Source organism: Lutjanus erythropterus, chromosome 17, assembly GCF_056507025.1.
Source record: "Lutjanus erythropterus isolate fLutEry1 chromosome 17, fLutEry1.hap2, whole genome shotgun sequence".
NCBI classification, from domain to species: Eukaryota; Metazoa; Chordata; class Actinopteri; order Lutjaniformes; family Lutjanidae; genus Lutjanus; species Lutjanus erythropterus.
In genome coordinates this window covers 15,193,450-15,337,239 of record NC_139333.1, presented here as the reverse complement: position 1 = coordinate 15,337,239, position 143,790 = coordinate 15,193,450, and the positions used below count along the sequence as shown (strand labels likewise).

Below are 143,790 nucleotides of genomic sequence, written 5' to 3'. Positions count from 1 at the left end.
TATCCTTCTGTCATCCAAGTAACAGTTCCTCATTTCTCAGGTGCTTTTGCATACGTATGGGGCCAAGGAGGACTGCACATTCTTATGTCAAGTTTGTTTTTTGTAAATCCCAATGGTTGGGTAGAAAGTAGCACCTTAATTAAGCCTTAGTTCTTCTGTACATACACACTGTATATAATAGAGGCCCCAGGTGTTTTTTAACAGGTAGCTTGTAGGTAAGCAAATGTGTGTAGCCTATATGATAAACACAGACACAGAATTATATCATTTTGAAAACTCTGCCCATTTTGCTCTGTCCTTTGTGACTTTTTGCTCTTTCCTGCTCAAATTGCATTGTGTCTGAAAGAATCTGCATGCACATGATAAATAAAAATAATGAGAATTTAATAAAAACTATGAAGTAGATTCAACATTAATAATAAATAACAGACAAGAGAACAGGAATGCAGTGCAAAAAAGATTATGTAAAATTAAAAAGAACCATGAAAATAATGAAAAGCTAACTAAAGAGGGGCGGTTGGATTATAAATTCATACAAACCTGTAATTTGAAGGCACAGAGATAGACACTGTACTCCATCCATCATACGTAACACTCAGGCCAAAGTCAGCACTGACAAATGTGCGAGATCCACTTGCATAGATAGACACATGGCCTCCATTCAAGAGAACTGGTAAATTTTTTGTTATTCCATTTACCTGTACAATTAGAAAAATAATATTAGAGGAAAAAGACATTTTTACTAGTATTGTAACCCAACAGACACTGGCTGATACCAGTATTCATATGCAAGGGCTTAACAAATCTAATGGCAATATATTGGTTGATAACAAAGGTTTCCTTAAATAATAACCCAGATATATACATATATAGTTTATTATACACTAATAGGATGTAAGTCTGTGTTTTTTAATCAAATTAGACAAAAACTATAAATAATATGTTCTTTATTAGACAGTAAACGAACACAACTATTAGACAAATTAGACCCCATACACCCAACAGATCTGTACACTAAAGTGAAATGACATATCTGCTACCTCCCCATTTAATAAATGTGAAAATTAATAATAAGTGGACCAGATCTACCAAGTAAAGGCCAAAATTAAAGTGGTAGATTAATATTTTATCTTTGCATGACTGCACAGACTTCTGGTTATAATGTAGGCAGATAATATGATTTGATTAATAAAGTAGGCATCAGTCTAGAAGTAGCAGATATGTGATTTCACTTTAGTTTAAGATACAGTTCTGTTATAATGTGTCCCAAATTACCTTCTGATAAAAGCTAATAGGGGTACTGTTAAGTGTGACCAAATAAAGCAAACAGTACTCTGACTGTCTGATGAAAGATATTATTTACGCTTTTTGTTTCTAAACACTATCTCGGGATTTTGAAAAATATACTTTTCTTTAGATAATGAATACCACTAAAGGTTTAGAAATCGTTAGGCTCACCTCTACCATGCCGCGGCGGTCCCTTGACAAATGCACTCGATAGCCCCAGACATTCACAAAAACTTCAGCTGTGACCGAAAGAGGCAGTCCTCTCCATGGCTCATTTTTAGCTTCAACTGAAAATTGGTGGAGTTGATCAGTGGTATTACAAACGGTCGCTAAAATATAGCGGCAAGTTCCCTGGAAGTCATAGGCCTTGCCATCAAAGGTGAGGTAGTGTGGGTCTCCAGAGGCAGAACAGGTGCCATGAGGGCTAGGATGGCAACCAAACTCACCATCCACCACACGGCAAGACTCTTGGGGACCACAGGACTTTGGAATACAATGAACTATCCCAGTAGTGCCATCGCAGCTGCACAAGCTCTGACATTCATCACCATCCCAGAACTGTTCGCCACCTTTACGATAGCGTCTTTGGTGATAGCATCCACAAGCTGTTGGTGGCACACACTGGTTGCCATTGAGGACAAAACCATCATCACACTGGCAACCTTCCTGGCACACAGTGGCACAGGTGAAAGGGAAAGAGAGGCTGGGGCAGGCGGAGGGGCAGGAGCTTCCACAGAGTTCATAATGGCTGTTCAAAGGGCAGTTTTGTTCTAGACAAAGAGATAGATTGAAAAAAATATCATTATATATATGCATACATTTATACCATATGCAGACTTAATCTGAAACAGGAAAAGTGTTTACCACAGCTTGTTGCATTCCTCCAGTGTCCCAGGTTAACACCCTTCTGTTGACACATTAGTGCATAATCTCGTAGGACCTCACATAAAGCTGATGCTGGATCTTTAGAGGCGCTAATGATTTCCACACATGCATTCACATGCTGCTGCGGTTTCACCTTTGCCCAACATGGGACAAATGGCCCTTGCGGTGAGCCAAGAATACTGCAGTACCCACTAGCATTGTTATTTGTGGTAGAATTCCAATTTACACTGTCAACACAGTGAGCAGCGAGGGAGCCATCTCGCCAACTGTCCCCAAATGCCTGAGAGCTGTTGACCTGGATGCCATTGGGTGTGCGGAAGTCGTCATGTGGGTGACCATTGTTATTACCACAGAGTCCACCTAGTGAGCCACCGTAGATACCAGGGGCAGTGACACGCACATAGTGAGGCCAGACTGTCTGGACAGTTACACCAAAGGAAGTGCGAATGATGATACTGTGAACACTGCCATGGTAGATTTGGATTCGATTGGATGCTGAGCTGAATGGCAGTCTGATCCGCTGACCGTCAACCTAAAGTGACATTCAATTTCATGTTTTGTAGTTAACAAGATTTAAACAAAGGTATGTGCTGTTAAAGAGTCCATCTCTTAGACATGGTTTGGATGCTTCACTTTTAAAACTGTGAAACTATGAAATTCACAGAATGTTTCAATCACTCACCTGTACTCTGCTGCTATTTGACATCTCAATGGACACATGTGTTCCCTCTGCCTCAAACTTCAGCAAACGGGCAAAACCCTGTTGGCCTCTGGGCACTTTTTCTGCTGTCACCATAAAGTGGGGATGTTTAGACAATCCCATCACTCTGGCAAGGGTCAGTCGACATGCACCAGGATACTGGTATGTCAGTCCATCAAACGTATGATATGACCCAGGGCCCCTTGTCCAGCATGTTGCATAGCTTTTAGGTCTGCATCCTCTTTCTCCATCTTCCACCCTGCAAGACTCTTGTGGGCCACAACCATGGGAGCGACAGGTCATGGAGCCATAACTGCAGCTACAACGTCTCCCACAGTCCTCGTCTAGTATTACAGTTTCTCCAGAGCGGTAGTAGCGACCCTCAAAGCTGCAGCCACACTCAGCATGAGGGACGCAGACACCGGCACTGAGGATGTAGCCTGAATTGCAGATGCAGCTCTCTTGTGCAGGGAGAGGGCAGTTGCGGGTAGAATTGGGGTTGACACAGGTAGCTGGACATCCTGTGCCTTGGGACTCAAAGTGGCTGTTGGCTGGGCAGGGGATTTCTACAAAAAAAAGTAAATCAATATTGACCTAGACATTTTACACAAAGGATTACTCACAATTATATTAATTGACTGACAGACATACCACAGAAGCCTCGTCTCCTCCAGCTTGGCAGCTGTATACCCTTCTGTTGACACTGACTTGCATACACGTTTAGGGCTTGGCACAGAATGGGCTGATACCCTCCTGCTACACACAGATCATACACACAGCTTTCCACAAAGGGCTGTGGGGGAAGTCGTTGATGGCAAACAGCAAAAGGTCCAGAACTGTTCTGGAGGATTCCACAACGGTCAGTATTTCTGTATAAAGTGTTTTGAGCTGCTGTACATCCAGCACAGGCCAGACCTCCGCAACGAGCCCCACAACCAGGATCGCTGTCCCCTGATGCTTGCCAACTGTTGGCAAAAACCACATCAGAGCTCACAACCACACCTTGACGGGTTCGAAAGTCATCCTGAGGATTATCATTGAAGTTTCCACACAGGCCACATGTTGCACTCTTGTAATTGTAGGTCACACCGATCCTGACATAATGATTTGTGTCATAAGATACCACCAGGCCAAAGTCAGTATTGACAATCACAGAAAAACCTGACTCATAAACCTGGATGGTGCCGTTGTTGAGAGAGAGTGGAGTGGCTGCAAAGCTTCCATTAATCTGTAAATACATGAGCAAGTACGTCATGAGTAGCAAAGACAAATGTAGTCTCATACATAACGATGTATTGAGTTTAACTCCAGTTATAATAACCAACCTTTGCTTTAGCATGATGTCCCTTGACAAGCTCAATGGTTTCATTGTAGACATAAATTTTGACCAGTCGTGTCCACGAGACTCGAGTGCTGCCCCGGTGCTCATTCTTGCCCTCTACTCTATAGTAGGGCAGCCCTCGATCACATTGCTCAGAGAGAACGTAAGTGCATGTGCCCTGGAAGTGAAACAGCCTGTTGTCAAAGGTGTAGTAGTGTGGATCACCACTTATGGTGCAGGTGCGTCTCTGCACATTCTGGCAGGAGAACTGAAAGGAACCACGTCGGCAGATTTGGGAAAAAGAACAGGGTTGGTTGTGACACTGCAGGCCTGCTGAAGTGCAGGAGCACTTTACTGTACAGGTACTGTCGGTCCAGAATGAGTCACCCAGCTTCACAGAGGTTTCACCTTTAAAAGAATCAAAGGCAAAGGCACAGACATTAACATGCTGACACCATTACACTTAAACCATTTAATTTATGGATGAAAACTGCTTATGGCATGCTAGTAAAAACTGCCCTGCATTGTGCACACGACTGTTGGCCAATATGATGGCATATACCATGTGACAGTAGAAACATGTCTATTGATTGAGATTTCATATTGGTACTTGACAGATGTAGCAAATATGTATGCAAATACGTAAATATGTATGCATGTCAGTGCAGATATTTTATCCAATTAATATGGCAAAAGTTGTTAAAACTGCTCTGCTCCTGCTGGATGTGCTTTGTCCATTTATTAAGTCCATTAAAAAGTGACAGTGATTTTAAGCTAATTAAGCCTCCTGTGCTGCATAAACGTCTGTCACTTCACTGAGGGTCTGTCAATAACTTACTGTTTGAATGACACAAAACCATTGATACTGACATGGTGAAAAGTTTGATTAAAAAAATTGCGATTGTGATTGCTAATGTATAATTAGTTTATTGTGCTTAACTATTTGAATGGAAAAAAAGCAGAATTTTTTTCAATACTTTCCATGTCATGTTACCAAGTGACACCATATCAATACCTAGTTGTCTTACTACACTGGACAGAAAGGACAGATCTATTTTACTGGATTTTAGTTCTGATTCTTTTTGTATTAATATATTTTTTGGAATATTAATCATGTTATTTCATTATCAGGCCCAGTGCCCTTCTCTCATTTTTTTTCCTCTGCCTTTAAGTTGCTCACTCTCTACGCTGGACATGCCATGCATGTTCTCCTGCCTTTTTTCCAGTCCACTTTTGTCTCAAAAAAATCCAGGGAAAACCCTGTCTGGATACTTGTGTGATACCACAAATCCAGCTGCTTCGTATTGGTTTACAATTGCTGCAGAAGAACAAAGTGACAGGAAAATATGGAGGAGGAAAGTGAAATTGTGGATACAAAGAACCTGTAACATTTAAAATTATTGTTTTTATTTGGAACCTTTGAGAGAATTTCACTTGTAATGTTTTCAAGTATTGCTTCATGTGAGACAGTTGTTTTTGTATGGATTTCCAAATAAAAGAATAAAACAATTAAATTATGATTAAAAATTGTACAGTATACTCATTTAAACCATTTTGTAATTAAATACATAATTTGCAATTTCACTTTGCAGACACTTGTATCCAGAGTATGGTACATCTTAGAACTGATACCCATGACAGTGATTTACAGAACAATAAGTGATGGTAATATATACCACTCTCATGATATAAAATTACATATACCATGATAGAACATTTTGGCCGTATAGCCCACCCCCAGTTATTTTTGTCTATACAGTGGATTTTCAACAACTCTGATTTACAAGTTCATGCTTGGAACTTTTTCTTTTTCATATTGTCCATTTCACTAATGTCAGATGACTGGATGGACAGCTTGAAATGAGACTCTCTAATAAACAACAAAAACTATTAATTGTTTATTTTTTGGAACTGAAATATTTACAGTAATTCCAACTGAAGATACAAAAAGTATTTTGAGCTGTTACCATAGGTTTATATCTGTACCTTGGATTATCCTCTGCAAATTCTGTCTTATTTTGTCAAGCGCATTAAAGTTGGTGACTTGAAACACATGGTCCACTGCGGGAGAAGATGCGATGGTGTCTAGTTCCTGTTTTGCTCCAGCATTAGAAAATGCGCTCCCCACCTAAGGATGTTGAGAAAAAGTGTTGGAGATGTTCTATGCAACCGCATTGATTTGTATATTTGATTATAAAATAGTGCAAGTCTAGAAAGCTACTGTGAACATTTTACAGTTTTTAAAATACATACTTACCACTTCTACTATTACCACTAATACTTACGTATACAGTACTGTTCAAAAGTTTGTAAACACCTGTTATAATGATTTTTTTCTTTAAACTAAACTAACCTTCTATTTCTGTTCTGAAGTTTCAACAATAATTCTAATTCTATTTTTTCATACAAAATAACATCTATTTGTAAAGAGGACTTTTTACAACATAAAGGCATGGAAGACCTTTCAAAAAACAAACCAAATCAAGCTTTTGTGGAAGGCAATTCCAAACCTTTGAGCAGGATTGTCTAATGTTAATTAATAAAAAAAAAAAAAGAAAGAAAAAAAAAAAAAAAAAATATATATATATATATATATATATATATATGTACATATATATATACAACTTACCCCAATAGCCAGTCGAAAAATGTTTTCATCTTCAGCTAACTTTGCTACTGCTGGCAAGTCACTCCGGTCAGAGGATTGTCCATCTGTAATGACTATCAACCCCTTCACATTCGACGTGGAACCTCTACTTGGTGAGAATACTTCTTGGCTGTCAAAAGAAAGATTTGGCTTCAATACATGTTCTTGCAGTACCGTTTGCTGTGTTAAAAAAATGTCTTTTATGGTTAAGAAAGTAAACTGAAGGGTTGGTTCACCCTTGAATGGTATTCAGCCAATGCAGTACATAAACAAATAAAACCAACATTGCCTGCATGACTGCTGCTGCAGTGCTTCTCCAGAGTATACAGGCAAAACAGGCCCCAATGTGTCCAAACTTCAATTTTAAGTTTCCCAGATGAACCAGTAAATAGGCCTACAATAGTGAGTGCTGAGTAGTGTGAGGTGTGCTTCAAATACTGTAGTACAAGTACTGCACATAAGATAATAATTATTATTATGAAAAAGTATGAATTACAACACATAGTACAGCCTTGAATCATTAGAGGTCCTGCTCCACCTGCTGCAAGCAATGATAGGGTCTTGGACTGAATTTGAAATAGAATATATACAACATGTCACATCACATCTGAAGCCTCTTCGATGAACCTCCACAGTTAAACCAAATAAAATCAGATTTGTTAATTTCCTGTCTGTACCTAGAATCAGCATGAAGTAATATCATACATTAGCATCATGACCACACTTACATAACACGCCGGATGCCAGAAGCTGTGTATGTCCCTCCACCTATTTGTCGTATTCCATTAATCTGGGCTTGCCAATTTTTTGCATTAAATGTATTGAAGTAATAATGGACAGTGAATCCTGAGGAATACTGGGCGATGGCAAACTGCAAAAAAAAAAGGGAAAAAAATGTAAATGTGTATGGTTATTAGTGTGCTATTTTACATGTTGCCAGTATGTTTTCTCAACTTTTCCAGTACTTTTGGATATGTTGTGACATTTTAGCAATGTTGCAGCAATGTCAGTATATAAAGTACAGGAAACACTGAAAAGACATTGCAAAAATACCATAGAATACCTGTTATGTTGTAAGGTTTCACCAGCATAGCTGCATCATAAATAATGTGAAGGTTGTAATGTTGCAGTAACAACAATGCAGCGGCAATGCGACAATGCAGGGACATGTTTTGTTCTTGGGACTGGTCAAATTGTGCAATAAAAATAAAGCACGTTGGTCTCTGAGGACAATTAAGGGAGTGTACAATAATTATATGTAAGACAGCGGGTGTTTGGTAGTTTCATTTTGACCCCTCCTAAATCCCATCCTAGTTGAGCCAGCTTGGTACCTGGTGGAACCTCAGTCAACTTTCTCCTTCCTGTTTCCTGTACTTATGTCTTTGGCTTGTTTATGTTAGAAAAATAAAAAATACAAAGTTGAAGATGGTTCAAAGGTCTTGCCTGTAAAAGAGCAACTTAATTTAACTAAATTTAAATAACTATCAAAATGCTAACTAACTGGCTAGCTAATACTTGATGTAGGATTAACTAACTGATTAGCTAGTATTCTGCTAACATCAGCTATCAGATGAAACTAGCTAGCTAATGATATGAATTAGCTAGCTAGTTAAGTAGTGTTTTGCTAAAATTATGCAATTTAAGGTGTGACAATATGTCACCTACATCTTTTAACCATCTTCAAAATTTATTTTTCAATTATTTTAATTTGGCAATTGTAGATATCACTTCTTGTAATGTGCCCATCCATGGTGATTGTAAAACATACTTTCTCCATTACAGAGAAACTTTGATGATTTTCAGCCAGCTCTGTATTGTTACAGTGTGGGTAGAATATAAATCATGATAAAGTTTTCACTTGGTTATATTTCGAGATTTTAACAAAGTGTGGGTGCGGAAGGGAAGTGTTTTTTTTTTTAAGGTAAAAAGGAAATATTAATTATGCTTTGGAGAGGGGAGTTTCTATAAAACACAAACACAAAAGGACAAACAAAATGTATACAGTGCCTAAAACCGCTGGATTTTACTGTTCTAAGTCATTCTAGTGTTCTTTTATAAAGAACAAAAAACAGTCCAACCTTAATGTTTGTTCCCACCAATGATCCGACCACATGTTTCACAAACTCCTTCATTCTGCTGAATTCTGATGACGATACGCTGCCTGAGCCATCCAACAGAAATACAATGCCTGCTTCAGTTCCACACCCTGTTAAAAACAAGAGACAAATCGATGTCTGACTAGTTGCTGAAGTATCTGATTTTCATATCGACTGTGTGCTTGTTCCGGTGCTCAGGTGCACTGTTGTGCTCATCACTCCAGACAAGCCACACAGAGTTAAATAGAGTTCATTTTTTCACAGGACATGAATGAATGAATGATTGACTGAATGACTGGCATATTTAGTATGAATCAATGAAAATCAAATGTAAACCTACTCAAGCCCGGAGGAATCGCCACAGCTGTAATTGAAACGGAAAAGACAGATAAATAAAATAGAATAGCAGAAACTGTTATCATATTTATAAATTACTATTATTATTTTACAGGAATGCTAACACCCAAAGTTAAAAAAGAAATGTGATAGATAAATACATAACCATACATGATCAAAGTTTCTGCTTCACGCTTAAATAAACAGGAATATTTAATGTACTATTAATACTAATACTATTTTTGTAGGCCTAAAGTGCTTCTTATATTCTCCAATGAGATATATTTATATTTATGTATTTATTCACTTATTCATAGCACAGATGTTATCAGACACGACTGCATTCTATTTAGCTGAGTAACATCCAGAGTTCTGATATTGTGCATATAGACTCAGTGTACCAGAACACTTGGTGGAGCTGAGCCAGCATTTATGGAATTTGTCTCTCCTGTACTTTTCCTTCAGTGACAAGTCAAGAGAATTTTAACACCACTTCAAGATCTTGTTTTGACTGAGCGTCGGTACATCATGACATTACTATTAGGTGTAGTTACACATGCAGCAGTATTGGTAGTGGGTTTCTCTGTGTGCAAATTGTTTTTAAAAAAAAAGCTATTTTAGCAATGTTTTGTTGGCTGAAAAAGTGATAATCGCCGTACCCAACTGATCTCTATTCACCTTCAATCAGCCATTTTAGACGTTGTGCTGCTGCACATACATGAACCGAAAATAGAAGGTGCACATGGAGACGCAATGTCTGTGTGCCTTACCTTGCACTTGGCGTTTATTGTTTAAATTTCAACTAAAGGTGCAAAATATCAAATCTAAGGTACAATGCTTTCTTGTTTCGCCACTGCCTAACACTGAAATGTGACTAGATCTGAATTGATATGTAGAAACATACATATTGTTGAGGTTCTATTGTAGTTAATATATATGAAATAGAATTTACTCATTTACTTGTATAAATAACATACAGTAATTGTACATTCTGTGATAAATTCCAATTCATTTTTATTGGTTTTTAGGCTACTTACTAATTCTCAAGGGTATACATACTATCTGTTCATTCATATTTATTACCAGCTGTATGTTAAATGCCATAAATAAAAACTATTATTATAAAACAGTGAACTATTGTGTGAACGTCTTGCAAAACTTTGACCTGATATAGGTGTGCGCTATCCCACACAAGGCGATATGAGGTTTATGAGGCTTGGCTAACATGATTTTTGTAATGACAACAGGACCAGTAATAATGTCAAAATTCAAGGTCAGTTAACTCATTAGAGTTTGCAACATGCAGAGAGGTCAACTGTAGTTTGAATGCCCCAGACACACAAGCACAGCCTCAATTTATTTGTCCTGTCACACACAAACAAAAATTTGATCCATTAACTGTGTAAACAAAATAATCAATAGTCATCATCAATAACTGGATACTTGAAACTGTATGAACTGAATAGTTAGTTGGTATCCAATGAAATATGGAACAGCGCCATGCATTAACTGCATAAACAATTATTGGTAAATTGCTTAACTAATGCACAGATCATCATGAGTTAAAGTGTGATTCATGAAGAATTAACACATGTATTAATTTTTAATATCAGCAGCTAATAAAGAGAATATCTGATTCACAGACTGAGTCATGTATCAATTACTATTAATAAGCCTGCCATCACTGATTAATTCACCAACATTTAGCATTAATTAATACAGTTAATTCATGTGTTCATTTCTACTGTGGGTTGAGCCATATTTTTGTTGCTACCGTGGCTACTTTTAAAATCATGATCAGCATCTGTTTTAATGGCTAATGATCTGCAAAGATATCATTACTTTATGACTTTGCTTGGTGAGGCACATTTCTAACTAATTATTATGTATATATGTGTCTGTGGTTATTGGTTTTAATACAAATGACAAAAAGAAATGAAATGGCACATTTGTTTATTACCTAATGCCTTGTTGTTCTTAATGTGGTATTTTCCATGCACCTGCCCCACAGACCTCAAACATTACTGTGGATGTGATTAGTGTTTTTGTTGACTCTTTTAATCAAAGACACCAACCAACCACAAAAGACCTTAACACAGCAGACATTCTATCATTACATAAAAGGAAAAGCACAGATGTCTGGATTCCATTTAGTTGATCTAGCTGACATACTGAGACACTTGATGAAACTAAGCCATCATTTGTGGAATTACTTTGTCCTGTACATTTCCTTCAGTAACGAGCCAAAGAGAAATTTAACACTGAAGATTTGTTTTCAGTGCCTTTACAACATGACTACAGCTGGACTGTCAATCAGGCATACCAGGCATTTTCACCTTAGGGGCTGGTTGGCAGCAATAGATTTTTTTTTTTTCATAACTCACAACCTGCTCATACAGCAGGGGAAGAAGCCCATTTGTTCAGTGTCTATAATGACACTAGGCTGGAAAAATCACATCTCTCACTGGGCCTGCCCCGCCCAGTATGTGGAAACTGCTATGATGTATATTGTGGATGGTCTTAGCCAAAAAGGCAAGGGTCGAGGTTTTGTCTTAGTCCAGGCCCAAGACTGACATTACTGTTACGTGTTTGAGCCCAGCTCAGACTCTTAAGTTTTGAAGTAAACCAAATAAATAAATACATAAATAAAAAAAAAAATAATAATAAAAAAAAAAATAATAATAATAATAATAATAAATGTTTAAAAAAATGTTTTTTTTCCAATCTATAATATTTGGTTTAAATAATTTACTTTTCTTCTTTAGATAAACTTGATTCTTTGAGTCTTAAATAATAAAATAATCAAATAATAAATAAATAAATGGGACCCTTATTTCCAATTATTTGGGTGCCTGACATTTTAATGTTTTTAATTTAAATAATTAAAATATGAAGCATTAACTTCAATGACTTTAGTCAATAATATTTGAAATACTATACTATATATACTATATACTACATTATATAAATATATATTTTCACTAGGCTTGGTTATTTTCCACTTTTCCTCGGTGCATGTCAGATTCATATGTATTCTACACAGTATTTATTTATTTTTTTTACTTTGAAAGGGACAAATAAACTGCTAACAAACAAACAATCATGCAGCAGAGGTTTTAGCTGTAACCCAATGTTAAAAGTTTTGAAATGGTTGCATGACTGAGCTTTTAAGACAAGTAACAAACAAAAACAAAAGAGGTTATCTAGATATGAACTTACTCGTCTGAGAAGTCACCGTGCCTATGAAAACAAACATACACATATGATTGGACAAGAATCTGAGACTGATAACATCAATAAACAAATTTCATTCATTGATTACACTTAAATTCATCAATAGAACTAAAAGTGAATTCAAAAGATCATTTAATAGTTAATTTTTTTTATGGAAATACTTACTTATCATCCCCAAAAGGAGAACAGGCAACATGATTTGACCTGCCATTCTTCAAATCTCAAAATTCAAACCTGTGGGCCAAACACAACAAATTAAATTTCATAAAAAGAAAAGAAAATAAATAAATAAATGAATAAATGAAGATTTAGATTGGACATTGAAATGCATGCTGATACAGATATGAATTGAAATAAAAGTGACATAGTTGAGAAAATGGCACAAATGCTAAAAAGCCATATCTTGCTTTTTCTCACAATTACTTTGCTGATCCTTAATTATGTTATTTCCTAAAGCGGTCTATAACATACAACTTATATCCTGCGAACCTGAAAGCATACGTGACTGTGAACATCACAGGTGTATGTCTTGAATAATAGTAATACAAAATACAATTTTGACATTGAAGTTTATTTATTTCTTTATTTAAGTTTAAGCTTAATTAGCTTAATTTATTTAAACTGTGCATCCTTACACTTAGCTTAATTTATTTTGCTATGCACTGTGCAGATCATTTGTCTGACTATTGCCTCTAATACCATTAAAATTCTTGAGCAATCTGAAAATAATGTCCCCCAAACAAGTAATAATAATTACCTGTTCATGTGCTTCTTTGGTTCTTGCATCTCTCATCCACGTGAAACTGCAGGGCTGCAGTGAAGGTTTATATAGGAAAAACTGGGGCAGTCCCATAAATATGTTGTGTGACCAGTTACTGGCAGTCAGAACCAAATATTTCCTCACAAAAAGTGAACCAAACATTTCAATAATTCAGATTATCAGACTATATTCAGCAGAAACAAAAAGGAGACGTGACATTTTATTATATACTTAAGTATTTTAGTTGTTGTTAGTTGTTAGAACACTTAGTTTCACGACACTTGTTCCAGATGGGTAATTTCAATATGAAATGATAAATTAAAACAAAATTTGTTTTGGTTTTTGGGGGGAATTTGCCCCCAGTTTCAGAGTGCAACTCACTTATTTAGTTACTGTAATATACACAGCTTTCATAAATACAGACAGCTGTACACATTCATTTGTCATAATTACATTATTTATGATTAGGGTTGAGTATCGGGCCAGCCTAGTTACACTGCTACTTCTGAGGACCAATTTGTGTTAAATCTCGGTCACAACAGACTGAAGGGACATGGATGTCCACACAGAGCTAATGTGTACAAACTCTGATGATGAAATGTACACGGTCATGAACCCTGGCACCACCGTGGATGCCAAAAGTACAATACTGGTTTAACAACGTATCTTTAAGTGTGAATACTTTCCGTCAAGCCAAGGGTCAGGGGTCTCTTCCAGAAAGCAGGTTTATCAAACTCTGAGCCTGACCTAGAAATCTGAGTCAATGAACCCTGAAATGGCAACACGGTGACTTCAAGTATGTATGTAAAGTATGCTCACTCTGAGTTAAACTCGTGGTGAATGAAAAAAAAAGAGGGGGTGAAAGCATCAATAAGTTAATAGAAAATAATTTACTCAGTTTCCATTAATTCATTATCATGTACTAGTATATTTGTTCATCTGTATTTTGACTGGGGACAAAACATGGTTGCCAGCAACTGAAGATGAAAATTATATAGAACAAAGACAGAGACATGATTGTAAGTTTGCAATTTGTCGTAAAACCTGTTATGTCGTAAGTCACAGTGTGTTTGGTGATTTGTAGTTGAAGAAGTGTGGCGCTTAAAACACAATAGACATTTTATAGATCAATTTGGATCTGGGCCCAACAGCATATAAAGACAGATTAATGCAAGTACTGTCAGTTAAAACAGCATGAATAGAAAAATAAAGAACAAATATAGTCAAATTAAACACTGTCATTGAAATGTGCATTTAGACTATACACTGCCTATGTGAAATTTTAAAGTACCCTCTGTAGCATGATCATGCTCACTCAGCAACACAAACATATAACGTCTAATATTATAAGACTTATGTTCTATCAGTATGACCAATCATATCATGGCTAATATAATTATTAATCTAATGTGTCTTGAGTTTCATAGCATTTTTTTTATTTTTTTATTTATACATTTGTTTTATTAGACTTTTAGCAGAACCACTCTAACAAAAACTGACAACTGTCTGTGTGCAAAGAGTCACAGAGGTTTTTTTTTTTTTTTTTTTTTTTTAAAAAGGCTCACAACAAAAAGGGAGGGAGGATTGTAGTGGGAGCACTGGGGCGTCAGGTGTGACTGTGTGGCAACAGCAAAGGGTTTGCATGACTCACAGGTCAGGAAGGAGGGCCCCTTTGCAGAAATATATGTATATATATGCAATAAATATTCTTAAATGTGAGTTGTCTGACTGAATTACATTCATAATACAATTAGGACACAGTTATTCAGTCAAACAGGTAATAAAAAATTGTCTGTGGGACAATGTTTATCTTAAGTAAAAACAAAATTGTAGAGAAACTGTAGAGAGCCACAGAATTGCGTTGAAAAAGGTCTGAAAAGTCACTGAATCTAGTGAGAAATTCACCAAGTTGGCAGCACGGTCTAAATCTCTGCACCCGCAGTTGTTGCCAGCACCCACAGCATTGCTGGACCGCCCACTCCTGTAAGGCCTCAACACTTAAGACGAATCGTAAAAAAACAGAATTAAAAAGTTCTTCATAAAATAAATCAAATTAAAATTATGTGCTGTCAGACAACATTTCTCATGGAGTAAAAAAAAAAGCAAAATAGATACTTTCACCCTGTACTTCACTCAGATACTTCACTCTGTAAGTTCATCATTCAGTTCCTTGTTTCCCTGACAAGAAAGAAGTGTGAAATTTTAGGCAGGCTTATTAAATTTCTTAGTGGAAAACATCTTTTACTTTTTTCATTATTAGAAACTTAAGTTACACATGCACCTTAAGAAAAACAATTTACTTCCTGCTGGTATATCTGAGCAATTCATCTAAGTAGGCGGTAAATGTTTACGGGAAAAACAGTGTCCTACATAGAAACCATTTGGAGAATGCCGATAATGTGACAGCTGTCTGAAATGCTAAGACAGATGGAGTGGTGCAGTAGCATGAAAATATGCAAGACTTGCTTGTCTTACTGGAAGTTCAGCACTGTCATAGATTTGATCTTTTGCCCATACATCAAAAGGAGGAAGTACATGGCAGTGCAATATGTCTTACACTGAAACTGGTTTAATGAAATTTGATCAAGGAAAATGAAAGAATAATCAATACCTGTTTTGTCCTGATGTTCCCTTCTGATGTTCAAGTTTCAGTCTTCTAGGGATAGTCTTTAACCCTTGTGCCCTCCTCAAATTTACTACCCTTTGGACACCTTCATGGCAAAAATGTACACGCACAGAAAAACTGCATATATCATGCATACATCAATATTTTTTTCTGTTCTTTTTTTCATAAATCACTTAAACAACTTCAGACTTGCTCAAAACTACCAAACATTCAGTCATTTCAGTCAATTTTAACCTTTAAATGCCAGTTTAATTATTTGAATTACTAATTATTTATTACAAAAAAATCACAAAATTAAAAATTAATTATTAGAGTCTTGGATGTGTCAAAGATTAGCAGCAAAACTGATGTGATTGCATCAGTATTTTTTATGTAGTGCCAGATACTCCCTCTGGACACCTTCGTGGCCAAAAATGCCTCATTGACTTTCATTAAAACCACATTTTTTAAACTCATTGCAATTACAGTATAAAACCATGCATTCTGTAATGTCAGCATTTCATTCTGAAGAAAAGTAGTGATATTTCACATTTTTACTGTATTCCACCAGATTCAACTGTTTTCCCATCGTGGGCCGATGCATGAAATTCTTGTATTTTTGCCAGTTATATTATGGAGCCATGTGTCTACCAGGGGGTTCCCAAGAGTGATTGTGTGTGTGTGTTTGTGAAATAATTTTTAAATCATCATCTGATTCATCAGTGTTAACATTTATCGTGCAAACTGCAACATCTTTGTAAACTTCAACAACAAAAGAGAACACAACAGAACAAATGAAATATGAACAAAATTTTTGACAGAAACAGATAAATGGATTGAGCGTGTGTGTGTGTGTGTGTGTGTGTGTGTGTGTGTGTGTGTGTGTGTGTGTGTGTGTGTGTGTGTGTCAAAACCACCACAAAAGGGGGTGATCGCATCAAGAAACTTCTGCAGAGACCGACTTTGTGGATCTTTAAATTTGATGCCACAAATTTCCCCCGACACCCGGAGGCACCCACTTCTATTTTATTATAGCACACTTGTGTATAACCCTGCACAAGACCACTGGGTTGTCTACTATTTCCTCTCTGTACAAGAGTGCCTTGGACCAGCCAGATAGACCACTCCACCACTCGCTGGCTCATATTTTCCATTTTTGTACCCACCAAAGAGCACCTTATCCTCCCAAAAATAAAACGACACACTGAGGATCCCATTTTTTTCTTCTGTGTAATTCATGCCCTGTCCCTAGTGCAAAGAGCTGTTGATTAAAGTAATAATAATAATACTAATAATAACTAAATTTATATGTCACTTTTATCAACAGGGTAGTGTTTTACAAAAGGAAACAAAACCAGACAACCAGACAGATAAATCTCAAATATTAAGATATTTGGAAAAAAACACAATAGTGGAGCAGTGGTGACTTGGGTCATCACACAGTTTCACAGTCTCACATTGTGACATAAACACAATCAGTCACACTTTTTAAAAGCATGTGTCAGACCTGGCAAAGAGGTCGACCACACCTCCTCACTAAGATAAACATTCTGTCCCAGAATGTGAATACAGCCCCAGGCTTTTTGACTTCTCGCACCACAAACCATTATTCACTAAGCAAACCTATAAAATCAGTTACATCTTACTAACATACGCCCCATTGAAGATTTGACTGTGATTAAGATTTTTCTTGTCATAGCTTAGACTTGCGATCAGGACACTGAATTTATTCTTTTTCTCACCTTTATTTTCCACATTGAAAATGAATGTCAGGGTCGTCGAGGAGGTGAGGTGAGAAGGTGAGGAGGAGGAGAACAGGAAAGGAGAATAAGCAGTGAGTGTGAAAGTGATTGAGGAGAGAACAGCTGCAACTGTGCATTATTATAATATATAAAATATGTCATATTAGAATGTTCAATTAATTGTGTTCCTGACAATTCTAAAGGCCAATCAGAACTTTGATTTCATCTGATTTGATGTCTGTTGTAGAGACTCTCTACCTTCAATTATGGTGAATTGGTCTGTCAAGGCTTGAGGCAGACTTTTCTTTTCTCTTTCTTTTTCTTTTTTTGAAAAAAAGGGAGTTGTTTATTTCATTTTCAGTCAACACAAATCACACCTTCATTTAGAAATTTGCGGCACAAAGTAAACATGTTCAGATATAGTCAGTAAATATTTGCTTCAGTATACACCTCTTCATTATTGAAGAGGAGTAAACTGAAGCAAGAGAGAAAGAATTAAGGTAAAGTAAAACTATTAAAATTCATGTCTTTCTGATCATAGTTCATGCAACAGCAAACATAATGTATGTTGACTATTTCACACAAAACTGTGCATCCTTACACTCTTAGAAATAAAAGTAATGTTTTATTTTTGTACCAAACAATAATGGGCATTTTTTACTCTTGTCATAAACTTGTCATGTTTGGAATCTACAGTGCAACACTTTATTTGCTGAAAGTAAAGTACCTTAGTCATTGCTCCAGAGTTTGCAGGTTACAAGCATATCTTCTTCCCAAGAAGACCGAAGAAGTTCAAGGGTAGATCTCATGTTCAAACTGTGAACATCTGCACTGATTAGTCTTTTGTATCAGTAATTAAACTGCAATACCACTGCTTGCTGCGACCACAGAACTTCCTCTTGTGTAAAATAGAAATAGATCCATCCCTATGTGCTTTAATTCATGAGCAGGAAAGAGATTCTGTTCAAAAGTTCCTACATAACAAATGAGAACCACACTCAATGCCCAAAAAAACTTTATTACATCTTTTAACTTTCATTTTACAATTACTTATGTTACAAATATTAATGATAAAAAATCAACACAGAGAACCAAAGGATATAACATATAAAAAAATTAATCCTCATTGTTAATGATTATCTCTAATGAAGTATTGATTTAATGCTTAAATTACTGCAAAGGAATGGGAACACAAGAGAGAAAAAATAACTGACCATTCTTAAATCTATGCATTACTGCACTACATCGTGTGTTATGGTGTAATATCCATTGACTGTGTTTGCGCCTATTTTGACGTCTCTAGGTCAGACTTCTGACAGTCAGCAAACTGATTAGCAGGAGGGTCACCATGGAGGACAACTGGCTTGAAGCACTGCTTGTTTTTATTATTATGCCTGCAAGCAAAAAAACAGATTATAAGTGTAAACTTGTTTTATTCCAATCAAGCTCTGTGTCAGCTATGAGTAGAAGAATCATGAAAAAATAAGAGAGCTTTACCTGTGATATCTCTCTTAAGGATTAGTGGTCCTAACGAAATGCCCGTAGTATCATGGTAGGACACATCCCTTTCAACTCGCCAGTTGTGATCTGGGTTACAATGCTGCAGGAAAACAACATTACAGGCTTCTGCTGATGCATCTGTTAATACTCTATCGAATCTTATTACAAACATGCACACAAAAACACAGAAGTACTTACAGCGGAGCAGTTGTTGTGCCTCAAAAGACATAGTTTGACCTGGCAGTGCAAGTAGAGGGATGAGAAGTTGGTCAGGGTGAACATCCTGAATGAGAATCGTGCAATAGTGGAGATGCCATTCTGAACCAGCTCTACTGTACCATCTGCTGGATTTGGACACCTGGAAGACAGAAAAAGTTTTAGAAATTAAAATGTTATCAGGTGGACTATAAACTTAAGTAACAGAGTTTTATTGTAAAAGACGGGATGGGTGGAGCATGTATAGAGAGGATCCTCTTGGGCTAATTAATTGTTTTTCAGTCAGAAATCAGCATGCAAAGACAAGGTCAAGTTTCAGTGGCTCCTTTACTCTGCATTAATGAGATCCCAGCGGACAGGGTAGCCGGGGTTGTTGACTGGCGTGGCCCAGCAAGAGTCCAGAACAGTGGAGATCTGCCGTGCGTCAACTCCTTCTGTCCGCACCTCCACATACAGCCTGTGGTCAATTTCCAATTCTATGTTCCTGTTACTGGTCAGGGGGAAGCGGAAGCCAGAATCCTGGTAGGGGATCATTCTCATATTATACTGTCCACGTCCAGATGGAAGCTTCTTTCTCACGATGCTAAAACAAAAACAAAAATGTGATTTACCTTGAGAAGGAACATTTCACTGGTATGTCTTAGTAACTTCATTCTCAAGAGTTACTGATTACTTAAGATTTAACAGCTGTGCAGCGAATACAGTATTTGACACATTCAATATTCCTACAGCAAAGGGACAGACTACACTGAATTTCTTTCTTTTTTTTTTTTTGGTTGGTTGGTTTAAACTGTAGGTTTCATAGTAAAGGTGCAGAATGGAGGTAGTGGGCAATTATGCACAATTTCTGACCTGTTTTCAGTCATTGTCATTGTCATTACCATTTTTTTTTTCTTGGCGCCCAAATAGCAGTGAAAGGTATTCAGAAAAGATCTGAGGTGCAGAAGTCACACTATTCAATATACTGTTATTATATATACAGTGATTATATGGACAGAGGTTCACTTTTAAAGAGACTGGTCATTTTGATTCAGTTAGCAGCACTTAAGTCAAGAAATCAATAAACTAAAACATGCAGATGAAATGGTTTTGTCACCTCTCTATAGGGTTGATGCCCACAGCCATAGACAGGGCCTGGGTCAGAGGATATTCACAGCAGAACTGCAGATGTATGTTCCTCTGGCGGCTGATCAGACCTTCATGGAGGTCCACTTCACCCTGGATGGTGTTCTCATAGATGAAATGGGTTCCGTTACTCTTAAAATGGAAATTACAAAATGGTTTAAGTTGATTATAGCTGGAACATGTCTTATTGAGAACATTCACATATAAACTCTTGTATCTTGTGTTGATGGTCCATGGACTGTACCCTGAGAACTGTCCCACACAGCTGGTCATCATTGTCAAAGTGGAAGACCAGTCGTCCATCTTGGAGAGTCCCATTGCAAGAGTCCTCCTGGAGATGGAGGACACTAGAGTGGAAGCCAGCTTCAAACAGCTGGCAGCGCGACACCGACATGGTGCCTGAACTACTGACACAAGTGATGGACGAGTCTATGAAAGACAAATATATGTGTGACATATATTGCCTGTGAAGGCAAAAGAGACATTTGTAGTATGTGACGTAACATAAATTAACATAGTTTAAACCAGTGTCATCACAGTCTCATCTCCTATTCCCTTTAAGGAGCCAGGTGCACCTGCTTCTGCTTTCTTTCTTATGTGTACAAAGCTCCATTCTATTTTACCCACCTGCAATCACCTGCTATCAGTCAGAATATTAATTTTTATGACCTGCGGATTAAATTAAGTGCCCTAGAAACAGAGTGTACATGCCGTGCAGACTGTGTTGTGCCATACAGGCCGTTCAGAGTCAAAGAAGTCCTTCAACTTGTCATGTCTCATCTCAAGTCACATAACATTGTCTTTGAGAAAAATCAATGGGATTTTGAAGTCTGGAACCTGCCTGAAATATCACTTTGCAACTCAATTATCACCCAACGTGGAAGTTCCCCTCTGCTCTTTGAAGCAGTAATAAAAAAGTGAATAGAAATATATTTCATGTGTGCCCTTTTCTGGAATGCAGTGTCTCCACCTGGTTGCATTTGCCCTTTGAGGTTGCTGTAGCTGGTCACTACAGAGATATATGTAAGTACGAACACACATGTCCATTTATGTTTAGCCTGTGATGTAAAATGGATAATTTGTGAAGAGATTATCATGATCCCATGTTTCTGTTAGCATGTTTCCATTATGTGTGAACATCAAGTTCACACACAAGCTACTTATTTAGCATATATAAAAGAGTTTCAGTCATCAAAGAATCAATTAAAAATTGTAAAAAAAAAACAAAAAAAAACAAATCACAATACTTAAGTAAATCAAGGGAACGATGACGTTGAAAAGTCAGAGAATACTGAGGCTCCATAACGCCACAAAAGATGAATGTAACCAAAACCTGATTGGATCCCATTGTTCTGTACTCTTGTGCTGGTGCACTAACAATGCCATTGTTCTGAAGCAATGTCTACTACTCCTCTTACACACAACCACTGTCAATTCAGTAAAATAAAGCAGTGTTTTAAGAGGACCTGCCCTCACCATAGCTCTCATTGTTGTGCCGATGGTGGTGTTCATCACAGAAACAGCCGTAAACGCCGTCTTTCTCACCACACCACTCAAACTCTGTGCAGTCCAGTTGTTCACAGGGGTCTGACTCAGCTTTGGAAATAGTTTGAAAAGGATGAGACAAGGACTGATGAAAACAAGTGACAGAAAATACATTTTTCCACAAGGACAAATGGCAAGCTTTTAACTTCTGAATTTATTTTGTCTTGCGTTATCTTGGCTGCCTATTAGCCCAGTGCAAACATACCGCATCGCAAAGCCAAGCGCCACTCTGGGATGTTCAATCCCAAAACAGAGCAGGTCCTCTCATAGGCTGAGACAGCAGAGCACAGCATGCCATTGGCTGGAGTGTAGAGGCAGAGATCATAGACACAGGAACTGAAAAATGGCTGAGGGTCAGAGTGCTGGTGACAGGCACTGAATGGACCGCTAGTGTTGGTGATGACACTACAGAGCTGAGAGTATTCTCTCATAAAGCTACAGTTGTTCAGTCCACCAGTCCTTTCATCAGTGGATCCACATCTGGAAAAATATTTCAAGTTTAAACGCTTTAGCTGACTGTTTCTTTACATATTTTTCTCTATTATGCATATTGTTATCAAGGGGACTTCTCACATACGTGCAGACAAATGCAAATATATTGCTCTGATGCAACAATACTTTCTTTATTTAGTGAAATGTTTTCAACTAACAATGATATATTGATGCCATTTTCTGTGTGGAATACACAGCTCACCCTGGTTGGCTTGTTGGTGCTTTCCAGCTGTGACCAAAGTGATTATCATTTTGTGCCAGTGTACCATTAGGCAAGACTTTATCATCTGAAGCGTCATTGTTGAAGTTTCCACACATCCCTGTGACTCTGTTTTTACGGTTTTGGCCCATTCTGACCAGCAAAGTGCTCCGGCCATCAAACTGGACTATCAAGTCAGTGGCATCAACCACCATGTAGCTTCCCTGTCTTACCACTTGAGCTAAGGTTCCTACAGTGGTGGGAAGAGACACTTCACTTTCATTTATCTGGAGAGATGAGAGATTAGAGGGACAGAGACCAACAAGAGGTGAAGAAGCATTATCTTACACCAAATAGATGTGCAAGTTGTTCATCTTCAATGTAATTAAGAGCTTACCGTTAGTCTTTTGTTGGGTCCAATCCTGATGTCTGCACTCTCCTGTTGATTTGAGAGGTGTATATCCACTGCTGACACAAACGACACACGGTTGTTGCCACGGTGATTATTGGTGGCTGTTACCTGAAACTGTGTTTCATTGGTGTTGTGGCTCACACTCTCAGTAATGATGTAGGAGCATGTGCCCTGGAAATGAGCCAGTGCCCCATCAAAGGTGACGTAGTGTGGGTCCCCCCACACAATGCAGGTAGACATTACACTGAAACAGCCAAGTTGGCCATTTCTGATGGTGCACTCTTGTGCAGGAGTGCAAGGTGCAGCAGAACAGCGCAGGTCATTGGGAGCGTGGCACTCACATCGCTGGGAGCATCTGTCTGTCCAGAACGACTCACCAGCCTGTAGCAGCACAGAAAAAGACACTTGAAAAATTGCAAAATTGAGCATGTACTAAATTAAGGAGAACAAAAGGCCGCTGAGGGGCACGGGACACCTGACTTATTATTCTTTTCTGCCAATTTGCTGTGTTATTTGTAGCTTTGCTAAAAATATCTGGTGAAATTCAGTAGTCAGAAAATTTCCTTTTAGGTGTAGACTTGAGTCAAAGGGGGAAACCTGAAGCACATTTCCACTTTTCTTGTCAAACCTTTAAATGATAATGTCCATTTCATTTTCTTTGTAATCATATTCAAAATTTAAAGTAATACATATATGCCATATTGTAGAGTAACACACACATGAAGCTCAGCGTAAGTTCAATCAGGAAGACCTTCTATTACACTGCCTTCATTCATAACTTTCCTTTACTCCAGCTCTCCCCTTCTATTCCCTCTAATCAGCTGTTTGTGGGCGTTCACCTTCGTCTTTACTATCCAATCAGATTTTGCCACGGTCGCGATAGCCAGTCAATTTGCTGCTGCCAAACTTTAAATCGCCTCTGTTTTTGCTCCATCAGTTGTCATTCAGTCAGTAGCGCGACCCTCCTCCACCCCTCTCTCCTCCAGTCATTGGACCCAGGTAGCCACAAGATGTTCACCTCGATCCTCCCTGAAGCCCTCTCCTCCAGTCTTCAGGTCCAGGAAGCAGGAGTCTACAGCCACACGGTGTTCACCTCGATCCTCCCCGACGCCCTCTCCTCCAATCTTCAAGTCCAGGCAGCAGGAGTCCAGAGCCACTTCACCTCACCAGTCTCTGCTTCGCACCTCTTCACCACCACCACCAGTGTCTAGACCCCGGGGGTTCTCTTCTCTACAGCTTCATCACCCCCATTCATATATATTTATAGTATATACATATTGTTTCACCTCAATGGGGTCTAACCGCCAAAGACTGTTCATGTTTCATATATGTCATGCATGTGCCAATAAACCATTTCCCTTTTACTCTTAGTCTCTCCTGATTGAAATATATTTCTTGTGGGCTGTGTTAAACTAACCAGACTACCACAGGACAATTAAAAGTAGGGATGAGCTGATCTCAAAATTGGTACTGATACAAGTCAAAGTCACTGGGTCAAATATCTATGGGTGCTGACTGATAAATGCTGAAGAAAATAAAAGAGTTTATATCAAATGAAGCAGCAGTATTGCGCAACTGGGCCATTATGTGGGCTGTGAATTCCTTTGTGTAGGATATTCATTTCACAGTTTGAGCGCAATGTTTTTTAGATGGCTAGGTTAAGCAAAGTGTATCCATTCCATTACTACAAATCTGTGTGATTGAAAAATCAGCTGTATAACATCATATGCTCATAAGAGCTTATGAAATTATTTGTACAGCTCAAAGATAACTTACTATGGAGCTCCTCTTTAACCCTTTACTGTCACAAATGTTCTTCCACGCTTAAGTAATTTATTGATATAGGAGAACTAAATAATGACCATAAACTGTACAAATACTAGACTTCATGTCCGTGATGCCACCGAAGAACCATTGTGAAGCTCTAAGTGTGTTAGCTCTGGCTGTCACCATTTTGAACATGCCAGGGGCGTCAGCTGGTAGTGCAGATTCCCCACGAACTGAATGGCTCTTCTGTGGAGGTCGTGGAATCCAGCCTGCTGCCCTTTGTTGAATCGTGTCCCACCATTCCCTCTCCCCCTTTCATGGCCAAACTTACAAACATACGTGTTCTTGTCAATAAAGGCAAATACTTAAATTACAGGAATATAACTTACATTGTAGTAGGAGCCATCATACAGGCAGCCACAGCTTTCCACAGGGACACATCTTGTCCCACTCCTGACGAAGCCTTCATCACAGAAACATCCCTCAGCGCAAAGATGCTCACAGGTGGCATCAATGCTGCTGGCACAGGTCTTACCACAGTCTGTACCACACAGCTCATAATGACTGTTGGCTGGACACTGAAGTGCTTTATAATTGAGGAAACAAATGATGGATGTCAGAGAGAGATTCCTTTGTTTTATTTTTCAGAACACCTCCTTGGCCGACTGAGTGTAGATAAACAAAACATTAACTAGTCAACTTACTGCAGTTGGTGTTCTGTCTCCAAGGGTAGATGCGAACATTAGCAGACTGACAGGCACTGACATACGCCTGAATGGCTCTGCACAGGAGATCTTGGCCTCGATTTCCCGACACACAGACATCAAACACACAGTCACTGAAATATGGCGCTGGGTCCACATGCTCATGGCAGAAGCTTAAGGGGCCATTGGTTGCTTGAATCACTTGACACTGGGCTCTAGCAGGCAGCTCATTGGTGCACTGAGGGCAGGACGAACCACAGCCATCACTGCAGGTGTAGTTGCCTGCCACTTTCCAAGCCATGCCAAATTCATCTGGAGTGGTGACCATCATTCCAGATGGGGTGTGGAACTCATCAGTTCGATTTCCATTGAAGTTTCCACAAAGTCCACATGTTTGTCCACTATTGATGGTAATGATGAGAGAAAACACCAGTGTTATTAATCAGATCACAAGTTCAGTCAGTATTAAATAAAATAAATAAAGGCCATGAAACTAATCAAAAGACAGGTGTTTGGGTAGTTGGCTTTTAAGTTCATGTAAACCTGTAATTTGAAGGCACAGAGATAGACACTGTACTCCATCCATCGTATGTGACACTCAGGCCAAAGTCAGCGCTGACAAATGTGCGAGATCCACTTGCAAAGATAGACACACGGCCTCCATTCAAGAGAACTGGTAAATTTTTTGTTATTCCATTTACCTACAGAATTGGAAAAACAAAATTGGAAGAACAAAACACCTTTATCAATATTATAACTTGACTGATTCGGAATTTGTGCCGAATTTGACATGTCAGTGTAAGTTTATTAGTGCTCTGACTCTCAGTTTGACAAACTATATTTATTCAACTATTTGAGCACTTACAAAATTATACTTTCCCCTAAGATGAAGACAAGCATTAATGTTTCAGAGGGGTTTAAACTCACCTCTACCATACTGCTGCTGTCCCCCGACATGCGCACTTGATAGCCCCACACATTCACAAAAACTTCATCTGTGATTGAAACTGGCAACCTTCTCCAAGGCTCATTCTTAGCTTCCACTGAAAACTGGTGGAGGCCAGCAGTGGTGTTACAAAGAGTCGCCAGAACATAGCGGCAGGTTCCTTGGAAGTCATAGGCCTTACCATCAAAGGTGAGGTAGTGGGGATCTCCAGAGGCAGAGCAGGTGCCATGAGGGTTGGGATGGCAGCCATACTCACCCTCCACCACGCGACAGGACTCCTGGGGACCACAGGAGTTACGGATACAGTGGACTATTCCTGTCGTGCCATTACATGTACACAAGCTCTGACATTCATCACCATCCCAAAACTGTTCGCCATCACTCCGATAGTGTCCTTGGTGATAGCATCCACAAGCTGTTGGCGGCACACACTGGTTGCCATTGAGGACAAAACCATCATCACACTGGCAACCTTCCTGGCACACAGTGGCACAGGTGAAAGGGAAAGAGAGGCTGGGGCAGGTGGAGGGGCAGGAGCTTCCACAGAGTTCATAATGGCTGTTCAAAGGGCAGTTTTGCTCTAGAGAAACACAAACAGGTTGACTGAAAAAAGTCATTCCACACATTAATTTATACCATTTGAAAACTTAATTCAAAAAGGAAAAGTACTTACCACAGTTTGTTACATTCCTCCAGTGTCCCAGGTTAACGCCCTTCTGTTGACAGATCAGTGCATAATCTCGCAGGACCTCACATAAGGCCGATGCTGGATCATTAGAGGCGCTAATGATCTCCACACATGCATTCACATGCTGCTGTGGATCCACCTTGGCCCAACATGGGACAAATGGCCCTTGCGGTGAGCCAAGAATACTGCAGTACCCACTAGCATTGTTATTTGTGGTAGAATTCTGATTGACACTGTCCACACAGTGAGCAGCGAGGGAACCATCTCGCCAACTGTCTCCAAATGCCTGAGAGTTGTTGACTTGGATGCCATTGGGTGTGCGGAAGTCGTCATGTGGGTGACCATTGTTATTACCACAGAGTCCACCTAGTGAGCCACCGTAGATACCAGGGGCAGTGACACGGACATAGTGAGGCCAGACTGTCTGGACAGTTACACCAAAGGAAGTGCGAAGGATGATACTGTGAACGCTGCTGTGGTAGATTTGGATTCGATTGGATGCTGAGCTGAATGGCAGTCTGATCCGCTGACCGTCAACCTAAAGTGACATTCAATTTCATATTTTGTAGTTAACAAGATTTAAACAAAGGTATGTGCTGTTAAAGAGTCCATCTCTTAGACATGGTTTGGATGCTTCACTTTTAAAACTGTGAAACTATGAAATTCACAGAATGCTGCAATCACTCACCTGTACTCTGCTGCTATTTGACATCTCAATGGACACATGTGTTCCTTCTGCCTCAAACTTTAGCAAACGGGCAAAACCCTGTTGGCCTCTGGGCACTTTTTCTGCTGTCACCACAAAGTGTGGATGGTTAGACAATCCCATCACTCTGGCAAGGGTCAGTCGACATGCCCCAGGATACTGGTATGTCAGTCCATCAAACGTATGATATGACCCAGGGCCCCTTGTCCAGCATGTTGCATAGCTTTTAGGTCTGCACCGTCTTTCTCCATCTTCCACCCTGCAAGACTCTTGTTGGCCACAACCATGGGAGCGACAGGTCATGGAGCCATAACTGCAGCTACAACGTCTCCCACAGTCCTCGTCTAGTATTACAGTTTCTCCAGAGCGGTAGTAGCGACCCTCAAAGCTGCAGCCACACCCAGCGTGAGGGACGCAGACACCGGCACTGAGGATGTAGCCTGAATTGCAGATGCAGCTCTCTTGTGCAGGGAGAGGACAGTTGCGGGTAGAATTGGGGTTGACACAGGTAGCTGGACATCCTGTGCCCTGGGACTCAAAGTGGCTGTTGGCTGGGCAGGGGATTTCTACAAAAAAAAAGTAAATCAATATTGACCTAGACATTTTACACAAAGGATTACTCACAATTATATTAATTGACTGACAGACATACCACAGAAGCCTCGTCTCCTCCAGCTTGGCAGCTGTATACCCTTCTGTTGACACTGACTTGCATACACGTTTAGGGCTTGGCAAAGAATGGGCTGGTACCCTCCTGCTACACACAGATCATACACACAGCTTTCCACAAAGGACTGTGGGGGAAGTCGTTGATGGCAAACAGCAAAAGGTCCAGATCTGCTCTGGAGGATTCCACAACGGTCAGCATTTCTGTATAAAGTGTTTTGAGCTGCAGTACACCCAGCACAGGCCAGACCTCCGCATCGGGCACCACAACTAGGATCATTGTCCCCTGATGCTTGCCAGCTATTGGCAAAAACCACATCAGAGCTCACAATGTCACCTTGACGGGTTCGGAAGTCGTCTTCACGGCGATTGTTGAAGTTTCCACACAGGCCACATGTTGCGTTCTGGTAATTGTACGGTACACTGATCTTGACATGATGGTTTGTGTCATAAGATACCACCAAGCCAAAGTCAGTGCTGATGATCACAGAAAAACCTGACTCATAAATCTGGATGGTGCCGTTGTTGAGAGAGATTGGAGTGGCTGCAAAGCTTCCGTTAACCTATAAACACACCAACATGCAAAAAGATAGTTGTAAAATATTAACTAAATAAAAATATTATTGTATGTGGAGATTTAGTTCTCATTTTCTAACCTTAGCTTCACCACGACGTCCTTTGACAAGTTCAATAGTTTCATTGTAAATATATACTCTGACCATTCGTGTCCATGAAACTCGAGTGCTGCCCCGGTGCTCATTCTTGCCCTCGACTCTATAGTAGGACAGCCTTCGACCACATTGCTCAGACAGAACGTAAGTGCAGGTGCCCTGAAAGTGAAACACTGTGCCATCGAAGGTATAGTAATGTGGATCACCACTTATAGTGCAGGTGCGTCTCTGCACCGTCTGGCAGGAGAACTGAAAGGCACTTGCCCGGCAGATTTGGGAAAAGGAACAGGGTTGGCTCTGACACTGCAGACCTGCCGAGGTGCAGGTGCACTTCTGTGCACAGGTACTGTCACTCCAGAATGAGTCACCCAGCTGCACTGGTTCACCTGTGAAGAAAATTAAAACAAATGTTTCTCAAAAGACATTGATTTCAACATGCAAACAGTATTGTGTGGTGCATCTAGCCACCATGAAGCGGTCATAGTCAGCATCTTAACCTTGTAAGACACCAAGCTGTGCCAACCATTTGCCTTTTAAGAATTATCTAGTCATACTAACAGAAATAACAATAACATGACATTTTTGACATGAAAACAAAAACAGTTTTTCTGTATGTCACCATATTGTTACACAATAGTTGTTCAGTGCATAATATAGTATGTATATTACAGTTACAACCCTCTGGTTCTAGTCTTACCATTGAAAGTGCAGCCTGTTGATCCACGGTCTGTCCTGAAAGCCCAGCGACCAGGTACATTGACATTGCTGCTCTGGCGGAAAATTGAGTTGTATCCTGATGCACTGGCAGAGAATGATCCAGGGATGGTAAAATGGTGAGCAGAGTGGACTGTGTCATATCCAGCCTGGAAGTACATGTTTCACAGATCAAAATATGTTTTTGTACATTGTGATTGCTGCATTCAGATTTAAGTAAAGCATGGCAACTGAAAATTATTGGAACGTCTCTAACCTGTACATTACGATGTGTTGAGGCTATTATCCCATAGTTCATCAGCACAAATGAGTACTGGCCACCAGAGATCAAGACTGCTTGGACCGTTGTTCGCTGAAAAAAAAATGGCTTGTGGTTATAGTATTGTAAATATAGTAATGGGTAAAATAAACGTGCACATCATATGCATTTCCCCATTTCGAACAAGATGACTTACAGTTCCAGTCATTGGATAGTAAGCCACTTCATACCATGTTGCAAGAAAGACCCAGTTGGCATTGAAATTCAACCCTGGGAAGTATTGATTAATGTCTCGTGTAGCTTGGTGAAGAACACTGCCACTGGTGTATTGGTTGTAGTAGATCTGACCATTTCCTCTGTTGTCGAAATCTACCCAGAATGGTGCAATGACATCTCTGGAACCGTGCATTGGAAACCTTTGAGGTGCGTAACTATGCCACGGTTGGGTAAAGGTCAGGTGTCCATTGTGGTTCACCTAGAAATGGATAAAGAAGAAGGCATTGATCAGAGTCATTGACAATCACATGTTACCAAACATATTTATTGCTACAGTATTTTATAACAATATTACAGTATTTTAAAATAAATATATGAATATATTGACTTCATTTAACCCCAAATTATCTATAATATCTATGACAGAAATTTGGATTCCTCTACAAAACATAGCAGAATATGGCTTTTGCAGTTTGTTTTACATACATAAATCTGATTATACGACTGTCCAAAATAAGAAAAAGGTCGCAGCAGAAGAATTTGAGGAGAACTTCCATCGTCTGATCGAGAGCTTGTTGTTCCAGTAACTGGGTATAGGGTTCCTAGAAAGAACAATAGATGTCACATGAAAAAAATAGAATGAACACCCACATTCGTCTTAACGTTAGTCTTAACATTTCTAGAATATCACACCTAATGATTAATATCCAAGTTTGATTGTATAGTGTGAACTCTTTTAATACAACATATTGACCAATCAGAAAAGACATTTTGACATGTCATATCAGGAAAAGTATAGTTTTAACTGAAAATGTTAGAACAACTGCATTCCATTCAGCTGGGCAGAGTTCCAAACTCATGATTCTCATAATGTGCATGCTGGCTCACTGTCAGGGCTTACTGGGACGTTTGAGGAAACTGAGCCAATTCTAAAGGAATTTGTTTGACATGTATTTTTCCTTCAGTAACAAGTCAAAGAGAAATTCAATGCCTGCTGAAGATCTTGGTTTGGCTGAGTGTCAGTACATCACAACATCATGACATCACTATTTGCTGTAGTTGCAGGTGCAGCAGAGGATGCACCCCAGGTGCAACCAGGGCACCATTTTTAACTGGTACTTAAGTGGTAAAATCAACTCTTTGGATACAGAAAAACAACCCCTTGGGTAGAACCTCCTTAACCCCCATCTTTTTGCTAAACCTTTTTGCTATGCTATTTGAACATCACTCTAAAGCACCAAACACTGATACGGGATCTGAAATGTGTACTATTATAACAGTATTATTAACATAATGTACAGGAGTTAATATTGTGTGCTGTCAGTTTATGGTCACTATACTTGGTTATTTTCCACATATACTTAAGTGAATGTGAAATTCATATGTGCTACATACAGGATAGTATTTATTTCAAAACTTAAAGGGACAAAAAAAATTAAATTTAACGTGACATAAGATGCAGCTAACATGTTCTGCTCAAAGTGACTTATTCCTGGTAAGCAACAGTAATAATCAAGCAACAGTACTATTAGCTGTAACCCAGTGTTAAAACATATAATCCTGATGTAAAATCTGCTCTGAACTACTAATTTTGAAATGGTTTTATGGTCTGTTCCAAGTATGAACATGTGAAAACAAATGAGGTTATGAAAAAAAAATCCATAAACTTACCTGAAATCTGAGAAGTCACCATACCTATGAAACCAAATGTATTTTTAATTAATTGGATAAAAATCTGAGACTGCTAATATCAATAAACAAAAGTCATTTTACATAAATGCATCAGCAGCATTGAATTCTCAATTTAATTGACTCTGATTTACTTAAATACTTACTTATCATCCCCAAAAGGAGCACAGGCAACATGATTTGAACTGCCATCCTTCAAAGCTAATATTTAAACCTGCTGACCAAAAACAACAACCAAAATTCACACACACGCACACACGCACATGCACACACACACACACACACACAAAGATCACATACACCACTAAGAGGTATAGTCTGGTAAATTTGTTCAACATGTTTTATATTTTAAAAAAAGCCCCAAAACATTTCTTTCTTTCAGCCAAATTTTCTACATTTCATTAATATGTTATAATAGTCTGTACTATATAAACAAGATCAAGTGGCAAGTGAACATCACCTGTACTGTTCTAGGGTGATGAATCTTGAACTATACTATTGCCTAACAATTAAATTCTCATTTAAGTTATTACTACAATCCAGTTTCAAATGAGCACCACTTTTTTAAGGAAATGCAATCATTGTGTAGCACAGCAATCTGAAAATAATGTCTAAATAAATATTTAAAATTAAATTAATTACCTGTTCATGTTCTCTCTTTTTGTTCTTAGATATCTCATCTATGTGAAACTGTAGGGCTGCAACAAGGGTTTATGCAGCAAAACCTGGGGCAGTCCCATAAATCTTCTGTCAAACAACAGTTACCGGCATGCAGGTGGATAACATCAAATTGTTTCCTCATAGCATGTGAACCAAACAGTCTGTTGTGCATGAAAAACACTGGAGATTATCAGAGTGCCTTGAACAGAAACAAAAATGAGATGTAATGTTCTATTAAAGGCTTTAGTACTTACAATAAGTTGTTAGACCACTATTGTCAAGACACTTGTTTGAGGGGGGTATTTATTTACAAAAATGTGAGCTAATAAATGATAAACAAATGATAAACATTTATTATTAAGGCAACATCATGTAAGATTTTGCATCTATGTGAAACTCACAGTTTCAGAGTGCAATTCACTTATATACTGCTTTAATAGACTGCTAAATATAGACAGCTGTACACACACATATGTAATTGAATCAATTACAATACTTCTGATCAGGGTTTGGTACCAAACACTGTACTTTTAAGGGTGAAGGAGTAACTTGGAGTGTAGAGAGAGTGATGTTACACATTCAGTTTATTCAAGTCACACTGATTAAGGGCTATGGTGAGCTGGAAGCGGCTGTGGATGTGGTTACACTTTTCAAAACTCAATGCAGACAACAGTCGCTGCAATCTGTAATTCAAAATGCAAAGACATCCAGGGCAACACAACTAACCTGAGGAAATGCCTAGTTACACAAGAAAAAAAAATTTAAGTTATTTTTGAAGAGCGTACCATGTAGCAGCAGCAGGTAACAGTTCTAACAGCTACATTTAGCAGCAGTTTACTTGGATGTGACATCCCTGGCCAGCATGACTTTCCTTCCTCCACGCCCACATGTCTAAGAACAGTCCGTATGCACAATTTCAATCTGGTTTCTGCTCCTCTCACAGTACAGAGACAGCCTTCATAGAAATCATCAGTGACCTGTAGATGGCAGCCAACTCCAAGCTCCTGACAATCTCATTCTTCTTGACCTGAGTGCAGCCTTCGATGTGGTCTCACATAGCATCTTATCGGAGAGATTAGCTTCAAATAGCATTGCTGGCACTTCCTTAAGCTTAATCACAAAGTTTTGGTTTTTTCTAACCTTAACCATACCTTAACCATGGCAGGAAGCAGACCATTGGCAATGTTAACAGTGTTTTGGAACTTACTGACTAAACGCTGGATTATACTCCCAAACAGAGGTGTACATGGAAAACTCTGGACACCCTATGCCTATTATTTATTTATTAGTTATTACTTTCAGAAGTCCATTTGGACAACACATTCCACATATGCACAGTACAGGTGTCTGTAGTGGCTGCATGGACCAGTCCGCACAGTCGCAACAAATTGGAGGTACGTGTATGTCCGCACAGAGCCCATATATACACTGTCTGATGATGAAATCTAGGCCACATGGACCTTAGTGGATACTTGCACACTTGTGGGCACTAAAAGTGTAATAGTGGCTTGACAACTTCTTTATAGGTGTGACTACAGTACAGGCCCTTTTGTTTTGCTTCTGTTTTGTTTCTATTTAAAAGGTTAACAGTTGTTCACCTCCTTGGAAATACAAACATCAACAGTTACATTAGGTGTGTCAAAAATTTGCACACTGTCTGTAATGCTGTTCTATTGTAATTACCTTCATCAATAACATAATTGATAACAAAAATATTTTTGGACTAGCCTCTCCATCATAGCTGTCTTGTGCATCTTTTCCTGCTTTGCTGTGTCCTGGGTTGCCAGGTTTGTGCACATTCCACTGGAAATCAGCCAATCATGTTTCAAAAACAAAATGCAACTTCTCCATATCTAGACAAATGCAAATACAATACAAAAATACAATTCCTGTGAGTCTAAGATTGAAGTTGGAAACACTGGCTAAATCCTGCCGCATGCAGCCCCCTCCTGATTTGACTAAAAAGAGAATAGATACTTTTACCCTACTCTGTGCTGCACCTTCCTGTCTGTTTTTGTATTTATATACAGAATATGTTCAGTGTATGTTAAATCTAGCATTCAGGCCCTTGTTTCCTTGATGGGAAAGAAGCTGAAAACTTGAAAACATCCTCTACTTGTTCAAAATTTTAATCTGTCTGTTTTTGAATTTACCCAGCTTAAGTTTGCATTATTAGGTTACAGATGCACCTAAACCAAAACAATTTATCTCTTGCTGGTAAATCTGAAAGGTATTTTAAGTAGGCATGAAACTGTGGCTTACTGAAGGACAACGCCCTGAAAAGAAACAATCGGCAGAATGCTTATAATGAGACAACTGCATCAACAGAATGATAAAAGGAGTGGTGCATTAGCATGAAAATATGCAAAACTTCTCTTCCTGTTTTTGCTTACATTGTGTGGAAGCTTACTGACTACCAGACAAATTAATTAGCTTAATATCCACTGGCAGCAGGCTTATTAAACTATTGCACGAATAATTGCCCTTGGCAAACCAGTGATACCAGTTACATAATACACATGGCCCAATAAAGACTTGATGATGATTAAGACTTGATTCATGCACCTGCTCCATCAGGTCATTATGAAGCATTGTTGACTTTGTTTTGACAATGACAATTTGTGCCGTGACTCTCACATACTAACACAGTGTTAGTGTCTACTTTAGATTCACCACCTCATTTACACATATGAATTCACAAGGGTGGTTTTAAGTGAATGTGGTTGTAATAAAAAACATAACAGTGTATAAAAGGATTTTCTACATTATTATGACCACTTAAATTTGGAATGAATGCTTGTCACTTTGATTTATATTTTCTTTTTACCTTTTTTCCCCACAATATAAAGTATAAATTGCTGAGTTGTGCACAGAATAATTTCCGTCTAGTTAAGAATGAAAACAACAGTTTAGACTATACTGGATTCATCGGTAGACATTCCCAGTAATTTATCACATCTTGACCTCCTGTACACAGGTTATACACACTGTTGCTCATTGGCGTTTATCAAACATAAATACTTATATTTCCCTCTCACTCAGGCAAAGTCAGAACACAGAGACCAAGACGCAGACAGACCAGGAGATGCACTGCCCAGCAAGACACACAGACAGACTAGAGACAGAGAGAGCATCATGCACTATAAGGTGGCATCAATTTAATGTTACTACTATTTGCTCATATCAAACTAGCTCAGTTATCTGCAGCGGCCGCCAGTTGGACTAACACCTGTGGCCCATTTGCTGTGTGTCGTCCTCTCTCTCTCTGCCCCCTTTCCTGTCATATCTTCAGCTGTCACTATCAGAATAAAGACAAAAAAGCCCCCACCTTTCAAAATAAAAGGCTGCAAGACAGACACCAAGCTTGTATGACTGTAATGTGTTGCTGTACACCTGTACACCTTGTAATTTAGAGACATGAGAAGGACACAGTGTGGTCAACTTGTTTTTAGATCTTTGCTTAATTTTCTCACCTTTCTTGCACACTGTTTTTCATTGAAAGATCATTATTGTATGTGACAGTTAATGTAACTGTAATATGTGAATGAGACAATGTAAGAAGAATTCTACCAAAACCTTTTGGAGGAATCAGCAAAAAAACTTCAGAGATTGACCTCATGTTTAGATTATGGACATTTTGCATTGACTTAAGTATTAGTCCTTTGTAACAGTAATCACACTGCAACACCACTGGTTCCTGGCAGCTTGCAGCAACCAAAGAAGCCTCTCTTGTGTACAGTCGAAAAAAGTTTATCCGTTTCCACTTTAATGTGTGGGCAAGACTGGGATTCTGTACAAAAGTGCTACGTAACAAATGAGAGCCATACTCCCTGCCCAAAATACTTTATTATTGCTTTTAAACCTCATTTTACAATTACTTCTTATGTTACAGATATTAATGAATCACCACAAAGAAACAAAAAATACAAGGATATAAATATACAAATGCAAAAAAAGGCAAGTGACTTCATTTTAGTACATTTAGTACGTTGCTGCCCCCCCGGTTCCCGCTATAAAGAAAAAATACTTCTACTTTTCACCTGACCACAAACCAAACTTCCAGTACAACACATCTCAAAAAGAAATACAATTCAAACATTCAGTATGCTGAGTGCTTCATAGAGGATTCCCATTTCACACATAAACAACTTTATCATTTTCATCTTCATTATTAATGATTATCACTAATGAAATATTGATATTATGCTCATGAAAATTACTGCAAAAGCATGTTACAGCCCATTACAAAATACAAAAAGATAAGCAGGAAGCTTTATGAAAACGGAGTCAAATGTGTATTTAATCTTATTCTGCCCTCTGTTGTAAAAAAAAAAAAAAAAAAACTACCACCACTTCAGACAACAAAAATCAAAAGCAATTAACAAAATGTATTTCTAAAATATATATAACTTTTCACGCCTTCACCATCACAAAAAAACACTTTCCACTTTTTACTGGAGAGAGACAAATTAAGCTACTTCTCAGTGATTCATATTTCGGTATATGGTATACCTGTTGACTGTTTTTGTGTCTCTAGGTCAGAATTTTGGCAGTCAGCACACTGATGAGCAGGAGGGTCACCATGGAGGTCAACTGACTTGAAGCACTGCTCGTTTTCATCATGCCGACTGCAAGAGAACAACCAAATTGCAAGTGTAAACCAGTTTGCACAAAATGTTTCAATCGAGTCATCAGTAAGAGTACAGAAGTTATGAAAAAATAAGAGAGCTTTACCTGTGAGATCTCTCTTCAGGATTAGTGGTCCCAGTGAGATGCCTGTAGTGTCATGGTAGGATGCATCTCTTGCAACTCTCCTGTGGTGACCTGGGTAACATTGCTGCAGATCAAAAATAACATTTTGTTAATATTTTGTGAAACCCCAAGTCCTCCCAACAATATTGTTGCAATATCGAGGTATTTAGTCACAAATATTGAATTATATATCGCATACCGCGGCACATTGCCTAAAAATACCATGTTATTATTCATAAGTGATATTGCCCAGTCCTACTCTGCTGATGCACCTGTTGATAATCTATCTAGTCTTACTACAAATACACACACAGAGTTGTACTTACAGTGGAGCAGTTGTTGTGGCTCAGAAGACACAGGTGGACCTGGCAGTGCAGGTAGATGGATGAATAGTTGTTGAAGGTGAACATCCTGAAGGAGAATCGGGCAACAGTAGAGACACCGTTCTGAACCAGCTCTACTGTACCATCTGCTGGATTTGGACACCTGGAAACAGGTGAAAGTTGTAGAAGTTACAGTGTTATCAGGCGGACTAGTAGGTAACAGGGTTAGGCTGTAAAAGAGAGAATTGATTAAGCAATTGAAGAAAGGCACTTTTCAGGCAAGAACAAGAAATCAGCATGCAAAGACAAGGTCAAGTTTCAATAGCTCCATTACTCTGCATTAATGAGATCCCAGCGGACAGGGTAGCCGGGGGTGTTGACTGGTGTGGCCCAGCAAGAGTCCAGAACAGTGGAGATCTGCCGTGAATCGACTCCTTCTGTCCGCACCTCCACATACAGCCTCTCGTCAATTTCAATTTCGATGTTCGTGTTACTAGTCAGGGGGAAGCGGTAGGCAGCATCCTGGTAGGGGATCATTCTCATATTATACTGTCCACGTCCAGATGGAAGCTTCTTCCTCACAATGCTATGAAAAGACAACATATAATGTGACTGAACTTGAGAGGGAACAATTCAACAAAACACTGGCAGGTTACTGGTAACTTCAAACCTCTCAAGAGTTACTCATTAAAATTTAACATTTAGTCAGAGGTTGACTATGAAAAGGAGTGAGGTAATTTTTACTTAGTTAGCAACACCTAAGTCAAGAAATCAATAAACCAAAACATGCAGATGAAATGGTTTTGTCACCTCTCTACAGGGTTGATGCCCACAGCCATAGACAGGGCCTGGGTCAGAGGATATTCACAGCAGAACTGCAGATGTATGTTCCTCTGGCGGCTGATCAGACCTTGATGGGTGTCCACGTCACCCTGGATGGTGTTCTCATAGATGAAATGGGTTCCATTGCTCTTAAAATGGAAATGACAAAATGGTACAGGTTGATTATAGTTGTAACACATCTTACAGATAAGATTCATATCTAAAATCTTAGTCATTCTGTGTTGATAGTGTATGGTACCTTGAGAACTGTCCCACACAGCTGATCGTCATTGTTAAACTGGAAGACCAGCTGTCCGTCCTGCAGAGTCCCATTGCAAGACTCATCCCGGAGATGGAGTACGCTTGAGTGGAAGCCAGCTTCAAACAGCTGACAGCGGGACACTGACATGGTGCCTGTACTACTGACACAAGTGATGGACGAGTCTATAAAAGATAAATGCATGACAACATATTTTGAGCTTTGGACGGCAAAAGAGACATTTGTAGTAGGGCTGAACAATTTTTGAAAGAATATCTAATTGCAGTTATTTTGACTGACACTACAATTGTAATATTAAATTAGAAGTAATTATAATTTTTACATCTGATTTGTAGACTGGGACATTTCTGCCCCACGACATTCATTCATTCATTCAAGGTTTGTTGACACACTTTTTGTCTTATATATTGCATCTTCTGCAATTTGAAAATTGAAGAGCCATATTGCAATTTGGAAAAACATCTGATTAGATGTGCAGCCCTAATGTGTAGGATGTGTATTTTAAAGTGTGTGTCCCATTGTTACATACTCTTATGTTGGTGTACATTTTATTAACAATGCCATTGTAGTAAAGCAGTGTCTCACACTGTCCCTTCAGTATTCTAAAAAAAACAAAACAGTGTCTTAAGAGGACGTGTCCTCACCGTAGCTCTCATTGTTGCGCCGATGGTGGTGCTCATCACAGAAACAGCCGTAAACACCGTCTTTCTCACCACACCACTCAAAGTCTGTGCAGTTCAGCTGTTCACAGGGGTCTGACTCAGCTTTAAAAATAGTGTGGAAAGAATGAAACAAGGACTGATGACAAGAAGTAACAGAAAATACATTTTTCCACAAGTAGGACACACTTCGTAGTCCAAACTTACCACAGTGCAAAGCTGAGCGCCACTCAGGAATGTTTAGGCCCAAGACGGAGCAGGTCCTCTCATAGGCTGAGACAGCAGAGCACAGCATGCCATTGGCTGGAGTGTAGAGGCAGAGATCGTAGACACAGGAACTGAAAAATGGCTGAGGGTCAGAGTGCTGGTGACAGGCGCTGAATGGACCACTAGTGTTGGTGATGACACTGCAGAGCTCAGAGTATTCTGTGATAAAGCTACAGCCGTCCAGTCCACCAGTCCTTTCATCTGTGGATCCACATCTGGAAAGACATTTTAGGTTTAACACTCTGGCTGACTCTGTTTGCCACAACATATTTTTTTCTATTATGCATATTGTTGTCAAGGGGACTTATATCATAACTGTGGACAAATGCAAATATATTGCACTGGTGCAAGAATATTTTCTTTATTTAGTGAAATGTTTTCAACTGGCAATGATGTATTGATGCCATTTTCTGTGTGGAATACACAGCTCACCCTGGTTGGCTTGTTGGTGCTTTCCAGCTGTGACCAAACTGATTATCATTTTGTGCCGACGTGCCATTGGGCAAGACTTTATCATCTGAAGCGTCATCGTTGAAGTTTCCACACATCCCTGTGACTCTGTTTTTACGGTTGTGGCCCATTCTGACCAGTAAAGTGCTCCGGCCATCAAACTGGACTATCAAGTCATTGGCATCAACCACCATGTAGCTTCCCTGTCTTACCACTTGAGCTAAGCTTCCTACAGTGGTGGGAAAAGACACCTCACTTTCATTTACCTGGAGGGATGAGAGATTAGACAGACAGACAAGAGGTGAGGAGGCACTTCTCATTACCTGTGTTTACACCTATCAGATGTTTGAAGTTTTACATCTTTAAATTAAGCTTACCATTACTCTTGTGTTGGGTCCAATCCTGATGTCTGCACTCTCCTGTTGATTTGAGAGGTGTATATCCACTGCTGACACAAACGACACACGGTTGTTGCCACGGTGATTATTGGTGGCTGTTACCTGAAACTGTGTTTCATTGTTGTTGTGGCTCCCACTCTCAGTAATGATGTAGGAGCATGTGCCCTGGAAATGAGCCAGGGCCCCATCAAAGGTGACGTAGTGTGGGTCCCCCCACACAGTGCAGGTAGACATTACATTATAACAGCCCAGCTGGCCATTTCTGATGGTGCACTCTTGTGCAGAAGTGCAAGGTGCAGCAGAACAGCGCAGGTCATTGGGAGCATGGCACTCACATCGCTGGGAGCATCTGTCTGTCCAGAACGACTCACCAGCCTGTAGCATGAGAGCAAAAGAAAAGCATGAGGGAAAAAGGGAATAGTATAATGAAATGTTGTGTATCACGTTTGTTGTCATGTAACACACCACACTTTTACTGTAAAATGACTTGTCATTCTTTTCGGCCACATTGTCAACTTGTCATTTGACTTGCAGCTTTGCTAAAAATGAGGAAAAGCAAAACCTGAGGCGTGTTTTCTCTATCTTGTCTGACTTAAATACTATTGCCCATTTAATTTTCTCGGTGAATATATGGAATATGGAATAGTCATGAACGACAAACATGGCACTTTTTTTAACCTGTAAACATGTTTATTTCTGCTGTAAAATGCGGCATTTTAATATGGTCTTTATGCGGACTGACTCGCTTTTGGAGCCAGCCTCAAGTCATCATTTGAGGAACTGCAGTTTTTGGCATGCATTGGCTTCATTTAAGAGGAAAGGTAATATATTCAAAGATTTAAATCATAACAGGGACTATCAAATGATTTTGAGCAAAGTTACATAAATCTGGAGTTTTGATGATTTGTAGGCATATGACTTACATTATAGTAGGAGCCATCATACAGGCAGCCACAGCGTTCCACAGGGACACATCTTGTCCCACTCCTGACGAAGCCTTGATCACAGAAACATCCCTCAGCGCAAAGATGCTCACAGGTGGCATCAATGCTGCTGGCACAGGTCTTACCACAGTCTGTACCACACAGCTCATAATGACTGTTGGCTGGACACTGAAGTGCTTTATAATTGAGGAAACAAATGATGGATGTCAGAGAGAGATTCCTTTGTTTTTATTTTTCAGAAAACCTCCTTGATGCTTTCTTAGGCTGACTGACTGTAGATAAACAAAACATTAACTAGTCAACTTACTGCAGTTGGTGTTCTGTCTCCAAGGGTAGACACGAACATTAGCAGACTGACAGGCACTGACATACGCCTGAATGGCTCTGCACAGGAGATCTTGGCCTCGATTTCCCGACACACAGACATCAAACACACAGTCATTGAAATACGGCGCTGGGTCCACATGCTCATGGCAGAAGCTTAAGGGGCCATTGGTTGCTTGAATCACTTGACACTGGGCTCTAGCAGGCAGCTCATTGGTGCACCGAGGGCAGGACGAACCACAGCCATCACTGCAGGTGTAGTTGCCTGCCACTTTCCAAGCCATGCCAAATTCATCTGGAGTGGTGACCATCATTCCAGATGGGGTGTGGAACTCATCAGTTCGATTTCCATTGAAGTTTCCACAAAGACCACATGTTTGTCCACTATTGATGGTAATGATGAGAGAAAACACCAGTGTTATTAATCAGATCACAAGTTCAGTCAGTATTAAATAAAATAAATAAAGGCCATGAAACTGATCAAAAGACAGGTGTTTGGGTAGTTGGCTTTTAAGTTCATGTAAACCTGTAATTTGAAGGCACAGAGATAGACACTGTACTCCATCCATCGTATGTGACACTCAGGCCAAAGTCAGCGCTGACAAATGTGCGAGATCCACTTGCAAAGATAGACACACGGCCTCCATTCAAGAGAACTGGTAAATTTTTTGTTATTCCATTTACCTACAGAATTGGACAAACAAAAGTGGAAGAACAAGACACCTTTATCAGTATTATAACTTGACTGATTCGGAATTTGTGCCGAATTTGACATGTCAGTGTAAGTTTATTAGTGCTCTGACTCTCAGTTTGACAAACTATATTTATTCAACTATTTGAGGCCTTACAAAATTATACTTTCCCCTAAGATGAAGAAAAGCATTAATGTTTCAGAGGGGATTAAACTCACCTCTACCATACCGCTGCTGTCCCCCGACATGCGCACTTGATAGCCCCACACATTCACAAAAACTTCATCTGTGATTGAAACTGGCAACCTTCTCCAAGGCTCATTCTTAGCTTCCACTGAAAACTGATGGAGGCCAGCAGTGGTGTTACAAAGAGTCGCCAGAACATAGCGGCAGGTTCCTTGGAAGTCATAGGCCTTGCCATCAAAGGTGAGGTAGTGGGGATCTCCAGAGGCAGAGCAGGTGCCATGAGGGTTGGGATGGCAGCCATACTCACCCTCCACCACGCGACAGGACTCCTGGGGACCACAGGAGTTACGGATACAGTGGACTATTCCTGTCGTGCCATTACATGTACACAAGCTCTGACATTCATCACCATCCCAGAACTGTTCGCCACCACTCCGATAGTGTCCTTGGTGATAGCATCCACAAGCTGTTGGCGGCACACACTGGTTGCCATTGAGGACAAAACCATCATCACACTGGCAACCTTCCTGGCACACAGTGGCACAGGTGAAAGGGAAAGAGAGGCTGGGGCAGGCGGAGGGGCAGGAGCTTCCACAGAGTTCATAATGGCTGTTCAAAGGGCAGTTTTGCTCTAGAGAAACACAAACAGGTTGACTGAAAAAAGTCATTACACACATTAATTTATACCATTTGAAAACTTAATTCAAAAAGGAAAAGTACTTACCACAGTTAGTTGCATTCCTCCAGTGTCCCAGGTTAACGCCCTTCTGTTGACAGATCAGTGCATAATCTCGCAGGACCTCACATAAGGCCGATGCTGGCTCATTAGAGGCGCTAATGATCTCCACACATGCATTCACATGCTGCTGTGGATCCACCTTGGCCCAACATGGGACAAATGGCCCTTGCGGTGAGCCAAGAATACTGCAGTACCCACTAGCATTGTTATTTGTGGTAGAATTCTGATTGACACTGTCCACACAGTGAGCAGCGAGGGAACCATCTCGCCAACTGTCTCCAAATGCCTGAGAGTTGTTGACCTGGATGCCATTGGGTGTGCGGAAGTCGTCATGTGGGTGACCATTGTTATTACCACAGAGTCCACCTAGTGAGCCACCGTAGATACCAGGGGCAGTGACACGCACATAGTGAGGCCAGACTGTCTGGACAGTTACACCAAAGGAAGTGCGAAGGATGATACTGTGAACGCTGCTGTGGTAGATTTGGATTCGATTGGATGCTGAGCTGAATGGCAGTCTGATCCGCTGACCGTCAACCTAAAGTGACATTCAATTTCATGTTTTGTAGTTAATAGGATTTAAACAAAGGTATGTGCTGCTGAATATTACAACCATTGTGTCAAATTTGTGTTGTAGTTCAGATGCCTCACTTTTGCAGTTGTGAAAATATCACATTGACAGAATCTGACATTTCAAAAATGTTTCAATCTCTCACCTGTACTCTGCTGCTATTTGACATCTCAATGGACACATGTGTTCCCTCTGCCTCAAACTTCAGCAAACGGGCAAAACCCTGTTGGCCTCTGGGCACTTTTTCTGCTGTCACCACAAAGTGTGGATGGTTAGACAATCCCATCACTCTGGCAAGAGTCAGTCGACATGCACCAGGATACTGGTATGTCAGTCCATCAAACGTATGATATGACCCTGGGCCCCTTGTCCAGCATGTTGCATAGCTTTTAGGTCTGCACCCTCTTTCTCCATCTTCCACCCTGCAAGACTCTTGTTGGCCACAACGATGGGAGCGACAAGTCATGGAGCCATAACTGCAGCTACAACGTCTCCCACAGTCCTCGTCTAGTATTACAGTTTCTCCAGAGCGGTAGTAGCGACCCTCAAAGCTGCAGCCACACTCGGCATGAGGGACGCACACACCGGCACTGAGGATGTAGCCTGAATTGCAGATGCAGCTCTCTTGTGCAGGGAGAGGGCAGTTGCGGGTAGAATTGGGGTTGACACAGGTAGCTGGACATCCTGTGCCTTGGGACTCAAAGTGGCTGTTGGCTGGGCAGGGGATTTCTACAAAAAAAAAAGTAAATCAATATTGACCTAGACATTTTACACAAAGGATTACTCACAATTATATTAATTGACTGACAGACATACCACAGAAGCCTCGTCTCCTCCAGCTTGGCAGCTGTATACCCTTCTGTTGACACTGACTTGCATACACGTTTAGGGCTTGGCACAGAATGGGCTGATACCCTCCTGCTACACACAGATCATACACACAGCTTTCCACAAAGGGCTGTGGGGGAAGTCGTTGATGGCAAACAGCAAAAGGTCCAGATCTGCTCTGGAGGATTCCACAACGGTCAGCATTTCTGTATAAAGTGTTTTGAGCTGCAGTACACCCAGCACAGGCCAGACCTCCGCATCGGGCCCCACAACTAGGATCATTGTCCCCTGGTGCTTGCCAACTGTTGGCGAAGTCCACATCAGAGCTCACAACTGTGCCTTGACGGGTTCGAAAGTCATCCTGAGGATTACCATTGAAGGTTCCACACAGGCCACATGTTGCATTCTGGTAATTGTAGGTCACACCGATCCTGACATAATGGTTTGTGTCATAAGATACCACCAGGCCAAAGTCAGTATTGATGATCACAGAAAAACCTGACTCATAAATCTGGATGGTGCCGTTGTTGAGAGAGAGCGGAGTGGATGCAAAACTTCCGTTTACCTGTAAACACACAAGCAAGTACGTCATGAGTAGCAAAGACAAATGTAGTTTCGTACATAAAGATGTATTGAGTTTAACTCCAGTTATAATAACCAACCTTTGCTTTAGCATGATGCCCCTTGACAAGCTCAATGGTTTCATTGTAGACATACACTTTGACCAGTCGTGTCCAGGAGACTCGAGTGCTGCCCCTGTGCTCATTCTTGCCCTCTACTCTGTAGTAGGGCAGCCCTCGATCACATTGCTCAGAGAGAACGTAAGTGCATGTGCCCTGGAAGTGAAACAGCCTGTTGTCAAAGGTGTAGTAGTGTGGATCACCACTTATGGTGCAGGTGCGTCTCTGCACATTCTGGCAGGAGAACTGAAAGGAACCACGCTGGCAGATTTGGGAAAAGGAGCAGGGTTCATAGCGGCACTGCAGGCCCGCTAAAGTGCAAGTGCACTTTACTGTACATGTACTGTCGGTCCAGAATGAAGCACCCAGCTGCACGGAGGTTTGACCTTGAAAAGAATCAAAGGACAAGGTCACTTAAAGGCACAGACATTAGCATGCTGACACCATTACATTTAAATTATTTCATTTGTGAGGGAAAAATGTTCATGTCATGCCCATAAAAACTATTCTGCATAGTTCACACAATGGTCAGGTGATATAATGGTATATACAGTGCAAGGGTAGAAACTTGTCCACAGAAAGAGATACCAGAGTTTTCACTACAGGAGCAATCCCTTTCTTGTCCTTCTTATACTGTATATTTGGCACAATGTATGTAGCAAATCAGGCTTGGATTCTTGCATGATTTCACAAATCCAGCTGTCTGGTAAGGTAATTTGATTTGGGTAGCAGGACTGCTTTTCACATCACATGAGAGCGACAGTTAGCAGCGTTCATGAACCTCTAAGCTGGTTTGCCAAATGCCACAAAGGAATACAGTGACAGTAAAACACAGAAAATGAGAGTGAAACTTTAAATACAGAGATCCTGTGACATTTCAAATCATTGTTCCCATTTGGAACTTTAAATCTTCAATTTCTATAGTATGACAGTTTTATTGTTCTCCGTTTTTCTCTTTAACTATTGCCTCATGTGAGATAGTTTTTTGTATGAAAGAGAAGAAAAGAAGAAAATAGTCAAATGTGATGTACTGTATGGCCATTTTAAAACAATTTATAGAATTACTGTCATAATATATACTGTTACTGTGAAATTACATATATCATAGAAGGTTTTGGCCATATCATCCACCTCTCGTTATTACTGTTCTCTGTATCCAGTGGATTTACAGCAAACAACACTGAAATAAAAGTTAAGGTATAGCATGAAACAGATTAGAGATTTACAATTTTATAAAAGCTACAGTAAGTAATTATGACTGGTTATTTCTGTGTCTGAGTATTTTGTCATATTGTCCATTTCACTAACAACAAATGATTGGATGGTCAGCTTAATAAATAGCATAAAACTATTTAGTATTTGCTTTTCGGAACTAGAATGCTTACAATAATTTCAACTGAAAATGCAAAAAATATTTCCAGCTGTTATGTTAAGTGTACATCTCTACCTTCAATTTTGTTCTCCAAGCGCTGTCTTATTACTTCAAGTGCACTAAAGCTGCCCACTTGAAACACATGGTCTGCTGGGGGAGAAGATGCGATGGTGTCCAGTTCCTGTCTTGCTGAGGATATAGAAAATGCATTCCCCACCTAAAGACATTGAGAATAATTTTTAAAATTGATTGAAAATGATTACTTCTACAAAACTTTTTTTTCTCTTTTCAAACTCCTCATACAAAATGAGATCTATTAGTAAACAGGACTGTCTACAACCTCAGAAATATAGAGTGGTCCTCTCAGCCAGACAACTGAGACAGGCAATTCCAAACTTTTGAAAGGTATGACCCATTATACATATATGGAATATTTATGATTACTTACCCCAATGGCAAATCGAAAAATGTTTTTAGCTTCCGCTAACTGTGCTGCATTTGGCAAGTCATGCCGGTCACCAGATTGTCCATCTGTAATGACTATCAAACCCTTCACATTTGACCTGGAACCTCTAATTGGTGTGAAGACATCTTGGCTGTCAAAAGAAATATCTGCTTTCAATACATGTTCTTGTAGTACATTTTGTTCTGTTAAAAAATGTAATGACTGATATGGTTTAGAAAATAAACTGAAGGGTTGATTCACCCTCTAGTGGCAATGCAGTACATGAGAAAATAAAACCACAAACATCTGCACTGATAAATACCCACGTACCCATGACTTTGAATTGCTCTCCTATTGCTTCTCCAGAATATACAGGCAAAACAGGTCCCAATGTGTCCAAACTACAGTTTAAAGTCTCCCAGATGAAGCCGTAAATAGGCCTATAGCATTGAGTGGATTGAGGTTTACTTGAAAAACTGTAAGTACAGTACTTTATTATATAATGTGTCCATGTGTCCACCTGATTCTTGGAAAGGAGGTTCAGTTCACTTCCTGTCTGTACCAAGCATGAGGTAATGTTATACATTAGTATCGTGGCGGCACTTACATAACACGTCGGATGCCATTAGCTGTGCGAGTCCCTCCATATCTTTGTCTTATTCCATCAATCTGAGTTGGCCAATTAACAGCATCGAGTGTATTGAAGTAATAATGGTGGGTGACATATGAGGAATACTGGGAAATGGCAAACTGAAAAAAAGAAGAAAAACTGTTATATGTATGGTTATAAATGGAAATATGTATTAAATTGTCAAATTATGTCATAAAGATAAAGCACTTAGGTCTGTGAGGACAACTAAGGGAGTGTACAAAAATTATATGTAAGAGGGAGGGGTATTTGGTAGTTTAAATTGTTTTTGTTGGCATCCATACCAAACAAATATGTTTGGTATATATGGAGGCAAGATTTGTAGTCCAGCATATCTCAGCTGCACTACAGTGCTTCATTATAATGCTGTTTTGTCACGAGGCAAAAGTAACTGCCTTACTCACAGTACATCAAGAACCAGCCTGACCATTTAGAGGGCTGGTGTGGCTCAGTGCATTTGGCTGTGTAGGGTTTGTGCTGTTTTAGCGAAACTGAATACTACAGCTCCTTTTCTCTGTTTTCTCTGGTCTTGGAGTTCCAATTTCAAAAATGTTTGTGTCTTTGTACTGTATATAGAGCCCAGCTTATGAAAGGACTCTTTCCAGCATTGAAATACGTCTTCAAGATACTAAAGTTTTGAGGTTTGGTAAACATCATCTTGAATTCCTTATAGCCTTATGCTGATACAAGTTGAACTCATTGGTTATATTTTATATTTTTATATTTATATTTTTACATATTAGGGAAGGGTCTAGTTTTGTTTTTTTTTTTCAGGTCCAAAGGAAATATTAATTACTTCCCTTAAAAAAAACCACACACAATAAAATGTATACAAATAAATTTAATACAATACATAAAAATGGTGATTTTTTTTTTTCATTTCTAGTAATTCTACGATTAAAACAGAATAAAACAGTCCTACCTTTATATCCTTTCCCTGGAACGATCTGATCATATGTTTCACAAACTCCTTCATTCTTCGGAAATCTGTTGACGACACGCTGCCTGAGCCATCCAGAAGAATTGCGATGTCTGCTTGGGTTCCACACCCTGTCAAAAAGAAGAGATGAAGCAATGAGCGCTTTTCAATCTGCAAACATATCCCCTTGTTTCTCTCACTCTCTTCCTTTCCTTGTGTCTAAGCTTCTCCCAGCACCCAACACTTAAGGCTGTGGTCATGAGGCAGAATTTTTTTTTTTGTCATCTGAGCATTCAATCAATCAATGGAATAATCGTAAGAATGCTGAATTACTAAAATAATCAATAGGTGCAGCCCTGTGCACTACACAGAAGATTTTGGCTATATGGCTCACCCCTTGTAGTACACTTATATTGGACTACAACAGTGTAAAACCATAGGCAGTATTCTGTAAATCGAGTATCATAAATGAGGTGTACAAAATTTTAGAAATACCTCTCAGTTCATGCAACACATTTAACACCACAAACCAGAGCCTCTAAAATATGAAGTTGAATCAGTGCATCCTGTTTCAAAAGTTTCAGCAAAAACTGAACATGGAAAAACTGTACAATTTAATTATTAATTATTATAGTATCAAGTTGATTTTTACACAGAACATGTATGAATATGAATGTTTGTATGGCATAGCAGATACTGATATATTGAACTGACAGATTTAGTGTGAACTGATGAAAATCAAATGTTAACTTACTGAGATTGGGAGCGGTCACAGTATATGGTGTACCTGTATATGTGAAACAAAGAAGTTGGATGAGTAAATTACATGAGCAGAAAATGTTATTTATATTAAAACATATTGTTGTTTATATGGGGATGCAAACAAAAGTAGTTTGAAGTGAAAAAGAGAGCCATACAAAGTTTTTTTTTAAAAAAACTCAATAACCATGTGATGGAAGCCATGCTGAGAGGTGGTTTACATGTCCTCAGTGTCCAACAATGTCCTGCACTAGATTGATCTTATTTATTACACATTTTCATGAATTTGCCTACCTGATTGCAAACATTCAGTGGATTATTATAAAGGAGAATTTGGCTTCTTGCGCTGAGAACGTGTAACTTATCATTCATTTTGTGTGCAGGCATGAGAACATGTGTTCATGTGTGATGTGCTTATCTTTTCCAAGGTGCAGTTTAAACACTGTCGCCTGTTGGTGTTGTTCAAACATACTAAATAGTGAAAAGTGAGAGCGAAATACAACTATTTCGCTCTCACTTTTGTCAGGCACAAAGTCGCAGAAATTCAGAGAGCAAGATGCAGACAGAACGAGAGATAGATGACCTGCCCACCTAACGTCTGGCTAGTGAGACAGACAGACCAGAGAGCGACTGCAAGCTAACACGTACTGTCTATTCAAGGTTATCTGATTGTTGTTCCCACAATTCACCCCCATGTAGTATTATGTTACTGGAATTTCTCATTTCACTACAACACCTTAAAAAATATTGATATTTTATACCATTTCCACAGGGAAAAAAACTGATTCAACAGCCTGTAAAACTGGTATTAAGTTGAAGCTGTAACTATGAGAAAAAAAAAAATTAACAGCCAACTGTTGAATTGCCACTGCGACATCATTACATCTTTTGATTATTATAACAGAATTTATTCACAGGAGGAGTTGTGTGCTGTCAGTTTATAGCCACTACACATGGTCATTTATTACATCTGCTTAGTGATATGTGGAATTCCTTTGTACACTAGAAAGTATAGGCCTATATTTCATGATAAAAATGACAAATAAATTCAATTATGACTGAACTAACATCTTCAGTTAAAAGCTAAAGTTAAAAGGCTCTTTCTTGCTAACAAACAAGCAAGCAATTATGCAACAGTAGTATTAGCTGTAACAGTAGTAGTATTAGCTGTAACCCAGTGTTAAATGCTCAAAGCAGTTAATCCTGAAGTATTAACTGCTTTGAGCAACTTATTTTGAAATGGTTGTGTGACGAGCCTGTTGAGAGTATGAACAAATGAAAACAAAACAGGTTAGCTGACCATCAACTTACCTCTTGTATAAGGAAACACCGTACCTACGAAAACAAATGTACACATGTAACTGGGCAAAAATCAAATCTTACTATCTCAGTGTTGCCTTGCAGAATTTGCATACTAATGTAATTCCATTTGAGATTTGTGATTCCTCTTTGTCATTTTGTGGTTTATTACAGGAGATTTTTGTGTCGTTTTGTAAACTCTTTTAATCCAACATACTGACCAATCAGGACTGGTGCAGAGATTACACTTAAAAAAAAAAAAAAAAAAAGTATCAACTCCATTTAAAAAAAAAAAATCTCTAATCTCTAATAATTACAGACTCATAAATTGTAGCTTGAATAAATTTGCCCTATATAAGTAAGTATGTTAAGATATACAGATACAGATCATAGGACTGCCATAAAAAAACAATAAATCTGAAAAATAATAAGTGAATAAAAAATCTAAATAGAAATAGATAAAATAATTGACAAATTAAAATGTGGAAATATAAAGTAAAATAAATTAAAGATTGCATATTTCTCTTTATATTTTCACAATTAATAATAATCTATATGGGTAACATTGTGGAGATAAGAACAATTGTTTTACAGCATTTTTAAATTATACAGGTGCTAAGTTTAAAAAAAATGACCTGGCAGCGCATGCCACATCACTCAACCTCTGAAAATGAACCCAATTTGTAATTGAGATGTTCTACAGTTTGGAGGCCTGAGTTTACAGCTATTTTGAGTGATGTAGTCACAAAACTGATGATTGAAAGAATACAGATCATGAAAATATAAGAATTTTCACTTGATGGAACTTTAGAAGCATCCTATTTGAGAAAAGATTAAACATATGGGCAGTTTCTTAAGGCTCATTATAGGACCATGATCAGTCTTAAATTCAGATGGTAGTTCAGCTGATTTTTTGTTTCTGTTAATTATAAAGTTAATGGTTTGTCATATTGTTTTTATTTATTCCCTAATATTTTGATAACATGATTTAATTAGTGTCTGTAATTTTTAAATTAAAGAAAAAAATTAATGGAGTATGACTCTGTGGGCATTTTTGTCAAGTGGTATAGTTCTGGTTCAATAACTGTTTTGAGGTACTAATTTTGAAATGATTGTATGACTGATCTGTTAAGAGTGTGAACAAAGAGGTTATCTAACTGTCAACTTACTTGCACCCTGAGAAGTCACCGCACCTATAAAAACAAACATATAAATAAACATATAACTGGACAAAAAAAATTAAAAAATCTGAGACTGCTAACATCAGTAAACTAAAGTCAATTATTGATTTTACATACATTCATCAACAGAACTAAAAGTGAATTTAATTGAATTTCATTTTAATTAAATACTTACTTATCACCCCCAAAAGGAGCACAGGCAACATCATTTGACCTGCCATTCTTTCAAGCTCAGAATTCAAACCTGCTGACGAAATATAAAAAAAAGTCAATTCCAGAAAAGGAAGGAAATAAATAAATAAATAAATAAATAAATTTAAAAAATCACAAACTAGTGTTAATAATTATGTGTGGAGAGTTGAATACATGTTGATCCAGATATGCACTGAATATAAGTGTTAATAGTTGAGAAAATGGTACAAAAGAAATGTTAAAAAGTCATATCTTGCTTTTTTTCATCATTGCTTTGCTCATCCTTACTTTCTGTGTTATTTCGTTAATATATTACAACAATTTCTAACATATAACTTATATTTTGCTAACTTAGAAATCAAACAGGACTGTCTGTAAAAATGTATTCCTTTACTATAGTTCATTTATTGTATCTGTGCAGTGTGCAGATAGTTTGTCTGACTATTGCCTCCAATATCATTTAAATTCTCAACAAAATTATTACTACAATTTAGTTGAAAATAAGCACCACTTATACTCAGGAAATACAATCATTTTGCAGCCCAGCAGTCTGAAAACAATATCTCAAAAAACTAATTACCTGTTCATGTGCTTCTCTTCTTCTTGCATCTCTCATCCATGTGAATGTGTGGAGATACAACAAGACTTTATACGGTGAAAGCTGGCACAGCCCCATAAATCTGTCATTTGACTAGTTACCAGCATTCAGATGAATAACATCAAATTGCTTCCTCATAACAAGTGACCCAAACATTCCATTGTGCATCAAGAATAATAAAGATTATCAGACTATTCTAAGCAGAAACAAAAAGGGATATAATATCCTGCCAAAGGCTTTAGTACTTACAGTAAGTTGTTTGAACACTACTGTTAAGATACTTGTTCCAAAGGGGTGTTTAATTGACATTTTATACCTACAAACAGGATTCGTCATCATTCTGGAGAAGCATGAACTAGCTTTTGCTGCCACAGAAATGCTACTATTCTCTCTTGAAAAAAAAGTATCCTGAAGCCTTATTTTCTTATTTTCTTATCCAGTTGGATAAGTTATTGGTGGAGATAACTGGACTTTTCACACTGTCAGGCTGGACATTAGCATAGCCTTTTTATTTGCTTTAGCCAACACTCAGCCACCAGATATGTCCCAAATTCCTTATCAAAATGTATATATATATATATATATATATATATATATATATCATACATATATATGTGTGAGTGTGTGTGTGTGTGTGTGTTGTATTTGAGAAGTTTGGACTTACTTTTTACAACTGAAATTAGACTTTTGTTATTACAGAGAAAGGGAGTAAAATACTGTTGGGTACTGGTACTAAGGTCCAGCTAAATTGCTTTAAATGTGAAATATACCCAGGCCTAATTGTGAATAAAAACTAGCAAGTTGACAACTTTGCTAACACGCTAACACATCAAGCAAATGCCACAATACAAGGCAGAGAAAGGCAGCTAATACTACCTACCAGTCCAGCAGCAGGAAGCCCAGCTCTGCATCTGTCTGTAGCCTGTACTTTTCCAGTTCAGTGTAAGTTATTGCTAGGGAGGTTCTGTTTTCAGTCTCACATGCTTGTTAGTTATCAGGATATCTCAAAAATATCTTAAAGGACTGGTTTGTCTGGATTACATAAGAATGTATTTTCTTGCATACGTTTCCTGGTATCTATAGTTTTGGTTTTATTTGCCCACATGTTTTGAGATCTCTACCTCTGAGATTTTTACCTCCGCCCCAGTACAATGGATTCTCTTGTGGCAGACCCAACATTAAAAATAAAAATCTTCAAGTTGCTGTTTGGTGGGATGCACTACAAACTGGGCGAAGAACCCAGAACTAAGTCTTTATAAGATACTGAAAAGAAAAGCTAAGCCTTTAAGAGGAAAAACGTGGATACAGACATGAGACATCAGCAAGATGAATGGAAAAAATGTTAGATCCTGACACTCAATAATGCCTAAATTACAGCTATTACAGTTAAGGTGTCCTGACAAACTATAGAAATTAAAGTTAATTAAGCTATGAAAGGCCTGGTTGTGATATTTGTTGGGTTCAATGATGATCTTGCTTGGCGATTTTATCAAGTAATTGTAAATATCAAAGTATTTCAGTTCTGGACAGTCAGTGGGATTTCTTCAAGAAAAGCAGGACAAAGATGACTGAGACAGGCAATATGGAGTTTGTCAGTAAGACATTTCCTCTCTGATAGATATAGGGTGCTAAAATAATTCTTTGACATACTGAAATCTAACAGTTTGTCAGTGTGTGAGTCCTTTGTTGTATATTGTGGTGTTAATCAGTATGATACATTGCATTCTGTCTCTACGTCTCTATTAACTTGAATAACTCACAGAGCATAAACCGCTTCATTAGATGTTTCTTTTGTCTTTATTAGTTAACAGTTAGAGCATCATTTTTAAAACCAAGATGATCATTTGAAACATAATCTGCAGCTGCACCTAAAACCAGTGGCGGACAAAGTACTCAACACCAGTACTTGAGTCAAAGTATAGATACTCCTGGTCAAATATTACTCAACTACAAGTGAAAGTTGCTCAGTCAAAATTATACTTGAATTAAAGTACTAGAGTTCTTGCTTTTAAAATACTTAAGTGTTCAAAAGAACATGTTTTTAAAAATACTTAAGTATTCAAAAGTACAAATTACAAAGTACATTTTCTAATATCAATACATGGTGTATTGTTTTCATGATGCATTTACAGAAGCTTGTAACTCTCTGAAACCACCTGATGATGCACTGATTTCCTTGTAGAACCACTCTGCTACACAAAGCCTATAGAAACACCTATAAAAACTTGAGCATAGAAATACAATCAAAAACAGGACAGCATTTGTCATTTTCTGATGTAACTGTATTAAAATCACTGCATAAAAGCAGATTGAAGCAACTGTAAGGAGTTCTCCAAGTCTGTTAAATAACTGAGATTTCTTTCTGGCTTCAGAGGCAGTATATACATGAATTATGTGGTATTTTTCACCCCAATAAAAACAATCCAACTTTAAAAGCTACCTGGAATAATTAATAATTATAATAACATCTTGAGATTTCATTTTGTCTTTCTCCTGCTGTCACTATTATACAAAAAATGTACTCAAGCACAGTACTCAGATAAATCTACTTCATTACTGTCCACCACCCCCTAAAACACAATTATCTTCTTTCAATTATATCATTAAGATATTTTCAATAGGTGCCAGTAGATAATGAAAATTAAACTATGGCTTGTGCTTGTGTAAATGAAGGCTCTTAAAAGAACAATGGGACAGAAGTCTTAAATGGTATGACAGATGAAGGAGTGTCTGTGAAGTAGTGTCATGGTATGTGAGAGGAGTTGTTGTAGTTGTAGGCAACTTCTTCCCAAGATGGAAAGGTGCAGTTACGTGACAATAGACTTCTCTCTCTCTGTGTCTTTGCTTATTGAACTAATTGACAGTCGGACTGACATAACATGAGATGTATTGGCAGCACCAGAGTTTTTCACCTATTGCAGTTATTCCCTCAATTATTCCCTCTAGTCTACTAGGACACAATGAATTATTTACTTTACTTTTAAACTCCACATTGAAAGCCATGACAGCCACTATCCATGTTTCATCATTTATCTTATTTTCAACAATGACTATTGACACTGCGATTAAGATGAGATGTGCACAAAAACAAACAAATGCCACAGTGAATGATGGAATGACAGATAAGTAAGCAGTGAGTTTCAGGCACGCAAACCTCTCCACTTGTTTTATCAAAACATATTGTGTGCGTTCAAAATCTTAGACCAGACACACGATAAAATATAGGCTGTCATGTTTCTTTCATTTCCACTATATGTTTGTAAAATTTTCTGTGGCATACAGAAATCCATTAGACTTATACAAACCTTCATTTCTAAATATTTACATTCTATAATTCACGGCTGCCCCCTTATAGTCAGTGATTCAAGTCATTAGTCGCAGACTCTTCAGTTGACTAAGATTCTTCCAGTTGAGCGTTTGTTGTTTTTCCTTTGTCAGTCGGTGGGCGTTACAGTTACAGGATAAAACAGAAGCTCACAAAAATGCACAGGGATAACATTTCAGTGAGGAATTATAAATAAAAGGAATCATAAATATACTTTTATATTACTTGATGAGAGAAATGAGAGCAGTATCACAGCATGACTGACAGCAAACTTAATAAACTGAGTTTATAAATGACCACAAACCACAAAACGTATTGTCATAGAAGCAGAGATGAGTGATAGAAATGAAGCAGGTCTTGTCAGAAGTCTCATCCAGACACACCCAAGGAGATGCAGGACAGGTGACATTTGTTATTCACGCTTGTTTTTCTCACTGGTAGGCTCAGTTTTCAGTGTCTGAAAGTGTCACGACAGAGAGAGACGTTTTGTTTAACCAGAAACAGCTGTTTAATTTCTCTCGCCAAACTAACCAGACTCTCTGTGAAACATCTCATCTCGTCATCAGCTTCATTCAGAATCAAAAGAAACAAAATCAGACTCACCAAAAACACCTTGATTCATGTTTTCACTAACAATCACCAGCTCTGGTTTGGTCAAAATAAATCCTTAATTTGTGGCATGAAGCTGCATGGAGAGCACAGTGCTGTCAGCAGCTGAGGGAGAGAAGCTCCGCTGCTCTGCTGATTTTATATTTGAATTTTAGTTGGACACACACTTATATTTTCTCTGACTCAGTGAAAATCTGATGCCTTCACATCACAGATGATGACAAAAGGCATTAAAACAAGAGTCTTACTGTTAAAACATACTCATGTTAGCTTAGGTATGAAATTAGGTGTGTTACAGGGCACACTGCTTTGTAAAGAAAAACAAAAAATGTTGAATATTCACACTGATTCAATTTGGGGATAGCCCTAGTTTAATTTAAGATTAAATGAAGTGTAACAAGTAACGTAATTAAGTGACTGTCCTTAGATGAAAATATAATTCCTCTCTTTACTGTATGTGAAGTCATCTTTGATCTCCTCAGAATGACAAGCAGAGTCAAATAGATTTCATCATTTTGTCTGCAAGCAGTGTTTTTAAAATGTATTTCAGTACAGATTACTGAATACATGCTCTGAAGTGTAGTTTGTAATGTATTCCATTAAATTGCTTAAATTAAGAAATGTATTCTAAGCACTTTGGAATACCTCAAAAACGTCTTGCTGAGGCCATCTGTCTGGGTCACTCTGAAAGTAGTTATTAAGACTGCTCCTCATACTGTCAAATTCGATGTGGAATGTTTTGATGAAGGAAGTAGCTGGTTGGCGGTAAGCAGATCTAGCACACACTGTAATGTTGCAACCGTCTTAACTATCTGTGCAAATAAAATTTCTGTCCTTGCCAAAAATGCCTTCCTGACAGTGTCTTGGCTGTGTCTCTTCTCACGGGGTGATAGGTACACACTGTTCAAACAAATTGTAGCACTTACAAATACTTCCATGTACTTCCTTGTAGTTATCTATGTTTAAATGACAGTGACCATATTCAGAATACCAACAATTCAAACTGTAACTGTAATAGAATACAGCTAATCACATTTTGTATTTTAAATATACAATGCTGTTATTTATGTTCAGTTATTCCACAACTGCAACAAAGCAATCAAATTACAAACCATCATCTATATATCATCATAGACAATACATATGAAAAGATAAAAAGAAATGCATATCTACCCATCCAACTGAGATCATTACAGTGTCATGGTTGGATATGTATCTATGAACTCTGTGGTGACTGGGTTTGCATTGCTACAGAAGAACAACATTACAGGATTTACATGATGCACTGATTCTGACTGACATACTGATAGTGACCACTTAAGAGCTCTGCAGCACAAAACTGAGCAACTAAACGTGCTGCTTTTGGAGTGCTTTACTTTGCCAAACTTATTTTTGTACCACACGGCTGAGGCACATTTCCTTTCCGCACCTTGGACCCCCTCTCATTGGACCTCATGCAAGAACTCCTCATATGAACAGATTTGTTTTAAGTGGTGTGTGTAGTGATTTAGGAGAACGTATTTTGAACTTTCTTTCAGATATGAACACAGTGTACAAGTGGTTCAGTCCTGTTTTAGAAGTCAAGTGTAGTCAGTCTGCTGTTATCCAAACCAGTTTTTCAGTAATGACTGTATATTTCATTAATCTGGAGACATTTTGAGTTTGAAACATAAATTACACATATCCCGTTTGACTGAATTTTAAGTTATAATATGTATTAATGTAAACAAGTCATCTTACTTGATTAATCGTTCAGAGTTAAACATTTCAGTCTGTCTATTTTTGAAGCTACCTAGCTGAAGTTTTTATTATTAGAAACTTAATTGTCCTAACAGTTCTACCTTAACAAGAACAATTAAATCCCTGCTAATAAATCTTGAAAATATTTGAAGTGGGTGTGTCTCACATGACCCATTAAAAATGAAACTATGCATTACAGGAAAAGCTAACCGTAAACCATAAATGATGTCATTTAAAAGAACAGAGTGACAGGTGTCTGAATGCTTTGGCAGATGAAGGAATGCTGAAGTAGCTGTCTGGCTGGTTTACAGCTACAGGTAAACTCAGAAAGTTCTTTTTACTATGATGCAATTTTTCATGAGTACTTCCTGATGTAAAGGGCAGGAAGCGTAGCCTTATATCATTGGGGCATTAATTATGCAAATTTACAGGCCTCAAGTGTTGCTGGATCTGATGTAGCATGTTCGTACAAGCCCTATATACCAAAAAATGTAAGAGAAATTGAAGATAAAATACTCCTGTATGAGGCCCAATGTTCTTGCTCCAAAGTACACAACATTTATAAAACATGTGAAACCTTCATTGAGAAGAGTTAGTGTGGCCAGAGTGCGTAGACTCTGTACTACAGCACCGGTATGAACACAAGTGCCTGAATCACTCAGGTCATGTTGGACACTGATTTCTCAGCTCTAGACTACGTTATCAGTGTCATTAACCTTAAACAGATTGTAACGTGAGAAAATCAAAAGCCAAAGAATTTTTCTCACGTACGTTTTGCCTTATCAAGATTGTTCTGATTTTATTTGCTGTCATGATTGACGTATCCTTCTCTGAGATCTCTGCCTCCACTCCAGTACAATGCGGGTGAATGGAATCTGTTTTGGTTTGCGCAGCCCCAACATCAAAAAGCAAATTTAAAAACCTTCCATAGACAATATCTCCATTAATCTCGATAATACAATGAACATTAACAAACCAGTTTTCAGTTCTCTAAAATTAACACCTTTTATCATAGAAGGAAGTAGATCTTTGGAAATGCTAATACAGCACTCAGTGATGATTTTTGAAACTTACTAACAACTTTTCTTTATGGTTGTGTGCACTTTATTTTCCAAGTCTCTGTTGTTTTACTTCAGTTTTGCTCCTGTTATAAGGTTACGAATTGTTCGCCTGCTTGATTGATTTGAAAAAATATGAACAACAACAGGACAGTTACAAATTAAAAACAAATTGTTAAAGAAAAAATCGGAAACTGACAAGTTTTTCCAGCATTCACTTCTCTGTGTCCCTGATACAAAAGAAGTGTGACACACTAGGTTAAGTTATCTTATTTGATTAATCTTTCAGAGTTAAACATTTTCCATTTCCTTCTATGTTTGAAGCTACCTAGCCGAAGTTTTTATCATTAGAAATTTGCTACAGCTGCACCTTAACAAAAATAATTAAATATCTGCTGCTAAATCTTGAAAAGCAGCCTTGTGTCTTATGACAAAGAAACAATTAAACTGTGGCTTAGTGGAAATACAAATTATACATGTGATGGAAAATACTCACATAAATAAGGTCACTTAAAAAAACAGCGTGACAGCTGTCAGGCAGATCAGGGAGTGGTGCAGTACTGCAGAACTAATCTTGTTGATTTTGAGCAGCAAATTCCTGCCAGGCAGATTTACAGAATAAACACAAGATGTACTGGCGGTACCTTTTTTTTTTTTTTTTTTTTTTCATCTATTGCACAATTAACAATTATTCCCTTGGCAAACCTGTAAAACAGTAACATCTTAATAATATGTTTAGTTAATTCACACTTTTACAACACATGTTTAGTTAACTCTTTATCTGACATTTACGTGTTGTATACGTGTTGAAAATGAATGACAAACAGATTAATGTTGGACATTTCCGCAAGAGAACCAAATTATTTTATATTTTAAATATGTAAAGCTGTTACTTATATTCCCTTATTCCCTAACCCTGTCCACAAGAGAGCAACCAAATTATACATCTAGGCATCATCTACAAGAATAGAGATGTTAAGAAGAGATAAAAAAAGATGTGCACATTTACATCGAATGTATATCTAATCAGCGTGGTGACCAAAGGTCCAGGTGAGAGCATTACAGTGTCACGGTACGTCACTCTGAACTCTGGTGACCAGGTTTGCAGCGCTGGAGAAGAACATTACAGGATTTTACTGATCCATTGATTTGGACTGACTTAACAATACTGATCACTCAAGTGCTCAAAAAGGTACACACCACCTGAGCAATCAAACTTGCTCCCTTTGGAGCACAGGGTCATTTTTTCCAAACTTGGACCAAGTGCGAAAGTGCATTCAATTTATTGTCGATCACTCTGTTGTTGTTTACTGTGTAACAGTAACTTGCATTACACACTTGCAACACCACTGGTTGCAAACGCAGAACCCTTTACTATGTACGATAAAAAAGGTTAATCTTTATCCACTTTAATGTGTAGGCAGGACGGATTCTGTATAAAAGTTCCGGGGTAACAAATAAGAACCGCACTCAATCTATAGAAATTCTTTATTTAAGCTTTTAACCTTCATTTTACAGGCACAGATTGCAGAGATTCAGTGATTAGAATCACCACAGACTAAGGATGCAACCTACAAGCATCATACAAAATGAAAACAAAAAAGGCGAAGTGACTTCAGCTTCAGTATGCTGTACACTCCTGTCCCCTACTGTTGTAAAGCAAAATTACTTCTGCTTTTCACCTGACAACAAATACAAAACACAACTCACAGCACAAGCAAGTTACTGTAGGTACTGTAGAGTTTGTTCTGCTTGTTCAGCTAGTGTTTGATAATTTGATCGTACTGTCTTCTTTTTGATGCACTTATTGATAATGAATACTGTTCTTGTAAAATATATCCTCAAGTCTGTTTCATTTTGTCTGTTGTGAGCTCTGCTCTGAAGCTGTGCTACTGTGGAGGAGTTCAGCATCCCTACACTCCTGCAGACAGGCAGCAGCACACAATGTTTTGTTTTCCAGCCAAAAGCCACCCACCAAAATGGCATTTAAGAGTGTTACCCACCACTGCCAATATCTACCTGCATTTGGCCAGTAGATGGGTGCTCATGTATCTGAAGTGTTCATAGCAAAAAACACAACAATTTCTAAAGATATGCAACAGATTCTCTCTCCTGTCCTGCATACAGGCAATGCTTTAATCATATCTGTTAATTAAGCATCCGAGGTGCAAAATAAGAGTCCAAATGGCAGTCCTACTTCAGTAACAGCGTACCACCACTTCTAAATACATGTAGGGCAAACACTGCTATTACATCGTCAGATATTTTTCATGTAGTGACAAAAAAGATGAAGAATAAACATCTTGCCAATAACCTGGGCTGTACTTTTCAGTTCCTGTATATACACTGCCTGGCCAAAAAAAAGTCACATACACTAATATTTCATTGGCCCGCCTTTAGCTTTGATTATGGCACGCATTCAACATGGCATTGTTTTCATAAGCTTATGCAATGTCACAACATTTATTTCTTCTCAGAGTTGCATTAATTTTGCGCCAAGACCTTGTATTGATGATGGGAGAGTCGGACTGCTGTGTAAAGTCTTCTCCAGCACATCCCAAAGATTCTCAGTGGGGTTAAGGTCTGGACTCTGTGGTGGCCAATCCATGTGTGAAAATGATCTCATGCTCCCTGAATCACTTTCACAATTTGAAGGAATCCTGGCTTTTTTCTGGCCACATTTCTTTCTTGAAGATGATGGTTCACCACTATGGTTCCAGGGTTTAATAATACGCTGGACAGTTCTTAACTTAATTTTAGTAGTTTCATCAATCTCCTCAGCTGTTTTCTTTGCTTAATGCAGGCCAACAATTTGACCCTTCTGAAACACAATAACATATTTTCCACAACCACAGGAGATGTCTTCTGACATGGTTATTAAAGAAATGAGAAGCTGCTCACTGCATCAGTTAGGGTTAAATAACTTGCCAGCTGAAACATATTAATCACTGCAGTAATTATCCTCTTAATCCTCTTAAATTGAGGTGATGACGTTTTTTTGGCCAGGCAGTGTATCAGTGTATGATGTATGGTTACTGTAATTACCTTGAAAATACGAATTAATTATTAAGTGTGTATGACACAGAAACTACTTTGGAAAACAATGCCCTACAAACTGCTGTAATATACAACAAGTATTACATGCATACATGAATGAAGGATAATAATAGAACAATGTGACAGGTGATCAGCATGATCATGCTGCTCTCTACTGATAGAGATTATGATGGGGTACAAACTGATCTGTCTCCTGCATGTCAGGTCTCCTCAAAGTCATTTCAGTCAGCACAATGCCAAGGTTTGATCATTTTACCTGGAAGAGACAACCAAAATATAAACCACAATCTACATATATCTATCTTATATTAAAATGGATCATATTTTGGATTTATGGAGTTTTACACCCCTTACACAGGAGCTTTTGACTGCCGAGAAGAGGAGGTTTTCAGGCTTGGGAAGTGGACTAGAGGTTCAGTCACTGCTATGGACATTAGGCAGAGGCAAAAACACTGAACAGTTGAGGGAGGAAGCTACAAAGAGAAAAGCAGAGAGTTACCAGGCAGGAGACAAGAGTAAATCTCGTAATGGCGGGGATGCCCCTATTAGTCCCAGTTAGTCATCAGCAGCGGCCACCAGTTGGACTAACACCTGTGGTCCATTTGCTGTGTGTCGTCCTCTCTCTCTCTGCCCCCTTTCCTGTCATATCTTCAGCTGTCACTATCAGAATAAAGACAAAAAAGCCCCCACCTTTCAAAATAAAAGGCTTTGTAACAGTAATCACACTGCAACACCACTGGTTCCTGGCAGCTTGCAGCAACCAAAGAAGCCTCTCTTGTGTACAGTCGAAAAAAGTTTATCCGTTTCCACTTTAATGTGTGGGCAAGACTGGGATTCTGTACAAAAGTGCTACGTAACAAATGAGAGCCATACTCCCCGCCCAAAATACTTTATTATTGCTTTTAACCCTCATTTTACAATTACTTCTTATGTTACAGATATTAATGAATCACCACAAAGAAACAAAGGATACAAGGATATAAACATACAAATGCAAAAAAGGCAAGTGACTTCATTTTTAGTACATTTAGTACGTTGCTGCCCCCCCGGTTCCCGCTATAAAGAAAAAATACTTCTACTTTTCACCTGACCACAAACCAAACTTCCAGTACAACACATCTCAAAAAGAAATACAATTCAAACATTCAGTACACTGAGTGCTTCATAGAGGATTCCCATTTCACACATAAACAACTTTATCATTTTCATCTTCATTATTAATGATTATCACTAATGAAAAGAAAATTACTTCAAAAGCGACTAGCTAAGTTACTAAAGCCCATTACAAAATACAAAAAGATAAGCAGGAAGCTTTATGAAAACAGAGTCAAATGTGTATTTGATCTTATTCTGCCCTCTGTTGTAAAAAAAAAAAAAAAAAAACTACCACCACTTCAGACAACAAAAATCAAGAGCAATTAACAAAATGTATTTCTAAAATATATATAACTTTTCACGCCTTCACCATCACAAAAAAACACTTTCCACTTTTTACTGGAGAGAGACAAATTAAGCTACTTCTCAGTGATTCATATTTCGGTATATGGTATACCTGTTGACTGTTTTTGTGTCTCTAGGTCAGAATTTTGGCAGTCAGCACACTGATGAGCAGGAGGGTCACCATGGAGGTCAACTGACTTGAAGCACTGCTCGTTTTCATCATGCCGACTGCAAGAGAACAACCAAATTGCAAGTGTAAACCTGTTTGCACAAAATGTTTCAATCGAGTCATCAGTAAGAGTACAGAAGTTATGAAAAAATAAGAGAGCTTTACCTGTGAGATCTCTCCTCAGGATTAGTGGTCCCAGTGAGATGCCTGTAGTGTCATGGTAGGATGCATCTCTTGCAACTCGCCTGTGGTGACCTGGGTAACATTGCTGCAGATCAAAAATAACATTTTGTTAATATTTTGTGAAACCCCAAGTCCTCCCAACAATATTGTTGCAATATCGAGGTATTTAGTCACAAATATTGAATTAAATGAGGCACATTGCCTAAAAATACCATGTTATTATTCATAAGTGACATTGCCCAGTCCTACTCTGCTGATGCACCTGTTGATAATCTATCTAGTCTTACTACAAATACACACATAGAGTTGTACTTACAGTGGAGCAGTTGTTGTGGCTCAGAAGACACAGGTGGATCTGGCAGTGCAGGTAGATGGATGAATAGTTGTTGAAGGTGAACATCCTGAAGGAGAATCGGGCAACAGTAGAGACACCGTTCTGAACCAGCTCTACTGTACCATCTGCTGGATTTGGACACCTGGAAACAGGTGAAAGTTGTAGAAGTTACAGTGTTATCAGGCGGACTAGTAGGTAACAGGGTTAGGCTGTAAAAGAGAGAATTGATAAAGCAATTGAAGAAAGGCACTTTTCAGGCAAGAACAAGAAATCAGCATGCAAAGACAAGGTCAAGTTTCAATAGCTCCATTACTCTGCATTAATGAGATCCCAGCGGACAGGGTAGCCGGGGGTGTTGACTGGTGTGGCCCAGCAAGAGTCCAGAACAGTGGAGATCTGCCGTGAATCGACTCCTTCTGTCCGCACCTCCACATACAGCCTCTCGTCAATTTCAATTTCGATGTTCGTGTTACTAGTCAGGGGGAAGCGGTAGGCAGCATCCTGGTAGGGGATCATTCTCATATTATACTGTCCACGTCCAGATGGAAGCTTCTTCCTCACAATGCTATGAAAAGACAACATATAATGTGACTGAACTTGAGAGGGAACAATTCAACAAAACACTGGCAGGTTACTGGTAACTTCAAACCTCTCAAGAGTTACTCATTATAATTTAACATTTAGTCAGAGGTTGACTATGAAAAGGACTGAGGTAATTTTTACTTAGTTAGCAACACCTAAGTCAAGAAATCAATAAACCAAAACATGCAGATGAAATGGTTTTGTCACCTCTCTACAGGGTTGATGCCCACAGCCATAGACAGGGCCTGGGTCAGAGGATATTCACAGCAGAACTGCAGATGTATGTTCCTCTGGCGGCTGATCAGACCTTGATGGGTGTCCACATCACCCTGGATGGTGTTCTCATAGATGAAATGGGTTCCATTGCTCTTAAAATGGAAATGACAAAATGGTATAAGTTGATTATAGTTGTAACACGTCTTATAGATAAGATTCATATCTAAAATCTTAGTCATTCTGTGTTGATAGTGTATGGTACCTTGAGAACTGTCCCACACAGCTGATTGTCATTGTTAAAGTGGAAGACCAGCTGTCCGTCCTGCAGAGTCCCATTGCAAGACTCATCCCGGAGATGGAGTACGCTTGAGTGGAAGCCAGCTTCAAACAGCTGGCAGCGGGACACTGACATGGTGCCTGTACTACTGACACAAGTGATGGACGAGTCTATAAAAGATAAATGCATGACAACATATTTTGAGCTTTGGACGGCAAAAGAGACATTTGTAGTAGGGCTGAATTGTGATATTATATATTAGAAGTAATGATCATTTTTACATCTGATTTGTAGACTAGGACATTTCTGCCTCACCACATTCATTCATTTAAAGTTTTTTCACACTTTTTGCCTTTAAGAAATATTGCATCTCCTGTAATTTGAAAATTGCAGACAGCCATATTAAAATTTAAAAAAAAAAAAAAATCTGATTAGTTGTGCAGCCCTAATTTGTAGTATGTGTATTTTAAGTTAGTGTTACTGGTAGTCACAGTCATGAAACCTGGGATAAGGCAGATTATTACTAAAAAACTCATTGCTGATGTCTGGTATAGTTAAGTTATAGTTACTTTGTTTTACACTAATCTGATATAGCACGTCCAGTGTATTCATGTCTTTCAAAATCTCAGAAATTTGAGCTTTTTATTCACTGTGACAAAATGGTGTTGATGAAAACCATGAATGAAATTAACACTGAAAATTGGAGAATAATAAATCTCCATGAAGCCATATAGGATAAATGCAAACTAACCAAACTGTATGTCCCATTGTTACATACTCTTATGTTGGTGTACATTTTATTAACAATGCCATTGTAGTAAAGCAGTGTCTCACACTGTCCCTTCAGTATTCTAAAAAAAAAAAAAAACAGTGTCTTAAGAGGACGTGTCCTCACCGTAGCTCTCATTGTTGCGCCGATGGTGGTGTTCATCACAGAAACAGCCGTAAACACCGTCTTTCTCACCACACCACTCAAAGTCTGTGCAGTCCAGCTGTTCACAGGGGTCTGACTCAGCTTTGAAAATAGTGTGGAAAGAATGAAATAAGGACTAATGACAAGAAGTAACAGAAAATACATTTTTCCACAAGTAGGACACACTTCGTAGTCCAAACTTACCACAGTGCAAAGCTGAGCGCCACTCAGGAATGTTTAGGCCCAAGACGGAGCAGGTCCTCTCATAGGCTGAGACAGCAGAGCACAGCATGCCATTGGCTGGAGTGTAGAGGCAGAGATCGTAGACACAGGAACTGAAAAATGGCTGAGGGTCAGAATGCGGTTGACAGGCACTGAATGGACCGCTAGTGTTGGTGATGACACTACAGAGCTCAGAGTATTCTGTGATAAAGCTACAGCCGTCCAGTCCACCAGTCCTTTCATCTGTGGATCCACATCTGGAAAGACATTTTAGGTTTAACACTCTGGCTGACTCTGTTTGCCACAACATATTTTTTTCTATTATGCATATTGTTGTCAAGGGGACTTATATCATAACTGTGGACAAATGCAAATATATTGCACTGGTGCAAGAATATTTTCTTTATTTAGTGAAATGTTTTCAACTGGCAATGATGTATTGATGCCATTTTCTGTGTGGAATACACAGCTCACCCTGGTTGGCTTGTTGGTGCTTTCCAGCTGTGACCAAACTGATTATCATTTTGTGCCGACGTGCCATTGGGCAAGACTTTATCATCTGAAGCGTCATCGTTGAAGTTTCCACACATCCCTGTGACTCTGTTTTTACGGTTGTGGCCCATTCTGACCAGCAAAGTACTCCGGCCATCAAACTGGACTATCAAGTCATTGGCATCAACCACCATGTAGCTTCCCTGTCTTACCACCTGAGCTAAGGTTCCTACAGTGGTGGGAAAAGACACCTCACTTTCATTTACCTGGAGGGATGAGAGATTAGACAGACAGACAAGAGGTGAGGAGGCACTTTGTTATCTGTGTTTACACCTATCAGATGTTTAAAGTTTTACATCTTTAAATTAAGCTTACCATTACTCTTGTGTTGGGTCCAATCCTGATGTCTGCACTCTCCTGTTGATTTGAGAGGTGTATATCCACTGCTGACACAAACGACACACGGTTGTTGCCACGGTGATTATTAGTGGCTGTTACCTGAAACTGTGTTTCATTGTTGTTGTGGCTCACACTCTCAGTAATGATGTAGGAGCATGTGCCCTGGAAATGAGCCAGGGCCCCATCAAAGGTGATGTAGTGTGGGTCCCCCCACACAGTGCAGGTAGACATTACACTGAAACAGCCAAGCCGGCCATTTCTGATGGTGCACTCTTGTGCAGGAGTGCAAGGTGCAGCAGAACAGCGCAGGTCATTGGGAGCGTGGCACTCACATCGCTGGGAGCATCTGTCTGTCCAGAACGACTCACCAGCCTGTAGCATGAGAGCAAAAGAAAAGCACGAGGAAAAAAGGGAATAGTATAATGAAATGTTGTGTATCACGTTTGTTGTCATGTAACACACGTCATTCTTTTCTGCCACATTGTCACTCAGATGTTTGACTTGCAGCTTTGCTAAAAATGTTTGATGAAATTTCATAGTGGGAAAATTTCCTTTTGACTATGAACTGGAACCAATGGAAAAGCAAAACCATGCTCACTCTCTCTTGTCTGATTTACATGCTATTGTCCAATAAATTTTCTTGGTAAATATATGCAATATGGAATAGTAATAAATATTTGCCACTTTTTTTTTAACCAGACTGTGAACATGTTTATTTATGCTGTAAAGTGTGGCATTTTAATATTTAATTTGTTGGGATTGACTCACTTTTGGAGCCAGCCTCAAGTCATCATTTGAGGAACTGCAGATTTTTGGCATGCATTGGCTTCATTTTAGGGAAAAAGCTAATATTCAAGGACTTAAATCATAACAGAAATTATCAAATGATTTGGGGCATAATTATATGAATCTGGGATTCTATTTTATTGTAGGTATATGTCTTACATTATAGTATGAGCCATCATACAGGCAGCCACAGCTTTCCACAGGGACACATCTTGTCCCGCTCCTGACGAAGCCTTGATCACAGAAACATCCCTCAGAGCAAAGATGCTCACAGGTGGCATCAATACTGCTGGCACAGGTCTTACCACAGTCTGTACCACACAGCTCATAATGACTGTTGGCTGGACACTGAAGTGCTTTATAATTGAGGAAACAAATGATGGATGTCAGAGAGAGATTCCTTTGTTTTCATTTTTCAGAACACCTGGAGTGTTTCTTAGGCTGACTGACTGTAGATAAAGAAAACATTAACTGGTTAACTTACTGCAGGTGGTGTTCTGTCTCCAAGGGTAGATTCGAACATTAGCAGACTGACAGGCACTGACATACGCCTGAATGGCTCTGCACAGGAGATCTTGGCCTCGATTTCCTGACACACAGACATCAAACACACAGTCATTGAAATATGGCGCTGGGTCCACATGCTCATGGCAGAAGCTTAAGGGGCCATTGGTTGCTTGAATCACTTGACACTGGGCTCTAGCAGGCAGCTCATTGGTGCACCGAGGGCAGGAGGAACCACAGCCATCACTGCAGGTGTAGTTGCCTGCCACTTTCCAAGCCATGCCAAATTCATCTGGAGTGGTGACCATCATTCCAGATGGGGTGCGGAACTCATCAGTTCGATTTCCATTGAAGTTTCCACAAAGACCACATGTTTGTCCACTATTGATGGTAATGATGAGAGAAAACACCAGTGTTATTAATCAGATCACAAGTTCAGTCAGTATTAAATAAAATAAATAAAGGCAATGAAACTAATCAAAAGACAGGTGTTTGGGTAGTTGGCTTTTAAGTTCATGTAAACCTGTAATTTGAAGGCACAGAGATAGACACTGTACTCCATCCATCGTATGTGACACTCAGGCCAAAGTCAGCGCTGACAAATGTGCGAGATCCACTTGCAAAGATAGACACACGGCCTCCATTCAAGAGAACTGGTACATTTTTTGTTATTCCATTTATCTACAGAATTGGACAAACAAAAGTGGAAGAACAAGACACCTTTATCAGTATTATAAATTGACTGATTCAGAATTTGTGCCGAATTTGACATGTCAGTGTAAGTTTATTAGTGCTCTGACTCTCAGTTTGACAAACTATATTTATTCAACTATTTGAGCCCTTACAAAATTAAACTTTCCCCTAAGATGAAAACAAGCATTAATGTTTCAGAGGGGTTTAAACTCACCTCTACCATACCGCTGCTGTCCCCCGACATGCGCACTTGATAGCCCCACACATTCACAAAAACTTCATCTGTGATTGAAACTGGCAACCTTCTCCAAGGCTCATTCTTAGCTTCCACTGAAAACTGGTGGAGGCCAGCAGTGGTGTTACAAAGAGTCGCCAGAACATAGCGGCAGGTTCCTTGGAAGTCATAGGCCTTGCCATCAAAGGTGAGGTAGTGGGGATCTCCAGAGGCAGAGCAGGTGCCATGAGGGTTGGGATGGCAGCCATACTCACCCTCCACCACGCGACAGGACTCCTGGGGACCACAGGAGTTACGGATACAGTGGACTATTCCTGTTGTGCCATTACATGTACACAAGCTCTGACATTCATCACCATCCCAGAACTGTTCGCCACCACTCCGATAGTGTCCTTGGTGATAGCATCCACAAGCTGTTGGCGGCACACACTGGTTGCCATTGAGGATAAAACCATCATCACACTGGCAACCTTCCTGGCACACAGTGGCACAGGTGAAAGGGAAAGAGAGGCTGGGGCAGGTGGAGGGGCAGGAGCTTCCACAGAGTTCATAATGGCTGTTCAAAGGGCAGTTTTGCTCTAGAGAAACACAAACAGTTTGACTGAAAAAAGTCATTACACACATTAATTTATACCATTTGAAAACTTAATTCAAAAAGGAAAAGTACTTACCACAGTTAGTTGCATTCCTCCAGTGTCCCAGGTTAACGCCCTTCTGTTGACAGATCAGTGCATAATCTCGCAGGACCTCACATAAGGCCGATGCTGGATCATTAGAGGCGCTAATGATCTCCACACATGCATTCACATGCTGCTGTGGATCCACCTTGGCCCAACATGGGACAAATGGCCCTTGCGGTGAGCCAAGAATACTGCAGTACCCACTAGCATTGTTATTTGTGGTAGAATTCTGATTGACACTGTCAACACAGTGAGCAGCGAGGGAGCCATCTCGCCAACTGTCCCCAAATGCCTGAGAGTTGTTGACCTGGATGCCATTGGGTGTGCGGAAGTCGTCATGTGGGTGACCATTGTTATTACCACAGAGTCCACCTAGTGAGCCACCGTAGATACCAGGGGCAGTGACACGGACATAGTGAGGCCAGACTGTCTGGACAGTTACACCAAAGGAAGTGCGAAGGATGATACTGTGAACGCTGCTGTGGTAGATTTGGATTCGATTGGATGCTGAGCTGAATGGCAGTCTGATCCGCTGACCGTCAACCTAAAGTGACATTCAATTTCATGTTTTGTAGTTACTAGGATTTAAACAAATTTATGTGCTGCTGAATGTTACAACCATTATGTCACATTTGTGTTACAATTCAGGTGCCTCACTTTTAAAAGTGTGAAAATACAGGGTTATTCAAAAAGAATGAACCAATTTCATGACGCATTGCTTCAGTTCTCAAGCATCGTCATGGAATGAGTCAGTGACCATTTGAAAGAGGAGTTTTCTAAGTTTTGAATGGCTGCCACAGGGGCAAATAAACATCGAATAACAACAGAGATCAACTCAGTGGATCGTGATATGCTAATACGCGTCTGGGAGGAATTCTCTTATCGCATTGATGTTGCCCGTGCTGCAGGTGGTGGCCACATTGAACACTTGCAAGACGGGAAATAAAAGTTGATTGTGAGTAGAATCCTTGTGACTTTGCTGGAGTTTTCTATTGCTTTTCCTCAATAAAATATTGCTTATTCTTTTTGAATAACCCTGTATCACATTGACAGAATCTGACATTTCAAAAATGTTTCAATCACTTACCTGTACTCTGCTGCTATTTGACATCTCAATGGACACATGTGTTCCCTCTGCCTCAAACTTTAGCAAACGGGCAAAACCCTGTTGGCCTCTGGGCACTTTTTCTGCTGTCACCACAAAGTGTGGATGGTTAGACAATCCCATCACTCTGGAAAGGGTCAGTCGACATGCACCAGGATACTGGTATGTCAGTCCATCAAACGTATGATATGACCCAGGGCCCCTTGTCCAGCATGTTGCATAGCTATTGGGTCTGCATCCTCTTTCTCCATCTTCCACCCTGCAAGACTCTTGTTGGCCACAACCATGGGAGCGACAGGTCATGGAGCCATAACTGCAGCTACAACGTCTCCCACAGTCCTCATCTAGTATTACACTTTCTCCAGAGCGGTAGTAGCGGCCCTCAAAGCTGCAGCCACACTCGGCATGAGGGACGCACCCACCGGCACTGAGGATGTAGCCTGAATTGCAGATGCAACTCTCCTGTGCAGGGAGAGGGCAGCTATGAGTAGAATTGGGGTTGACACAAGTAGCTGGACATCCTGTGCCTTGGGACTCAAAGTGGCTGTTGGCAGGGCAGGGGATTTCTAGAAAAAGAGCATAACATTGATCTTGACATCATGGACATTTTACCTAAGGATACTTTGACATTATACTGATTAATTGTCTGACAGACATACCACAGAAGCCTCGTCTCCTCCAGCTTGGCAGCTGTATACCATTCTGTTGACACTGACTTGCATACGCATTTAGGGCTTGGCAAAGAATGGGCTGGTACCCTCCTCCTACACACAGATCATACACACAGCTTTGCACGAAGGATTGTGGGGGTAGTCGTTGATGGCAAACAGCAAAAGGTCCAGATCTGCTCTGGAGGATACCGCAATGGTCAGCACTGCTGTATAAAGTGTTTTGAGCTGCAGTACACCCAGCACAGGCCAGACCTCCACAACGAGCCCCACAGCCAGGCTCATCATCCCCTGATGCTTGCCAGCTGTTGGCAAAAACCACATCAGAGCTCACAATGTCACCTTGACGGGTTCGGAAGTCGTCTTCACGGCGATTGTTGAAGTTTCCACACAGTCCACATGTTGCGTTCTGGTAATTGTAGGGTACACTGATCCTGACATGATGGTTTGTGTCATAAGATACCACCAAGCCAAAGTCAGTGCTGATGATCACAGAAAAACCTGACTCATAAACCTGGGCACTGCCATTGCCAAGGGAGATTGGAGTGGCTGCAAAGCTTCCGTTAACCTATAAGCACACCAATATGCAAAAAGATAGTTGTAAAATATTAACTAAATAAAAATATTTTTGTATGTGGAGATTTAGTTCTCATTTTCTAACCTTAGCTTCACCACGACGTCCCTTGACAAGCTCAATAGTTTCATTGTAGATATGTACTCTGACCATTCGTGTCCATGAAACTCGAGTGCTGCCCCGGTGCTCATTCTTGCCCTCTACTCTATAGTAGGGCAGCCCTCGACCACATTGCTCAGACAGAACGTAAGTGCAGGTGCCCTGAAAGTGAAACACTGTGCCATCGAAGGTATAGTAATGTGGATCACCACTTATAGTGCAGGTGCGTCTCTGCACCGTCTGGCAGGAGAACTGAAAGGCACTTGCCCGGCAGATTTGGGAAAAGGAACAGGGTTGGCTCTGACACTGCAGACCTGTTGAGGTGCAGGTGCACTTCTGTGCACAGGTACTGTCACTCCAGAATGAGTCACCCAGCTGCACTGGTTCACCTGTGAAGAAAATTAAAACAAATGTTTCTCAAAAGACATTGATTTCAACATGCAAACAGTATTACTGTATTTGTGGGGCATTTTACAGCTAAAGATGAACGGATATAAAAGAGGATAACATGCAAGAAAGGTCCTGAGCCATATTGAACTGGTGACGCTGCATGGTTATGGACAGCATCTTAACCTTGAAAGACACCAAGATGATCCAACCATTTCCCTTTTTTAAGAACTACGTAGTCACACCAACAGAAATTACAATATTATAGAATGAAAAAATAAAAAAAATGTAAACACTTTCCTTCCAACAGTTTTTCTGTATGTCACCATATTGTTACATAATAGCTGTTCAGTGCATAATATAGTCAGTTGTTAGTAGCATATTAAACATTATCATTAGTTCAACAACAAGCATAGATTTACTGTCAGACTTGCCAGTATTGTGGTGGAGTGATGGTCATATATGCATTAGGGTTGGGCGATGGCCGATGGGCTGAATCCATCACTGATTGCTTTTTTTGCCCAATTTTTAGGGCAATATTTGTCATTTTATTTTGCTAATGTAATAGTCTGCAGAGTGACAGCCTCTGCTCTGCACTGCGCTCTCATCCAGCGGCGAAGTTCACACCTACTCAGCTGACCATGAGTGCTCTCAGCTGGGTGACGAGTCAGAAGAAAACAGCCTGCAGAGTCAGACTCTTTAAGCTCTTTCCACGTGGTAAAGTGAGGATTTATTTTGACCAAACCAGAGCTGGTGAGTGTTGGAAGAGTGGACAGACTAACAAAAATGGTTTTGGTGAGTTTTACATGTTTTTCTGTTGAGTCTAAATGAAGTGTGTTTTCCGAGGCGTTAACGAGCCAGTTAAGCTTGTATTAGTTCGGTAAAAGAGAGAAACTTGAATTCATAAGGTGAACGGTTGTTTCTCTGTTTAAAATGGAAAATAAGTGTGAAAACATAATTTGTAGACACTTTGTGAGTTTATTTTGTCCACTGGACGTAATGAACGTAACATAGTGAATTCACCACTTGCACACATCTCCCAGCTGAGACCTGAAAGGTCGGGACAAGGCGGGTGGGGGGACAATGGTATCGCCAATAGCTGATGGTTGGGCTGATGATGATCGCTTGGAAAATTTTAGCATATCGCTCAACTCTAATATGTATATTACAATAAAACAAATAAATCTATGGTGACAACCCTCTAGTTCTAGTCTTACCATTGAAAGTGCAGCCTCTTGATCCATGGTCTGTCCTGAAAGCCCAGCGACCAGGTACATTGACATTGCTGCTCTGGAGGAAAGTTGAGTTGTATCCTGATGCACTGGCAGAGAATGATCCAGGGATGGTAAAATGGTGAGCAGAGCGGACTGTGTCATATCCAGCCTGGAAGTACATGTTTCACAGATCAAAATAATTTTATTTTTTCTGTTTTTGGACATTGTGATTGCTGCATTCAGATTTAAGTAAAGCATGGCAACTGAAAATTATTGGAATGGCTCTAACCTGTACATTACGATGTGTTGAGGCTATTATCCCATAGTTCATCAGCACAAATGAGTACTGGCCACCAGAGATCAAGACTGCTTGGATCGTTGTTCGCTGACAAAAAAATGGCTTGTGATTTTTATAGTAAATATAGTAATGGGTAAAATAAAGGTTTTTAGAAAAAGATGACTTACAGTTCCAGTCATTGGATAGTAAGCCACTTCATACCATGTTGCAACAAAGACCCAGTTGGCATTGAAATTCAACCCTGGGAAGTATTGATTAATGTCTCGTGTAGCTTGGTGAAGAACACTGCCACTGGTGTATTGGTCGTAGTAGATCTGACCATTTCCTCTGTTGTCTAAATCTACCCAGAGTGGTGCAATGACATCCCTGGAACCGTGCATTGGAAACCTTTGAGGTATGTAACTATACCATGGTTGGGTAAAGGTCAGGTGTCCATTGTGGTTCACCTAGAAATGAATAAATCAGTTCTTACTGACAAAGAATTAGTGGGCATTGATCACAGTCATTGACAATTACATGTTACCAAATATATTTATTAAAAACCTTCCAAAATATGGATTTTGCAGTTTGCTTTACATACATAAATCTGATTATACGACTGTCCAAAATAAGGAAAAGGTCGTAGTAGAGAAATTTGAGGAGAACTTCCATCGTCTGATCGAGAGCTTGTTGTTCCAGTAACTGGGTATAGGGTTCCTAGAAAGAACAATAGATGTCACATGAAAAAAATAGAATGAACATCCACATTAGTCTTAAAATCACATATTGACAGCTGTTGCAGTGTTTTTAACATTTAACATTTAACATTTCTAGAAAACCACACCTAATGATTAATATCCAAGTTTGAACATATAGTGTGGACACTTTTAATCCAAAATATTGACCATTGATCAGAGAAGACCTGAACACGACAGACATTTTGACATGTCATATCAGGAAAAGTATAGTTTTAACTGAAAATGTTAGAACGACTGCATTCCATTCAGCTGGGCAGAGTTCCAAACTCATGATTCTCATAATGTGCATGCTGGCTCACTGTCAGGGCTTACTGGGACACTTGGGGGAATTGAGCCAATTCTAATGAAATTTGTTTGACCCACACTTTTCCTTCAATGACAAGTCAAACAGAAATGCCAGCTAAAGATCTTGGTTTAGCTGAGTGTCAGTACATCACAACACCATGACATCACTATTGGCTGTAGTTACAGGTGCAGCAGAGTACACACCCAACGTGCAACCAGGGCACCAGTTATACTGGTACTTAAGTAGTAAAATCAACAGCCAAGTCTTTAGATACAGCAAAGCAGCCCTTTGTGTCGGACCTCCTCAACCCCCACCTTTTTGCTAAACCTTTTTGCTATGCTATTTGAACAGCACTCTAAGGCCGGAGATATACTTGCTGTTTACCTGTGCGTAATTGAGTGGTAATTTCTGAAGACGCGCACAGCCATTGCTCCAAATAGATGCAGGATATGTGAGGCAGCCATGAAGCGTAGGGATGCGTAGGGATGCGTAGGGGTGCGTATGCAAACGCATAGTTAAAAGCAAGTATATTTCTGCCTTAAAGCACCAAACGAGTTAATATTGTGTGCTGTCAGTTTATGGTCACTATACTTGGTCACATCTGCTTAGTGCTATGTGGAATTCCTGTGTACACTAGAAATCACAGGCCTATATTTATTTTCTTTTTTTTTAAAGTTATGTTTGTGGGCTTTTTTTTTTTTTTTTGCCTTTACTAGATAGGATAGCTGAAGAGTCACAGGAAAGGGGGATGAAGAGATAGAGGGGATGACACGCAGCAAAGGGCCAGCTCAAACCAGCAGCTGCTGCAGAGGACTGACAGCCTCCATACATGGGGCTGACGCTCTACCAACTGAGCTAAATGGCCGTCCCTAGGCCTATATTTCATTATACAAACAACAAATTAATTCAGTTGGGACCCAGCTAACATCTTCAGTTAAAAGCTAAAGGTACAAGACTATTTCTTGCTCACAAACAAACAATTATGCAACAGTAGTATTAGGGCTGCGCAGTATACACGGTATGACGGTAGAAAACTGTATAAATTTGGCCACGGTAGAGATTTCTGCTCTACCGTCATACCGTCGATGACGTCATCGCACCTGTCTCCATGTGAAAATGGCCGCAAGCACGGTAACGGCGGAGAAGGAGGTGCTGGTTTAAAAAAAAACAAAAAAAAAACGGTGCTACATCCGTGATTTGGATGTGGTTCGGGTTTAAAAAGTCGGATGATGAGCAAATGTCATCTGCAAGATGTGTGGAGTAACTGTGACGCTAACAAAGACCCAGACACCGTCGAACGAACCCGGACCTATAACCAATAAATTATTAATAGATTTTATTTTTTTACGGGACGCTTCTATTTTAACTGGCGCAACTTTTCTAGTCTTTCCGGCGCTGGTTTAGTTGATCAGGAAACACACAGACCAACTGCTTGAAGTACTGTTTACAATATCCACTTTATTTTTGTAAGAATTTTTGTACTTCTGAGGCACTATCCTTACTTCTGTTGTTCTTCTGCACAATAAATACTCAAAAAATTACATTATATCTTTGCTTTTTTGTTGTTGTTGTTTAAATCAATTTAGTTTTGCTAAGGGACTACAAAACCCCTTCAGAAACACTTCCATTGTAAGTTTTACACCACAACATTTATACCGTGATAAATACCGTTACCGTGAAGGGATTCAATTTATACCGTGATATGAATTTTGGGTCATACCGCCCAGCCCTAAGTAGTATTAGCTGTAACCTAATGTCAAAGGTATAATCCTGAAATAATAACTGCTTTGAGCAACTTATTTTGAAATGATTGTATTAGTAGCGGGGCGGCACGGTGGTGCAGTGGTTAGCACTGCCACCTCACAGCAAGAAGGTCCTGAGTCCGATCCCCGGGCTTGCTGAGGCAGGGCCTTTCTGTGCAGAGTTTGCATGTTCTCCCCGTGTCTGCGTGGGTTCTGTCCGGGTTCTCCGGCTTCCTCCCACAGTCCAAAGACATGCATGCTACGTTAATTGGTGACTCTAAATTGCCCGTAGGTGTGAATGTGAGTGTGAGTGGTTGTCTGTCTATGTGTCAGCTCTGCAATGAACTGGCGACTTGTCCAGGGTGAACCCCGCCTCTCGCCCAATGTCAGCTGGGATAGGCTGCAGCCCCCCATGACCCTTCCGGAATAAGTGGTTACAGAAAATGGATGAATGAATGAATGTATTAGTAGCATGTTAAGAGTATTAACAAATGAAAACAAAACAGGTTATCTAACTATCAACTCACCATTTGTATGAGGAGTCACCGTACCTATGAAAACAAACGTACACATGTAACTGGGCAAAACTGTAATCTTACTATCTCAGTGTTGCAGAATTTACATACTAATGTGATTGCATTTGTGATTTGTGATTCCTCTTTTGTGGTTTATTACATAAGATTTCTGTGTGATTCGTGATTTTGCAGACTCTTTTAATCCAACATACTGACCAACCAGAAAAGACCTTAAGACACGTTGCATGAAAAGAGAGATTTCTTTTGGTAAACAGTGCTGTAAATTGCTTGTACGTTCAGGCTGATGACTGTTTATGGGAATTTGCAGCCAGCAAAGAAAACTGCCAGGAATTGGATAGGGCAGTTTTACAAACCTGAGAAATTCTAGAATTGTGTAGAAGTTAATCATCGGTCAGATTTTTCCCAGAGTACCAACACTTTTTGTAATATTAGTAAACAGTACTAATCTTTTTTCTCTGAGATAAAGATTCCTCTAATTTTACACCCAAAATGTTGATTGTTAATTATGTTGATTGCACTTTATCGATAATAATATCATTAATTTTTATTTGTAGAGAAAGGTCAACATAACCTGGAAGATGATTTTTACTTGATGGAACTTTAGAAGCAAACATGTTTCCTATTTGAGAAAAGATTAAACATATGGGCAGTTTCTTAAGGCTCATTATAGGACCGTGATCAGTCTTAAATTCAGATGGTAGTTCAGTTTATTTTTTGTTTCTGTTAATGATAAGGTTAATAGTTTGTCATATTGTTTTTATCTATTTCTTAATTTTTTGATGACATGATTTAATTAGCTTCTGTAATTTTTAAATTAAAGAAAAAATTAAATGGAGTATGACTCTGTGGGCATTTTTGTCAAGTGGTAAAAGGTATAGTTCTGGTTCAATAACTGTTTTGAGGTACTAATTTTGAAATGATTGCATGACTGATCTGTTAAGAGTGTGAACAAAGACGTTATCTAACTTTCAACTTACTTGTAGTCTGAGAAGTCACCGCACCTATAAAAACAAACATAAACATATAAGTGGACAAAAAAAAAAAAATCTGGACTGCTAACATCAGTAAATAAATGTCATTTATTGATATTACATACATTCATCAACAGAACTAAAAGTCAATTTATTTGAATTTCATTTTAATTAAATACTTACTTATCACCCCCAAAAGGAGCACAGGCAACATCATTTGACCTGCCATTCTTTCAAGCTCAGAATTCAAACCTGCTGATGAAATATAAAAAAAAGTCAATTCCAGAAAAGAAAGGAAGGAAATAAATAAATAAATAAATAAATAAATAAAACACACACACACACACACATACAATTTATAAAGTAGGCAGAAATTACATACCCCATTAAGGATGAACAGTCTGGTAAGTTTGTGATATTGTTTTAAGAATTATGTTTGGAGAGTTGAATACATGTTGATCCAGATATGCACTGAATATAAGTGTTAATAGTTGAGAAAATGGTACAAAAGAAATGTTGAAAAGTCATATCTTGCTTTTTTCTTCATTGCTTTGCTCATCCTTACTTTCTGTGTTATTTCGTTAATATATTACAACAATTTCTAACATATAACTTATATTTTACTAACTCAAAAATCAAACAGGACTGTCTGTAAAAATGTATTCCTTTACTATAGTTCATTTATTTTAGCTGTGCAGTGTGCAGATAGTTTGTCTGACTGTTGCCTCCAATATCATTTAAATTCTCAACTGGGTTATTACTACAATCTAGTTGAAAATAAGCACCACTTATACTCAGGAAATACAATCATTTTGCAGCCCAGCAGTCTGAAAATAATATCTCAAAAAACTAATTACCTGTTCATGTGCTTCTCTTCTTCTTGCATCTCTCATCCATGTGAATGTGTGGAGATACAACAAGACTTTATACGGTGAAAGCTGGCACAGCCCCATAAATCTGTCATTTGACTAGGTACCAGCATTCAGATGATAACATCAAATTGCTTCCTCATAACAAGTGAACCAAACATTCAATTGTGCATCAAGAATAATGAAGATTATCAGACTATTCTAAGCAGAAACAAAAAGGGATATAATATTCTGCCAAAGGCTTTAGTACTTACAGTAAGTTGTTTGAACACTATTGTTAAGATACTTGTTCCAGAGGGGTATTTAATTGACATTTTATACCTACAAACAGGATTCGTCACCATTCTGGAGACTCATGAACTAGCTTTTGCTGCCATAGAAATGCTACTAATCTCCCTTGAAAAAAAAAAACTATCCAGAAGCCTTATTTTCTTATTTCCATACCCAGTTTCAGAGTGCAATTCACTTATACACCACTTTTGTAAACATGTACAGCTGTTCACATGCATTTAATAATAATAATAATAATAATAATAATAATAATAATAATAACTTTATTTGTATAGCACTTTGGACAATTATTAAATAAAATAAAATGAATAAAATACCTAAAAATTGATAAAATTAGAAATTTAGTTAAAAGCTAGACTAAAAATGTGGGTCTTAAGTTTGCCTTAATATTATATTAATAATATTAATATTATTAATATTACATGTCGCCCTCAGATCTTCAGGTAGGCTATTCCATAAACGGGTGGCATAGTAATAAAAAGATGCCTCACCATATGTTTTAGTTTTAACTTTGGGCACTGTTAAAAGGCCACTTCCAGAAGACCCGAGGGCTCTGCTGGGTTCATATGGTAAAAGCAAGTTAGATAAATAAGAAGGGGCAAAACCGATAAGAGCTTTATAAACCAATAAAAGAATTTTAAAATCAATTCTAAAACATTTGTTATGATTAAATCACTTATGATTAAGGTTCAGAACCAAACTCTGTTCTTTTAAGGCCATGTAAGAAGTTCAACACCTGAGAGTACCTCGAGAGTATAGAGAGAAAGAGATAGAAAAGTTACTCATGCAGCTTGTTCAAGTCACAGTGAGTCTGGGCGATTGCAATCCAAAAGCAGTTGCAGGTGTGGTTGCACTTTTCAAAACTTATAACAGACAACACTTGCTGCAGTATTTGTAATGCAAAATGCAAACCTGGTGAGGGCAACATGTCTAACCTGAGGAAGCAATTGGTCAAACGCAAAACATATTTTTAAAAGTTCAAGAGTGTTCCATGGTTGACAGCCTTAAAAACAAGTCTACCTCAGCAGCCATAGATAACGTTTCCATGCCTGCAGCCATCGCTGACGTTTTCTCCTCTATGGATAACAAAACTTTAAGTGAGGCCTTAAAAACTTCAGCAACGTCTTTGGGTAATTTATTATCCAGTTGGATAAGTTGTTGGTGGAGATAACTGGACTTTTCACACTGTCAGGCTGGACAGTAGCATAGCCTTTTTATTAGCGTTAGCCAACACTCAGCCACCAGCTGTGTCCCAAATTCCTTATCAAAATGCTCTTACGTTTTACGTTAAAACGGTAGGTGAGATTTTTTTTTTTTTAGTATGTCCAAAGCCAATGAAACCAATGGTGCACACTATTTACCGAGGGAAAGTACAGTGTGCAACTGCTGTGGTAGTGACTTCAGAAACAAAAATATAACAGGAAAGATATCCATCCATCCATTTTCTGTAACTGCTTATTCCCGAAGGGTCGCGGGGGGCTGGAGCCTATCGCAGCTGACATTGTACACCCTGGACAAGTGGCCAGTTCATCGCAGGGCTAACACACAGAGACGGACAACCACTCACACTCACATTCACACCTACGGGCAATTTAGAGTCAGGAAGGATATCACAAGTGCTTTTTCCAAGACACAACATGATTTATATGCTATGCCCGAGTGATAAAGTGACGGGCTTCAGTTTGTAGAAAGTGGTTTGGGAGGGGAAAGACAATTAGGTATGGGTTTTATTTTATTGGGTAAAATGTTCTAAGTTAATATAACAATATGTTCTAAATTAATAACAGTATTATATTTGAGAAGTTTGGACTTACTTTTTACAACTGAAATTAGACTTTTTTTTATTATAGAGAAAGAGAGTAAAATGCTGTTGGGTACTGGTACTAAGTTCCAGGTATTGGTACCACATCGTTTTAAAAGTGAATGATACCCAAGTCTACTTGTGATCAAAAACTAGAAAGTTGACAACTTTGCTAACACACTAACACTTAACAGTCCTACAGCAAGACGCCCAGCTCTGCATCTGTCTGTAGCCTGTACTTTTCCAGTTCAGTTGTGTTATTACCTATGCTAAGGAGGTTCTGTTTTCAGTCTGACCCGCTTGTTAGTTATCAGGATATCTTAAAAAATATCTTAAAAGACTGGTTTGACTGGCTTACGTAAGAACATATTTTCTTACCTGTTTCCTGGTATCTAAATAGTTTTGGTTTTATTTGCCCACATGTTTTGAGATCTCCATCTCTGAGATTTTTACCTCTGCCCCAGTACAATGGATTCTCTTGTGGCAGACCCAACATTAAAAAAAAAAAAAATCTTCAAGTTACAGTTTGGTGGGATGCACCAGAACTAAGTCTTTATAAGATACTGAAAAGAAGAGCTAAGCTTTTAAGAGGAAAAAAGTGGATACAAACATGAGACGCCAGCAAGATGAATGGGAAAACTGTTGGATCCTGACACTCAATAATGCCTAAATTACAGTTATTACAGTTAATGTATCCTGGCAAACTATAGAAGTTATGGTTAACTAAGCTATGAAAGGCCTGGCTGTAATATTTGTTGGGTTAAATGATGATCTTGCCAGGTGTTTGTATCAAATAATTGTAAATATCGAACTATTTCAGTTCTGGACAGTCGGTGGGATTTCTTCAAGAAAAGCAGGGTAAGGACAAAGATGACTGAGACAGGCAATATGGAGTTTGTCAGTAAGACATTTCCTCTTTGACAGATATAGGGTGCTAAAATAATGTGTATACATATGTGCCACTAAAATATTTATTGAACTACTCATTTTGAATGATATCCAGACATCATCTCTCATGTGGTGAAAAAAGACTGCAACATAAACACCTTTACCATAAACCTTGTGTTGTACCTTTCTGGCTTTTCCTGTTTGTGCACCTGTAATTTGTCCTGTGTATATTTTGTCCAGGACTAACTTCCTTGTTTTTCTGATATGAAATATGTTTGATATGCTAGGCTGCTTACTTACTTACATGTTACATACATGTTGTATTTTCTCCAGAGTTCAACATTTTAGTCAATTCCTTGTCTATTTTTGAAGTTACGCAGCTTAAAGCAATAGTTCGCCCAAAAATGAAATTTCACTCAATATCTACTCACCCCTGTGCTGATGTGAGGATGGGTGAAGATCTCCAGTTCACAAAACACTCCTGGAGCTTCAGCAGAAAACAGCATTGCAGCCAAATCCAGTACAATTGAAGTGAACGGTGACCAGTTTTAAAATGTAAAAAAAGAACACAAAAAAACCTACAAAATGCCTCCATACTGCTTGTGTGGTGTAATCCAAGTGTCCGTAAGTCAAGACATTAAAATTTACACCATGTTTTTAGCCTAAATGTCAACTGTAGCCTCTCAGACTGGATCTGTGTGGACACACCTGAAGCAGGTACACAGACTCTACTTTTACTTATTTTTAAGTATTTCAAAGTAAACAAATCGGACTTTGAGTAAAAAACATCACACACCACAGAGGTGTACGGTAACATTATGATTCATGACCATAAAATGTTTTTTTATCAAGTCGACACATCTGTCCGTATTTATACGCTTTATCTCTCTCTCTCTCTCTGCTGTGGGTCAGCCTTATTTTTGCTTTTATCTGGTTTCAGGTGGAACTGCAGCTCCATCAGCACTCGCTCATCTCCCTCCTCCTATACTTTTGTTTCTTTGCGTTGATCCAATTGCTTAAACAGACAAGCCTTTACATTGTCAGGTGACAGAAGCTCGCTTCTGATTTAAACTATTGGTCAGGCCAATATAACAGAATGTGCATCAATCGCACATAAAAAAATAAAAAATATAGTGGCATTAAAAGGAATTTGCGTTTATGCGTTATTAACACATTAACTTTGACAGCCCTAATTTTTAATAATTATAAAAAAGAATCGTAAAGAGAGTCTAGCTAATGAGCGCCATGCACAGCCTAGGAGTATGTCAGCTCACAAGGTTACTTTTGCGTGTGCCAGTAGATAACAAAAATGAAACTATGGCTTTTTCCCAATGCTTATGTAAATAAAAGAACCATGGGACAGCAGTCTTAAATGGTATGACAGATTAAGGAGTGTCTGTGAAGGTTCTGGTATGTGGGAGGAGTTGTAATTGTACGCATCTCCTCCCAAAGATGGAATGGTACAGTTGCGTGATAATAGACTTCTCTCTCTCACTGTCTTTGCTTATTGAGCTAATTGACTGTCAGATAGACATAACATGAGATATATTGGCAGTACCAGTGTTTTCACCTATTGCAATGCCAACAGTTATTCCCTCTGTAATGTGTCATATTATACCCCACTAAAGATTTGATGATGATAAAGCCTTCTTCTCTCATCATTATTTAGTCCAGTAGGACAAGACATGCACATTATAACATTATGAAGGAGCTACTGTTACATTTTAACAAAATGGTTAAGGATGCAAGAACACCTTATTTTTCTAATCTTATTTCCACACATCAACACTACCCCACAGTTTTATTTAAAACGGTTGACCAGTTGGTGAATCCACGCCCCCCGTGCTGATTGTGCAATGTTTTTATCTTATTTTATTGATAAAGTAGAGAGAAAATTATAGCCTCTATTACGACGAACATAACTGACCCTGATAACCTGCAGTGTGATGATTTTAACCAGTTTTATTCAATCACCCTGTCTGAACTTTTAGAAGTGTCTGGCAGCCCTCTCGATGTGGTAACAATAAAGTTTTTACTTAAAGTAATGGATTTTATCGGGCCTCATCTGCTTTCTGTTTTTAACAGTTCCTTATCTACAGGTTGTGTCCCTGATTAGTTTAAAACTGCATGTGTGAACCTGCTTTTTTTAAAAAAAAAGGTGGGCTGGACCCCTCCCTCCTTGAAAACCATAGACTGATATCCAAGTTGCCGCTATATCAAAAATTTTAGAAAAAATAGTATCAGCACTGGACCACAGCACCATGACCTTTTTTTTTTTTTTTTTTTTTTAGTTATGTTTTTTATGTTTTCTTGCCTTTATTAGATAGGATAGCTGAAGAGTAGACAGGCTGCTGCAGAGGACTCCATACATGGGGCGGATGCTCTACCAGCCGAGCCAAACAGCCACACCTACAGATGACCTTTAATGGCTGCTGACGATGGCAAATGCTCAGATCTTGTTCTCCTGGACCTTAGCTCTGCCTGTGACACAATCAATCACAACATCCGCTTAGACAGTCTGAGACGCTAGGTGGGGATATCAGGTAGAGCACTACAATGGTTTTCATCTTACCATTATTATGCAGATGATTCGCAGATGTACCTGCCAGTGACATCCACAGGCCCCGATATGCTTGATTCACTTAATGACTGCCTGTCCGAAGTTAAGAATAGGGTGTCACAAAATTTTCTCCAGCTAAACTCAGATAAAACAGAGGTTATATTGTTTGGGCCCCAGCAAATGACTAAACAAATCCCACCATCTGCTGGTCCCCTAGCAGATCACACCAAGCCTGTTGCAAGGAATCTGGGAGTGTGGGTTGATGCAAACCTAAGTTTTGAATATCACAGCAAAGCTTGTGCAGTCATGTTTTCAACATCTGAGAAATATTTTTAAAAAAATACATTCTATGCTATCTTTTAAAGACACAGAAACCATCTTACATGCTTTTATCTCGTCACACCTGGATTTCTGCAACTGCCTTTTTCCTGCCTGAATCAAAAATCTATTAACAGACTTCAGGATGTACAGAACTCAGCTGCCAGGTTTTTAACCAGAACTAGGAAACACGATCATATCACTCCTGTTTTATCATCTTTACATTGGCTCCCAGTAAGTTTTAGAATAGATTTTAAGATTTTACTGATGACTTTTAAAGCTCTTAATGGCCTCGGTCCCTCATATATCACTGACCTGTTAGTACCTTACACAGCAGGACGTACCTTGAGAGCCTCAGGCAGAGTTCTGTTGTCAGTTTCACAGGCCCAACTGAAAACTAAAGGGGACAGGGCCTTTTCATTTAGGTCAGCCGAGTCAGTGATCTCCTTTAAGTCTCTTCTTAAAACATTCTTTTATCTGAGAGCCTTTCCTGATTTCATCTAAGTTTGAACTGTTTTGCACTGTTTGAATTTCTTAAAATGTTTTTACTTTTCTATTGCTGTACTATTTTATTTTATCTGTTTTACCTGTTATCTGACTTTCAAACCTATGTTTTATTTCACTGCCTTTGTGAAGCACTTTGTAATGTGAATTGCTCTTTAAATAAAGATTATTATTATTATTATTATCATTATTATTATTATTACTATTATCAGTAGTAGTAGTATTATTATTATCATTATTAATATTAATAATAATAATATTATTATCATTTGTTTTATTCTTGGCAATAACTATTGACACAGAGAGAAACAGAACAGAAGCTCACAAAAATGTACTGGGATAACATTTCAGTGAGGAATTATAAATAAAAGGAATCATAAATATAGTTTTATCGCACAAGCAAAAAGTTGGCAATCTTGAAAGTCGGCCATCTTGAAAGCGCTGGCCTCCAAAATTTAATCAGTTCATGTACCTATTATAGAGTCTTAGCACACAAGATGTGGTGCAAATCTGTCCACCCGTTCAAAAGTTATCGCGCAAACAAAAATCTGTGACGGACGGACTCACGTACGGCCCGGCACCTTCGGCAGGCGGAGGCATAATAAACCGAGTTTCTAAATGACCACAAACCACAAAACCTATTGTCATAGAAGCAGAGATGAGTGATAGAAATGAAGCAGGTCTTGCCCTGTCAGAAGTCTCCAGACACACCCAAGGAGATGCAGGACAGGTGACGTTTGTTATTCATGCTTGTTTTTTCCACTGGCAGGCTCAGTCACGACAGTGATGTTTTATTTAACCAGAAACAGCTGTTTAATTTCTCTCGCCAAACTAACCAGACTCCCTCTGTGAAACATCTCATCTTGTCGTCAGCTTCATTCAGAATCAAAAGAAACAAAATCAGACTCACCAAAAACACCTTGATTCATGTTTTCACTAACAATCACCAGCTCTGGTTTGGTTCAAATAAATCCTTAATTTGTGGCATGAAGCCGCATGGAGAGCACAGAGCTGTCAGCAGCTGAGGGAGAGAAGCTCCGCTGCTCCACTGATTTTGTTTGAATTTGGTTGGACACACACTTATACTTTCTCTGACTCATTGAAAATATGATGCTTTCACATCACAGATGATGACAAAAGGCATTAAAACAAGTTAAAACATACTCATGTTCACACATGTTCATGTTCACAATGTACAGGTGGTTCAGTTCTGTTTTATTTATATTTCATTAATCTGAAGACATTTTGAGTTTGAAAAATAAATCACACATATCCTGTATCCTGTTTGAAATTTGCACATAAAGCCTACTGTCATTAAGTTAATGATTACCTACTGTCATGTCTTTACAGCTTCACATGCAGGCTCATGAAGTCACTGTCCATGGGATTATCCTCACTTATCCTGTCCTCTGATCCCCTGCTCCCGCTGCAGTCATCTTTCAGCCCTTACTGTGGCGAGACATTTTTATTTCATTGAAGCCATTTTCATATTGAGACATGTCTTCTTTATATCAGTGACAGTCCAACCCTCAGGTAACACAGCAGTAACAACGCTCCATTTGTCCACTTCTTTGTTTTAAATCGACTGCTGATGCAGTTAACAGATTTTTCTTTAAGGATCTGAACTTGTAAAGTTTTTGTGTTATCTAGATTATTTTGACTTTATTTGAAATATCTATCTCTGAGATCTCTGCCTCCACTCCAGTACAAGGCAGGTCAACTGAATCTGTTTTGTGGTGCCCCAACATCAAAAAGTGAATTTAAAACTGTCTAGAGACAATGTCCCCATTGATCTGGATAATACACTGAACATCAACAAATGTATTTAACTCTCTGAGTGTACAGTACCGATCAACCTAATATCTTTTAAAACTACAAAGACCAGTCTCTAACCATGACCACCATCTTTCCCTATCTAAACCACAAGTTTTTAGTTCTCTAAACTTTACCGTACCCTTATGGTAGAGGGAAGCAGATCTGTGGAAATGTTAAAACAGCACTCAGATGATGTTTTGAAACTTACTAACAATGTCTTCATGGGTGTGTGTACTTTATTTTCCAAGCACTTGTTGGTTTTTTTTGGGTTTTGTTTCAGTTCACCTACTTGATTGATTTGAAAAAAAAAAAAGAACAGCAACTGAACAGTGACAAAGTAAAAACAGACAAATAAGGGGAACTGTTCCAAAATTTGAGTGTATTCCCCAACGACTAGAAGTGCGTGATATGCCGAAGTTATTTCTAGCATTCAGTTCTCTGTCTCCCTGATATGAAGGAAGTGTGACATGCTACTTACATCTTACTTGAGTTAAACATTTCACTTTCCATTTTTGAAGCTACCTAGCTGAAGTTTTTATTATTAGAAATGGAATTGTCACAGCTCTACCTTTACAAAAACAATGAAAACCCCGCTGATAAATCTTGAAAATATTTGAAGTGGGTGTGTCTCACATGACCCAGTGAAAGTGAAACTATGGCTAACTGGAAAAACTAACCATAAAATGCTCACATAAATAATGTCACCTAAAAGAACAGTGACAGCTGTCTGAATGTTTTGGAAAATGAAGGGATGGTGAAGTAGCTGTCTGGCTGGTTTACACCTACGGGTGAACTCGTAAAGTACTTTTTACTATGATGCTATTTTTCATGAGTACTTCCTGATGTAAAGGGCAGGAAGCGTAGCCTTATATCATTGGGGCATTAATTATGCAAATTTACAGGCCTCAAGTGTTGCTGAATCTGATGTAGCATGTTCGTACAAGCCCTATATACCAAAAAATGTAAGAGAAATTGAAGATAAAATACTCCTGTATGAGGCCCAATGTTCTTGCTCCAAAGTACACAACATTTATAAAACATGTGAAACCTTCATTGAGAAGAGTTAGTGTGGCCAGAGTGCATAGACTCTGTACTACAGCACCGGTATGAACACAAGTGCCTGAATCACTCAGGTCATGTTGGACACTGATTTCTCAGCTCTAGACTACGTTATCAGTGTCACTAACCTTAAACAGATTGTAACGTGAGAAAATCAGAAGCCAAAGAATTTTTCTCACATCTCAGTACCATGCGGAATGGCATCTGTTTTGTTTTGTGCAGCCCTGACATCAAAAAATAAATTAAAAAACTTTCTAGATGTCCCCATTAATCTGGATAATACAGTGAACATTAACAAATGTATTTAATGCTTTTAGTTAACAGTTCCAGTCAATATAATTTCTTTTGAAACCACAGGGACCATCAGTCGCTAACCGTGACCACCATCTTTCCCTAATCTAAACAAGTTTTTAGTTCTCTAAAATTAGGCATACCTATACTAATTTTGTGCCAAGATCTTGTATTGATGATGGGAGAGTCGGACTGCTGTGTAAAGTCTTCTCCAGCACATCCCAAAGATTCTCAGTGGGGTTAAGGTCTGGACTCTGTGGTGGCCAATCCATGTGTGAAAATGATCTCATGCTCCCTGAATCACTTTCACAATTTGAGCCTGATAAATCCTGGCATTGTCATCTTGGAATATGCCCACGCCATCAGGGAAGAAAAAATCCAATTGAAACACAATAACATATTTTCCACAACCACAGGAGATGTCTTCTGACATGGTTATTAAAGAAATGAGAAGCTGCTCACTGCATCAGTTAGGGTTAAATAACTTGCCAGCTGAAACATATTAATTACTGCAGTAATTATCCTCTTAATCCTCTTAAATTGAGGTGATGACGTTTTTTGTGGCTAGGCAGTGTATCAGTGTATAATGTATGGTTACTGTAATTACCTTGAAAATACAAATTAATCATTAAGCGTGTATGACACAGAAACTACTTTGGAAAACAATGCCCTACAAACATGCTGTAATATACAACAAGTATTACATGCATACATGAATGAAGGATAATAATAGAACAATGTGACAGCTGTCAATATGGTATGACAGATGTAGGAGTGGTGCAGCTGAATGACAGTGTGGGCAAGGCTTCTGTCTGGTCATCTTTCCTTAGGAGTTTATTGACTGGCAATACCAGGCTTTTTCACCTATTGCACTACTAACTACTATCTCTTTTGGAAAATCTGTAAAATCAACGCACACACTTCAATAAATATTTGATTATAAAATAATTCTCATCAGATCTTAGTCTTGGCAATACACACAGAATTTATTCTTTATCTTGCATTTACATTCCAAGTTGAAAATGATTAAGAGCAATTATTCTATACATGTTTAATTGTTATTTTAAAGGTTAATCTTAACTCTGACATTCAACACATAGTGAGATGAGGACGGGCATGAAGTGGAGAGAGTTTTGTTGAAGCACATTATGCACCCAGATTAATTTCAAGAGCAAAGCTATGGCTACGGTTTTGAAATTTCTGTGACATATAGAAATCCATTAGACCGTCTTTTCTAAACATTTACACTAGAATTTATGATGAAAAATAATTAGCATGATCATGCTGTTATCTACTGATAGAGATTATGATGGGGTACAGACTGATCTGTCTCCTGCATGTCAGGTCTCCTCAAAGTCATTTCAGTCAGCACAATGCCAAGCAGGGCCATCAAGGAGGTTTGATCATTTTATCTGGAAGAGAACAACCAAAATATAAGCCACAATCTACATATATCTACAAATTATATATCAACTACAAGAATACAGTCATTATGAAAAAATAAAAAGAAATGTGCATACCGAGTATCTACTTGGTGAACAGAGGGCCGAGGGAGACCATTACAGTGTCATGGTAGGATACGTCTCTCTGAACTCTGCGATTGCAATGCTGCAGATGAACAACAGGCAGTCGACAGGGTTGTATTAATGTATTTGATTCTGACTGACTTCCTGATAGTGATCACTTCAGGGCTTGCATTTTTTGAAAAGCAGGATTATTTTACCAGTCTCAGCACAGAACAATGACACAATGAGCCTCCTGCAAGAACATTTTCATATTACTATCTTAAATTTCTCTTATTTTTTTCCCCACACAATGGGCTCCTATGAGCATGCCACATCAGATTCAGCAAACACTCCTAAATTCAGATACCTCTGTAAATGATCCACCAGTGCATTTGAGTGCACGTGCATGAGACCTGTAAATTAGCATATTTAATGGCCCAATAATACCATATGGGGCTACAATTCCTGTCCAGTATGTCAGGAAGTGGTCATTCATAAAAACTGCATCAAAAAGTAATAAGAAGAACTTTAAGTTAGGAGACTGAAGTTCTGCATTCAGAGATCCATAAACGAAAATCAATCATTTTAACAGCATCACAGTGGAATTAAAGGACCCGACACGGCCGAGGAACGGGAAAAATTAGTGCTGTTAATACTGTGTTACCTGAGAGTTGCGATATAACTGAAATAAATAAGAAACAGCTCCATGTGAAAGTGAACTAAAAAAAAAAAAAACATCTGGCCACAGCAAAGCCAACGATGACTGCAACAGGTCAGAGTAAGTGTTAGAATAGGTGATGCTGCACTAACATTATAAGTTAATTATTAAGTGTCATCAGAGACTGGGGGAATCATGTTTTTAGTGGTTTTGCTACTTGTAAAAAGTGCCAAAAAGTATTACTTTTTGATAGTCATAAGCAAGGCACATTGTCACTGAGGAAACACATCAACAGCTGCAGGAGCTGCGCCTGTTGACAGCTACTTTTCCCAAGAACACAAATGAGTGTCAGGTCATAGGACTTGTATTAACGTTCATGAGAAGGTCCAGATTTTACTTTGAGAAAACTTCTCAGCTTTGCAGGTTTGCAAAACTGGACTCATGCAGGATTCTGGCTTAGATGACTCTCAGCTGACTTTGGATGTGGATGTGATTCTGAAAGTGATTCTAAGTTTATCTGCCTGTATGTGTGTGTGTGTGTGTCCTGTACTCCCCGTGTTAGCCTGTGATTGATCGGCGACCCAGGCTCCCACCCACTGAATGCTAAGATAACCTTAGGTTCCCTCCTCAACACACAGGTCAATTTAATATTATGCAAAGTGGGAGACTATGGGAGTAGTACATACAGCTGTGCAGTGGTTGTGTCTCAAAAGACACAAATGGACCTGGCAGTGCAGGTAGATGGACGGAAAACTGAAAAAGGAGAAAATCATGAAGGAAAATCTGGCCGCAGTGGAATTGCCATTCTGAACCAGATCTACTGTACCATCTGCTGGATTAGGACACCTGGAAGACAGGGAAAGTTGTAGAAGTTGCAGTGTTATCAGTAATAGGGTTAAGTTGTAGAAGAGAAAATGGGTGAAGCAAGTAGACAGGCAAGAATCTGGCTAGAAGTGATTTTGTCCACTGTTTAGTGTGATAACGCAAGGTGAATTTGCAGTAGCCCCTTTACTTAGCCATTATGAGATACTGGTGGACAGGGTTGCTGGCATTGTTGACTGGCGTAGCCCAACATGAGTCCACAACAGTGGAGATCTGCTGTTCATCAACTCCTTCTGCCCGCACCTCCACATACAACCTCTGGTCAACTTCCATTTCTATGTTCCTGTCACTGGTCAGGGGGAAGCGGAAGTCAGCGTCCTGGTAGAGAATCATTCTCATATGATAGTGACCCTTGCCACTTGGAAGCTTCTTCTTCACAAAGCTACAAAAAACAACACATACTCTGATTAAGATTGAGAAGGAACAAATGAGTGGATTTCTGGTAAAAGTAAAATGAAGTGTTGGGAAAAAAATGTATTGGATGTTTTGACACAACATTTTTTCATGTACAGAACAGGCACAAAATCCCCTGAAATCTTATCATTATGTCAATAATGCCAAAATGTCAGAGAAGAAAAAGTTATTCCAGTGAAAATCCTGTTTTTAAAGCTATTTACATGTTACATGCAAAGCACATAAACTTTAAAAGCAGTTTGGGGGGGCTTAATACTGCAGTTAGATCAATTTAACCACTGCTGCAAATCTAAATCACTTGATGGAGGCTTACTTCAGGTGCAGACTTAACAATGTGTAAAATATCAATAGGGATATGTCAAATTATTCAAAGCTTAGTTGCATTTCATGCACTGTGATACGTCAGTGTCAGCAGATGTTAATCTGAATAGACTTTAAATATAAGTGTATACTCTTGTAAACAAAAATACACAGCAATTTTTAGAAGATACTACTGGTACTTTTACCTCTCTACAGGGTTGATGCCCTTAGACAGGGTCTGTGTCAGAGGGTATTCACAGCAGAAAATCAGCTGGATGTTCACACCTTCATCACCATGGATGGAGTTCTCATAAGTAAAGTGGGTTCCATTGCTCTATAAAATTTCAATGATTAAAAAACAGAATTAGTATATCCAGACGCAATCTAGCCTGTGGAGAACATTTATATCTCAAATATTCTGCAGTCTGCGCTGAATGGCATGTACCCTGAGAACTGTCCCACACAGCTGGTCATCATTGTTAAAGTGGAACACCAATCGTCCGTCCTGGAGAGTCCCTTTACAGGAGTCATCTCGGAGGTGAAGGGCACCAGGGTGGAAGCCAGCTTCAAACAGCTGGCAGCGTGACAGGGATATTGTGCTTGAACTACTAACACAAGTGATGGCAGAATCTAGGAGAAAAGATGAAAATAGATTTTGGTATACCAAATCCCCAGAGTGGACCACGGAAGGGTAATGCATGCTTGATATTGCCATAAATGCATGTTATTTTTCATAAGTTGTAATCAAAATTTCACAAGTAAAATATTTGATTTATGTTTTTATTCCAGACGCAGAAACATTGTCATTACTGTTATCTAAGAAAAGATCTAAGAGGAGTTCACACCATAGCTCTCGTCGCTGGGGCGAGAATAGTGCTCATCACAGAAGCATCCATGAACACTGTCTTTCTCACCACACCACTCATACTCTGTGCAGTTCAGTTGTTCACAAGGGTCTGACTCCTCTGCAGGAATAGTGGGACAAGAAACAAAACAAGGAGTGATGAACAAGTAGCAGAAAAAAAACTATAGCTTTCTAAGGAATCATAATTTTTCTTGTACATTAACTTAGCTGTCTATTAGCTCAGTGCAAATTTACCACAGTGCAAAGCCGAGTGCCAGTCAGGAATGTTTAGGCCCAAAACAGAGCAGGTTCTCTCATAGGCTGAGACAGCAGAGCACAGCATGCCATTGGCTGGAGTGTAGAGGCAGAGATCATAGACACAGGAACTGAAAAATGGCTGAGGGTCAGAGTGCTGGTGACAGGCACTGAATGGACCGCTAGTGTTGGTGATGACACTGCAGAGCTCAGAGTATTCTGTGATAAAGCTACAGCCGTCCAGTCCACTAGTCCTTTCATCTGTGGATCCACATCTGGAAAGACATTTTAAATTTAATACTCTGGCCGACTCTGTTTGCCACAACATATTTTTTTTCTATTTCGCATATTGTTGTCAAGGGAACTTCTGACATAATTGTGGACAAATGCAAATATATTGCACTGGTGCGAGAATATTTTCTTTATTTAGTGAAATGTTTTCAACTGGCAATGATGTATTGATGCCATTTTCTGTGTGGAATACACAGCTCACCCTGGTTGGCTTGTTGGTGCTTTCCAGCTGTGACCAAACTGATTATCATTTTGTGCCGACGTGCCATTGGGCAAGACTTTATCATCTGAAGCTTCATTGTTGAAGTTTCCACACATCCCTGTGACTCTGTTTTTACGGTTGTGGCCCATTCTGACCAGCAAAGTACTCCGGCCATCAAACTGGACTATCAAGTCACTGGCATCAACCACCATGTAGCTTCCCTGTCTTACCACCTGAGCTAAGGTTCCTACAGTGGTGGGAAGAGACACTTCACTTTCATTTATCTGGAGAGATGAGAGATTAGACAGACAGACAAGAGGTGAGGAGGCACTTCTCATTACCTGTGTTTACACCTATCAGATGTTTGAAGTTTTCCCTCTTTAATTAAGCTTACCATTACTCTTGTGTTGGGTCCAATCCTGATGTCTACACTCTCCTGTTGATTTGAGAGGTGTATATCCACTGCTGACACAAATGACACACGGTTGTTGCCACGGTGATTATTGGTGGCTGCTACCTTAAACTGTGTTTCATTGGTGCTGTGGCTCCCACTCTCAGTAATGATGTAGGAGCATGTGCCCTGGAAATGAGCCAGGGCCCCATCAAAGGTGACGTAGTGTGGGTCCCCCCACACAGTGCAGGTAGACATTACATTATAACAGCCCAGCCGGCCGTTTCTGATGGTGCACTCTTGTGCAGAAGTGCAAGATGCAGCAGAACAGCGCAGGTCGTTGGGAAAGTGGCACTCACATCGCTGGGAGCATCTGTCTGTCCAGAACGACTCACCAGCCTGTAGCATGAGAGCAAAAGAGAAGCATGAGGGAAAAAGAGAGTATAATGAAATGTTGTGTATCACATGCTTGTTGTCATGTAACACACGTCATTCTTTTCTGCCACATTGTCACTCAGTCCTTTGACTTGCAGCTTTGCTAAAAATGTTTGATGAAATTTAATAGTGGGAAAATTTTCTTCTGACTATAAACTGGAACCAATGGAAAAGCAAAACCTGAGACGTGTTTCCTCTTTCATGTCTGACTTAAATGCAGTTGTCCATTTAATTTTCTTGGTAAACATATGCAATATTGAATAGTAATAAATATTTGCCACTTTTTTTTTTAACCAGGCTGTGAACATGTTTATTTCTGCTGTAAAGTGTGGCATTTTAATATTTAATTTGTTGGGATTGACTCACTTTTGGAGCCAGCCTCAAGTCATCATTTGAGGAACTGCAGATTTTTGGCATGCATTGGCTTCATTTTAGGGAAAAAGCTAATATTCAAGGACTTAAATCATAACAGAAATTATCAAATGATTTGGGGCATAATTATATAAATCTGGAGTTTTATTAATTTGTAGGCATATGTCTTACATTGTAGTAGGAGCCATCATACAGGCAGCCACAGCTTTCCACAGGGACACATCTTGTCCCGCTCCTGACGAAGCCTTGATCACAGAAACATCCCTCAGAGCAAAGATGCTCACAGGTGGCATCAGTGCTGCTGGCACAGGTCTTACCACAGTCTGTACCACACAGCTCATAATGACTGTTGGCTGGACACTGAAGTGCTTAAGTGTGAAAAGAAATTATGGCTATTAGGTGGTTATTACATCTTCAGTCCTTTAGATAAATTTGTGACGAGACAGTTGCTCAGGAAACATGTTGAGAAAAACAGTAATATGCTGGTAAGAGTTCCTATGTAGTTTTTTAAATGAGGAACTGACTTACTGCAGTTGGCGTTCTGTCTCCAAGGGTAGATTCGAACATTAGCAGATTGACAGGCACTGACATATGCCTGAATGGTCTCGCAAAGAAGATTTCCTGACACACAAACATCAAACACGCAGTCACTGAAATACGGTGTTGGGTCTACATGCTCATGGCAGAAGCTTAAGGGGCCATCAGGTGCTTGAATCACTTGACACTGGGCTCTAGCAGGCAGCTCATTGGTACATTGCGGGCAGGAGGAACCACAGCCATCACTGCAGGTGTAGTTGCCTGCCACCTTCCAAGCCTTCCCAAAGTCATCTGGAGTGGTGACCATCATTCCAGATGGGGTGTAGAACTCATCATTACGATTTCCATTGAAGTTTCCACAAAGACCACATGTTTTTTCTCTGTATTATAAATACATCCAAAGTTAAAAATACACTGGTAATATAACACATATGATTATAGATTTTTCAGAGTGCAAACTAAAGCATTAAAGCGTACCTGTAACTTGAAGGCACATTAATAGACATTGTCCACGCACTGAATGTAACAATCAGGCCAAAATCAGTACGAACAATTGTGTTAGATCCACTTGTATAAATAGAAACCTGACCTCCATTCAAGTGGATAGGCAAGTCTTTTGTTACTCCGTTCACCTTAAACATTGGAAAAACAAAATCACAGCTTTGTATTTGTTTTGCCACTATGTGGTACATTCAAAATGACTGTATTGATGTAGAGTCTGAATGGCACAATAAAGAATGTTCACATTAGTTATGAATCTGTGTAACTCACCTGTACCACACCATGGCTCTTGCTTGACATATGCACTCGATAACTCCACACATTCACAAAAACTTCAGCTGTGACTGAAACAGGCAATCCTCTCCACGGCTCATTCTTAGCTTCCACTGAAAATTGATTGAGCCCATCTGTGTCATTACAAAGTCTCGCCAGAACATAGCGGCAGGTTCCCTGGAAGTCATAGGCCTTGCCATCAAAGGTGATGTAGTGTGGGTCTCCAGAGGCAGAACAGGTGCCATGAGGGATGGGATGGCAGCCAAACTCACCATCCACCACACGGCAGGACTCCTGGGGACCACAGGAGCTGGTGATGCAATGGACTGCCGCAGTAGTGCCATTACACATACACAAGCTTTGACATTCCTCACCATCCCAGAACCGTTCACCCCCTTGCCGATAGCGTCCTTGGTGATAGCACCCACAGGCTGTTGGTGGCACACACTGGTTGCCATTGAGAACAAAACCATCATCACATTGGCAACCTTCCTCACACAAAGTGACACACACAAGGGAAGAGAAGGAGCAGGTGGCAGGACAACGAGTTCCACAGGATTCATAATGGCTGTTTGGTGGGCAGGGGGTTAGATCTAGCAAAAAAAAAAAAGGATTAAAACGATTTCAAATAGTACAAAAGACAACTTTCATATTAAAAAGGAAAGTGCTTATCACAGCTTTGCCCCTGTCAACTTTTTTTTTTATATAAATTTCCTTTATTGTAAAACCAAAGACAAAACACTAACAGATTAACACTTAGAGAACAAAACGATAAATACAGGACAATTAAGACAAAATTTGTATACTTCTGTTAATACTAATTGAGATGCTTATGCTGAAGCTTATGTTTCTTGCAGCAAGTCTCTGTGGTGAGCGCCTGCCTGCATCTCTGACACAGAGAGCTTCAGCCCAAGCTGAATGCACTAAACCAGTCTCTGACTCGTTTCTCCCACACTGCCTTCACCATCCCTCTGTCAGAGAGTGACAGCAGCCTTAGTGCAATCTGGATGCAGACTGAAAAAACACTGGACGAGTAGCACAAGTGGTTTTAGCTATGAGGTTTTAGCCATTTTTAACCCATGAAATGCTGATTTCAATACATTTATCAAGAAATTAACACCAACATTGATGTTTCATCACGGTGCAGTAATATAATTAGGTTTACAGCTAATCAAAACATGTTTAAGTGTGCAAGACCTCAAACTAATGTAATGACTGATGTCAATGGAATAAACTGCAGTATGACGATATATTAGGATGGGACTAACAGAACAGTCTTTCGAAATAAAGCACAATAATGCCACGACCACAACCTCTGCTACTAACAATAATAACATTAAAATAATTGTTAATTAATAAATAATATAATATAAATAATACAATTAATTATATTATATTCAATGTTATATAAATTAATTATATTGTATTAAAGTAGAGAGAGCGCTGGCAGCACGGTATGAAAGGCTAATTTCACAGAACCTCACAAAGCACCACTGCTAGACTTTACATAAAACTAACAGACAGGAACATGCTGCCATGGGTCCACCATGACCTAATACTGAGCCATGCAACAGTCCAACAATGCCACAATACTCACCAGAATCATTTTTTGGTGGAGAGTTATTTCCAGTCTCCACACAGTGTGCATTAAGGGACCCACTTCTCCAACTGTCGCCAAAGACCTGAGCACTGTAAACCAGGGTGCCATTGGGTGTACGAAAATCATCAAGTCGATGACCATTATAGTTCCCACAGAGTCCACCTAGTGAGCCACTGTAGATACCAGGTGCAGTGACACGCACATAGTGAGGCCAAACTGTCTGCACAGTTACACCAAAGGAAGTCTGAAGGATGATACTGTGAACGCTGCTGTGGTAGACCTGGATTTGTTTGGCTGCTGAGCTGAAAGGTAAGCTGATCCGCTGACCATCGACCTAAAGGACCATTTAGAATTCAAGACAAAGTCAAAGAGAAACATACATTATGTAATATTACAGACATGCAACACAATGGTAAAATTGCTGCAAAGCAGTGAAAACAATATTATTTACAACTTATATTTTCTCACATCTGTCAACACTTACCTGCACTTTGCTGCTATTGGCCATCTCAATGGACACCTGTAAATCCTGTGCCTCAAATTTCAACACCCTGGCAAAGCCTTGCTGGCCTCTGGGTGTTTTTTCTATTGTCACTACAAAAAGGGGGTGACTTGACATCCCCATTACATTGACTATGGTCAGTCGACATGCACCAGGATACTGGTATGTCAGTCCATCAAACGTATGATATGACCCAGGGCCCCTTGTCCAGCATGTTGCATAGCTTTTAGGTCTGCACCCTCTTTCTCCATCTTCCACCCTGCAAGACTCTTGTTGGCCACAACCATGGGAGCGACAGGTCATGGAGCCATAACTGCAGCTACAACGTCTCCCACAGTCCTCGTCTAGTATTACAGTTTCTCCAGAGCGGTAGTAGCGACCCTCAAAGCTGCAGCCACACTCAGCATGAGGGACGCAGACACCAGCACTGAGGATGTAGCCTGAATTGCAGATGCAGCTCTCTTGTGCAGGGAGAGGGCAGTTGTGGGTAGAATTGGGGTTGACACAGGTAGCTGGACATCCTGTGCCTTGGGACTCAAAGTGGCTGTTGGCAGGGCAGGGGATTTCTAGAGAAAAAGTATAACATTGATCTTGACATCATAGACATTTTATCTAAAGATACTTTGACATTATACTGATTAACTGACTGACAGACATACCACAGAAGCCTCGTCTCCTCCAGCTTGGCAGCTGTATACCCTTCTGTTGACACTGACTTGCATACACATTTAAGGCTTGGCACAGAATGGGCTGGTACCCTCCTGCTGCACACAGATCATACACACAGCTTTCCACAAAGGACTGTGGGGGAACTTGTTGATGGCAAGCAGCAAAAGGGCCAGATCTGCTCTGGAGGATACCGCAATGGTCACTATCACTGTATAAAGCTGTTTTAGCCTCAGTGCAGTCAAGACAGTCCAGACCTTCACACTGCACACCACAACCAGTCTCATTTTCTCCTGAAGCTTGCCAGCTGTTGGCAAAAACCACATCAGAGCTCACAACTTCACCTCGACGGGTTCGGAAGTCATCCCCAGGGCGATTGTTGAAATTTCCACACAGGCCACATGTTGCATTCTGGTAATTGTAGGGTACACTGATCCCGACATGATGGTTTGTGTCATAAGATACCACCAAGCCAAAGTCAGTACTGACAATCACAGAAAAACCTGACTCATAAACCTGAACAGTGCCATTATTTAGGTAGCATGGAGTGGCTGCAAAGTTTCCATTAATCTGTAGGAACACAAGCAATTATGTGAAGTTTAGCAAAACATATTTTGTTTTGTATATAAAGAATTACTGAGTTTAACCTCAGTTAGAACTACCAACCTTCGCTTTAGCATGATGTCCCTTGACAAGCTCAATGGTTTCATTATAGACATAGACTCTGACCAGTCGTGTCCAGGAAACTCGAGTGCTGCCCCGGTGTTCATTCTTGCCCTCTACTCTATAGTAGGGCAGCCCTCGACCACACTGCTCAGAAAGAACATAAGTGCAGGTGCCCTGAAAATGAAACACTGTGCCATCAAAGGTCCTATAATGTGGATCACCATATATGATGCAGGTGCGTCTCTGCACCGTCTGGCAGGAAAACTGAAAGGCACCACGCCGGCAGATTTGAAAAAAGGAGCAGGGTTGGCTCTGACACTGCAGGCCTGTTGAGGTGCAGGTGCACTTCTGTGCACAGGTACTGTCACTCCAGAACGAGTCACCCTGCTGCACAGGTTCACCTTAGAGATAGAAAAAGGAAATAGTCAAGTAAAACTTAAATATGAACAAGCAATACCATATTAACCATTTGAAAAACAAACAAAAAAACATATTATTGATTAAACCAAACTTATGTACAACTAGTATAATCCTCCACATCAGTCTATTTCTTTCTGAAATTGTTCAAAAGGTGCAGATATTTTGTAAGTCTTGTGTTTTTCAGGAATCACCATAGATGCACATTACTGTAAAAAGTGCTACTTCTATCACTGCATCTGAACTTACCATTGAAAGAGCAGCCTTGTGATCCATGGTCTGTTCGGAAAGCCCAGCGGCCGGGTACATCGACATTACTGCTCAGGCGAAAACTCGAATTATTACCTGTTGCACTGTTAGAAAATGATCCGGGGATGGTAAAATGGTGAGTGGAGTTCATTGTGTCATAGCCAGCCTGGAACATACAGTACTTGTCATATAGATTCAAATACTGTTTTTAAATTGTATTTTTCGTGATTTGTTAATTAAATATGTGTATCATATGCACAAAACACTGAAACTTAAAGCAACTGTAAAACATCCTTTATTTAGTAATTAATCACTCATAACTTCGATGGTTCTGACCTGTACACTGAAAGGTGTGGAGGCTATTATCCCATAGTTCATCAGTATAAATGAGTACTGGCCACCAGAGATCAATACTAATTGGAACGTTGTGCGCTGGGGAAAAAAAGGAAGAGTACTTCAGAACATAAGATGTGTGTATTTTGGAGGATTGTTTCATTATTTAGAACAAGCTGACTTACTGTTTCTAATCTTGGATAGTAAGCCACCTCATACCATGTTGCAACAAAGACCCAACTGGCACTGAATTTCAGCCCTGGGAAGTATTGATTAATGTCTTGTGTAGCTTGTTGGAGGACACTGCCACTGGTGTATTGGTTGTAGTAGATCTGGCCAGTGTCTCTGTTGTCCAAATCTGTCCAGAAAGGGGCAATGATGTCTCTAGATCCATGCAGTGGAAACATTTGAGGAATGAAACTTCCCCATGGCCTATCAAATGTCACATGTCCATTCTGGTTGACCTGAAAAATATTTGGGTAAACCAATTCTTACTATCAAGGAATCACTACAGCCTTTGAGAACTACAAATATTGCCTCTTGTAACTTAATATTGATTACTGTATGTCTTACTACAATCGATACATTTGACTGTTGTATTTGGAGGACAGTACTTTTACATACGTAAATCTGATTGTACTTCTGCCCAAAATAAAAAAAAGTTTGTCGCAAGGTTATTAAAGGAGAACTTCCATCATCTGATTGAGAGCTTTCAGTGCCAAGTATTTGGTAGAGGGGTCCTAGGAAGAACAAAATCACATAGTCACTAAAAGAGAACATTGAAGTTTAATACACTTTTCAAGATCACCGTAATCATTCACTTACCCTCATGCTTCTATACAGAAAAAAAAAAACAATTCTTGCATTGCAAGCATTGTCCTTTACCCAAAGATACACAGCATCCTTAATTTGAGTTATACCAGAAACACATAACCAGTGCTTTCCCTATATGCATTTAGAACCAGCGATACACCGCTGCTGAAATAGGACCACCACTGCTGGAAAGAGATGAGAGAGACGAGGAGACAGCTCCATCTTCTCTTTAGAAACTTAAGTTATGTTATTTGCACTACAGACGCTTCATATCCAGGTTAATTAACACACTTTTGAATAGCACAGGCTAGGCTAAAGCATAAAGCATAGGCTATACACGGTCTCATCTCTTCAGAAACTGTTATTATTATTATTAAATTATTTTATGAGACAGACGCTTAATATCTGATCCTGATCATTCACTGCTGTGTACCAGTGTGGGTCTATTGTATGACCTTCTGGTGTCAACAACATATAGAAATCTGCACATGTGCTTTCCAGATGTGCTCCACCTCCGCTGCTATAAATCCATTATAGGGGAAACACTGATAACTTTAACTTTTAAACATGAAAACTCTGGCAATCCTGCATGACATTAAATTCTAGAGACTGAACAGCTATTTAGTTTTTACTGCAATGACCCAATATTATTACACATGCTCATTATAGCTGACATAATAGGAATATAAAGGTGACTCAACCTTGAACCTTAGATTAAACTAAATATGTATAATTAAGCAATCATTTATGTTGTGCATAAATGATCAACTTCAACTAAGTTCAGCTAAACTTAAGGGACAATTCACCCCAAATCAAATACATACATGTTTTACTTCTGACCTGTAGTGTTATAGTTCTGGTGTGAGTAAACAGCACTACAGGGCAGAAGTAAAACATGTCTTTTTGATTCTGGGGTTAACTGTCCCTTTAAACACATTAAACAGTCACACTAATAATCATGGTAACCATTAGTATTTGTTACAGTAATATCGATAAGTCACAATGACCTACTGTATTTAGTATAACTCTGTGTATGAATGCTAGAACATTAACCAAAGCAAAATCAAGATTTATTTAGGCTTCAACTTACCTGAACTCTGGGGAGTCACCATGTCTGTAAATTAAACAAAAATGAAAAATGCACACATAAATAAATGGATATAACTAGATAAATTTTTATTTTCAAAGACTAAAAACTTAAGTGAAGCTCATACATACTTTCAAAACATCAATCACGATAATGAGATAGTATGCATACCATATAAAATAAATGAATTTACATTTTATTGACACTACTTACTTATCATCCCCAAGAACAGCAGAGACAACAGGATGTGATGTGCCATTCTGCCAGACTATTAAGATCTGTTTACAAAAGGATGGTGATTATATTATCAATTATAATACAATACATAAGTGCAAGTTAGTAAAATACTTTAAATTATAAATATGCATGTGCAAATGTGCATATCAAGTTCATTATAATTAACTAACTAAACTCAAGTAAAAACTAAAACTAGTTTAAAACATTTTAGTTAACTGAATTAAAATGAAAACTAGACTAGAAAAAGCAGATTAAATCAAACTATATTCTGTACTTACAAAACAAACTAAAATAAAATAAAAAACATATACAGGAAATGTTTTGAGTTTTAGTCTTTAAGTGTGAGTCAACTGCCTTCACTAAGTGTGTTTGTATGTAATATAACTATTCAGATCTTAAGTCTTGCCCCGTTAAAATACCATGTCCACAAAATTAAATATTTACCTGGTGAGGCTGTCCTTTTCTCTTATACCCCTGAGACTGGAGGGTCAGACTGAGGTTTTATAGAGTGAAACCTGGCACAGTGACCCTGTAAACCTTTTTTTTTTGGTCAGTTTCAAGTAGGTCAATGTAAAATGAATTTTGCTTCCTCATAAACACTAACAATGCCACGCTGTCAATAGAGAATAATAAAGATGATCAAATGGTGTTCGGAACAAAGACGGACATGTAATACTAATACCACAGCCTTTAGTGCATTAGTTATTTCCTGCTATAAAGTGTCAAGATACATGGTCCAGGAGATAAATTATCAACATTTAATGATATCACTATTGTGATTAAGCCACAAACTTACTTCTGCTGCCAAAGCAATGACCTTATTCCCTGGACACAATTCACATTGTATAGTCACCTTCCTGCATTGTGTCTGTATGTGTCAACGACTGCATGCAAAAAGTGGTGAGCATTTGCTTGACACATTAAAACCTGTAGACAAATGCAAGTAGTGGGATGCTGTGCATTTGGGAGGTCCTCCTTGTAAAGCAAAACATTTAAACATTGCTTACCAAGAACTTGCCCACACATAACCACTAATCAATACCATTAGTAAAGTGAAGTCAAGGCGAAGTCCATGATACAAGAGCTTCCAGTATAAAATAGGCCCACATGAATAGGAATAGTGGATTTTATACCTATTCAAGCCAAATTCAAATTTGGACAAATTAATGCTCCATTTAAGAATCAGAATCAATTTGTTCTTAAAATGTACAAGGGACAGATGAATTTGACTTGATGATACAGCAAAGTGGAACAAGGAAAAATAAAAAGTCAAAAATGATTAAGTTAAAAAGTTAAATACAAGAAATCAATATAAATAAGAATAGCACACAAATGAAGCATAAAAGTAGGAATAATAAATTAAGAATAGTAACTATAGTACAAGTTAGGAGTAACAGGTATGGTCTGCTACACATTATATTTGGAATTGTGTTATAATATATATATAAATTATATATATAGACAGATTACAATAATAATTGTCAATAAATATGCTGCAGTATGGAGTCTATTGTGCGGGATTTCTAAGGTCCATACAGTGTGTGTGTGTGTGTGTGTGTGTGTGTGTGTGTGTGTGTGAATAGTCTCTGTTGAAATTTACACTTTGAAAATCACAATGGTATTTGGTTACTCGCTGTCTTTTCAGCATCTCAAGTGCATTTTTTGGAAGGCCACCTATCCTCCCAAAACTTTAGCTGGCTGTGGTTATACTGCACTGTGCCATAGCTCCATTCTGTCCCTGATGTGTTCAGACACACACACACACACACACACACACACACACACACACACACACACACTCAGTTGCTAGTGTAGGCACACCTAGATAAAACTAAATCAGATTTTGACTGCACATGATCCTAAAACTTTGTCTCTACTCAAATTAACGTGCTTGTCCAATATACCCTGAGACGATCAGCAAATGCACTCGGTATCTTTTGAACATGGGACTTATGGCTGCTCCTGGACAATGTCCGGTCAGGAAAATGGACAAAATAGGACTGAGGCTGGACAAACAATTGGAAACCACACACACCTGTAACCACACAGAGAGACCTGTTGCAAGTTAAGGGTGCATGATATCACATTGTTCAAAATATAAAATTCAATTTTTTTCATGATCAAAAAAATACCGTTTGTATTCAGAAGAAAATAAACTTTTAAGTAAAACTGCAAATCAGTCAGTTTTTATTAACGTGTTTGCTTTTTTGCTCTGAGATTCGTTCATTTAGTAAGAGCCGACAGGAAAGCCCAGTGACATCTGATGATTTTTGAATCTTCTTCCTTGTAAATCTGGCCCAGAAACAAAGCCTGAAATATGACCTGAATCACAAGCAAAGGCATACTGACAGAAGCAGGACATTTACAGTGTGCAACTTAATCCTACAATCTATGACCCCCCAAAACATCTACCAGGGTTTCTGCAGGTCTCACTCAGTGAAATTTAAGTGTCTGCTGTATGTACAATTTTACAATCTCTTCTATTACATTAAACAATATCTTTGGGCTATGGGCCAAACCAAAGCCATGTGAGGATGTCATCATGGGCGTTGGGGAAACACTGAACGATTTCACCATTTTCTGATATTTTACAGAACAAACAACAAATGAATAAATCTAGAAAATTAATGTACAGATTAATCCACAATGAAAATAATCATTAGTTCCACCCCTATTTTGAAACCATGCTTTCGAGGGATTTAATCATAATGTAGGTTTCAATGGGACAGTCAGATCCAGGCTATTCTGGCTGACCAATTTCAGCTCAGGCTGCACTTCAATATGTGGCCACAAGATGGCAGTATCACACTGTCCTGGATTAGGTTGCCACCCTAAACACCATGAATGAAAATAAAATTCTCATTTATAAAAATGTCAATTAAATTAATTTATCATCTGGAGCATAATGCAAGATGTTTTCAGTGACAGAGATAAGGAAATACAATGTGATGTTGTTAACACTGTCTTAAAGAAAGGGGCATATGTGTGTGAACTTGGGTGGGTGTGTGAAAGAGAGAGTGTGTGTGAAAGAGAGAGAGAGAGAGAGAGAGAGGGCAGTTAAAAATCTGGAGATCTGAGAAAGCCTCCCAGTGTGTGTGCTGCGAGCGGAAACTGCAGAAGCTGTCCTGCTGGTACCACTGAGTGTCTCTCCCAGTGTCTCGTGTAAATGGAGCTGTTCGACATGGACTTCCAGAAGTTAACTCGGCCTGAATGAACTTGAGGTGGAAGTGGATGGATATTCTGACAGGAATTCATGCATCATGGAGATGTTTGCCAGGCTGTGCTTTGTTCGGATACTTTTGAAAGGAACATTTTGTCTGGTAAGTATGTGGATGGGATGTGAAGTACTGACACTTTTAGGCTTTTGCACTTATTTTCAGTGATATTTTCCACAAGGCTGTAAAATGATTAGTTACTTTACAGTTGTAGGTGCCAAAATACAGTGTAAGTTAATTAAATATGATGCATTTTTAGTGTTTAATCTAACAACAGTATTTCTATGCAGTTAAATGTTTCTTACAGGGTATTACATCATTTATTTAAAAGGTACCACTTTTCACAATGCAGAATTAAGAGTATTTTTATGCTAGTACTTTTTGGTAGGATCATATTTATGTGATTTCCAAAACTTTCCCTTCATATAATTTCCCAGGACATTTTTTTCCTCTCAATCACAGTTTGTTTTCATTGCAGTTTGTGTGAGGTTGACCCACATTTTTGGGTAAAATGCCTGGACTTTTATGCAAATAAACAAAGTTGTATGCAGTATTTTTCACCACAGTGTTTCTAATACAACTGATAAATATTTTTATTCCTCATTTTTAACGTTATATCACAACTCTGGCTGTGGTTTAACATAAAATAGATATGTTAAGGGAATTAGAGTGAGCATTAACTTAATCACTGTAGCTCATTAACCTAATTTTACTTTTTTACTCACCAATTTGCTTCCAGTTGCACTGAATTTCAAAATGTCTCGTTTTTTTTTTTGTTTTTGTTTTTTTTTTATAGATCGTTCTTGGGCAACATCAAGGCAACTTCACCCTCAGCAAGAGAGCATCACCTAAACTCAACGGAGACAAAGACCCTTCTTCACAAAAAAACTGGGTGCCTCAAACTGGGAGTTTGATTCAGAACACCAAACTACCCATCAGTCATTTTATTCCTCTTTCACAGCAGGGACTTGTGGAAATACTTGGAGGAAACTCTCGGTCACACTCCAACCCGTCATTAAAGATAAAGCTTCGCCCCATCATGAAAGTTCACGGAACATCTAAGTTTTCCAGGACATTCAGTTGGGGGGACTTCTACTCAAACATTAAAACCGTCAAACTGAATTTGCTGATAATGGGCAAGATCGTGGATCATGGGAACGGCTCTCTCGGAGTCTACTTCCGCCACAACTCTACAGGTGTGGGCAACGTGTCTGTCAGCCTTGTCCCACCAATGAAAGAGGTGGAGTTTGATCTGGAGCGCCAAAGTGTGGTCAACCCCAAAGACTCAAAGACGTTCAACTGCAGGGTGGACTATGAGAAAACCGAACGCAACAAAAAGGTGATGCTGTGCAACTACGATCCATCAAAGACGTGTGCTCAGGAGCAGACCCAGAGTCACGTCACCTGGATGTGCTCCAAACCCTTCCAGGTCATCTGCATCTATGTGTCTTTCTACAGCACAGACTACAGACTGGTTCAAAAAGTCTGTCCAGACTACAGTTACCAGAATCCAGGAGCCTACCTGCCCACAGGTTAACCAGATATCAAGCCAAGGACAAAAGTGGAGAATAATGTACCAATGAATCCAGTTTGAGCAGCTATGAGATATGAGTTCTGGAAGCTTTTAAAAGGATTCTAAAATTTAGCATTTCTCTAGAGAATGTTTTTTCAAGTCTTACACCTGACCAAATACTGTAAAGAATATGTTTTTAGTGCAATATCTTGCTTGTTGTAGTGTACATGAGTTGTATTAGACTGTTTTTATGAAATATAGGCTATAGTTAGGGCTGCAGGTAACAACTGTTTTCATTACAGATGTATGTGACGATTATTTCTGATCATTTTATTTCACGCAGTGACAAAGTTGTGAAAACTCTTAATCACAACTTTCAAGGTATTTGTTTTGTCTGTTCAACACAATCATAGACAAATAAAGGAGAAAATGTTCAGCATTTTCTTCTAATGTGAAGAGTAATGTGAACAAGTAGGCCTAGCCTAATCAATTCATTTTCTATTGTCCAATCAAATAATCACGTATTCCTTTTTGTTGTTGTAAGGGCCAATATATCATCATTAGGGGTGGGGGGAAAACGATTCTTAGATACATTGCTATTCTCTCATGAAAGATTACTAATTGATGCAGAAAAATCAACAATCACAAATTTATGACCCAGTTCTCTGCATTATGATCACCTGTAACAATTCTGAAAGACCTGGCTGTACATTCCTTACACCTGAACCAAACAGATGGTGAAACTGTGCATAAACCTGTGCATCGTGTTTCCATTCAATCTGACAAGAGCCCCTTGGCTTAAAAGCTGACGTATGAAGCATTTTTATAGAAATTAAAACTTAAAACTTTCAAACTGTGTTGTGTGTACTCTGGTGGTATGTGTGGTACACAAAGGAATGTCAGAAATGTTTTTTAAAATAAAATAAATGAATATAAAAACATATAATACTGTCAGAATACTACAACATTTCTAAATGAAAATCAGCCTGTCAGAATCATGCACACAGTTTGCACATACATCATCCATCTGGTAATTACAAGCCAAACTGTGATGGCATGATACGAAGCTGAGGTAAAAATGGAAAGAACAAAATCGCAATCGTGCCTCCAAAGGGAGCTATTATGAAGAGGAGTGCAGTTAGGAAGGAGAATAAAGTCAAGCAGCCAGTTTGAAATTAAGTGAACAACAGTAAACTGAGCAGAAGCACCAGTGGTCAGTTCAGAAGTGCCAGGAAAGTGTTCGCTAAAGCTGCAAGCACCAAACAGTGCAAAACAGTAAGGTGGTACTTAGTTCATTAACACTGATCTAATGTCTTTTGTTTGTAATGCCCAAGATATCAGACTATACATATATCAGGATAGACCATGCATTTGCAATGCTCTTATTTTGCATATCTTGTACACTTTTATCATATGTCATATATTTCCTTACTCTCTTTACTGTATATTGTTGCTCAATAAAAAACAAATACCATCAGGCCAACAAGAGGCTTTCTTGATGATCACTGGGGTCCTCCTCAGAATAAATCTGCAATATAAAACAGACAGAGTAAACATCAAATCCTTCTAACCGTCTGGGGTCACTAACACCTCAATAGGCCCAATTCATAGACAGGCTTTAGAACCAATTTCTACATTTGTGAGTTTTTAATTGATTTGAATTAGTTTGATTTGGTAAGATCAGTGTTTGGTACAAAGCTGAGGGAAGATTCATGATTCTTTATACAAATTCACTCACTCTTGGGTTTTGCGTTTTTGTTATCTTAGTATGAGCTGTTTATAACCACCCTACATGTCTGAATGGACACTGGACAGCAAAGACCTATACTAATAAAGTATAGTAGACACTGACAACCCAAAGATATTCATTTCGATATCAAAGAGGAGTAAAGAAATAAAAAAAAAAATCACATTTAAGCAATACTTTATGTACATTTTGCTGATGATATTAACATATTTTTACTAAAGTAAGGTTTTAATGCAGTGCTATTATTTGTATTGGAGTATTCTCACGATGTGGTACTGGTACTTTTACTTAAGTAAAGGATCTGAATACTTCTTCCACTACTGTTAATATGCCCTCTAACGGAGTCATCAGCGCACACACTCGAGCATGACACACGTAAACTTGTAAGTCACTGAACAACTTTTCCCCTTTTGCACAGCAGGTAGTGATTTCCGAAGTGGGGGCCACCAGGGGAGCCTCAGCAAAAATGCTGAAGAGATAAAATTGATATTATTCTTATTAACTGTTATCAAACCTAATTTGTAATAATCTATCACCAACCTATCAAAATCTTATTTGCTATCACATCTGTCAGTGTTGACCTGCCACAAAGCTGTTCTGCTTCTACAATTTAACTCACAAATACTGACACATTTTTGAAAAGGAAAAGACCTGACAAACAGACAAACAGACCAGCTGACAAAACATCAGCTATAAAAAATAGTATATTGCAGTATGATGCAAGAATGGCCATGAGTGACCCAAAGCCTTCTCTGCACCAAGACCCTCTCAAATGAGCTTTTAAAGGCATCTCAAGTTCAGCTCCACTTGCAACAAAAGAACCTAGCAGAGACAGAAAAAAACAGTTGTCTTGGGTTTTTAAGACACCTTACAAAAGGGGGCTCCAGCCATAAGCTAAAGCTATCTGGGGGCCTTTACATGGAAAAATTTGGGAACTCCTTGGCTAACAAACTAAGATACCCAGATTTATGCCACTGAAATTGGAACAGGTTTCATCAATTAAAGCTAAATACACGATGCAACAATATCAAAGTTTCCACAAAAATAGACTAGATTCATTGTTTTATTATGTTCCTAAAACTTATCTTTTGAGTCATTATTTTATACTAAATGTCATATAAATACATTTCCTCACTTTAGGTCTGTCAAGTTTTGTGATCAATTCCTAATGAAACTCCAGATGTTTTATGTGATAGCTGAAAATAATAAATAGATAGAAAAACTTCCAGACAAAGTTTGCATTGCATTCAATACAAAATAGTTGTGGTTTATTCTTTCAGGAACAAAAAATGGCAACAACTAAGTGTCACTTCTCATAACCAGCGATATCTACAGGAAAGAAACAACAATGGTTCCTTCTAACAATTACCATTTTCCACCAGGTTCAAATGATAACTTCAAATGCAATTAACGTGGTTTGCCTTGGTGTGCATTTTTTCACATTCTGTCTATTCTGAACATTAAAACGTGTTCATTTCAATTTTATTTCCCCTCAGTCTTCATGCCTGCAAAGAAAACATCTGTCCACTTTTTTTTTCAGTTTCGTGGTTGAAAATGCTTTTGTTTACACAGCTTCAAAAACACTAGTGTCTGTACAAATTCCTATGAAAAAAATAGAAATGACAGTTCTGAGGAAAATAACAAATAAGAAATCCGTCATAAAAGAACATTAACATGCCTGATTGAATCCAAATGTTATTTTGAAACCATTTCTTGACTTTTTTTTTTCCCTCCTCCATTTGTTGTCTCCTGGTTGATTTGTCCGTTGACACCTTGGATTTTATTTTCTCTCAAGGGCAACAAAGACAGATCTACACACAAAATATAATTTCCCCAAGAATGACATCCAGTTGTATTTTCTGTATCCTCTCTATTCTGTTTTTTTAAAAAATGAAAACGGACGCAGATGAAGCAGAGTTCTACATGGGAGTACATGTGTTGTTTTTGTCACTTGCTGATAAATCTTCTTAAAGGGTACTTGTTCTTGGTGGTCCAGCTGGGTCTTCAGTAGGCTTGGGCGGTATAAAGGTATTACGGTATTAAGAAATCCTGATGTATGATTTTCAACACCATACAGACACTCCTCCTTCTATCAAACTGATATAGAGATGCTGTATTGAGGTGATGTATTGTAGTAAGCGGCACGCACCATCAGAGGTCAGCCTCTCTACTGGCAAACAAGGCAGCACAGCTGAGCCGAGACACAAAGCGCCTGGGAGATAAAGTTTCGGGACTAACTAGTAAAAAGAAAAATGCCTCAGCTGTGGGAGTAATTGGGGTTTATGATAAAGGTACGCTAGCAAACACTGCAGACTACTAATTGGTCAGAGGAGCATAGCGTGGTGACTGTGTAACTTTAGTGAGCATGACATAGAGCAAGTGGCACACTAATTACTGCCTGTGGTGACAGAGAGTGACATGAATGTGTGTGCTGAGCGGAGGAAAAGGTGAGCAGTCACATTGTCGGACTGGCAGTAAATGTACAGTGTAGTTTTGGGTTTGACAGTGAATAAAGACCGCAGCTTCTCAACACCAAAGAAAATCTCCTGAGGGTGTTTGTTTGTGTGTTTTGTGTTTCCCAACTGCTGGAATAGTGTCACTATGACAATCAACTCCATACTGTCTGCAGCAGAGTAGAGTCAAGTTAAGCTGTTTCACAGACGTTTTACACAAATACCACCATAATACCGCACACCCTGTAAAATGTCATGAAGAATGACAGAATAGATACCGCCCAAGCCTAGTCTTTAGTCCTTGAAGCTTGCTTCAGTGTGTGCTTGCCTACAGTATTTCTACTTTACTGCTGGTAAGGGTTGACAACGGGTGACCTGTGACTTTAGTGCAATGTCTTCCCAACTTTCTTTGGGAGAATTATTTTGATGAGTTTGTCCCATATCTGCTTTTTTAGACTAGCCCTTGGTTGTCTTTCTCGGGGGAGGGGGCTTCTAGTTTGTAACTAACAGGCCCACTTCTTCTTCTCTAGTCCCTCACAGGCCCAGGTGTCCATAAGTCTGGGGGCTTCTCCGACCGCTCTACTCCAAACGCTAAGAACAGAGCAAAAAGAAGCCTTATGATAAAATAGACAGTTAAAGACTTGATTTATTTGCACTTGTCCTTTAAGCCTCCAATTTTCCAGACAGTTGGCTCTTATTGGGTTGTTGTGTCCAGTTCTTCCTCCCGAACGGATTCCAAAGTAGGAACTAACAGGATGTCGAAGGATTAAACTTCACACACGGAAAAGAGCACAATGTCAGACCTCACTAAGCCAGAGCCGAGGAGAAAAGGGGAGGGGTGCTGTGGTTTCTTTGTAAACGACAAACATCCACTTCACGAGCCCACCTGCCCCTCTCTTCCACCTCCTTCTCCTCCTTCTTCTTCTTCCCTCCATCTTTAGAAGAGACTAAATACAGCAGGTTTGGATGGGGCAGAAGGGGGAGATTCAGGGGAGGCTGTAGGTAGTGTAGTAGGTAACAGCGAGGGGAAAAGTTGTCCCTGTGAGTTTGAGGGGGGAATCTGTATGTTTTTGAGTGTGTGTGCATGTGTGTGTGTATGCATGAGAGTAGACGCCTTGCTGTGAGGCTGTTAGGATTGTTTGAGGCGCTTGCGTGGGGGTCCGAGGAAAGGGCACTGGGCTGAAGCCAGGGAGCGGTAAGCTTCGGCCACCAGGTGTGGATGAGACGCCACCATGGACTTCCAACCTGCTGTCTCCATCACCTCTGCAGCATGGCTGGGGCACAAGAGAGAGAGAGAAAAACAAAACACTGATTAGATTAGGGAAAACTGATTTGCATAAATTAATGTAGATGGCTGCATCTAACGATAATCGGTGGAAGAAATACTCAGATAGTTTACTCAGAATAATGCAGAATACATGATTTGATTATGATTATTTATGCATTAATATGTATATTACTTTGATGTTGCAGCTGGGAAAGGTAGGGGTTATTTTTTCGTACTGCCAGGTCGATTGTGAATTTCACCAAGCAATGAAGTTTGATCTTAATATTACATCAAAATTCATTTGCTAATTCTATCTTTCATTATTAATCTGGAATTACAAAGTAAATACTAACTAAAGTGATTGAATAAATGTAATGGAGTAAAAAGTACAACATTTCCCTCTGAACTGTAGAGGAGTAGAAGTATGATGTAGCATAAAATGGAAATACTCGAGTTACTATTTATTCATTTATTTAACTGTCCACTGTCTGTCAGTGTAAATCTAAGCCTGTTGTCCTGAAAACAAAGTTCCAGTTAAGTCACTGCCTGCCACACATATTGCACAATGTAACCATCATAAACATCTACTCCTTCTAAAAGACGAATGGTTTCTTACTCAAAGACAATTACTCATTCAGCAAACACTGAGCACTGATGTGAACTATTTTAACTTGGCATGTTTCAGAAATTTTTGTTGACATATCATGGTAATTTTATGATAATACAGTTTTATCCTTTAAGTTAAATATTTATAAATTATGATATCAAACTTCTCAACAGTAATTACTGACTCTGAGGGAAGATAATAGCTTGAAAAACAGATCCCACCTTAATTTTTTTTAAGTTACACATTTCTTTCTTTATTTATTTATAAGGGGTTGTGATGTTGGCCAGTCAATACGCTACAAGCTTTTTCAAACTATCACTATATCAGACTTCAAAAATCCACCACTGGTCAACCTCTAATTATCACACATTCGTCTGAATCAACGGAGGAGGCGACAGTGGACGTAGTGAGGAGTCGGGCTGCCCTGATCCCTCAGACAGCCTCAACATGTATCACACAGACCACTCCATGAGGGGACATATGAAATTAAATTATTAACTCTGACACCAAGAGATGAGGCGACAGGGTGAGATTGAGCTCTGGTACTGTCAGTAATGATGCCAAGATAAAGAAGATGTAACAGGAAGACGCAACAACAGAGACATAATGTTCAGTCAACTCTCGAGGATCTGTGAATCTGTAAAAAGGCGCCAAAGATGTAATTATAAGTGATGACAAGCTCAGGTCTGCGTGTGAACTCACTAGTTGATGAAGTCGACAGCCTGCGTTTTGAGCTGGTCGGCACTGTGCAGGTCAGCCAGGATGAGAATCTCAGCAGCATTTTCCACAGACAGACTGGTGCACAGCGCGTCCTCGCACATGACCTTCAGTCTCTCCAGAGCATACTGAAAGAGAGAGGGGACACGACATCAGTACACCCCCTGTCTTCATCAGTATTCATGTGGTATTTGCAAATATCATTTCAGCATTCAAAACGACCTTGTTGTCTGTGATGTCACACCTCAAATAAAAACCTTCCAGTAACGCATCCGGTTTTAAAGATAAAAATATAAGAGATAAGATAAAATTAACAGTTCATTGTTTGACCTCAGAGAGAATCTGTGTCTCAAAGTCAGTCTCCCATTTGGTGTTATGGAGGAGTGAGATCAGTGTGAAATCATCCAACTGTTTCTTGAAATCCTGATGGCTTATTGGACTTAACATTTACTGGATACTGCACACTTACATCATCTTAGGCCCAAACACATCCTATTACATTTACATCTAGGAATATCTGTATGCTGCCCAGTGTTGCAAAAATGTAGTTTAAAAAATAAAAGCTCTACCACATCTTGCTTTATTTTCCTTGGCAAAAAAGAGACTTTTTCAATGCAACAATTTCATTTCCTCCAGTGTAGGCTTGGGCCTATTTCCATTTCTAATCTATTTTTTCGCACCTTAATATCTTCCTGAATTTTACTGGGGTATACAGTATTATGACAGCATTTGTATAAAACTTATAAAACTGCTCAACTCCACTTTACTTTACTTTTTTGATGGTATTAAGTCTTGTCGTAAGGATTTCTTAATACCTTGGGATAATGTAATATCTTTATACTGCCCAAGTCTACTTTGCTGCCCAAGTGCATGTGGGGACTATACTGGCAGCACATAATGAGCACAGTGAGGACTCAACGAAGCTGAGAAAAATGTATTGCTTTATCAGAAGGGAAGCAATGTGGCCAGAAAATAGGTGGTAAGAATACCACAAAACTGAAGAGACACTTTAAGGCACACAAAGAAATTCAGGTAAGTTATCACCACGTTAGGTTGCTGTTGTTTTTTTAAAGGTATATTAAGCCAATTAATAAGGGAGCTATGTTGTGGATCATTCAACCTGAGTTTTTCATCAGATATTAAGATAGAATGCAAAAGTCTGACTGAAATGAAAAGAATAACGGATTTGGCTAAACTAGACTGACTGAAGCATTCAGTCTGATCTGATTAATTAAAAGGACTAGAATGTCAACAATTTTTGTTGACGAAAAAACTATTGTGATTTATTTGACTCAGCCCAAAATGTCAACTTAAACTTGTATAAAAAGGATGAGATTGGAATTAATATGATAAAAAACTAACAAGGAAATTTGACACCGGACTTAAACAATAATAAAAAAAAAAGTAGCTGACAAAATTAAGACTAAGTTCTGCCAACAAAATAACAAGCAACTATCATCACATTATTATCATCAAGACTGTTATTAACATTTGCTCTCTGCTGTATTAATAACATTGTAAAATTATTAGACAGATTCTCGTTATTTTAATTACTGGCTAATCTATCAAGTAACATTGTCTCAAAGTGTCAAACTATATCAATGCAGCAGCTGTACTGTTTCTTATATGTATTGTTATATTACCTTGTCAGCTGCTGCCAACAAGTCATCAGCCATCTTGTCCAGGTTGGGAGCTTTGTCTGTGTAAATGAAGCACATCATCTCTTTGAAAACCTCCGGCTCCACATCGTTGATCTCCACACGATTCTGACAGAAACAGATGTGGAATAAAGATTAGATACCTGCTAATGATCTAATCACAATTTTTCATTATTCCATAAAAAACAATCATTTATAATGCTGATATTCTCAAACGAGTGACAGTAGATAAACAACAAACATGCATCTCTGACCAGTTGTTCAAGTCAGTTCATGCTTTTTAATCAAATAGGATATTATAATTATTATTCATATCTTCTGAGCTTCTTTGGTTATTTTGCTAGGAAACTGCACTTTCTTTGGGGTATCTGAGACTACTACAAGGAGTGCAAATGAGGCCATGCTGCATGATTAAACCACTCAGTAGGTGTGAGATTGGCACAGAGACGTGCTGTGCAAAGCAACATGACCAACCTTAAGCATAAAAAATGTGGCGGAGAGAAATATTTCTGATTTGAAACTATAAGTCAAAACGTGCAACATTTGTGGTCACAATCAGCAGAGATTAAGTCTGGACACTTAAAGTAACTAAATAAATAAATAAAATAAACCAAATAAAGAAAAACATAGTTTTAAACATATACTTTACATGTGTTTTATTGTAAACATCTACTTTATATTTATGATTCTTAACTTGCAGTACTCAGTTGTTTTAATTTTCTCTTCTCTTATTTGTTTATTGTGACCAACATACCAAGGCCGTATATGAAAACCAACTCATCAATAAACCTGATGTAAGAAATAAATAATAGTTGTATTTGGAACAAAAAACACAGGATTCCTTGAGATTCTGAGAGTTTGTGTTTTTCATGGTAGTTCAACAAGTGTTTAATTGGGATTAATAGGGGATATCTGGTTATGACTAATTGTATGTTTAAACATAATTGGAGAAACGTCTTCTTGCCTTGTAATCTATATAAATAAAAACGACTCAGTGAAAGGTTTTAAAGTTTGCAGCATAAAATCTAAAATGCCCTTGGTTTAAAAAAAAAAAAACGTGCAGTTTGTCGTGCAATTTCATTTCTTACAGTCACATGTGCACAAATGAAAAAAAGCAATTCTCTGCTTCTGCAGCTTTGTCAGTGAAGGATGAATCCTGACCCTCAAGTACGGCAGGACAATTTCATTTCAGGTGCGCTATCATTCAGTTTCACCAAACAGCTCTGTGCTGCAGCCGTTTGACAGCACACAATCCCTCACTCACTTTAACCCCTCAACACAGCAGCAGGGAAAAACTGAGCAGTTGAGCCACTGAGGAACAAAATTAATTTATTTCTAAGAATAAAAAAGCTTTGGGACCTTGGCTCACCTTTTTGCTCTCCTCCATCTCATGCTCAAACATGGCGCTGAATACTGGGGAACGTGCTGAAAGCAGTGATATGGAAAGATATTAGGAAAAAATGTACTACAGGAATAATCCTAGGCTCAAGCAACAGTCAGATGGCAAACTAATAAAGACATACACAAATAATGACACCCACACACACAGTCAAACATTTAAAACAGCAGGAACAAGAAGACAGAACAAAGATGGTACACAAGGCGTGTCTGCCTCAAGTCTGTACCTGCCAGGATGGCTTTGTGGGCCTGAAACTCCTGGCCGGCCACACACAAGGAACAGTCTGTGAAGCGGGAGTTCTCCCACAGGCCCCCCAGCTCATCTGCTAACCGGCAGTCAGGCACTTTCACCATGTTCATGGTGTTCTGCCCAGATATGTTGACTGAGTCCTGCACCACACTGACCTGATGGAGAGAAGTTAAATTAATGCAATACTACAAATATGACAAAAAAATATTGCGTTGTAACAAGAAAGGGTATAAACCAAGAAGAATAGGCAGGGTACCTCACAAAAGAGCGTGAGCTTGTCATCGGGTAGAAGACCGTTGGCTTCATCCAGGAGGAAGTCTCTCCGGATGAACTTTTTAAAGCCCCAGTCTTTCCCCTGGACAAAGCGATATGCCCTCTGGCTTTCTGTATGCATCCAGGACACAGAAGTCACAGACAAGTAAGTCCAAATGAATCCTTCATTTTAAAATGTTACATGTAGAATATGACTCTTTTCGTAGCCTCTATTGCAGTTTGAAGGTTGTGCCACCCAGCTGACTCACCCATGGCTTTGGTCTCCTCTCCCTTGGCGTTGAGGATGGAGAACTTGAACTTGGCTCGCACCTCGGCCTTTGGACAGCTGACCAGCAGCAGGTAGAGAGACAGGTAGTCTTTGCTCTCCTCATCCAGGCCCTTGGGATTCACTCGCAAACACCTGATGGTAGAGGAGGGTGCAACAGTTAAGAGCTCTGTTGAGGGGGATGGAGGTAATAGTGTAATAACAAATTATTACTAGTGTAAATCATTCTTGACTTAACTATTTCGATATGCCAGCAAGACCCTGGGTTACACACCCACAATCAAATTAAGACCTGTGCAGGTAGAAGTACTTATTTCTATTATAGTTGAGGCAAACTGGCCCTGTAGGACAGTGGAACAGTGTATCATCCTTGTATTGGTTTGATTCAGGAACCGGACCTTTAAGTGTGAATCTGCCCTTAATTGCTGCTGGAAATAGTGAACAGTTTTTGTTTTTGGTGCAAATATAAGACAACAATTACACAAAGACAAAGAACACTATTTAATTTTTTGATTATTTTACAGTAAGTGACCAGTTTTATTTTGAAGTGTATCTTCTTGTCAGTGTCACACAGGGAACTCACAAGGTTTTGCTGTGAAATGTTGCTTTGTAAAGGCATCATGTCTGAGTTGTAAAGGCTAGTTATAAAGACTTTCATAGGACACAATGCCAGTAATATTAGTCATATCTGTAACTCATCAGAAAGGATGGCGATTTCGAGCTGTTTCTCAACAATCCATTTCCTGTACAGACTACAATACTGGATATTCGAATATGATGAAACAGAGCAGCTCTGCTGCCCACCCACCATTTCAGCTTGTCATTGGCCCCAGAGGAGAAGGTGGAGCTCTTGATGACCTCGCCCATCTCCTCACGACAGAAACTGAAGTTGTTGATGGTCCACATGTAAGAGAACTTCACCACTTTGATCTGACAAAGGAAAAGACATTCAGTAAAGCTCAGAGTACTTTGATTTTTAAAGATAAGTGTTAATGAGTCCAGGCAGGTTAATCAACAGTTCACCTGTCTTGTGTAGTCATTTTACCTGTGTATAACACCAGCTCTCGGCCACAGGCCCGCTGGACATTTCCGCAGGGGGAGGGGGACTCGGGACTCTTGACATTGCCAGCGTGACAGAAGGTGTCGGGGGCAAGAGGGTGAGGAGGAGGAGGAGGAATCCGTCACTTCCACTCGTCAATGTTCAGTCCTGACGTCCATCTGCATTAGTACATGCCAGATGGAAGCAGTCTGCCCCCTAGACACAGACAATGTGAGTGTGATTAAATGATCAGGCTAGAATTTAAATCCCATCTCTGTGAAGTTCCTTGAAAATCCTGAAACACATTGTTCAAACAGAGGCAGACGACCACACAGAAAACCATTTTCAAAACAAACTTCAGCTTATTGTGATGCAGCGCACAGGCTCTGTATCTTTCATTAATCCAGTTAAGATTCAATATCATTTAATTCATGCGGCCACACTGTCTGCTACTGAGGTTTATGGTGTCGGGGCTAGATGAATTGTCCCTGACCCATTAGGGGACAGCAGGAGATCGATGGCCCATGCCTGTTCTGAGATCAATAGCCGCTGCAATTGCAATTAAGTCTCAAAAATGAACTGTAAATAAACAAGCCGCCTCCCAGGATTGTGGCGGGGGATGGAGCCACACCGGCCACAGCCAAGGTTCCCAAATTACCTTCAAGTCACACAGATCGTGCAGATTTGTGATGCACACTTCCCTCCTCCAGATACACACACACACACACACACACACACACACACACACACACTCTCTTAACAAACTTAAACTGCACGATCATATACTGTACAGAGTAGGGTTGCAAATTCTAAAAACTTTCCATCATTGGTAACATTCACAATCAATTAATCAATTCTTAAAAATAAAACTTTGCTTATACCAAACAGTACCAAATGTGCTTTTTTTCCCCTCCTCAATCAAAGTTTTATTTACCCAGCAACATTCTGCATATTTTCTGACAGCATTACATAGCCTATGAAACATGTATAGACGTAAAGGCCTACAAATTAAACACGTACTTGACTATCAGATTTAATGTAGAGCCCACACATAAAATAATCAGTCATATTTAAGATCTTTATCTGATATTAGACTGATTTAGTTTTACTAGATAGGCCAGATTCTTAACGACCAACTAATCAATCGTCAATTAATCATTATCATCCCTAGCCTGGCTCTCTTCAAGTCTATCAGCACTAACTACGGATGCAGATTTTGTGCATTTTCCTTAACAGATAGCTGAAAAAATGAATAATCGACTAATCAATTAATCACTAATAACTAAGAAGATACAAAACACTTTTTTCTCACTTTAAGTTTTATTTAAACATTCTGGTGGCATATTACTTATGTGAATCATGAAGCACGAATAACATAAACAAACAGAATAATTAAACAACAAGTCTCTTGCTCTATACAACTGCTCTTGTCTGCCTGTCTTTATTCAACAAATGACTCTGCTGAACAAACTAATGTCAAATGCAGCACAATTACTGCCATTTTCAGACTTGGCAGACCAAACCAAACTGTGAGAAAACCTGTGAGCTCTGGAGTACTGGTAAACAAAACATACATCGATTCGATTAATATCAATGAATAAACTGTAATTAAATTTGATTAAATTCTTAAAGGCGATTAATCAATTAATTTTTAATCATTAACATCCCTAGCACTGACCATCCACTGCCACAATGTATTATACAATTCTGAGTTTTGTCTCCTTTTCTTAGACACAGAGCTCATTTGGATGAATATTTTAGGAGATTAGAGCTTGTCCAAAACATCAGGCGACCAATATTATCTGCACAATATTGGCCTATTACAGCCATATCAAATTATAGTGATATCAGCTTATATGTGCTGATGCTTCTTTTTTTAAGCTACAAGGAACTTTCATATTGAGTTGATCATGAGAGGCAACTATCAAGACCTGTAAAACAAAACCTTAAAAAAACATCTATATACCTACAGGATTTTAGCTTTTTCTAAACTGCTACAACAAACTGCCCCGAGCAACAACATGACAACACAACAAAACAAAACGCACAGGGTATTTCAACCTACTGGGACTCTCAACATTTCCACACAGATTATTTTAAAGGAAAAGTTGGTCACAGTTTACATTTCACAGATGGGTTGGTTGTTGTAGACTGGACAGCTCAGTCAGTTTTTAGACTTTAAATTAAAACGGATGACTGAGACCTCATAGTTCACATTAAATGACCAGCAATATACTATGTGAATATATCCTATATTGTTGTTGTTGTCAACAAATCACACGAAAATACCAAAACAATCAATGTAGCCAAAGACTGATATAGCTTACTCCTCCATGCCATACGCCTCTATTGTGATCCAAGCATGACTAAATACACAGCAGTGAGCCACACTGGGTGATATGGGTGAGTCAATCTCACATACATTGTTCTGCTGCTGTAAATATCCACTAGACTAGAGCATGCCAGTGTACTAATCCACCACTGAAAATAGTCCCCAACAAATATATATATATGTTTGAATTAAGTGAATGAATGAAAAAGAAACTACAGTTCTCACCTCTTTTAGAAATGTATTTAGCCCTTTTCCAAAATGATAATCTGATTTGTGACCTGTTTTTAAAGATTTATGGCTACAGTAGAAACCAATGCACTTGGGGCTGAGTGCCAAGAAGTGTTTAGGAAAATCTGGAGGTCTTGACAAATGTTGGTTTTGGTCTTTTCGTGGGATTTGTGTTGGGGCTAAAAAAGTTATTTTTGACTCAGTCGCAAAATCGCCCAAGAAGCACACAACAATCTAAAGGACAGTGTGTGGATTTTATTTTATTGGCATCTAGCAGTGAGCAGTGTTTTATGGAGACGATTTATCTCGTAGCCGGTTGCATCACTTGAGTTGAGCTGACAGGGTTTCAGTGGTAGTGAGGACAAAAAAGACATAACTGGTGGTTTGCCTTAGATAAGAAGACACACAAGTCAGTTTCAGTGCTTAATTATGGTATGGAGGTGTACAGGTATTGTATTGCCCTCATTTCTATAGCTTTCTATACTGACCACTGGACACAAAGCCAGATTCATAAGCCTCTTTCATTTTGCAGCAAGGTCAGTGACTGACTGCACTGTTTTTCACAGTGTTTTTCACTCCTATATAATACTAGTCCATTTCTCTCTCTCTCTCTCTCTCTCTCTCTCATACTGTTAATCTGTGGCCATTTGTTTTCCACTGCTCAATATCCTTTTCTTCTGTTTCAATATTTCTGTAACCCTTCATCCGTCTCTACCTTTCTCTCACACTCTAGAGCCTTTAATGTCTTCATCCATAAATTCAATTTGGGTCAAAATGCAGCGTAGCATATAGTGATGGCTAGGAGCTGAGCTTTATGCTCCCGATGATTACTCTGACTGAAGACGATGCGTTGACAGTGATGCTGCTTAGAGCCTGTGACAACACTTTACACCAGACTTAAACACATTTCAGTGGCGTCATGACGTGAACCATGTTTTTATGCTACAGCAAACTTAAAGCTTCCACAAATCCTTAAAATAAAAATGTAGCTGACTGTCAGTTTGCGTGGCACATGCACTACTTTCGCTAACAATCCCACAATGCAATGTGTCGCATTTACGAATGTGAAAATTAAGATTATGTGACTATTATGATGATTAAAATGACTATGGTTCATGAGTGAGTACGTGAAGTACTGCATGTCTATTACTCAGGTAGGGAAGAATGATTGAACAAAGAAGTGATTTCATACTCCACCCATGTCTCAAAAGCCTTTTTCACTCAAGACATAATTTTGACATATTAAAATAGGAAAAGTGTGTAGATAACATTAATGATGCAGAATTTCATTATAAAATAGGTTAGTGCTTATCACACTGACCTGTGTTTGCAATTTTCTCATCCATTTGGTTTTAATGAGTTATTTGATGATATAAAAGGGGGATTCAAGTCATGACTGACAGCTGAGCTCAGCTCGATTACGTTGACCAGCTGTATGGGTGGGAACTCAATACTGCAATTCCAACGCTGATCACTACTGTGTAGAGTCTGGGTCCAGATGACTTCACCAGCGCTCCTATTCAGGATATTTTGGCTTCAGTTTTGTACAGTGGGCGGGAGTGTGGATGCGTTGTCCATCTTTATTTATATCAATGGATCACACTTACGGGTTGAGTGGCAAAATTCATGATACACACAGATGTCTGTGACTTTTGTCTCACAATTCAATGCTTAAAGGAAACTGTAGAAGGAAAATATATTTTTAAATATACTGGAAATGATTGACACTACTAAGTCACAGTCAAAGTGAACAACAAGCTATTTGGATGAAAAAACCTACCTATAGCGATAATGTTCAACTAAAAGTTCAATACTTTTACTTAAATGCGTTAAACGTAAACTGCCATGAATGCATAAAATGAACACACCTTGGCTCATAAACTGCCTTATCATATTCCTTGAAAATTGAGTGTGCTATGAGTGACACACACACACACACAGCCAGTCGGGTGTGTTGTTCACCTGCACCATCAACATGACACAAAAAGAGAGTGAAAAAATAAGTGCCGACCATGAGGAAATTGTTAATAAAAAAGGATAGGTCACCTTGCCAGCAGGGATGTAAATCACAAGTTTCATGACGATACGATATCATATCAATTCTTTGGACAACGAAGTTTGCCATGATATAAATTTCAATTCAATTCAAAGGTCTGTGCACTTACAGATGATATCATATGTCCATTTAAGACCATCAGTTTAATTTACGTTAACTCGCAAAAGCAACTAAATTATGATTCAGAAATTTTATGACTGAACACTTTCAGACATTTGTGACACAGACATGCCATGGGAATTTCAAAATAAAAGCTTGTCTTAAAGGTGACAATATAAATCCATGTTCTCACTTTGCACTGATCATTGATTTTCCATGAACAGATTTAACAGATATACTGTATATATCCAGATATTTAGTCTGAAGTGACCTTAAGGAACTAAGAAAAACATATGTTGTGTTACTAAAGCTATTCACTGCTCTAATTACATTACCAAGTCAGGCCAACACAAAACAATCCACGTCAGAAGCTTGATGTGGCCCAGTTCCAAGACTTGTCTTTGAAAAATCCAATAAATGAAGAACCAACCAATCTTCTTGATTCTTCAACAGTGGCAACTGGCAAGATGAAGTGAGACAAAGATAAGAAAAGGGGGTACAGGGAAAGAAAATGAAAAGTTAAGTGATGTAGAAGCCAAATGGAAAAACAGGTGGCAAATGAAAGATGGGCCACCGTCTGTGGAACCATTCAAAGAGATAAATTGCCACAAAAAGTGGTTAGATGGAGACAAAAGAAAATCAAACAGAGGTATGAGAGAGAAATCAAATACAGATTCTCGGACAGGTGGACTCTGGTGAAGACGCACACTGCATTGAAACAGTCTCAGCCAGCATCTTTTTAACCGTTTGTGCTTGTAGTCCATTCTCAGCTACCCATGGACTGAGATGTGAACCAAACACAGATGTAAGGACAGGAACTTCATTAACAATGAAATAGCTTAACACAAATCACCCATATATCATAAATAATATGATAAATATGTTATAATTAAGATTTTCACAAAAATCACACCCAAATTTTATTCATGGTTGGCATTTTTCCAGGCACAGTCATTCAGCTATTCTCATGCTGTATTCAGATTGCCTACTTACGCATGGTAGATTCTCAGGGAAACTATGCATGCATGTAACCCAGTGCAGTTTTAATCACAACAGCCTCACTGTTTACTGTAACACTGTGACAGAGCTGTATAAACTTAGTGCTGATGCAAACCAAACATTTCCCACTGCTGCTTCACATTAAAAGAGTTCAACTGGCAAAACATTCTTGGAAGAAGCCACAGGAAACTCAATGTATTTGTCATAGATATTAACACTGACTGTTAGTTCATCAAAAGATTGAAATTTCTACATTTTTTGGGTCACTGGATCAGTTTTAATTTTTGCAACAGAGAAATGCAACAAGACAGAGCAGCCACAGTGCAATGGTGCTGATACAATCACTGGCCCCTAACTGGCCACTCCTCATGAGTTGATAAGCATAATTAAAAGCATAAGCATAAAAACTTCTGAGTAGTGAGTAAGCACAATATGCGTCTGATATTTTACATTTGGTGCCATTCATTCAAATCAATAATGTATGTTTTTGATAATAAATTAATATGAAAGCAAATAATAAATGCAGAGCCAGCCACACATTTTTGACCATCCATCAGTGCATCACACAACAGATAACAGAATTCCTGAAATTCAGTTATGGCATTTGATTATGTCATAACACCCCAAGAACCATCCCTATGAAATAATTGAAGTGTGTGTTGTAGTGTTAAACTGCACTTGCTTTTCACATGGTGAACACAGGTGTCACCAAATCAGTAAAATCTTTAAAGGCAAACTACAATTTCTTTCTCTTGCAATCAGTAACAACCGACCCTGAACTCTAGAAGATGTAGTCTGTATATCAAAGACATTAAAAATAGAGTAAAGTAACTTTGCCTGGGTAGATGTAAACACAGGCTCATTTCATCTGACTGAGAATCCAGCACAGTGGCAGGTATTATCTATATACAAAAATTAAGTCTCGTCACAAACTGTCTTGTTTGATTGTGTAGGTCATAAAAAGGCATTTGTATTAAATTGAGATTGCTTCATACCCAGTTAAAAAGTCCTAAAGTCCTTGTAGTAGGTTTCCAAAAACAAAACACAAACTACCATCAGCACAGGTCAAATACAGGGAGATACAGTCTTATAGTTGTCAGCTGAACTTTCAGCAGACACTATACACTTATCACCAATAAACATAGATTATCTGTGTTCAACATTTTGTTGCCATGTATGCTTTATGTAAAGCACTTTGAATTGCCTCATTGTTGAAATGTGCTGTGTGTCTGCTTTGAACAATTACAAATACCTGACAAGGTTTTTTAAAAAATCACAACCCATCAAAAGCCAATTGCAAAAATATTCAACAAAAATTATTAAAATTTTAGGGAAAGGACTAAGAAAACAATTTAAACCCTTCAATTATCACAATCATAGACAGAAGTAAGTTTTACTATTGCACAATAGTCTACATTTCACAGCAGTGTTTATACAACTATGATGATGATTGTGGCCACATTAACATAGAATTAAATATGTAGACAAACTCCACAAAAACAAAATTAAAATGTATGAATGTATCTGTTAAGATATGATATATAACATGGCAGTTATGACCACAGTGTTTTTTTTCTTCACATTTCACTCCCCAGACTGAGAAAAAGGAGAAATCAATCTCTGTTCTAAATTAAAGACTGGAGGTATGGAGGCATTTCAGACAGCAATATCCAAGGGGAATGAAAAAATTGCAACCCTTGTCGAAGTGTCAGTGAACACAATGTCTATTTCCAAAGCTTTGGTCTTTGAGGACTGCAGTAAGCCAGAGACAAACCTTAAAAGTATAATTGGTACAGGGACCGGGGATCGATTGCACAGAGCGTGTTGGGCCTCTGTGGGAGTGATTTCATATTCTGCCCTTGGTCATGGTGCTCCTCCTTTCCTAAAAACTCAATCTCAGAGAGGTATGAACTATTGATTTTGCTACAGCGATCAGCTTGCCTCGCTCTCATCCCCGACTTTGTGCAGACCCACAATTACATTGAAGGGGATTTGACAGGGCAAAAAAGCATTAGCACCCAGGCTTCACCTCCCGCCTGTACTTCCTCACTAAAACCCTCCTCACTCTGCCAGGCACGGGAGGTTAAAGGGGGGAGGGACATCAATGCATATCTAATGTCTCCAGTCACCTGTTTCATACCACTACCAACAGTTACACTTGACGTGTTGACCTCTAAGGGCAGACACTACTGCAGGCTGCAGAGTGCTGCAAGTAGTCCATTCATTACAGCTTTAAAAGAGGGTTTCAGGGGTATCTGACGAGGAGTGAAACTACACTATTAACATTTTCTCATTTGGTTAAAGGAATAATCTGTAATACATTTACATTACATACATTTTTCTCTGACAACAGCGTTACAGCTGATGTGTTCTCCTTTGAAATTTCTAATCTGGGCTGGAATGACTGTTTCTGTTGCCTGTTTCACATTAATTAAAGCTGAATATTCGCCAAATGAATGTCTGTTTATGACTCATATGAAATCATCAACAATCTTTTTGAGGAATTAGATGTTTACAACTGTTAAATTGAGCAATATGTTCATAGCATCTGGCAGACAGTAAGGCAGGCAGTGACTGAACTCCAACTCCAGTGTGCATTTTCAGAGCAGTGGGCTTTTGTTCTCTAGATAATGGGCTTAACTTTACATTGACAGACAACTGACAGTGATAAACAGCTGATCAATTTACAATGTAGGACTCGTTGTCGCTCGTTATTGTCAAATTATAATGTTTCGCTCATCTTGCACTCCTGCATGCAGACTGCCCGAGGTTCCTCAAGTCTGAGAAGGAAAGGGCAGGGTAAACAATTCGCTTCAACCATAGACTGTATGGTATACTACACAGGATGTCAACCTATTTAATATACTGTCTACTGCTCTCTTTACTTCTGGCTCTATTTGTAATTTAAGAGGAGCGCAGCTGAATTACACCATTTTCCACGTCACAAAACACTCCAAGACATTAAACATTATGTCACAAAAAAACACCAGTAATCAGTAAACTAAACCCATGAACCATGTATAACAAATTCTGATTATAAAAGCTTTGTTAGTTTCTTCAAATGTCCTATTTAAAACTGACTGAAATGGAACTAAACCCTGAATATGTTGACACAAGACAGCCCCACAACAGGCAACTCAACCACTGGATGCAATTACCATATCCCTCTTAATACTATTAATGCCATCATGAGAGCTCATAAAATAAAAGCCTTATTATGACTACTGAATAACATGGACTAGGCATTTGATTTCTATTTCTCTAAGTTGCACAATTCGTCTATTTAAGAGAAATAAAACGAACTTCAACTTCTTGACGGAGAACGGGTATGAAAATACTTTGCCAACTAGGGATGAGACAAAGCTTTGTGGCTTAGTTTCGTGACACAAAAATGAGATTACATGCATTGTTGAGTTGGAAATAGACTTGAGGCTTCAGTTGTAGTTTATCATTTTCCAAATTGCATTTCCTTTGTACATGGTTTGAAAAATGGAGAGTATAACTGCAATGGATTTTACTTTTTCGTCGCACTAAAGGTGAGCTCAGCTAAACTGAGTTATGTATGTTCAGTATATCTGGAAGGCAAAGGCAGAAAAATAAGTCGATGAGGTAAAACATTAAATATATTCTGTTTGTACTTAAAAATTTAAGCAAATTATCACATAATTTATGTTTCACACAGTGTCCCAACTTTCTTTAATCAACACCACAAACTATGACCACAACATTTTGTATTAAATGAATCAACCCCTCTCCAAGGCAGTCTTCACAAAGATACCATGCTACTGTGTAAAACCACCACTATGGCTGCATGGGAGATGCACAAAACCTCTTTTCATTAAGAGGAAATGCGAGAAAAGTGAAATCATCACTGGGTTTTTTGTTCTGTTTCCAGTGAACCTGACTCATTCATAACACTGGAAATGTACTGATACATCAATAATAATAATACAACAGTGTTCACTGGCTCATGGTGACAAAACTATAACTAATCCATTTCAACTCAAACAATTATTCATGACAGTTCAACTAACCTGTTTATGATCAGCTTGAGACAACCATTACTTGAAATAACAGACGACAACAACATGAACACTTCTACCTAGCCACTACATTAAACATGATCCACTACAAAACATTAAAAGGTTCTGATGCAAAGGTATGATGGAGCCCCAGGACATGAACTCTTGCTCCTGACCACAAACATATTATATAAACTTCTGTTTATCATAGCCATATTTAACATGTTTCTAAGATTTCCAACTTAGCAGACGATGTCAGCTGTGACAGTAGCAGACAGATAACCTGCTAACAACACAGTTTACTGACAGTCGTATCTTACTTTGAGTGCCTTTTTGCTTTGGCTAACTATAAAGACCAGTGTGCTCATAAAGAAAATAAAATCCTATACAGTTATGACAAGATTGTATTTCACAAAAGCAAAATTCAGAAATCCAAGATAACAGAAAAAGCAAGGCTTAACCTAGTTTGGTCAGTTCATCCTGGCTTTATCAGTTTTATGCTGCCCATGGCAAGTTGTTTTTCTGATAAATACATATTCACAGTTTTCCTCAACAGATGCGATCAAGCACAAGTTTTGTGATGCTGAAACTGAGAAGACATGTGGTGCATAGTTTACAACCAGCGAACAACATTTACTAATGGAAGTTTATAAGGAAGCATAGTATAGGCTATGTAAAAAAGGAAACACAGCCGCTGTAATATAAGAAAATGTGTGGCAGACAAACTGAATGTGTAAGTTGTCTAAAACTAGGGGCTACATTAAACACTGCTTTTGACTGAAGCTGTCAAAATTATTACAGAGCTACCATTCAACCAAGGAGTTACTGTCATTTGCACAAATTAATAGTTGTAGCCTGCTTGAAGTTAATATTTCCCTCAGGAAATTTACAATAAAGATTAATTACCACCACTAACCCTCAGTGTGAGAAAACGGAAGAAAGTAAATTATGCGTAAATCTTTGTCTGTTTGTTCATCTTTCAGTTCATCCATATGTCCATCCATCTGTCTGTCTGTCCAGTCATCTCTCAGTTTAGCTATGTCTGTTATGAGAAGTGTACAATTCTACTTTTACATGTACTTTTGACAACAATGTCTAGGAAGTAGGGAAGAACATGTGCAGTTCTCAGCTGCTCAACACTGAGAAAAGAACAGAATGCAACACACACAAGCCTTTACTTCATAAAGTCAAATATGTTAACCAGTAGTGGATCAACGATATTAACTGAAAGGACTTTATGGCGCTCTCTAATGTCAATACAACTACTGTCAGCAGGCAACAGTACACATGGTGTCTAAAAGGAAACACCAGACCAACGAAAGATCTCACAAGAGTGATCATTTTAACCAAAACCATGAGAAAATCTTGAGTTCTCTCATAGATATGACCAGCAGACTATGAGTGAGAGACACTATGACATGCCATCGAAGTGACGTTGCCACTAGATGGTGGAACACACAAAGCAGTCACAGATTCATCTATACCATTCAATACACACTATTCAATAAAGAGTTACTGTAAACAGTTATTTGTCTTTTCTTAGGAACATCGATAGATTTTATATTTACTACAATCACTATAGCACTGTTAGTAAAACTACAGACAAGGGGTGAGCGATATGGCTCTAAAATAATATGATGTTTCAGAGTATTCTGAGGTAATAATATTCTTGATGATGTGACAAAATGCAGAAAAATATTTTTGGTTTAGAAGTCACAATGCTAACTCTTGAGTTTATGGTTGAGGTGCCAAAATTAGTTTGTTGCATTAACTTCATTTGCACTTATTACAACAGTTTATTGTACATCTGATCTTTTATAACCAAACCACTTCCACACTACTGAAGTCGCTTCCCTTTTTAGTGCCAGCAGCAATGTTACTATCGTTTTCAGCCGCACTTTTTATTGCTGGGTCTAACAGTGTGATGTCATTCTGTCAACAAGTCCTAATATTGTCATTATCAGGATATGCATTTTTTTAACCATCAAAATTAACAAGGACATATTGTGAATGATACAATATGGCACACCCCTACTATAGATGTATTGTGACATATTTTGAGGCCACACAAGATTGTTTTATAGTATACTGTATATGTGAATATCAGTATAAATATGAGCATTACATGAAAGTGGCAACGTTTGCTTTTTTTTTTAAATATGACATAAGTTTATGGTACATGTACATCTCAGCTATTGTATGTACTGTATATATAGGACATACATGGATTATGCAGTTATATATGCAGTACATATTTTGTCATTTCAGATTTATGTGTGGCACGCCTTTGTAAAAGAATAAACTCACATGAATAGAGTATTTTGTATACTGCCCTTACAAATGACGTCCTTGAAAACACCTTTGCAACTTTATCAGGCATTTCTAATCACCTCAACAACTGCACTAACATGTTCATCAAACCTCTAACAACATGAATAGCACTCTTCATAAACACAATATGACAGTAACAATGATTATCAAATGAATAATTAGGAAAATAATGATAGTCACAATATCAAAATAATAACATTACTTAACTGAATGCACCTGTGGTATTTTACTGCAGGCTTACGCAACTAAAAAAGGTAAAATACATCCTTAATAACATGGAATAACTAAAAAAAATACACTGGTTTCCGGAGTGACTGCTGACTGAACAGATACAGCACCAGGATTAATCAAGCCTGGTTGTTAGCCTGGTCTGGAGCAAGCTAGCTGCACTAAATAAATCTCCATGGTAACTTATGTGCCACTGCTTTCATGAAACAAAGTCACGCTAAATTCAGTCAGGATAACTGGGAAGTCCTTGCTAAATCCCCCATCTAGATTTTGTGAAGTAGCCCCAGTGTCTGATACGATTAGAGAGTAAATAAATAGTGTAAATAATCCAGACAATCTGACGTTAGCACACGAGCTAACTCTATCAAGCTAGCTGGCTAGTTAGCCCCATTAATGTAGCTAGCACCTAACCTAAGCCAAAAAGGTCGGGAAAATTACCGCAAAAACTACGACCAAAAATACAGCACAGCAGCCTCCATCGTGTGATTACATGTATTCAGTCAGTATATTACTGCTTTCTGTTGTATTTATCGACGGACTTACCTTTGTGTTAGGTTGAATTATAACGCTAGTTGTCCGGGATCTTCTGTTGTTGTTTGCTATCAGGCTAGCCGTCTGTGGAACTGGCGGACCTGGACAGTCTCACGAAGAGCGCCCCCTGCTGTCTCGGAGTAATTTCACAAACCATTAATAAAACCATGAATACAATTAAAAATAAAATCTTAATAAATAAATACATTTCTCATACCAGCCCTGTCAGTGGTGAAATGATTAACTAGAGTTCTGTTATGTCCATAGTGCACTCACATGGATGCTGAGGCCAGTATTTAATTTTACCACCACTGAAAGCTTATTTATCTTAATTTAATCAGCAGACTGCTTGAGTTATTGCCTTGTGACAAGATTAACAGATATCAACCTTTAAGGCTGCATTTAATTAAAACGTAGATGGAATTAATCTCTGGACTCAACCACTCACCCTAAAGTGTCTTTAACCTCTAATGTTTACCACCTAATGTCTTTGTAGTGATCTCATCTTGCAGTTAACTGTGCAAACAAAATTCAAATGTCAAGGAGTAGAAGTTTTCTATTAATACAGCTACTTTACTTGTGTCATTAATTAAAATCATGACTTTGTACCACTTCAATTGATTGTAATAAGTCTTAGTTATGATGGATTTGCCCCCGTCTAGTAGATAATATGACCTCTGCAAAATGATGCATTCTTTTCTAATACACTCATAAAAATACAGCTATGCCAGCTTTTTCCTACAGCAGTTGAGGAACTATGTTCAAACTTTTTTCATCACATGGGTCAAAAAAAGCCATTCAGCAAAGGAAATGCTATAGTTCACATGTGTCAAACTCAAGGTCCGCGGGCCACATCCGGCCCACGAGATAATTTATTAATTAATTAATTATTTATTTTATTGCGGAAAAAGTTGTTGCAGTCTGGCTGTTCAAATTCATATTTCTGAATAAAACATAGTCAGTTTTAGACTGTTCAATAAGTGTTAATCCTGTTTGGCCCGTGACTTAGACTGTGTTTTAAATTTTGGCTCCTTCTGTGATTGAGTTTGACACCCCTGCTATAGTTTAATGCACAAACATCTGAAACAGATTACTTTATTTGAAAATTTGGTATTTTTACAAGTGTGCACACCATCAGATTTTCAGAAAAAAAGCACATGCATGAAAAGATAAATGAAAAAAAGTTGACACATATACATGCAGTCTTACGTGATAATGACAAAGCACTGTTGTCAACAAGCCAGTGCTAGCATATACACTCACACTCATCCCCACACAGTATAGGAATACAGATAAGATAGATAGTAAAAAAGCTATACATTCTTGGTCAAGAATGTGTTAAATATTTACATATTTACAGAAACTTTTATACTCTAATTAAGATTAAATGGAGACACCAGTTGTCCAAATCACATGCTGTGTAAGTCAAATATGTAGCAGTCCAAGAGATGAAACCAGATAAAATAAAATGAAAACATTCATCTCCGCTTTTTAGGGATGACAACATTTCCACTGGTTGCAATAGGGATCAGGAGCTTCCGCTGGTCCATGCGAAGATATTTTTCAATGAGCACTTCCACTGGCACCTTGTCATTCACATGACCCTGTCTGCAGAGTGCAAAAACACACCAGTTAAATTGAATATAAGAAGAATAATGTTAAGTGTCAGGTATTTTTCTGTATGTACACTGTTAGCAGGATGTGTGCCCTCATAATGTATCATTACCTCTTTATGCTTAATGCATTTCTTCAGACTGAACATGGAGCTCAAGCTTGCCATCTAGTGTGGAAGTTTTGTTTTGCCTGTTCTGCTGCAATATTTATGTCCTCATTCTACAGTATATGTCTGTCTGTAATTCTTACTCTTTTTCATTGTGAACTGCGGTGATCTAAACTTCATGTCTAAGGTTTGTGTCAAGGGTTTAACAAGCATATAACACTGCTGCAATTTAAATGTTTTTAACAGGCAGTTTATTTTGTTTTGTTAAAGATGCTAACATGCTAATGTAATGTTAAAGGTAATGTTACAGGGATTGCTTATAGGGTTGAACTCACAGAGAATTAGCACCAGCTCTGCTGCTGCCTTCAGCTTTATGGAGCTTTATAGAGTCTTTAGCTCAGTGCTCTGGTCTTATGACTCTGCAACTTTGCTGTTTTCATGCCCTCTCATCACTTTCAGTGTTTTGTCCAGCCAAATGGTTCTAAAGACTCAGTGTACGCTACCTGTCCAGCACACAGACAATGTTAGCAACTAGCTGGTGAACATAGTGGAGCATTTAACAGCTAAAGAATCAGATATTTTTCTCAGCAGCTGATGGAGACCCAAATAGCTAAAAGGAGAGTGAATATGAAACATTCATCAAGTTGCCAGAATCACAACCACAAATTAATGGTAATGTTGCTTCATGTCTGATGGATGTGTATAGAACATGTTTGTGTACATGTTTGCTGAAACAACTCCACAAGGCAATAATGTCAGTCCTCTGTTTATAGCTTCCCTTAATCCCTTAATATAAGATTGTGGAGTTGATTAATTTCATCCAATCCTAAACAACAAGCTGGAACTTTAATCTACTAGAAGTAATTATTTGTTTTAATATTTTTGTTATGTTGCCATAAAAATCATATCTATAAAAATCTCCTGTTTCATTTTAACAGCCTAACATACTATTAACTGTTAACTGATTTTTAAAGAGAATCCAAATTGGTGCATTAAGAATAACTATATGGAAACTGTTAATCTTCTTGCAAATGGTCTCATTTTATCATGTGGGTCATATAGAGGAAAACAAAAACCTAGACTGTTTCATAACCAGTAAAAACTCCTTGTAGTAGCTTTAAAATCTAGTGTGGCTGAAAGTGTTTTATACTGAAATAGCCATATTATATTTCATTTTACATGCATATTATTATCCAAAACATGGCAAACAAATGGCAGTTATTTGTTTTGATCTTTTCCAAATCATGTTTAAAATGACTCACAGTATGTTTCGTCACATCTCAAAAAGTCATTTATGCTGTACTGAAACCACATACACACACCACACCTACCTTTTCAACAGAAGTTCAGCATCTTCAATCTCTATGGTTTTTCTCTTTGCATGAACAGCATACGTCTCCAAGTCCTCAGCCACTCGCTCAAAGAATTTATCCATTCTATTAAAGACAATGAATTACAATAAAGCAAACATATACAGCACAGGTAGTGAAATCCATTCACCATATCACAGTGCAAAAGAAACAAAATCAACCCACTCGCTGCTTAATTAGTCTATAAACTCACTACAAAGTTACTTACGTTTCTTGTAGGACAGGGTAAACATCTGCAGAGACCTTTGTTTTGGCAAAGTGCTTGAAGACGTTCATGAGGTAGCTCTTAGGAAGGCTTTCCCTTTTAGCTGTACCTGTCCTCTTTCTCACCTGTTTGGGTTTAGGTTCAGGCAAACCTTCACTTGCACTACTGGTGGAAAAACAGATTAGAAGAACTTGTCAGTATCATAAAAAGATATCAATAAAATCTACATGATCATTGAACTTCTGTTGATTTCCAGAGAAACACACAAGTAATAATATTAAGTTTAAAACTGTATTTGACATCTGATATTCTGCACCAGCTGGACAATGTTTCATAAGCCCAAGACCATTTTAAACTATTTTTATAAAGTAAAAATGAAGTCAGTTTTCCTTTAAAATAAAAAGGCGGGGGGCACCATGACGTTTGAGATGCTACTTGCCTGGCTTGAACATTCTTAAGGACAGAAGGTGAGGTCACAGGTTCAAGGTGAAAAATTCTCCTTTTCTCTTTGACAAATGCTGGAGTCTTGCTGGGCACATCTGAAGAGTTTAGAAAAGAAATCAACATGTTTTACTTTTATCTTTTACCCTAATTTATTTACAATTAAAATACACAGACAAAAAAGAGAGACTGACCTTCGCTCTCTTCCCCATCATCTTCATCCTCCCACTCTTCCTCCTGTTCAGCAGGGTCCTGATCAGCGGCTTGTTCAGGTGGGGCCTCACTCAGCTGTCCACTGTCTTCAACAGATAGCTGAAAGGAGTTCCCTTTATCAGCGTCAGGCTCTGCCAAATCAGGGATCCCACTGTGATGGCCGCCCATTTCCAGGCCGCTGTGTAGATCAACAGTACTGTGTGCTTTGGACTTGCCAGCGGACCATCCTGCAGCACATGCAAACAACAGCACTTGTTAAACAAGAACTGTCATTTTAAAATACCAGGGTTCAACTTTAATGCATTTCTTTCACTAACCTGGTCAAGCAAGCCACCCTGTGCATAGGTTTATGTCAAGTGCTATATGTTTCCATGTTTTCCTGTGTTTTTTATGTAAGTTTTAAGACCACTGTAGTTTCTACTACACATTTAGAAGGGGAGCGTAAGATGAGTGGTATTCAGTTGGTTGCAATCTACAACCTCACCTCAATTCCTACACACTGATCCTTTAATGGTCATCTGTCATAAAAACACAGTATTATCTATAAGTCCTGTATGTCATTAGTGAATGAATCGACCATGACCATGAATCTGACATGACTCAGGGAGAAATCATGTTTGTGGACGAGGTAATTAAGTTTATTTACATTACTGACATAAAAATTTCCTTCTGTGTTTTACTGGAAGGTATAGCAGCTGGCGGCTAGTAAGACACGCACTTTTACCTTACATAGATTAAGGATTTCTCAGATTTTGAAAAAACATTTGGGATAATGCAAGTACATTACTCAGCAAAATATATAACATAGGTTTAGTGTTTTCAGACATCTTAATATGAAAATGTCACATATTATACCTTTTAAGTCGTTTGTTTGTCTTCAGATGTTAGGACCTGAAGCTTTTCTCCGTTGCAAATCATGAAGAAGCAAATATCTTTACGTTTTGGACTGTTAGTTGGATAAATAGTTGACAGATTTACTAATATTAAAAATAGATGTGAGTAACAGCTCTAACACCCACAGTGAGATGTGTAGTTTGACGTCCTCACCTGCCTCTGTGGCGTCTGCCAGGTCCCCTCCTGCTTGTATAATGGGCACAACTCCACCCTCAGAGCGATAAACCCTGCGACTGATGTGTTCCACATTACTTTCCAGCTGTTCTGATGCCTGCTCGTCGTCTTCCTCCTCAGGTTCCCCATCATGCTCATCTTCAGGTTCAGAATTAGCCAAACCATCCTCTGCAGGAGCCTCTTGATCACTTGGATATTCGGCTACGCCCTCCTGTTCCTCAGACTGAGAATCTACAGCAGCTGCTTCTGCTTCAGTTTGAGAGTCAACTGTACCTTCTTCTTCCTCCTTGGTTTGAGAGTCTGGTGCAACCTCATCTTCCTCAGACTGAGACCTGTCTGCAACATCATCTTCCGGCTGAGAATCAACTGCACCTTCTTCTTCTTCTTCCTCTTCAGTTTGAAAGTCAACTTCACCTTCCTCTTCTTCAGTTTGAGAGTCTGGTGCAACTTCCTCTTCCTCAAACTGGGACCTGGCTGCAACATCCTCTTCAGGCTGGGTATCAGGTCCACCTTCTTCTTCTTCAGCTTGAGACTCAACTGCACCTTCTTCTGTGTTTTGAGAGCCCACTGCACATTTCTCTTCTGTTTGAGCTTCCATTCTGTTCTCCTCTTCCTCAGAACTGACTCTATCATCCCTTCCCTCTTCATTCTGAGATTCTGCCACCACCCCTTCTTCACCTGGAAACAGATACATCAATCTCTCTTTCTCCACCTTGTTCTGCTCCGTTTCCATCAGCTCCTCCTGCTCTGCCTCTATGATCTGTCTCTGAAGTTGAGATGCCATTACCGTGGGCTTGTCCTGAGTCGCAACAATGGAACAGTTGGAGGTCATGGCCTCAGGCTGGGCGTAGAGAGCCGTGTTACAGTGGACTATATCAGTCGTGATATCAGGTTCGCTGAGTTTGCTTAGACCCAATGTGAAGCCCTCAGAGTAGGCGGTGTCACTAAGACCCCGCTCCGGCAGCACAAAGCTGCCCGCTCCTGGGCCTTCAGGGAAAAAAAAAAAGTATTAGCAACAAATTATTTTCATTCATAGGACAGTATTTGCTCCTCTAAAACTTCTAACAGCTATATCTGCTTCCTTTGGCCTCCTTGTAACGTAGCTGGGCTCCAGTTTAAAATTTACTCTCGATAGCAGGTCACAATACACTCAAGATGCTTGAAATAGCCCGGCCTTGCCCTAAAACTATTAGTCATGAATCCATCAATAAAAACAATATATAGTTTCCATGATTCATTAATTGTTCATTAGGTTGTATGGCTGCTGATCAGCCTCAGTGAGAAGTCTTAGGGAAAAAAACTGTTCCAATTTTATTTGCCACTTTATGGTTAATATGATGAAGAGAAAAGGTTAATTAATAAATCAATAATTACGCTCTCTTTGACTCGTTGTACAAACATCACACATGGAACAAAAAGAAAAAAATTGTAGATTACAAATATTATCTTAATCATAATCACCTCCCATCTGCTTTTTATTTACAGCAGCAGCAAAGTCTTCCTCTGTGATTTTTCGACGGTTAGAAGCTCTTCTCTGCAGGCCCCTTTTCTCTGTCCGAACATCCACAAAAGGTGTTTTTAGACTCAGAGAAGCGGAACTGGGAAAACAGATTGGAACAGGCCACATGGTTTTTATTCATTCTTTAACAATGCTATAACAAATTGTTGTATAATCACAAAAAGAGATTTAGTTAATAAAGTCACTCACTGCAAATCAAACAATGCCCGATTAGAATCTAATTTTTACATGTAAAATACATAATATTGTAATTTTTTATGCAATTTACCTTGATAAAGAAAGTGATGAATGGTCAGCTACTGATTCCTCATTTTCTTCTTCAACGTCTGCACACAAATTATCCATCAGATGGTCAGTAAAATATATATGACTGTCCACCGACACAGCTCACACATTTCAACACCATTCTTTCATTGTTGTTGTAGGAGTACACTGTACATGCCAACCCTATTGTATGAATTTTCAATAACAAATTAAGTTAAATCACTGAAGCCTATCAATAGTGGCTTTGATCTTACCTTCTCCATCTTTAAGACGCTTTTCAAAAGCTGTTACATTAAAGCTCCGTCGTGGTCTCTTTCTGGTCAGTCCCTTTGTGGTGGTTGCTGCGTTGCCAACAGTTATATCAGGCAAGTCCAACGCCGACAGGTCCATGCTGAAAGTCAAGCAAATACAAACTTGTTACACATAGAGAACATCAATTAGCCAGTTGCACAGATAACACACAATACTGCTGGAGTCAGGGTGGATGTTGTTATGGTCCAGCAATAATATAAAAGCTTCATACAGTTCCAAAGTCTAGGAGCTAAGACCTCAAAAGTACAGTCTCCTTTTGTCTTGAACCTGGAATGAGAAGCAACCAACAAACCCAGATCAGATGACCTTAGATTCCTACTGGTATTATATGGCTGCAGGATCTCTTTAATGTAGACAGGGGACTGTCGACCATGCAAGGCTCTAAATATCAACGTGATTAATGCAGGTATCTAAAATACTGCTGGATGGGCAGCTCAAATGTCAGCATGGAATTCCTGCTGCACATACCTTAGACGCTGGCTGGTAATGCTGGACCTGGCTGAAGACAGCTGTGTCTCTTCTGACGCAGCTTTCTCATGAACCACAGGGGACCTCACAGGTTCTGTATCAAATGACAAGTGACATGATCAAAAGTATAACAGCTGTAACATGATGTATGAATAAAGGCAGGCCTGTGTACACACCCGTCCGCAGGATGTTCATGAGTATGTGCCTTGGTGTGTCTCCATCATCCAACAGCATCGAGTTAGGGGCAGGCGTGTTTGTCTTTCTGAGCACGAATGAGTGAGTCCTCCTTTTAGTAGCAGGCAGGGATTTCCTGGTTATACTCTGGAAAGAAGGCAGATACCTCAGCTTTAAGAGACTCAACAACATGTCCATCATCAGCATTAACTCTGCTTGTCTTCCTCACCTCACGCATTTTATGTCTCAAGCTGCGCCTTAGGATGTCCCGTGGGGTTTGGGCACCAGCATTTTTGTTACCCACTTTACTGCTGCGCCTGGTTGCCCCTGTACTCTGTGCTTTGGAGGCACTAAAGAAAAAACAGCTGGCAATTAGTTCAATACTGGATACAAAGTCATCGAGATGCATTTGTAACCATTTGAAAGTCATACAGCATCAACAGTACAAAATATAGTTACAAAAATGAGAAAGGCAGAGACACAATGGTGCCCTTTTTTTTGAACACCCACTCCCCACCCCCTGACCCACCTCAACCTCAAGTAGCAAACAAAATGGAACAAAACAAAACACTCTGATGCATCTGATGAATAAAGAGAAAACTGTAAACAAATATGGCATAATAAAAATAATACAAGTCAAGAAGAATCTTCAAGCACAGAGTATCTATGAGACCTAAAAATGGTCTCCATTATCAAAGGTCTTTAAAGAACCTCGGATTTCCAGCTTTACACTGTACAGAACCCTCTTGATCTACCGCTCAAGTGTTTTTTCATGTTTATAAGAATTAACCGCCTGTCTACTAGGGTGCTGAAGGCCATGGCATAGTGTTAATCAGCCCAAAACTCTTTACTAGTTGTGATGCCAAAATGGAAGAAAGGTGATCTAATTGTAAGCTTTTTGTAATGTGTCAAATAGTGTATGACCATAGTTTGTCAATCTCGGGAAAGACCAAAACATGAAGTTTTGCAGGGGACCGACCACATCTGTTACAGGCAATCAGACAACTTGTGGTTAGTATAGTGGGTTCTGGGTTTAAATTCAATTGCTTCCTCCCACGTCGGGCGAAAACATAAGTATCATGAATTAATTTAAGGATGCTGCCCTGTTGATCATCACGTATGCTGAGCCCCAGATCTGCTCCCATGCTTCTCTAGTTTGATGGGGGAAAACTGAGCTGACAGAGTCCATGTAGCCGCAGACACGTGAAATATTCTTTCTCCGATTGGGGGAAATTCAAGAATTTATATGGCAATTTGGTACCTATTGTGTCAGGTGTGCTAAATCTAAACTTATAAACTTGTAGTGTGGAAGAAAATAGTTCTGTTCCCTTAGTAGTAGTCAGTTTAACTCGAGACTATATGTTCAACCGCTTAAAGCGATTAGGGATGCGTATCGTTAGCATTACTTTATCTAGCATTCGTTGTTGAACGTTGGAAACAGCTAATGTTGCAGTTAGTTCTTTCCCAGAAAACCCTAAATAAAAGTTAAGGTGCTGTTAAAGTACCTGCGGGTGATGGGTGTCCTGGGTGTCTCGGTGCTCAGAATATGTTTCAGCAGGACCCGAGCAGACAAGTCCTCCGTAGGATCCATTTAGAAACCGATCAAATACAGTCAGCTGTGAGCTGATGTTAGCCAACAAACGAAGAACAAACAATAGATTTAACCGTGTTAACCTGCGGCTTTTTATAGATAGGTGACTTATAAGAGTGAAACCGAGTCCAACAAACGCAGCTTCACTGAGAAAAAAATGTAATTTACTACAGGTTTCATCTAGTTCATCACTATTTATCCTCTGTAACGCTGTCAACGAATTCATATACTATACTGTCCCGCGTTATTTTTAAGTGAACTCTCGCGAGAATGAGATTTCTTCTTCTTCTTCTTCTTCTTTATATTGAATGGCAGTTTGCCACCAATCAGAGCGCTATCGCCACCGTCTGAAGAATCGAGGGAAAACAAGACAAGGAGTTTAGTGTTTTGAGAAAATATTAACACATATTTTAAATATTATATGTTGAGTTATGTGAGAACATTGTTTTTAAATTAATTGCCTATCTCTTCGTTTGTTTGTCGAGCGACCGCCAGGTTCTTCATGGACATACAGAAAATATAAATACATAGAATACGAGTAACATTTTAAATAAAAAAAGTGAAAACACGAGAGTAAATCGCAAACAGAGGGGGCACGTGCCAGATATTTTTAAAAAATAATTAATTTAGCCCTTTCATTTGTAATATTTTGATGATGGTGAAGATGCTGAAGATGATTTACGTTTTTGTGATGGTCCATATTTATTTTGAAGGCCACACGATTTTTTTTTTTTTTTTTTTGT

The 143,790-nt window shown here is 38.9% G+C and overlaps 9 protein-coding genes and 3 long non-coding RNA genes across 12 annotated transcripts in view; 1 reads left to right on the top strand and 11 right to left on the bottom strand.

The window, feature by feature from the left end:
• LOC146312005 (alpha-tectorin-like) overlaps window positions 1–4,127 on the bottom strand; it is a 10,071-nt gene extending 5,944 nt beyond the window's left edge. Inside the window, 5 exon segments of the mRNA XM_084741551.1 lie at window positions 541–698; window positions 1,459–2,057; window positions 2,152–2,704; window positions 2,855–3,438; window positions 3,524–4,127. Coding sequence (XP_084597677.1) covers window positions 541–698; window positions 1,459–2,057; window positions 2,152–2,704; window positions 2,855–3,438; window positions 3,524–4,127 — 2,498 coding nt within the window.
• Window positions 4,128–4,158: 31 nt separating this feature from the next.
• On the bottom strand, window positions 4,159–9,299 carry LOC146312004 (integrin alpha-M-like). Its single transcript, XM_084740112.1, has 6 exons — window positions 9,277–9,299; window positions 8,919–9,046; window positions 7,569–7,711; window positions 6,823–6,970; window positions 6,180–6,321; window positions 4,159–4,601 (listed from the first exon to the last, which is right to left on the bottom strand). The coding sequence occupies exons 2-6, from the start codon at window positions 8,970–8,972 to the stop codon at window positions 4,174–4,176; spliced, it is 915 nt and encodes a 304-aa protein (XP_084596238.1). The 5' UTR covers window positions 8,973–9,046; window positions 9,277–9,299; the 3' UTR covers window positions 4,159–4,173.
• Window positions 9,300–12,493: 3,194 nt separating this feature from the next.
• LOC146312003 (uncharacterized) lies at window positions 12,494–13,310 on the bottom strand. Its single transcript, XR_014772146.1, has 3 exons — window positions 13,264–13,310; window positions 12,672–12,740; window positions 12,494–12,512 (listed from the first exon to the last, which is right to left on the bottom strand). It is a non-coding gene; the product is annotated as an uncharacterized LOC146312003 (long non-coding RNA).
• A 5,312-nt stretch (window positions 13,311–18,622) lies between these two features.
• LOC146312002 (alpha-tectorin-like) lies at window positions 18,623–32,127 on the bottom strand. The gene is made up of 23 exons (XM_084740115.1): window positions 32,111–32,127; window positions 30,926–31,041; window positions 30,420–30,698; window positions 30,221–30,316; window positions 29,948–30,113; window positions 29,236–29,636; window positions 28,566–29,142; window positions 27,896–28,479; window positions 27,193–27,745; window positions 26,501–27,099; window positions 26,117–26,274; window positions 25,574–25,974; window positions 25,259–25,455; window positions 23,088–23,483; window positions 22,694–22,977; window positions 22,205–22,479; window positions 21,931–22,050; window positions 20,699–20,883; window positions 20,426–20,586; window positions 19,661–19,912; window positions 19,312–19,471; window positions 19,111–19,213; window positions 18,623–19,007 (listed from the first exon to the last, which is right to left on the bottom strand). The coding sequence occupies exons 3-23, from the start codon at window positions 30,630–30,632 to the stop codon at window positions 18,913–18,915; spliced, it is 5,976 nt and encodes a 1,991-aa protein (XP_084596241.1). The 5' UTR covers window positions 30,633–30,698; window positions 30,926–31,041; window positions 32,111–32,127; the 3' UTR covers window positions 18,623–18,912.
• Window positions 32,128–37,286: 5,159 nt separating this feature from the next.
• Window positions 37,287–49,215, bottom strand: LOC146312001 (alpha-tectorin-like). Its single transcript, XM_084740117.1, has 21 exons — window positions 49,092–49,215; window positions 48,128–48,270; window positions 47,524–47,671; window positions 47,151–47,292; window positions 45,686–46,089; window positions 45,012–45,588; window positions 44,341–44,924; window positions 43,610–44,162; window positions 42,918–43,516; window positions 42,534–42,691; window positions 41,991–42,391; window positions 41,663–41,859; window positions 40,719–41,114; window positions 40,324–40,607; window positions 39,610–40,106; window positions 38,945–39,129; window positions 38,674–38,834; window positions 38,198–38,449; window positions 37,867–38,026; window positions 37,523–37,625; window positions 37,287–37,416 (listed from the first exon to the last, which is right to left on the bottom strand). Exons 1-21 carry the CDS (start codon window positions 49,143–49,145, stop codon window positions 37,322–37,324), a joined length of 6,093 nt encoding a protein of 2,030 aa, XP_084596243.1. The 5' UTR covers window positions 49,146–49,215; the 3' UTR covers window positions 37,287–37,321.
• Window positions 49,216–51,155: 1,940 nt separating this feature from the next.
• On the bottom strand, window positions 51,156–53,172 carry LOC146312000 (uncharacterized). The gene is made up of 4 exons (XR_014772147.1): window positions 53,100–53,172; window positions 52,503–52,571; window positions 52,316–52,339; window positions 51,156–51,182 (listed from the first exon to the last, which is right to left on the bottom strand). It is a non-coding gene; the product is annotated as an uncharacterized LOC146312000 (long non-coding RNA).
• An 11,272-nt stretch (window positions 53,173–64,444) lies between these two features.
• On the bottom strand, window positions 64,445–78,727 carry LOC146311999 (alpha-tectorin-like). Its single transcript, XM_084740114.1, has 23 exons — window positions 78,669–78,727; window positions 75,957–76,072; window positions 75,544–75,822; window positions 75,368–75,463; window positions 75,082–75,247; window positions 73,466–73,866; window positions 72,796–73,372; window positions 72,119–72,702; window positions 71,023–71,575; window positions 70,331–70,929; window positions 69,947–70,104; window positions 69,404–69,804; window positions 69,079–69,275; window positions 68,110–68,505; window positions 67,717–68,000; window positions 67,225–67,499; window positions 67,003–67,122; window positions 66,093–66,277; window positions 65,822–65,982; window positions 65,346–65,597; window positions 65,015–65,174; window positions 64,681–64,783; window positions 64,445–64,574 (listed from the first exon to the last, which is right to left on the bottom strand). Exons 1-23 carry the CDS (start codon window positions 78,712–78,714, stop codon window positions 64,480–64,482), a joined length of 6,204 nt encoding a protein of 2,067 aa, XP_084596240.1. The 5' UTR covers window positions 78,715–78,727; the 3' UTR covers window positions 64,445–64,479.
• Window positions 78,728–79,208: 481 nt separating this feature from the next.
• Window positions 79,209–80,606, bottom strand: LOC146311998 (uncharacterized). Its single transcript, XR_014772148.1, has 3 exons — window positions 80,506–80,606; window positions 79,832–79,900; window positions 79,209–79,678 (listed from the first exon to the last, which is right to left on the bottom strand). It is a non-coding gene; the product is annotated as an uncharacterized LOC146311998 (long non-coding RNA).
• A 10,965-nt stretch (window positions 80,607–91,571) lies between these two features.
• Window positions 91,572–102,744, bottom strand: LOC146311997 (alpha-tectorin-like). The gene is made up of 20 exons (XM_084741550.1): window positions 102,523–102,744; window positions 102,341–102,436; window positions 102,005–102,170; window positions 101,339–101,739; window positions 100,666–101,242; window positions 99,989–100,572; window positions 99,451–99,838; window positions 97,902–98,497; window positions 97,608–97,762; window positions 97,122–97,510; window positions 96,765–96,961; window positions 95,790–96,185; window positions 95,396–95,679; window positions 94,903–95,177; window positions 94,649–94,768; window positions 94,249–94,433; window positions 94,010–94,137; window positions 93,220–93,471; window positions 92,894–93,053; window positions 91,572–91,652 (listed from the first exon to the last, which is right to left on the bottom strand). Exons 1-20 carry the CDS (start codon window positions 102,742–102,744, stop codon window positions 91,572–91,574), a joined length of 5,652 nt encoding a protein of 1,883 aa, XP_084597676.1.
• A 4,831-nt stretch (window positions 102,745–107,575) lies between these two features.
• Window positions 107,576–110,159, top strand: LOC146311996 (neurexophilin-1-like). The gene is made up of 2 exons (XM_084740113.1): window positions 107,576–107,794; window positions 108,486–110,159. The coding sequence occupies exons 1-2, from the start codon at window positions 107,735–107,737 to the stop codon at window positions 109,224–109,226; spliced, it is 801 nt and encodes a 266-aa protein (XP_084596239.1). The 5' UTR covers window positions 107,576–107,734; the 3' UTR covers window positions 109,227–110,159.
• A 3,864-nt stretch (window positions 110,160–114,023) lies between these two features.
• On the bottom strand, window positions 114,024–133,840 carry LOC146311995 (speckle-type POZ protein). The gene is made up of 10 exons (XM_084740966.1): window positions 133,715–133,840; window positions 120,883–121,092; window positions 120,646–120,767; window positions 119,821–119,972; window positions 119,556–119,683; window positions 119,277–119,454; window positions 119,021–119,076; window positions 117,637–117,759; window positions 115,979–116,121; window positions 114,024–114,676 (listed from the first exon to the last, which is right to left on the bottom strand). Exons 2-10 carry the CDS (start codon window positions 120,958–120,960, stop codon window positions 114,532–114,534), a joined length of 1,125 nt encoding a protein of 374 aa, XP_084597092.1. The 5' UTR covers window positions 120,961–121,092; window positions 133,715–133,840; the 3' UTR covers window positions 114,024–114,531.
• A 941-nt stretch (window positions 133,841–134,781) lies between these two features.
• cenpt (centromere protein T) lies at window positions 134,782–143,293 on the bottom strand. The gene is made up of 13 exons (XM_084741632.1): window positions 142,962–143,293; window positions 141,686–141,806; window positions 141,459–141,603; window positions 141,283–141,376; window positions 140,757–140,893; window positions 140,507–140,564; window positions 140,181–140,317; window positions 138,699–139,706; window positions 137,633–137,878; window positions 137,437–137,536; window positions 137,001–137,162; window positions 136,754–136,858; window positions 134,782–135,310 (listed from the first exon to the last, which is right to left on the bottom strand). Exons 1-13 carry the CDS (start codon window positions 143,045–143,047, stop codon window positions 135,181–135,183), a joined length of 2,529 nt encoding a protein of 842 aa, XP_084597758.1. The 5' UTR covers window positions 143,048–143,293; the 3' UTR covers window positions 134,782–135,180.
• Between the last annotated feature and the right edge of the window lie 497 nt (window positions 143,294–143,790).

What these genes read in the sequence shown, in the direction of transcription:
- LOC146312004 (XM_084740112.1), bottom strand. Translation starts at nt 8,972, where the DNA reads ATGAAGGAGTTTGTGAAACATGTGGTCGGATCATTGGTGGGAACAAAC. An exon ending in TGGTGGGAACAAACATTAAG is followed by an intron (nt 7,712 to 8,918) that starts GTTGGACTGTTT and finishes TTTTTTTTGCAG; the next exon opens with TTTGCCATCGCCCAGTATTC. An exon ending in TCTGGCATCCGGCGTGTTAT is followed by an intron (nt 6,971 to 7,568) that starts GTAAGTGTGGTC and finishes TTCTTTTGACAG; the next exon opens with CCAAGAAGTATTCTCACCAA.
- LOC146312002 (XM_084740115.1), bottom strand. Translation starts at nt 30,632, where the DNA reads ATGCACGGTTCCAGAGATGTCATTGCACCATTCTGGGTAGATTTCGAC. An exon ending in AACAGGCTGCACTTTCAATG is followed by an intron (nt 29,637 to 29,947) that starts GTAAGACTAGAA and finishes TTTTCTTCACAG; the next exon opens with GTGAACCAGTGCAGCTGGGT. An exon ending in GCACCAACAAGCCAACCAGG is followed by an intron (nt 22,480 to 22,693) that starts GTGAGCTGTGTA and finishes ATATTTTTCCAG; the next exon opens with ATGTGGATCCACTGATGAAA.
- LOC146312001 (XM_084740117.1), bottom strand. Translation starts at nt 49,145, where the DNA reads ATGAAGGAGTTTGTGAAACATATGATCAGATCGTTCCAGGGAAAGGAT. An exon ending in ACAGCAGCGGTATGGTAGAG is followed by an intron (nt 42,692 to 42,917) that starts GTGAGTTTAATC and finishes CCAATTCTGTAG; the next exon opens with GTAAATGGAATAACAAAAAA. An exon ending in TCTGTGCCTTCAAATTACAG is followed by an intron (nt 42,392 to 42,533) that starts GTTTACATGAAC and finishes TACCATCAATAG; the next exon opens with TGGACAAACATGTGGTCTTT.
- LOC146311999 (XM_084740114.1), bottom strand. Translation starts at nt 78,714, where the DNA reads ATGTGTACGTTTGTTTTCATAGGTACGGTGACTCCTCATACAAATG. An exon ending in GCGCAACAATGAGAGCTACG is followed by an intron (nt 66,278 to 67,002) that starts GTGAGGACACGT and finishes TATCTTTTATAG; the next exon opens with ACTCGTCCATCACTTGTGTC. An exon ending in TGGGATCTCATTAATGCAGA is followed by an intron (nt 65,175 to 65,345) that starts GTAATGGAGCTA and finishes ACCTGTTTCCAG; the next exon opens with GTGTCCAAATCCAGCAGATG.
- LOC146311997 (XM_084741550.1), bottom strand. Translation starts at nt 102,744, where the DNA reads ATGTTTCCACTGCATGGATCTAGAGACATCATTGCCCCTTTCTGGACA. An exon ending in GCACTCGGCTTTGCACTGTG is followed by an intron (nt 94,769 to 94,902) that starts GTAAATTTGCAC and finishes CTATTCCTGCAG; the next exon opens with AGGAGTCAGACCCTTGTGAA. An exon ending in CCCCAGCGACGAGAGCTATG is followed by an intron (nt 94,434 to 94,648) that starts GTGTGAACTCCT and finishes CTTTTCTCCTAG; the next exon opens with ATTCTGCCATCACTTGTGTT.
- LOC146311996 (XM_084740113.1), top strand. Translation starts at nt 107,735, where the DNA reads ATGGAGATGTTTGCCAGGCTGTGCTTTGTTCGGATACTTTTGAAAGGA. An exon ending in TGAAAGGAACATTTTGTCTG is followed by an intron (nt 107,795 to 108,485) that starts GTAAGTATGTGG and finishes TTTTTTTTATAG; the next exon opens with ATCGTTCTTGGGCAACATCA.
- LOC146311995 (XM_084740966.1), bottom strand. Translation starts at nt 120,960, where the DNA reads ATGTCAAGAGTCCCGAGTCCCCCTCCCCCTGCGGAAATGTCCAGCGGG. An exon ending in CCACAAAGCCATCCTGGCAG is followed by an intron (nt 119,077 to 119,276) that starts GTACAGACTTGA and finishes CACTGCTTTCAG; the next exon opens with CACGTTCCCCAGTATTCAGC. An exon ending in GCTGTCGACTTCATCAACTA is followed by an intron (nt 114,677 to 115,978) that starts GTGAGTTCACAC and finishes CTTGTGCCCCAG; the next exon opens with CCATGCTGCAGAGGTGATGG.
- cenpt (XM_084741632.1), bottom strand. Translation starts at nt 143,047, where the DNA reads ATGGATCCTACGGAGGACTTGTCTGCTCGGGTCCTGCTGAAACATATT. An exon ending in TGATGGGGAAGAGAGCGAAG is followed by an intron (nt 137,537 to 137,632) that starts GTCAGTCTCTCT and finishes TAAACTCTTCAG; the next exon opens with ATGTGCCCAGCAAGACTCCA. An exon ending in GCTGAACTTCTGTTGAAAAG is followed by an intron (nt 135,311 to 136,753) that starts GTAGGTGTGGTG and finishes TGCACTCTGCAG; the next exon opens with ACAGGGTCATGTGAATGACA.